General features: G+C 39.4%; 1 protein-coding gene across 5 annotated transcripts; it reads left to right on the top strand.

Annotated features, from left to right (window-relative positions):
* The first annotated feature begins 25472 nt into the window (after positions 1–25472).
* LOC121300722 (transformation/transcription domain-associated protein) lies at positions 25473–115341 on the top strand. Of its 5 annotated transcripts, none has more exons than XM_041229452.1 (72): positions 25473–25539; positions 26819–26978; positions 27302–27351; positions 28002–28112; positions 28230–28334; positions 29512–29595; positions 29916–29972; positions 30333–30458; positions 30754–30831; positions 31255–31343; positions 31665–31761; positions 31935–32073; positions 32582–32660; positions 34769–35003; positions 35916–36246; positions 36388–36485; positions 36682–36876; positions 37124–37315; positions 38861–39026; positions 39248–39504; positions 39779–39979; positions 43843–43994; positions 44742–44941; positions 45235–45452; positions 45694–45891; positions 46109–46369; positions 46516–46677; positions 46795–46891; positions 47355–47476; positions 48103–48273; positions 48481–48549; positions 50685–50708; positions 51278–51397; positions 52037–52156; positions 52990–53166; positions 53494–53675; positions 53840–54038; positions 55135–55263; positions 55448–55714; positions 55848–56054; positions 56282–56440; positions 56612–56746; positions 57006–57116; positions 57483–57629; positions 58904–59117; positions 59324–59449; positions 60583–60729; positions 61940–62139; positions 64507–64628; positions 65411–65624; positions 66258–66437; positions 66800–66946; positions 67104–67223; positions 68918–69205; positions 69613–69750; positions 70058–70170; positions 70286–70421; positions 72518–72709; positions 76214–76409; positions 77129–77394; positions 78604–78704; positions 84315–84516; positions 85852–86013; positions 88451–88541; positions 89019–89218; positions 91641–91902; positions 99147–99372; positions 99686–99903; positions 103090–103274; positions 105080–105283; positions 108614–108808; positions 113425–115341. In XM_041229452.1, exons 2-72 carry the CDS (start codon positions 26879–26881, stop codon positions 113707–113709), a joined length of 11547 nt encoding a protein of 3848 aa, XP_041085386.1. In that variant the 5' UTR covers positions 25473–25539; positions 26819–26878; the 3' UTR covers positions 113710–115341. The 5 variants fall into 5 exon arrangements, with proteins under 5 accessions (XP_041085386.1, XP_041085387.1, XP_041085385.1 ...); XM_041229453.1 differs by having other exon boundaries at positions 30333–30464; positions 56612–56737; XM_041229451.1 differs by having other exon boundaries at positions 30333–30464.
* Positions 115342–144179: the final 28838 nt, after the last annotated feature.

Below are 144179 nucleotides of genomic sequence, written 5' to 3'. Positions count from 1 at the left end.
AAATCTGCAGGCCGTTGGATAGTAAAGCGATTTGATGGCTTGCACATCTTGTTTCTTGTGAGTTTGAATCCCAATTTATTGAACAAGAGAAAAATCATTTTCTTATGTTTACGAAACCACAAAAGAAGTAGTGGCTTGGTTGAATACGTCTTTATGTGGGAGGCCCATTTATTTGAATTGTACCCACCTGTCAAGGCCTCACTGCACTTATCTTGCGATCAAGTGATTGCTTTATTTCCTATTACCACACCAGTACTGTATAAAAACACATTGAAAATGCCTCATCAAGTAGAACCTGTTTGCTGTGGTGACGTGCAGTGTGAATTTAGGTCAAATAATGTCTCTCAGATAAACCCTCCCAACCCTATTACAAGCATTTCCACAGACTTGCAGTGACAGGGAATGTGACAAATGAAAAGAAGAAATGAAACACATACAAAGATATCATTCACATTAAATGCAGAGTGCTTTATAATCATCTCAGCCTTTTTTCTGATTTCTGTGGATAATAAAAACAAAACTAATACAAAGAACAGGGTAATCAATAAGGGGAGGATTTGGTCTTGAACAGCTGGCTGGTGGAACTAATATTGATAATTACTGAAGATGATAATAATGAGTATTATTTGGGATACTTTCTGTTAGGGGTCTGCCGATACTCGTATTATCCAAGTAATTGATTTTAAGAAATTTGAAGTTGTTATGTATTAATTAAATTGAATAAAATTTGTTAATTACTCAATGCAAAGCAATGCAGTCCCTCAGTTTCCCTTTGTACAGTTATTGAGTAGCAATTAATAACACTTTGACAGTGTTATTTAAAATAGAACCTGTTGTGATCTAAGTAGTCAAATTCATTTATATTTGCATGTGATTATGCGTCTTACCTGTCTATAATCCTTTTGATATGAATTTTTTTTTCCCCTTTCCTTAAAAATGTGTCATCTCTGTAGTGAACTGTGGGATTCTAATCCTGGGGAAGCTTCAAAGTATTATCCAATAAACATTTTAACATGTGTGATCTCAGTCTTAAAAGATTATAAACTGAACTGGGAATGCATTTGTCTGTACAAGAATATGTTTTTGATGTGTTTTCTGTAATTAATTATATAAGAGATTCCAACAAGAACATAAAAAAGCCTTAATCTCTTATTCACAATTTCATAGATTTTTAAAAGCACAACCAGTTACATAAATATATTTGTACAGCTCTAAGTGTAATGCACCATATTCTGAATATGATTATGTAGAACAGTATTTTCAATTATGCTATGTAAAACAAAAAAATTAAACTAAATTCAGACCAAAGAAAAATGAATAAAGTTAGAGTCCAGAAGATGCCTCTTTTTGATATCTTGAACCAATACAAAGTTTGTATGAGACACATAAGACACAGAGGGAATTAATTTTGAATTCAACAAGGTTTGAGCTGGAAGATTTTGTACTTTTTTGTAATAAAAGAGTCTCTACAACTCCCAGGTGAGACAGTTGCGGATAAACATTTCATTTTCTGTTACTCAAATAATGAAATCTAACGGGGCAGCGCACAAGATGTCATCATCACTACTTCATTTAAAAGATAAATAAATAAAACATTTGATGTGTTATGCTTTGTTGGACATGTTAGCCTGCTTCTCTGTGACAGCTACTTTGTTGCTTATTTAGAATGCATTTCAATGTCTTTAGACTCCCTAGGGGAGTGTTCTACATCAAATCCAACACAATAGCTGGCTCCCAGTCAGTATTCACAACGCAGAATGCCTGAAAGGGAAATAGATGTAAAAAAAGGTGCATGCAAAGCTTTCTGATATCAATCTCCACTGGCTGTCCCCCACCAGCACAATCAATTTTGCATATACTGTATGAAATTCTAATTTCATATAACTCAAAGTTTTGACACTTCAACTTTTAATTTCATGGGTGGAACTTGTATATATATTGTTATTAATGTGATTTTTTTTCCCCTTTACATTTTTTCTTGAAGTTACTTTATTTATTGTTTGGCAACTATTTGTAGGGTGATGGTTTCCTTTTTGAGTATTTCAATTTTCACTTAATACAAAGTTAATAGAAAATAAAACACTCGTTTTTTAACAGTTTTTGAAGAACAGGTCTTGGAAGCGAGCTACAAAAGAAGATAATGGTATTTCACACCTGCACACTGTGAATCTCTTATTAATCCAGGAGAATGAATCTACATTCAGCGATGCAGTGGGACAGGTAGCGTAAATGTAATGATTAAAATCGCTTCCACCAAACTAGAAGGATTAAATAACAAGGTTTGTAACCCACAACTGCATAAAAAAAACACATAGGAACTTTCAGTTGAAATCTTGTTAAAACACAACTAAATCCCACATTAACTGTCAGGTAATGTTAAAATGGGACAAAAAGGAGTAACACTTTAAATGAAGTATCTCTATTTACAATGTATTTGCATAGTAGTTACATAGTAAATACATGTGTACGTACACAATTACAATGTTATTATGCATAGTTACAATGTACTTAACGTGTACATCTTTTTGCATGATATATGTAAGTACACAACTGTATCAGAAAAAAAAAATTGGGTGTCTTCTCTGGGAATTCTGAAGGGAGTGTCATATTGGCTCTGGCACTCCTGTGGGTTGGGGAGGCAAAATCTGCAGGGACTGCTTCTCCTCATCGTGCTACAGCGAACCCTGCTGGCCAGGTGCCCCGTGACCTGGCCTTTGTCCCCCAGAGGCTGGTAGCTTGCTGACATCCGCTCTCGAGTTCCTGGGTGTAAAAGAGGAAGCTGGCTTGGTCTTGGGATCGGAGGACGCCCGCTGATCCTTCAGCTCTCCAATTGCTGCAGTGAGGAGCAAAAACTATTGGACATTCCAAATTGAGAAGAAAATGGGGTGGGGGGGGGGGTAGGTTTAGAGTTAGTGTTAAGGGGGTTAGGGCACTGAAATTGGTGCATACTGTAAGATTGCAATTAAAGTTGTACAATCACATGTGCCTCATACATGGAGTTCACAGCACCCTGTGACTGCTGTACATTAAAGGCCAATACGCTTCTTGACGCAATGAGAATATTCTGTTGATGAAGATGCTCTTGTGTTATGTTCAAAGTCTTGACAATGTCTTTAATTCCTTACCTACCTAATTCCTCAGTCTCTTGGCAGGGCTCTTTTTTCCCCCATCTACCATAAGAGAGAGAGGTATATTTCAGCTCTATTTTGATCAACTCTTTTATCTCTTTCTTAATCCTGCTGGTGTTTGTGATGTACACCCTCAAACATCACTCAATCCAATTAAAAGTATGGTAGAATGGGGCAGAACAAAAGCAGATTTCTACATTTTAGAACAGCTGTTTTAAAATCGACCGCTGTTTATGTCATTCAAATGTTCTGTAACACTATGATTAACACCTTGGATTTTAGGATTGGATATTACACAGGCATTGACCCTTATTTTACTTTTGAACATGGAGGAACAGCTGAGCAAAACTTGGTCCTTATTGATTTGCCTCTGGTAGATAAGCCTGGATTCACATGTAGGATTCAGCAACACTTTCTCTTAGCAAAGTTCAGTATAAGATATAGTATTTCATTTCATTATCGTTAATAGTACTCCTATTGCTTTTTAACTAGAAATTCTACAAAAATGAGATCTGAAGGGTGATGCAAAATTACTTTTATTGTTCGAAAAAAAAAAAATCACCTTAATTATGTGTGAAGGCCCTTTCTGTTTCTTTGTTTCATGTTAGTCCAGACTCCATTGTCTCCCCCTCTCTGTAGAAATGAGGTGCATTCTGTCTCGCTCAAGTCAAACAGACTCTAATTAACAAAAAGAGCATGTCTGAAAAACGAAGCACGTGTATTTTTCAAATATTATTCTGTCGTGCCTTCATCTTCTGCTTTGCCACCCTGGTTCTCGATATTGTAATTGCCATCCCATGTGCTTACAAAGCCAGCCTGACCTTTGCCAGATGAGCTGCTACTTATATGTACATTGAGGTGCAAATTCACAGCAGGGGCTTTTATTAAATAATGTGCAAATTATATTTTTATAGCTTAAAACTCCCCCCAGAGCAAAATTTGTCTGTTCAGTTTACTGTTTACCTGTTGACAGACAGACATCTATAATATCTGTATATATATATATATATATATATATATATATATATATATATATATATATATATATATATATATATATATATATATACATACATAATGGGTTGAATTCCTCCCTTTAAAAATGATAAATTTATTAAAAAAAAAAAAAAAAAAAAACATTTATTGAAGTCCAGTCACATAATGAACAACCAATAATTCCAATATAAGTCTTAATAAACACATTTAATATGGAACATGATCATACAATTTGCAATGGTAATATCAAGGTCCACACACAACCACCATTTTGAATCTCTATTGACTGCCTATTAACATGTTCATGATCAGTAAATGGTTAATTGTATGGCTGTGTGGTACAGTGATTAAAGAAAAGGGGTTTATAACCAGGAGGTCCCCAGTTCAAATCCTGGTTCAGCTACTGATGCGTTGTGTGACCCTGAGCAAGTCACTTATGTTCTGTCTTTTGTGCAAGATGTTGTTTTAAGTGACTGCAGCTAACGCATAGTTCACACACCTTAGTCTCTGTAAGTCGCCTTGAATAAAGGCTAAATAAACAAATAATAATAATTAGGAATTCTTAGGTGATTTTATTATTGACAAGGAAGACATTACATGTACAATTTCCTATTTGATCAAACATGTAAGAGTATCTTAGCATATAAAATAAATGCTTCCCTGTAATCCACTGAGAACAAGGTGATGAACACACAGCACTGTGTTTCTCTGAGGGACAGGGTCACTTGTGCCGTGTGAGCTGTGACACGCCTCCAGAGGCTACAAATCACAACTCCTACAGCTGACCTCGTTGCTTTGCCAAGCTGCACCTGGAGTCTCAGTCGCTGAACCCCACAGAGAAGGGCAAAAACTGACATGTAAACACTTTTTAAAGATTCACTTGCAGACAAAGATATCCTTCCCCTCCCTAAAAAATTCTGGTAATTACAATGTTTTCATAGAAAGGACAGAGAAAAGGGTCAGCAGAATTTATGAAGGTGACATTTTCTTCTTTATTTTGAAAAGAGGGCTCTTAATTTTCAGTTTCAAATACTATTTAATACTATATTGAAACAAATCTGGGACCAGAGCAAATGTCTAAGAAACTCAATATAATTTACAAACATAGATACAGAAAAAAGATATATATATTTTTTTACTTTTCAGACATTGCTTTCTGTGAGCTTTTAGTGTTGGATCTGTGAACACTCAAATGCTCAGTAGCTCCCAACTGGACAGAAGGTGCGATGATTTGTTCACAAGAGACAGGCGGAATAAATTTGCTTAGAGGAGTCACATTTAGCACACCATTATGTCACTTGCCCAAAGCAACAAGTTAGACTGAAAAAAACTCTAAATACTTTTGAGTTGGTTAATTTTGAGTTATTTTAATTAACCTTTTGCAAATTGTATTTCCAGAATTGTATTCTTAACATGTAACTGACAGAAGGCTGATCTCCGATGCTTGGGTTAGCAGAAGTTTCCTTATCCAAGACTGCACAAGAATGCTTGTCTCTCAAGTCACAGCCTCAACAGTAATCACTCAGTGGCCATTCTGGAAGAACAAATTTTGCTGCAGATTTCCAACACCAACTTCCCTTCAGGGAATGGAGACAGCAAGCACCAAACATTTTCAAAACCCTACAGTCGAACCACGTTGTGTCATTCTGGCTTGCCATGGTGGCCCCATACCCTATTGACTATCTTTTTGTCCTGTACCCTCTTCATACCCTACCGTCCAACAAGTAGTGTAAAGGTACATGACTTATGCGAATCACTGTGCTGGTATCTTTTTACAGATGAAAAGATTAGTTTTGATGGTACATCAAAGATCATTCAAAGGTCACAGGGGTGCTGTTTGTGCAGACATGAATAGGTTTCTGACTTCATAATATAAAATCTGCATTAGTCATTAATTGATCTAAACCCTCCCAGACCTGACTCACAAAAGGATAATTAAAAGCAAATTGAAGCAGTGTTAACAAGAATATCATATCATGCTGTGATCCCATCGATTTACTAGTAGATGGGCATCTAAGTCCCCTGTCAATTGCACCAGTTGCACATCTCTTTGACTACTTTCTTTAAGGTTCTATTTAGTTTATATGGAGGTTTGCAGTAATGACACAACATGTGTTTTTATAGCAAGGTAATTTATTCATTACAGTTAGTAATATCAGAATATATATTATGTCATATTTCCTGTACTATCTACCCAATGTTAAATCATCTAGACAGTCCCTTGAGTGGTTTGATGTTTTAAGTGTGACAGGATGGATCCGCACCAAGTTCCACTCAAGGACCTCCAGCATAAAACAGCTATAATGCATAAGAGTTACAGCAATTTCCAATAATGTTTTAGACAGTTCAGGACAGAATGGAAATTATAGCTGGAAAATGTCCCTGGACTGAAGTTCTTTGGCGAGGTTCTGTGGTGTGGCTTTGACAGAATCCTGACAATCTTTTTTTTTTTTCCTTTAACTTCTCAAGCATTCATTTTTAGATACTATGTGGTTTTCCCAGTGCCACAACAGGTCCCTCGGTGTTTCTGTAAAATTCCTTGGGGGGAATTCACTGCGAATGAAAGTATTCAGAAATAGTACGAGCCTGTTGAAAGACAAAAGAGCGTTACAATTAACTAAAGGACACAGGAAATATTTGATGTTGATTTTCAGGGGGTTCATGAGAGTGAAAAAAAAAATGATAAAAATCTCTGGTTTGAAAAGAGCACACATGTGTTGTTCTTTGTTATTATTCTTTAGTTGTCAAGTAAGAGCTGTAGCAAGGAATGGACAAGTGCCCATTAGAAGTTAATTTGTGAAAGTAGGTTCATTAATGACAAGCTGCTTATTGGGGCTGATGACAAGAATCGGATTGCTCCTGCTTGTAATGCTTTCTCTCTTGCAGATGGTTTGCTCTTAATCATCTTAAATTAGGAATCGTGAATATTATTACTTGTGTGCAGCCATACAAGTGAGGTTATTAATGTGATATATACGGGGTGCGTTGAGATAGCAAAAAGGTTGTCGCTAAGGTTGCTTCTAATGCTCCTCTTGTTACTGCTATTATATGTCAAGTGTTTTGGTCTTTCCTGAATTGTAGTAACAGAGTCAGCTCTGTGCTGTTTTTGCTCTAAATCTGACTTCCAACAAATGAGTTGTTCTGCTCTGTTGTCAATGATACTTTGTGTGCCGCATTTTGTTATCACAGGAAAGTGAATGTCATAGAGATTCCATTGTCATATAATTAGAGGTATGCTGCTATTTGCATTTTGAAGTTGTTAGGTATTAATCCCAATTATTAGATATTAATTAAATAGTTAATTGTATTTTAGAATAAATTAATCAATAACCTACACATATTCAAGGATTCTCTTTAGATGGCATTGGTGAAGAAATGGAGCAGAACCTTCCAAAAAAAAAAAAAAGAAAAAACAACCAGCAGAGAGCTCAGCTTTCATAGTTCATTATAGATTTCCATTACTGCTTGAGAGTCGGCATATTTCAACAGCTTGAACAATGTGAGTTATACTCTTTTATATCTGGGCACTCTGCACTGTCTGTTCAATGTGGAATTACACAGATTGAAATACTAGATGGGAATTAAAGGAAAGCCACAGTTTGTAAGGCAATGACTTTATCCATCGCAGGTCTAACACTCTCTAAAATGGCAGTGACAGTGTTTTAACGTGCCTCTGGCTCAAGCCTATTTATATGTACTGGTAACTGCTAACACTTCAATATCTAACAAAGAAATCTCTAATTTCCATTCTATCCCTCTACCTTTTGTATCCAGCAAGACCAAAAGTGGCACTTATATTTCTTTAGCTTTTACTGTACATGCACCTTGACAGCAGAGGGATCTTTTTATAATATCAAGAGCAGATTTGGGTTTTTTTTTGCATGTAGGCGGTACATTATAGAAAGACAAGGGGGTTCCAGCAGAAATTAGACTCCCAAACTAATAACGGAAAAGACAAACTGGTTGGTAAGAGTTTTATGATGTTATCGAGACTTGATGAGTAGAATGCACTCAGCTGGATAAATGTTGATTTAAAAGCGAGCTTGCTTCAGCTCTAATTGGTAGGTTATTTTGTCACTTCTGAGAGCAACAGCGCACTCCCTTCCAGTGCTTTCCAAAAACAGAAACTTCAATGAAGCACCCTCAGGGTGACCACCTGCCATCTACTAATATGAGAAAAAAAAGCAGCTGGGCTGAGCTAAGGTCACACGTTGTTATCAAGGTGAAAACACAGCCGTTTCAGTACAAATGACTTAATAACTTGTGAGTGTGATACTAAGCCCTGTTATGATGGAGCAATCAGTGTACTGTACATGTCATCTTGAGTCAAAGTCCTTTAAGTCAGTATCTTAGAACAGAAGTTTCATGTGCCAAGGTCTCAATCCATTACGATCACAGTCCAGAGTTGGGCTTTTGGATCAGGTTGTTGTACTGCAGTTTGACAGGCTTTTTTTAACTGAAATTCAGTGTCACAGACCTATGTAAGTACAACTTAAGAATACTGCCACTCAGACATTACATGTCTCGGCTTTTTCTAAACTTCTCATTGTTAAATTATGTATATAAAAAAAAAAATTAAATATGTAGACAGAATCAAGGGCTCCTGAAGTTCTGATGCAAGCAGTTGTAGTGAAATGAGTAGTCCTGTCTTCTGAAGCCAAGTGTCTGTGCAGTCCTCTGACCCTTCCGGTCTGCTGCAGTGTCACAGATGGCAATTCTGGCGCTTGGTAGACATCAAAATAGACAAAATCTTTTTTTCACAGGTACACGGAATTAAAGGTCTGGAAAATCTGAGTTTAATGAGTTCAGCTCTGTTTGCCTTTCCGGTCAGTGTGGATCCTGGCAGGATCTTTTTATCACTACATTTTCACCTCCCCAGCACACTGGAACCCCACCTGCAGCCGGTAACAAAGCACGAGCAGACTATACCATTTTGCTCATTACTTTTTTAAATTTTAATTTACTGGCACGCTTGCTATCCATTATAAATGCACAGCTGGTTTGAAAAACACGGAACGTTAGGTTATTAGCATAACCTTGGTTTCCTGAAATAGAAATGCAACCATTATCGTGTGGGTATTTACCTTTTCAAGACCCAAAACCTGAATAAGATATATCAAAGCTGTTCACAGAACCAGTGACACAGCCGTGACCCGGCCCCTGAGGTCATAAAAGTACTGCGCTCACAGACCGCATCATTTTCCCTTCAAGCCTGCTGCAATCATGGATGCAGTGACCTTGAAGGTTAATGGTTACATTTCTATTTCAGGGAACCAGGGTTATGATAATAAGCTAATATTCCCTTTCAAGTACAAAATGTAACCATTACTGTATAGGTAAGTGTACCAAAGCCATCACAAGGGCAATATTGCAGAATGACTGGAATGCTACAAGGCTAAGCCGAGAGGCTGCCTTGTGCCTTACCACATGGAACCACAGTAACAAGTAGCTAGGGCTAAAAAAATTAATGGAGAAATTCACCTCTATGCCTGTGTTGCAAGGGTTGACTCAGAAGCCTCCCTCAACACTCCAAAGCCAGGGTTTTGAGGATCCACATTTAGTCTGTAGAACCTAGTAAAGGTATGAGGAGTAGCCCACACCACTGCATTGCAAATGTCCTTGACAGATGCTGGAATAAAGCCCACGAAGTTGCCATGCCCCTGGTGGAATGGGCAGTGAGTTTTTCTGGAGGGGGCAAGTTGGCTCATAGGCAGTCCTGACTCTATTTGTTATCCATGTGGACAGCCTCTGTTTAGACAGGGCTTGACCACGGGATTTAGTCCCATACCAGACAAAAAATAGTCTGGACTGCCTCCAACTTTTCGTCCTGTCAGCATAATATTCTAGGGCCCAACACTGCGCAAAATGTATGGACCTGGCGCTCCCTGTCAGACTGGAAAGGAGATAGATGTAAAGCCTCCAGTTCCACAGACTGGTTGACATGACATGTTGAGATCGCCTTAGACAAAAAGACAGGATTGGTATGGAGTGTAACCTTTGTCCTGGCCTCTGTAAAAATTAAGCAGGCTTTTGCAAGCAAGAAAGCCACTTTGAATGTTCAATATATCCTGCTCTGACATTTTGTAGGGTGTTGACAACCCTATTGGGCAAACCCAGATAGCTCAAATGCAGCCATTCCGGGGTGAGACCCAGCACTGCAGATTTGATGGACTGGGACACCATAAAGTCCCCCATGCCTGACTGAGCAGGTTGCGGCATTTGGGCAGTCTCCACAGCTGGGTGCTCAGGAGTTGCATCAGGGTTGATAACCAGAGTCTCCTGGCCAATAAGGGGCTACTAGGAGCACCTTGGCCCGGTCCTGCCATTTTCTCCAGACTGCTGCCACCAAGCCCAGAAGTCTCTGGAACTTCACAACCATCAGCATTCTGTTGAGCTGAAAGAGCTCTAAATTTTAAACCGCAATAAATCCATGCTTCACTGGCTAGAGATCTCAAAGCTGGTGGTGGGTCCACGTTCCTCCCAAATCTCACCTATAACACTATGTAACACAATTTTTGTTCCTGGGTAGTAAGTGTTATTTCCTAATTGCTTATGCCTCAAAAGTATAGAAAATGGCTATTATTCCTCACAAACTTTGCTTTTGTGACCAGGGCAGTGATATTTCAAAATATGTGTCTTTTCGTTCACATAAGGTCAGAAAAAAACAACATATGAATCCAAATTAACATGTATTTATACTAAAGTAATACAAAAATGACTACAAAAGATTTAGAAGTGAGTAGTTTTGAGATTTGCAATTATACTGTAAATTTATGAAAAACTACTCACTTCTAAATCTTTTGTAGTCATTTTTGTATTACTTTAGTATAAATACATGTTAATTTGGATTCATATGTTGTTTTTTTTCTGACTTTATGTGAACAAAAAGACACAAAAGCTCCTGTTTTCTCATTGGAAATAGTGATATTTAAAAATATCACTGTCCTGGTCACAAAAGCAAAGTTTGTGGGGAATAACAGCCATTTTCTATACTTTTGAGGCATAAGCAATTAGGAAATAACACTTACTACCCAGGAACAAAAAAAAAAAAAAAAAATTTGTTACACAGTGTAATCCATTCAGTAAAAAGTGGTCTACTAGTCACTTAATTAATCAACAAACAGGTCTGTTAAAAGAAGCAGGAATCAAACTCAGGCCTGAAACTCAAGACTTTAGATGTTATGTGAAAATCAGAATGATTTAGGAACATGTTTCAGGTCATGTCGTGGACATGTTAGTTCTTAAGGTAGCTCATACTGCAGAATGTTCCTCCATTTCCTGCCTTTCTCATCTCTCTTTGATGAATTTCATACTAGAAAGGAAGCGAGTGACTCTTTGATGAAGAAGACAGTTTGCTGCCTCAGATGCGGCCACTGCAATATAAAGAATGCAAAATGAACTTCAATGGAATGAAAGTGAAGTGGCGAGGGGTCCCAATAATAAGGTTTCAAAATCTCGTCTCAGCATGTCAACTATTGCTGTGATCTAAAGCTTGTAAACTATTAAAGCTATGAATCTGAGATGAGTGTAGCTGAGGCATATACGGTATAATTGACTACAGCCCCTAGCTACTCCTGCACTTAACACTGTCTTATTTACATGGACAAGTCTACTACCCCAGTACTATCATCCTACAAATTGGTAGTAAATAATCAAAAATATATTATATATTGACAGATTCATAGAAACTACACAATAAATGTGTTCATTAGTAACAGAACAGCAGACACTCACCTTCTCTGGCTTTTGCACTTAATGAAAGATTTTTGTCTCCTGAGCTAACTGACAAAAAAATAAATAAAAATTAAAAATCCTGGTTTAATCATTTACTTAGCAGATTGTAAACAGCTGAGATCTTGTACAACAATCCCTTATAAACGTATCCCATAGCAAAAACATAAAGTGTAATAAAGCACAGCGAAGGCATTGTAAAGCATAAGTAAGCATAGTACAGCACAGCAAAGGCATGGTAAAGCATAGGTAAGCATAGTACAGCACAGCGAAGACGTGGTAAAGCATGGGTAAGCATTGTAAAACATAGAGAGGTATGGTAAAGCATATTAAAAATCAGGCAAACCAGGGTAAACTATGGCAAATGCATAGTATGAATCATAGCAAAAGTGCAGAAATGCGGTAAAAAAAATACTGCAGTAAACTGTTATAAGGGATTATTCTGTTTACAAAGACATTAATGGATATCTATTCTTGTCCATACTTAATTGTGCATTCTTAATTAATTAGTCATTTTTTCTTTATAATATTAATTTCACTGTAGTGGCATTGCTTTTTCCAGTATATATCTATATCTATATATATCTATATATATATATATATATATATATATATATATATATATATATATATATATATATATATATATAGTGATGGAGTGTATGTTCCAGAGCAAAAGAATGCACACTCCATCTGGATAAAAGTTGTGGTGATGGTTTCAAAGAAAACTAAAATAATAAAATGTGAAGACAACATAAACCAACTGGGTAGTAAACAAACTGTGAAATAATGTAATGTGTTTAAAAGCAAAATTATAGTTAATAAATTAATGTAAATGGGTTCCCACTGAATTGATGTATTAGGTTAAATCACAGACTTGGATTTATGTTATGTTTTGTTGAAAATAAGGTATTATGTTAGAAAGGCTATTGAAGGCTTTAAGACCCTGGGGAGCATACCTATGTCAGGAGTGATCATCAATTGGTCTTAATTGTTTAATTTATCTAGCAGTTAAAGCTGGTAAAGTTGAGATGGTAGGAAGAGGGGAGAACAAAGAGAAGAGACCAAACACTGAGGTAACAGAGGACTTTAAAGTGGAATGGAATGTTTGTTTCAGGGTAAGCAGAATTAGCCTGGTCCTGTTTATTCTAGGACCCAAGAAAGGGTTAGGCTTTGTTTGTTTATTTGATTTTGTTTGTCTAAAATAAATATAACCCATGGAGGGTAACTGTAACACTGTTGTCAGTGTTTGTTATTTGAACACACCTGGTAGTGTGTGTGGAAGACTATACTATACAGTCAGAGTGCAACCAGAAGCAAGAATTCGTCACTATATATATATATATATATATATCTATCAAAAAATTAATGATACCTTTGTTATTTTACCTAGCAGCCCTTGTAAACATGCGTCAGACTCCTGGTAAATAGAACGTCGTTCTTTTGAAATAGGTTTCTTTTGAAATAGTTTTCTTTTGAAAGTTCACAAATGCTATTGAGAAGCTCACACAACCTTGAGTCATGTTGCCATAGCGAAAATATAGTGTCTGTGATGAATTGTTTGGAAGAACTGGGATATGGGCGCAATACCAGGGCTTTGCAAGAAGAAGAAAATAAGACAGTAATGCTATAAAGAAATATAAATGGAATTGAATGTAATCTAATAACTGCATATAGTAACTAGCCACCAGTAATAATTATAATTTGCAATCCAGACATTTATAATAAATTAAAAGCTGAACTTGCATTTATCATTAACAACCACATGTTAACATTATAATTTCAAAAGTGCTGACAATATATATATATAATATATATATGATATATATATATATATATATTTCTATGATTTATTAGGTTTATTCATATATATATTAACTGATTAAACGTATGATTTCATTATTGATTACATAATTTAGTAGGAAATCATGTTATTAGGGGAACATGGAATGTTTACTGATGTGCAAGAAGAGTCTCCGGGCCAGATGCATTTGCAGGTTCTGCAGTTAATAGCGCTAATAATTCCTGAATTAGTCAGCCTCACCAGAAACGGGAGCTTTACAAAACTTAACACAAATTATTTGTGCAGTTATTTTATTGACTGCTGAATACCAGTACATATCTGAAAGTAATATTGATTGAACGACATGTTTTGCTTTTTAAATCTGTATTCTTTATTATCTGATAATATAAAGCAATTTTTTGGATACATGTAACAGGTCCCTTGTTTACTCTTCTCAAACTGTATGAAATATGGAAGCTGCTGCTAGTCCTCTGAGAGAAGACAATGAACCCTGCATCGCTTTCCACAATTCGCAAGAGAGAGAATGTAAACGCGACAGTAGTAATGGTTTGGGTCACAGGGGTGAATCAGCTTGAAAAAAGCACAGAGTATAGAAGAGCAAAAAAGAAAGTAAATGTTTTGACACTGTATGATAGGAGTTAACATTAAATAACATCTACTGTAAAAAGATTTTGCACAAGGGCAAAGACTGCATAATATTTTACATCATAATAATAATAATGCATATTATTATTATTTGAGGGCAACGTGTATAAAAGTTATTTCCAGCTATGGTACATGTAGTTTTGTACTCAAACATACTTGTTTTTTTATGATTTTAGTAAACACAAATGAAATTAGTACCTCTGCCGAATTTATAAAAATAAAAAATGCTCACTTTTAAACAAAAAAAGACAAAACAATATTCATTCACAAAACAAAACCTGCAGCACGTTTTTCAAGGTCTCGTGGAGGTTGGCGATTCTGCCGGTGTCAGACAGAGGCAGTCATAACTGTCATTGCTAAATTACATCTCTGATACAGGACTTCTGTGTCTGTAATGGTTCCAACTTGAGAACTGATATTTAAGAAGTAATCCCCAGTCTCAAACAGCATTCTCTTCTGCACTGCTCCTCAGCCCAGCACAGTGATTGTTGCAGCCTCATCTCTTATTCATGCACTCTGTCTTCATTAGGAAGCTCTGTACTGCTAGATCAGATATCAGCTTCTATGTCCTGGTTCCTACCCACATCATTAAGATCACTGAAAAGCACACCTCACAATAGCAGACACATTGTCTGGGGCCCACTGGGGTGCAGTATACTTGAAAATGCTGGTCATCATCATTTTATTTTGGCAGCTTTTGTACCTCATTCTGTCTCCTTGATGTACAGTATGTCAAATATGAAAAAGTCAAAGTGAACAACACACTAGACAACTAGCCAAAACTGACTGGCAGCTTCCCATATTATGATGAAATGTAACACATTTTTCTACTGGAACTTCTATATAGTGCCATCTGCTGGCAATTATAAAAACAAAAATTATAATTTTGTATACAGTACCTCTGTGACTGTTAGAGAGCATTATGACATATTGAATACAAATGAGTTTCCATATCTCCAAGGTTTTGCATAATGATTTAAAAACATGGCTTGAATATACACCCACAGCCTAATCCAACAGTCACTCAGTAAGTAGAAGAGGGATACATGAATTGAAATACCTCCTGGAGAAATGGCCCTCTGTGGCTCAACTGCTTTAATATTTCCATACATCAATCATTCAATTCCTGGTTTAAAACTGCTTCAAAATCCCCAAATCAAGCCACTGGGAAGAAGAGAAATGCATAATTAATATACTCTCCAAAAAAATGATTAATTAGCAATTAATCCTGGCTGCCCCACAGAAAAGAACCCACAAGCACACCACTTTTTTTTTTTTTTAAACAGTACAATTTTTACATAAATGTATGCTTAGGTGTTGTTATCCCCAGTCTAAGCTGGAACAGGCTGACTTCATTAGTTTGCTCGTGTACACTTCTTGATTAAGTAGACACTGCTATTTCAAGTATGATAGTTTCAATTTGGTGTTACATGACACTGTAACTGTATAAGGCAGGGGTGTTAAATCACAGTCCTGGAGGCCATTCCACTACTGGTTTCACAAGTAAAATGAGAATTAACTATGGAGGTGGGGTCCAATTAAACAATTTAGAACAAGGTTGGAACAAAAACCAGGAGTGGAACTTTGGCTACCCCTGGTATAAAGTCTGTACAGCATGCAGAATGTGTGGGTAGAATGCTGGTCCCACTGTAGGGACCAGGGCTCTCTTATAGGAACACTGAGGTACAGTAAATAACAGCACAATATTTCAAATCAGCCTTTCTATAGCAGACAGCTGGGTGTCCTCTCAATGGGAGGGCATGTGTGGCAGGCAACTAGGGGACTGAATCTAAACTGCCAAATGTGGCCCGCTCAGGTTAAACGAGTCCAGCTAACATTCACTTACCCTTTTCAACGAGTTCTAATGCACTTCTGTACATTATTTTCAAATTATTTGTTTTTTGGGTAAAACCCGCTGAATATGTGCGGAGGAAGACAGAAAGCAGATGATGCTCCAACCTCTCTCCCGTTTTGAAATGATTGTGTGAAAGTATTTTTATGATTTTATGCAAAGTTCAAGAAAGGAGAAGGGCAATCAATTTTACACTTTCAGACAGTCACAGCTGCACACCACAGGGCTCCCCAGTGAGGTTAATCCTACTTTGGACATCACCTTTATGGGAAGAAACTAAACCCCTATTGCAGTCACCTGCCATGTGATCTCCAGCAGTGACTTGATGGATTAGCTTTCACAGTAGAACTAGCCCGAAGCATCTTGATATTCTGAATGCTTAATAATCTGGTTAGGAAGCACAGACAGTACATACACCAGCCTTTCTTCTTGGTAGTACTAGATTAGAATCTGGGCACATGATGCTTACCTTAGGCGATAGTGAACTGCAGTCTGCATTATAAAACCACCACACAATTAGGCATAGTCTCAAAATCAAAACAAAGAATTTGATTGAATATAATGCAATCCCTTGACTCAAAGAATGGTGCTGTGTTTATTTTTCATACTGAAAACAAGCTCAAATCATTTTTTTTTCTTTTAAATATTCACAGAAAAGGTGCATCAACAAATAACATCAGAAAAACAGATAGAACATGTAAAGCAGTTACACTACAACAGTACCTCTTAGCCAACATGTGCTTTTTTTATGGGCATTATAACAATATTGGTGTTGTTTACTTCTTTGGATAACAGAAAATAAACTCAATGAACAACAAAAACACACACTAACAAACAGCACTGGAAACACAGTATACAGAATACTTCAACGAGCTACCTTCTTTATATCCCTGTCAGAGCCACAAAAGCTTTTTTTTTACCTTGCTGGCTATTATCACATTCCAGATACTAGGGTTCAGAGCTTTCTAGGAAAATACTAGAAATGGCTTAACATTGGAAACAGCATAAGGCACATAGTAAAGAAGCAACATAATATATATTAACTTCAAGCAGAAGGATTTAGCGCAGTAATTGTATTCAAACAAGGCACAGCAGGCTACCTGACACAGGAGGCTACCTGTGGGATAAATTGTTTTAGGTTTTAAATGAGTGCAGATGAAATGTCTCTAGAATTTCATGTGTGTTTTTTAAATTAGACATGTTTTCATAGATGAGGTTTGCAGGCTTGTTATCGCATTCCATCACTTCAGAGTGAGGTAGCTGATTTCACCCACAATGCGATCCAAAGCATAAATTATTCATAAATCAAGCACACAATAAAAAAACGAACAGACACCAGTACAGAACCAATGGAAAACAAGACAATGGTTCTTTGAAGCAGCATGCCTGAGGTATGAGCTGGCAAAGTTCAAAGCGTACCAGTTAAAGCTCTTCTTTTTTCACTGTACATGCTTGTTGAAACTGAGCAGACAGCCCTTCATGTGTCAGTGCTCAAAGTTTAATTAGTTTTCTAGCCACTAACATTTGACTACAACCTGTGAACCACTCACAAGAAAACAGGCAATTCTTTATGCAGTGTATCAGTGTTATATTTTTAAAAATCGAAGTTGGTGGTCTGTTGTGCAAATAAATATAACTGATCTCAGAACAGTGCATAGTAGTCAATAGATCACATTCTCTGGGTAAAGGCGCTAAAGTGCTAAAGGTTGCAGGGCACAGTCACTAAGATAATGTAGCTTCAACAGGAGTTGCATTCAATCTAAGGCACTACACTAAATGGACGGAAACGAGGCAACTGAGTAATTATGGCTTTGCAGAATGAAATGTTCTTACTTCAATAGTAACAGCATTGGTTTGAAGGCTCTCCACAAAGTTATATATTCAAGACAATATGCATTACACACAGGATTAAACTCAAGGCTACTTATACTGTAGGCTTCAATATTCTTGCCAATTTTAGTTGCTGCTCTCTGTCCCCCACAGCATTATGAGGCAATAGTAGCAGATTATACTGGTACTGTGAAGGTGAAATAGAACCAGGGTCTGTCTGGTTAAACCAGGTATGTCTGGACAGGCCTGTCTGCACTCTGTAGAAGTGGGAACCCCTCATCATCCTGCCCTGGGTCCTGTTCTTTGTGGATGGGGGACTGGGAGCAGTTAAAACAGCAGAAGTTGCGAGATCTCAGCTCAGAATCCCGGGTCACCTCGGCAGATTTGTCCAGGGAGAAGTCAAAATTTGCAACCTAAAAACACAATAAAAAAGACTTGAGCACAAAAATAAATAGAACAAAACAATATCAGTCTATAAAAGATCCTGATATCTACTCTCTGCACAAAGTCAGTCAGATGACAGACAGTATCAGTTACAGTGTGGGCAGAACTGAAAACAGACCATACATTGGCTGTAGTATTTACCACTATCCTAGATTCTGAACTGCAATGTGTTAAATGTTCAGCAGGTGGCGTTGGTGCATACCCTACTGGTCACTTGATGGTTTAAAAGAAGCTATATTAAAAACTCAATTGTTGTCTTGGCATTTTTAGGATTACAGGCTATAGTCATAATCCCAGTTTATCTTAGGGGAGGGTGGCAAGTTAGAAGATTACTGTTTTTTTAAAAGCCCTTTCTAAAGAGCCAAACAGGAAGACAGCTCTATCGGGGCTCAGTACATGACTCGCGCCTTCTCTACTGTTCTGTCAAAACACCCTGGGGACCGATACAAAGAGATTAGGCCCGGAAAAGTCTTCTAGAAATCAATGTTTCAGAGAAGCAGGAAATCAACCAAAGCTGGACACCCGATTAGTTAAATCATCTTTTCATTGCTTTTTTACATACACAGGCCAACTGCTGTACCAAAATTGAAAGGTCTGTTGCTATGGAGATGCCACGAAATGTGCCCCAAATCAGGGCCTCAATCTGCCTGGAGGTGCCCTCAATGATGCAGATGTAAATCATTAATGTTTTACTAGCAAAAATGGATGTGAATACAACATGAAATACATTATACCTTTCATTAGATCCTGTACCACTCCCTCCCATTTTAATTAAATTTTTAAATTTTGTAAATCAAATCCTCATGGATCTGTCACATCATGTGACTAGTGCTCCCTAAAAGAACCATTTGGATCTCATTATAATAGCAGTGTTTTAACTTTGATACCCCAGTAGCACTATGAGCAGACATTACCATTAGTGCAAGTGTACTAAAGACTTGCAAGGTCACCTTCATTACCACAAACATCCTGGTCCACAAAGACAGGTAGTAGAATGCATGCTTGAGGCAGAATTGGGGTGACTTATCTTCTCTACCCTTCCACATACATTTTCAATCTTTTTTCACCTTTTACATAACACCTTTTCTGATGAGCAGTGCCAGCATTGACAATTCATACAGTGCTGTACGCTGCACCAAAGCATGATAAAACAGGGCATATATTTCTATAATGAACATTAAAGCACTACACCACTGCAGTGAGGGGTCCCTGGGGTTCAAGATCACTGCTGACAGACATACCCAATTGTTAATTAATAAAGTTAAAGCACAGGCTCCTGTGTGAATGGCTTTTATAAAACTCTTAGGCTCCCCCTTGTGGATTCTAGAGGAGATGTCCTTTTAGTTCAGGGGCCTACAGTCCATATGGGCCCTTCTGCTCCTGGTTTAGGAAGTAGGTTGGAGTGCACTTACTTGTATAACACTCTTTTGTGAATGTTTGTATCGAGGTAGTGAAACTTCCTCAGAAACACTTTTTGCATGTTTTAAAATGCTTTTTTTAAAAGCAGAAAAATGCATGAGAACTGTACTTACCTCCACCATGTGCTTCATTCTCGCATTGTTGGGTCGTAAGGCTGAGAAGGTGATGACTCCCAGACAGATGAGAATGAGAGCCACACAGGGCAGGATGAACAAGAGCCGGTGTGTGGCTGAGGAGAGGAACCAACAAGAAACATTTTAGCAGTCCGTTCATTAAACCTCATTCACGCAGTCACCGACTATCTACTATCCTAATAGTGTCAGTGCAGGAGAAGGGCTCAACCCTTAGCAATTTACACCAATAATTATTTATAGCCCTTGAAAGAAGCATCAATTTATAAATGTTATTTATATAGGTAACCCCACATGGAGAAAAATTCAGGTCAAAAGAACATCAAAATTGCCTTAAAAAAAAAAAAAAAAAAACTGATTTGATTTTTTAAATACCTTCACATGTTCTCACCACGACTTTTTCCAACCCCTTTCTCCATCACAAGTGGTTAATATGTCAACCACAAATGGAGGAACAACCTCTACAGAAATTTGGTCCCCTTGAGTTAGAATGACCTTCGAGTCATACATTTGCGTTTCCAATTTTAAAAAAGCAAACTTCAAACTCAAAATACATCAGGTCTCCAGATCTTACTCACACTAGGATTTAAGTCAGTTAAGAGGAAAGCAACTTCCCCCTGGTGGTTAGAGAAATAATATGGAAGGGAACATGTGAGCTGGTGAGGATTTTGTAGTTCTAGGGAATGGCTGGAGGCAAGTTGATCTTTCTAGTTTAAGCTGTGCTGTACTCGACCACATATCATGGAAAGCCCCCAAAAACTGGAACAGGTCTACTAGATTATGAAGGGGAAAAAACAAAACTAAAATATTTGACAGCATCACTTAATTCACCAAACTAAACATCCAAAATCACGATATTATACACATCTAATATTTATAAAATTAGGAAGGATTGCAAACTTCGTTAAACCAATGACTGATCATCTCACTCAATAAAAGGATCCTTCTGCTGTGCAATAGACAATTCTTCAGTGACGCGAGTTAAGGGAGAAGTGAAAGTCTTACTGCTATACTAAATGTATTTTTTTAAAATTTGAAGCCAGTTATACACTGTGACCCAGAACTTTTTTTAGCCACAGCTAATCAGTTTACTACACTATTACATGGAAGCCCTGATCGTATTCCATTTAGTGACAACATAATTATACAGTTCACTGTATTTGCACAAGAGATAAGGAGCCCTCCTGTAAAGACCTTGACTAAGTCTAATGAATACTACACTCTAACGATCATAACCTTGCCACCTGGTGGCATTATTCACGCCTAACATTAGCGTTTTTCTCACCACCATAGCGGTGCTATCATTGTGACGGGACACAGAAATGGTATTGAAATTACAATTGTCAGCAGAGCTGCATTCACAAGATGATCTAAATTCTAAACCATCGGTCTTGTTCAACGGTTGGTCGATGGGACTAATTCTGTGCTTGCTTTTTGTTTTCACTACATAGTTGAAGTATGGACCTCAGGAACAGGGCAGAGCAGTGATACAGTTCTGGGTGGTTTTGTTCTACAACACGTGGGATGGAAATCCCTGCATAGCTGTTCCAGCCATTGCTGGTTTTACTGTGTAATTAATCAAAGTGGAGCTTGTTGCTTGAACAGCCTTTTATTGAGGGTTCTTACCGTCCTGCCAGACGGTGATGTCATGATGCACTTGCAGCATGCTGATGTCGTTCTTAGCAGTTACGCTCAGACAGTATTTCCCTGTGTTTGTAAAGGTGTAGTTTACACTGCACGTCTTTCCCTTCATTCTCACTAGGTGGCACCTTCTTGTAGCAACTGGAACACAATCAGGAATCATCACCCAGCACAGGGTCATTGGAGGGCTGGCAACACAAGGTGCAGGAGTTACAGACCAAAGCATAAAGCAGTAAATACCCCTACATTTAGTTTAGAAGTCAAGTTCATAAGCACAGGAACTTGTAAAGTTCTTACCTTCCACTGACAGATAAAGACAGGCTGGTGCTCCTGTGTATGTGGGCACTTGGAGGGCCCTTGAACTCAATGCTCTTGACAGCATCTGAAATGAACAACGTGACAATGAGTCATTCCAAGCCTTACTTTTAACATGAGTTATAGGCACTGCTCCAGTAGGGGATATAACAACCACAGGATTCTAGACTCTAGAATGCCAGCTGTCCCAATTAAACACAATATTTACCTAGCACTTTCAGTTCTGTGTTGTATTTCCAACTTTTGGGATGGAAGCTTCTTCCTTGCCTGGGATTCCAAAAAGCCCAGACCTCCAGATTCACCGTGTAGTTGCCGGGGGAGGTGTAGTTATACCGGGTGTATGGTTTATTTGTTGCTATTGGTTTTCTACATGCAATGAAAGCAGACACGTTAACAAAATGTGCAGCTCTTTTTGCATTATCTTGCATATTCTCCCCCTTTCCAATATGTGATTCTTAGGCTTCAGTTTGTAGACACCTTGCTTTCTAATTACAGAGTAGGAGAAAGCAGCCTTTAGCCATATAAAATACCAAGTCTTGAAGTACTTAATTTAATTAGACATGAAGGAGTCATCTGATACAAAAGATGTAATCCCGCACATCCCACTCACCCATCACCCAGGTCCCAGGTGTACGAGAAGGACGCTGTGCGGAAGTATTGGCTGGGATCATGGAGCAGGAAGGAAACTTCTGTGGGGAGGCCAGTGGCAAGCTCCCCTCTGTCTCGGACATAGGTTCTGTTCCTGTCCATTTGATAAAATGACAGTTCTCCAAACACAGACCCTAAGGAATCAAGGTAAAAATTTATCTATGAATAGTATGATCAAATAGGCCATGATTTCCCTTAATTCCCTACCCTGTGTATATGGGAAGTACTAAAGCCTGAGTAAATCATACAGAAACCATCTGAAAAATTACAACCTGCAATAAACTATTATATAAAAACATATCAGAGCTAAAGGTCAGCCATAAAACGGGATTGTGTTTGCATTAAAACCTAGATTAACCAAGACACAATTGAGCTTCACATATGTGCCAATAAGGAATTCACAACCTGCTTTGTCACATTGTTCCAGGAAATATATGGAAGTGCAGATGTCTATAAAGTTAATAAACCATGGGTAAATCTGTGAAATGCATTAAGCTGAGGGAACACAAGGTCACTTCATGGCTTGGAACTTGGTTTCAGGCCACTGCATAGCACACGCACACCACGGCAGACTTGGGGTCAGCAAAGCTGCCTCAAAACTAGATCTCCTGGAACCAGGTTTCAAGCCGCTGCTCCTCAGCTTTATTCATCATTGTGGATCTGAACAAGCTTTGAAGGCATTTATACTGACAAACAAGCTGAACTCCAGGTAATGCTTACCTATGTATTACACACGCTAAAATTATAAATATTTGAATAATAAAGCGATAGAAACTGAAGTTTATCTTCATTCTAAATGTTAGACAAATTACCATAGTTGTCCTTTCCCCCTCAAAACCCTACACAGTCAATATGGTCTGTATGGAGAGTGTCTTTGGGAAAATGTTTGTGGGGCGTTACACCACTCCTCCACTCCTCCAGCAACACAGCTGCCAAATGCTTGTTTAGTGGGGTTGGTGGAAAAAACGTTTAACACAGGGTACTGGGATTATATTATTGCAATATTGTGATTCCACTAGTTGGAACGCCCTGAATTGTGTGCTCTGGTCATAAACTTGATACATCGCCACAGACTGACCCTTTTTCCTATCTTGTATAAATCCTGTCCAAAAATAAGGTAACTTTGGATCACCCAAAGCTAAACTCAGACATGATTTTTTTAGTACACTTAAGTCGTCGAAGTCCTCTGCTTTACTCGACTTTTGTTTAAAAATAAATAAATAAATAATCAGTACGATTTACTTCTTACAGTGTCCCTTTGTTTAAAAAACAAAAAAGCGCTTACAATAAAAACTACAAATTATGGTAGTAACAGTGGTATTACATGACTGTTTAAATCAAAATTCATTGCCAATTTCGAACCTTGTTTGTTAAACATTGATACAAAAATAAAATTAACAATTGCAACACGACCGATTCGATTTTCTTTATAAACGAACAACGTCCTTCAAATGCACTTGCTTGTAATATTGCTTTATTAAATATTTGAATATACCTGATAATCCACGTGTTGCGTTCAAGGCACTTGTTTGATCCACAGCCTTGGAGAACCACGAGATTAAGCAAAAGGAAACAATTTGAAGAACAGCTTTCATTGTAGCACAGCAACAATTTTGAATGGACGGGTATCCAAAATCGTGTTTACTTAAATACCCATGGCACCCCCGTACTAAGTTTGCCTCTGATTCGCATCTATGAATTCATACAGTAAGTACAGTGACATACATCACACAGTCAATTCTGGCTTTGCCATTGATTTAACAAGTCAGTTTCAGAAAGACGGTAACGTGCTATACGCTGTTCTTTAAATTAAGGAAGAAGTTAATCAATTGGACTTTTCCTCTTTAGAACCACAGCCCCACACATTACTACTTCGGTTTTCATTGTTTTATTAAAGTTTCTGAGGTTGTATTGTTGTTGTTACAGACAGAACAAAATGCCGGAGACTATACAGTAACTGAAAAATAGATTCGATTTATTAAGTAGATATATTTGTCACCGAGTCTGCTTAATGTCTGTGATAAATCAAATAATTAGACAACCATTTAATTGGATTCACTAAACTAAATATTTACTTCTGTTACACAAACTATCGAACCGGAAAATTGAAACTTTGGTAACAGATAAAAATAAGTAAATTATGTGTGTGTGTGTGTGTGTGTGTGTGTGTGTGTCCTATAAAAATAAAAGCTTTGTCGATATCAACATAGTAATTCTAATTCTAATTCTAATTCTAATTTCTCTCTCTCTCTCTCTCTCTCTCTCTCTCTCTCTCTCTAATAGATATATATATATATATATCTAAAATATGTCGGTAATTCAATTGTTAACAATAAATATATCTTGATATCGAACTATTCAATTAAGTTGATATCAAAAATACATTTTTATGATATCAGCAATTATATTCGTTAATTAGGGTTGATCAAATAAATATAGGATTTATATCCTCAATGTGAAATGTCTTTATAGACTTTTCGTTTCAAGACTATGCTTTATATATATATATATATATAATATATATAATATATATATATATAATGTTACAATGCTGTTAACCGACAATCCTACGACATCCTTCAGGGGCGCTGTAATTTACTCCACAATATTTTAATTGTCCCTTTGTGATGACGCAAAAGAAATACTAAGCCCATCGAAAATGATGGTCTTAAAGTATCTCATAGAAGCATACGTATATAATCCCGCCTGGAAAAGTAGACCCTAGCAATATTTATTTATTTTGAAATGTTAATACGTTTAGCAAAACCAAAACAGCTCAGAATTTTGTACATGTACATCGTACTTATATATTGTTAGGTAAAAGGTGCCCTTAAAGTCTCTCTTTCAGTAAAAAAGAAAAGGCGGGTTTTTACGCGGAAGTTCATAACATCGGTCTGCTTCTTGGTGCACTTGCTCAGAAGTGAGCGGAGGGCTTTTCGTGTTGGTCTTGCGTTGGTAAGTTCAGTTATTCTCAATATTTGTTTTTATAATTATGCAAGCTGCTTTTAATGCATTGTAGATTTACCTGTTAACTAAACAGCTGTCTAACACAGGAACGCATCTGTAATAATAAAGACATGCAGATATCAACAACGATCAGTCGAATGACTAATCACGCCTTGGGCCACTGCACAATAGGCTGTAGACGTACTAATATTATTGCAACCACTTTTTTGCATTTGCACTCTGGTTAGGTGAGCAGGATGTGTTATTTTCACTCGCGCAGGTCGTGGCTGTGATGTAGTTTGGGTTATAGGTGCATCGCTGGCGTCTGGATGAGGATTTCAAGAAAATATGAGAATATTGTGATGCGGGAGGGCGGTCTTTGTTCATTCCCGGAGAGGCGTGTGCGCATCATTGCGCGCTGCCTCCGTTTGAAATTGTAGCAGGGTGTTTAATGCTGAGTATTGCTAAGAAAAGTTGACAAAAGTGATGATTGTTCATGCTGGTCAGATTATCGTGATACTGGTGCCTGTATGTTTTGTATATTGTGGTCCAAAAAGCCATTTCATTTTTGTTTTTGTGATTTTATATATGTGTTTGTTATGCGCATGTTTTGCACAGATGCTTGTATATCATTGATTAAGTAACTTAACAGTAGTATTCTCTATAATTATTGTATTTTAATTTTAGAATAAAAAAAACCGTTTTACACTTTTGTAATTGGTTTATTTACGCGTATTCTCGATAAACAATATAAATATGGCCTCAATGGTCTGTTTAAGCTAACCATTTGCAATATACAACGCGATCTTGATGTATTTTTAAATCACAAACTAAACATACAGTAAACTAGCACATCTAAAGATTTGATTGTCTCAATTGCAATCTGCTGCTGTCATTTTGACTTGTGTACCAATAACTGCTTTTTAAAAAACCATCACGGTGCGTCTGTAATGTAATTTCACATTGCTGTTTGCTTGTACAGTTATGGTTTCTCAAAGGAAAACAATAAAAACTAAAGTGATGGAAATTATACCTCAACTGCATAGGTTTGATCCACTTCTGATTTTACTGTGTTTAGCCAGACACACCTGTGCTTGTTACTGATACAGTACACGGGCTGATCGAGATAGTAGTAAAACCTGGAATGGTTGAAACTATGCAAGAGGAGTCTTATTTCCATCCCTGCCTCTTGTTCTGTAACCTGTCACAGTTGCATGTTGTACAGATTAAAAGTGTTGCCTGTTTTCGGGTGAAGAGATGGTATAAGATCTCTCTGAACTTGTTCCAGAGAATAACATCGATCCCAGACCTGTAAATACTGTACCACCCACCCCCCTCCTGCTGAACCATGGCCTTCGTGCCCACACCGAGCCCCACTGTGGTGGACCAGACCACACTGATGAAGAAATACCTGCAGTTTGTGGCAGCGCTCACAGACAACAACACACGTGAGTAAAGCAGTGTTAGAGGGAGACTGACTGCACAGGATTAATGAAGGCATTGGTGGAACTGTCAATAAGACAGTAAACGCATTAGCATGTACATGTTCAGAATGACATGTTATATAGATATGAAAGTACATTTCCCCTGGAAATGAAAATGTGTTTGTTAGCAACCAACAGGAGCAAAATGATGAGAACACCACGCTTCAGTGTGTATGTGTGTGTGCCTGTGCATGCCTGTGTGCGTGCGTGTGAATGAACACATTTTGCTTTTCCCTGCAGTAGGATACAGGCTTCTGCTAACTGCTTTTCTTGTCCAATTTCTCTAGCTGATGAAACCAAGTTAAAGATGATGCAAGAAGTCAGTGAAAATTTTGAAGTAAGTTAAAAAAATCAAATAAAAACCCACAGAGATGAACCCGTTTTATATCACCTCACTTAATATCATGCCCCCGTTAATTATCATGATTTTTCAAAAACTACTTCCCGTGCACCATAGGTTCATTGGGAAATGACCTCTCTTAATATCATCTCACAAACCCGCTTCTTGTCAGCTTTTTTGCAGCCTGTCAAATGCAGCGTGGGTGGTGTTAACGGGATACAGTTCAGTTACAAAACACCCACGTCGCCACATTTCTTTTTTTAATATAATCTTATTCGCAAAAAAAAAACACCAACTGCAACGCCTAATTGATAGCTCTCATCAGTCAACAGTTCATGCCTTTTTTAGATAATGACACAAACTGTTTTATTCCAGTTAATGCATTTGTCAAATGCATTTGTCCTGTAGTAAACTATATGCATTTGTTTAAATGTAAAGAAGGGCTAAATGCAATTTTTAGACACAGCTCTTTAATTCACCGTTAGTTCTTCTTTCTTTTTCTCTCTTTGAATTATGCCTGCACGGCATTCATGATTTAAAGCAGGCTCATCTGTATATATGAGTGTACTGTACAGTTGAACTCTATGTCCCTGTTCACATTATAATCTTGAAAGACTATGTTGTTAATAGTTTTTGTTTTTTGTCAGAATGTAACATCTTCGCCGCAGTATTCCACCTTTCTGGAACACATCATTCCTCGTTTCCTCACCTTCTTGCAGGATGGAGAGGTTCAGTTTCTGCAGGAAAAACCAGCTCAGGTAGTCTGTGTGGCATCCCTGCTTTTAAATTTGTAATCTCCTACACATTATCAATGCTGGTAGTGTTTTTAAATGTGTTTGGTGCACACATGTTCACAACATGTGTTTTCTTTGCAGCAACTGAGAAAGCTGGTACTAGAAATCATTCACCGAATTCCAACTAACGAACATCTCCGACCACACACCAAAAACATTCTGTCTGTGATGTTCCGCTTTTTAGAGGTGAGTTCTACTGTAAAATAAAGTGCCTGAAGTAATTCAACAAGGAAGCATTTTGTTAATAGGGATGCACCAAATCCAAGTTTTTGGGATTCGACTGAGTCCATCTCGGAAGATTCGGCTGGATACCGAATCTATAAAAACTGTTAAGAAAACTGAAGGAAACTGTTGAATGAAAAACAGACTAGCAGTTACTAACAAGGGATGCGCATAATCTGTAGTTTTGAGCCTTTTAGTTCATCATAGTAGTATTATTATTAACAAATGGAAATATATCCCTGAATAGCATTTCAGTTTGAAACATACACAGTTTACTGCTAGCCCCTTCCCCCCACAACAGAACCATCAAAACACAGAACCGTTAACCTTTACAAGAAAGGAGAGCTGCATCTTTGCCATAACCCACTATTTTCTTTAATGAGACAAAGCAACAAAGCACAAAAGTCTATAACAGTTTGCCTTTACTAGAGGTTTACTGCATAACTTTACTCCATGAAAAATTTGATGTGAATGTGCTGTTGCATACGGGGGTATGTTTGCATTAAGCAGCTGTTTGTGTTTAGTGCGTGCGCCACCAGTAATTTAGGGAGTTGCGAGCTGCGACAGAGTTCATTCAAACATGTTCTTGTTATTAAATACAACAGTTAGGTTCAATACCGGATTCATGTGTTCTATTTAAAGAACTGCACACATTGGAGGGATGTATTAAAATGGATGTGCATCCGGGCGGATATATAGGATTCGGATTTGGTTCACCTATCCTAAGTAGTCGGCCGAATCCGAACCCTGCTCAAAAAGTAAATATTCGGGCTGAATCCGAAACTGGATTCAGTGCATACCAAGTTAAACTACCCGACAACTTTAAACACTCAATCAGAAAATTTTTATTTTTTTTTAAGCCATCTGAAACTAAGAAACAGAGAAAACCAAGCAAACATTTTGGCTAACATCTTGATATGCAAGGTTAATAAACTGCAGCATCAAGTATCAGAAGTGGCATTTGAGTGCTGAAAGACAACCCCTCTGATTCCTTAAATGTGATAGTCCTAATAAATGAATGGTGGCAGCGGTACCGTAGATCACCTGAAGTTTTAGCTAGCAACCTTGCTGTCTGACTTGCTTCTAATGCTGTGAATGATCAGGATAGGAGAGTAATAACAGGATCCTTCTTTCCCTGCAGATTGAGAGTGAGGAGAATGTTCTTATTTGCCTGAGGGTCATCATTGAACTACACAAACAGTTCAGGCCACAGATCACACAGGAGGTAGGCAACAAACAGGATCGACCTGTTCTCTACACCAAGATTAAACCTCGGTTTCCTGGGGATACTGGTGTTTGTACCAGTTGCAGGAAAGACAAACCATTTATAACTTGGCAAGATAAAAACAATACTGTTTAAGAGACTATTTTGTCTGTAGTGATGATGGAATGAGTATCGGGTACTGTAATTTTAATATAACCTTGGACAAAACCTAATAAGTGGGTAATTGAATATATGATTCACATAATGGAGTTTTATAACGTACTATTCTTACCAGTACAAACCATGATATAAACTAGGTGATTTCATGATTGCTTTCACAGATTCACCACTTTTTAGACTTTGTGAAGCAGATCTACAAAGAGTTGCCCAAAGTGGTGGTAAGTTATGAATTAACTATGAAAGTGAACTTTTCTGTAAATTCAAAAAAAAAAAAAAAAAAAAAAAAGAAGAATTGTATTGGTCGCCCGAAGCAAGATGATGAGAACAAGAAGCTTTAGCCCCAGAGTGTGTGAGTGTGAGGATGAGGGTGAGGGTGAGGGTGAGAGTGAGTGTGAGTGTGTGCATGAACACACCTCTATAATTTGGGTGGTGAAAGTAAAACTGATAAGATCTGATTGCTTCTGGTATTGCTGCAGATTCAGTAAGAAGATCCAAGATTTTAGAGATCAGAAATCTGTATGCAAGTTGAAGGATTGCTGTTTTTGCATTACATGTACAATTCATATGTTTATGTGCAGACCCGGTACTTTGAGAACCCGCAGGTTGTCCCTGACAACACAGTGCCGTCACCGGAGATGGTGGGCATGATCACGTCCATCGTGGTGAAGACGAATCCTGAGCGGGAGGACAGCGAGACCCGCACGGTGAGTGTACGTTTCAGCCACACTGCCTTTTTACACCACATATCCCCTTGTCTCCCACCTTTACTGCCCCTTGCCCACATAGGAAGCTATGGCTTGTTTTGTTGACTTGCCCAATATAGTGTCTCAAGCCTATCTGCTAGCAAAGCATCTGTAAAGATATCAATTGCTTAAAATAATTTCTACTCCTCACTTCCTCTTAAAACCCTTTTTTAAAAAATGTCTAAACTTTTTAAATGATAATTGCAACTTTTATTGAAGATACTTGGTGTTTACAATATGTCTTTCTTTCTTGTAGCACACAATCATTCCCAGAGGTTCCCTCTCACTGAAGGTTCTGGCTGAGCTGCCCATCATTGTCGTGCTGATGTACCAGGTGGGTCTTCGTGTTAATTCATAGTCAGGTTTATAAATCACGATGATTGTTTAAGCAGTGTGAATATGGTATATACCAGTCACAAATGCCTTTTCATATCCATGTAAAGATGGATTTAAAGTAAAAGAAAAAATATATAAAAATGTTGTAAAAGAGAAGCAAAATGATGAGAAGAACACGCTTTAGACCCGAGTGTTTGAGTGAGTGAGCACGAGTGTAAACGTGTGTGTGTGTGTGTGTGTGTGTGTGTGGGAGTCTGAACAAACACAGTTTTGGGCAGTGAAAGTAAAACTGATAAGATCTGATTGCTTCTGTTGTAACTGTAGCCATGAGAAGGTTTCAATTAAGATAAATCCTTATTCTGCACAGATACTCACTGTGTTGGCCTAATTGCAATGCATCTCTCTCTTCCTTTCTTGCTAGCTGTACAAATTAAACATTCACAATGTGGTTGCAGAGTTTGTGCCTTTGATCATGAACACCATCATGCTTCAAGTTTCTCCTCAGGCAAGGTAAGGACTTGCCACAAGGGGGTACTGTAGTCTGATATTACAGCTGTGAAATTGTAATAGTTTTTCTATTGAGAAATCATTTGTTTTATTGTACTCGGACTAAATATTACAAATATATCTTTAGTCTTATAGTATAAATGAATTCAGGTGTTCTTACTAAACTGTGGCCTGCATTAGTGCTAGTGATACGTTCACAAGCAGATTTATTTAACTTTTCTGACTTTTTTTTTAATGACCTTTTAAAACCAGTTTTCTGCAATTTGAAGTTAATTTGTTTTTCTTTTGTCTAATTGTAACTAATCTATATTTGTGTTTTTTTAGGCAACATAAGCTGTACAACAAAGAACTCTATGCAGACTTCATTGCAGCTCAGATCAAAACCCTTTCCTTCTTGGCTTATATTATCAGAATATATCAGGTAACACACATAGTATAACGTAGCATTGATTGGGGTGCTATTCATCTTGCAAATCTGATGTGAATGTGTGGGTGATCAGTTACATATTAAAGTAACTGAAAAATACAGTGCTTTTGTGTATCCTGTAGTTTTTGGTGTTATCTGTTCTGAAACCTCCCTTTTCTTGAGTCCAGGACTTGGTGGCCAAGTACTCTCAGCAGATGGTGAAGGGGATGCTGCAGCTGCTGTCGAACTGCCCCTCGGAGACGGCACACCTGCGCAAAGAGCTCCTCATCGCGGCCAAGCACATCCTCACCACTGACCTGCGCAGCCGTACGTATCTCACCCCCCAAACAGGGACAAAGGGTCCCAACCGAATCCAGTCCTGTGTGTATTTGAGTGCTGAGTGAGGACTGTTCACTTTGAAAATAGTGTTTCAGCTATTTGAGCTCGACTTATTTTTTCCAGTAGAGTTTTTTTTTTTTTTTTTTTTTTTTTTTTTGTGCTGATTCACTTGCCACCTTCCAATGCTGCACCTAATCAAAGGGAGATGGAGAGAGATTGCACTCTCTTTGGTGATCAATAGTAGCTCTTCACAAACACTAACTCAAAGTGAATGAGAAGAGACATGCTAAGCATTCTTCCTAATTGGAGTCTACTCAGGAGTTTAGCAGCTGTAATAAACACATACCAAGGAGCCTCCCCCGTCCCCCTGTCTGCATGATGTTCTAGGTGTTTTGGGTTTTGAAAGTACATTTGGCTAAGTTTTAACAATTCATTGCCTTCATGTTTGCTTTAGATGTGGTGATCCTGTAAGTAACAGTGACAATTTGTATTACAGAATTCATTCCATGCATGGATAAGCTGTTTGATGAGTCCATACTAATTGGCTTGGGGTACACGGCTCGTGAGACACTGAGGTAAGGTGCTGAAACCTTGTTTGTTGTTTCAAATGTAAAGATGGTGAAAGATTCTCTCACTATTGAACTTGGTTTTTAAACCTTCAATGGAGTATCACTTGTGCGGTTAATTCAGGTTTCACTTAGAAGCCAAGTCAAGTAGAATTATGTTTAGGCTAATTTTGTTCTCTGGTGTAATTTCTTTGTTTGTCGGTTGATGGCAAGTCTTTCATTGGGCAGGGGGTAGGGGAGGGAGGCTTCTCATCACAGCGCTTGTCAGGGCGTCGTGTTTGAAAGCTCATGCAGAAACTCTCAGTTCATTACCTGCTCCCCAGGTAGATGCCTCCCATCTCCAGCTCTGTCAACCTGACACCTTTCCTGAGGGAAGAATTCATCAGTTCTTATTTTAATTGAATCAGTCCTCCAAATGCAGATCATATTACTGAGAATGAAAGACCCTGTTCAGAATTCATTTGAAACCGCTCTGCTGCACACATGACAGCAAACCACGGGCTGGCGTGCTGCTGGTTGTTCAGTTAGTTAACCCTTAGTGTCTTGTTGGCTGATGCATTATCTCAGCTTGTTTATTTTATTATGCTGAGAAAACCGAGAGCTGCTGTTTCACCACCTGTGTGTAAATGAATGTCGAATGCCAGCACCGCAAATTATAAATGTAATACATTCAAATACAAAATGTCTGTGTCTTCCAAGTGTCAAAATAGTGTTTCTTAGTCGCTGTAATTCATGCAAGACTCTTGGTGTGGAATTCAATCTCTTTGTTCTAAATTTTGCAGACTATGTATATTTATACAGTTCAATCTGCACTGCCTCATAACAGCAGTATAAGGTAACTTGCCTTGAGTTACCACAAGTTTAACGCAGTGCCAGGGAAACTGTCTATGTATACATAGATTTACATTTATATGTGTGTGAAGCTGCAGTTTGGGTGAGTCATAACCACAGGGTTTTCAAAATAAACCGGCTACCGGCGCGACCCAGTGTCTAAAGCTATATTTGTGTTGCATACTATTAAGATCATTTTAGGGTATTATTGTACTGTAAGGCGATTTATATAATACATTATAGCTGTACAAAAAAACAAAAACCTTTTTATTTTTGTTATGAGATACTGTACTGGAGGTTCATGCAAAGTATAGAGACTGTACTCCTTTAAGAAGGGCATGACGGGATATCTGCCAAGCCCTTGTCAGCTGACTGCAAAAGGTGAATGGGAGTAGGAGGTCTGAGGAGGAAAAGGAGTTTGGGAGTCAGTGCGACAAACTGCAGCGTTAAGGAATATCCACTAGAAAGTTTCCTGAGGGCATCAGATGATTCGAGGGCATTTGACATTTACTCCCACCTTTCACTTCCAGAGCTCGGCAACTTTACGAAATCAAACCATCCTGACCCTAACCCAACCCTAACCTTAAGCAACCCCTGCCCTAAAATCTAACCCTTACCATTACAAACCATCTGATCCCCTCAGGACACTTTTTCTAGTGGATATTCCTTTGTGCTGTGTAACAGACTTTAAAAATAAGTCTGTGCCAGACACCAATGCTGGGTACCAATAGGCACTGTAACATTTGTTCAAGTTTATCTTTTATTATGAAAAGTTATTTTATTGAGGTCAATTTTTAAATATTTGGTGAGTTATATACACATGATAGGTGCAGTCATCATGTACCTTAAATTAAGAAACACCTTTGTTGTATATGTTTTCAGTGTGTTATTTTACTGAAAGTGATAAACTAATTGAAAACCCTAAACCATGGATTCTTAAAAGTGTGTATGGTTTCAGTTTTTAAATGTGTTATTCCATTTTGATTTTAATAGGCATATTTCAATGAGAGCAGATGCACTGTGCCTTTCTGTGTTTTGCATTAGCTGGTATATTGAAACAAAACTTACCCTTAACTGTGGTGCAGGAAGGCATGAGCACTGCCCTAGCAATACTGTTGAATTGCATTCGATAACATTGTGCTTGAAACGTTTCCCTTTTACAGCAGTGAAAATCCCTGAGCTGCAGACAGAAAATTTGAATACAGCAAAATTCGGGTCTGTCTTGTACATCGTGTTTAAACTTCCGTACTAAACTCTGTGTGTGTGTGTGTGTGTTCTCTTGGCAGACCCCTGGCCTACAGCACACTGGCTGACCTGGTGCACCACGTGCGTCAGAACTTGCCCCTGATCGACCTTTCCCTGGCTGTGCAGCTCTTTGCCAAGAACATCGACGACGAGTCCCTGCCCAGCAGCATCCAAACCATGTCCTGCAAGCTGCTGCTCAACCTGGTGGACTGCATCCGTTCCAAGAGCGAGCAGGAGAACGGCAATGGCCGGGACATCCTCATGAGGATGCTGGAGGTACTGTAGGGCACAAGTGCTGGTGCCCAGGTGGCTCTCTTTGCGTTGTTCCACAAGGCCAGCATTGCAGGAGCAGATATCTAAAGACTAGCATTGAATAGCAGTATCTGATATTTCAGGCTTTGTTAAAGGACATAAGCTGAGATTAGTTAACCCTTTGCAGTCTATTTATTCAGCACTTGTCAGGCATGTCAGGTCCAATTTATTTTCACATTCAAGGTTTAAATTATTTTTTTTTTCCAGAGTAAAACAGGTTTAAAAGGCATTGCATTGCAAAAGGACACTAAGTATTGTATCCACAGCCAAGCCCCACCCGTTGTTCACTGTATATTTCACATACCTCTTTATAGACATGCATACTGATAAATCCTCTCCTTATCACCAAACTCCTCAATAATGTGATCCAAGTCATTATTTTATTACTATAACATCTCAAGAAGCTCTGCAAATGTCTGTGATATTCTTTGAGCGCTGGATGCAGAAGCAGCTACCTCCTTTGTTTGTGTCTGTGTTATCTCTGTAGTGTAGGGGCTATCAGATATGCCCCCCCCTTTTTAAAAAAAAAAAAAAAAAAATATATATATATATATATATATTTTGGCTTCATTCGGCTCCTACCGGTCTCACTCTGCCATTAGAAGGTTTTCTCAGCTTTTTCCAGAGAAAAAACGACTGGAGATCTGTGCTTTACGTCTTTTTGATGATGTCGGACAGGGTCCGACATCGGACTGGAAAGGGAAAATTGTAATGTCTGACCTGGTCCGACATGGGACTGCAAAGGGTTAATATTAATTCCCCTCCATTGTTTTCTAAATATTAGTGCTTTTCACCATTTGTGACCAAATGTGGTAATTGTTGTAATGTATGTTAGTTCAAGAAAAGTCTACCCATTGCCTCTTCTTACTGTTTTAGGTGTTTGTGCTCAAGTTTCACACCATTGCACGCTACCAGCTGGTCACCATCTTTAAGAAGTGCAAGCCGCAGTCCGAGTTGGGTGTGGTGGATGCCGCAGCCCTCCCTGGGGTACCTCCCACCCCCACCGTTCCTGTCCCTCTGCCTCTGCCCCCACCCGTACCCCCCACACCAGTCACCCCAGCTCCCCCCACCTCCTCCTTTGACAAGCAGGGGGACAAGGAGGACAAGCAGACCTTCCAGGTGTCAGACTGCCGCAGCCTAGTCAAGACCCTGGTGTGCGGAGTCAAGACCATCACCTGGGGCATCACCTCCTGCAAAGCCCCTGGAGGTAATGCTCTCTTTGCTTTATTTGAGGGGTACTCGGGATGTGCAAAAAAAACAAAAAAACCCCAGAATGTTATGTTTCTAAATCATTCACACATCAAGGAAATCATTGACTTTTTTTTTTTTTTTTTTTTTTTTTTTTCAGAAGCTCAGTTCATCCCTAACAAACAGCTGCAGCCTAAAGAAACTCAGATCTACATCAAGCTTGTCAAATACGCCATGCAAGCTTTGGATATTTATCAGGTAGGTGGTGACCTCCTTATTCAGTTTAAAAAAACAAAAAACAAAAACATGATTAACAACCTTATTAGGTGCTTGTGTGGCAGTGCTTTGCATAGAACAGTTGTCTTATTTAACAGTATTTAATTTCTATGTATGCCAGGGTGATTGTAAGATATGAAAAAAAGACCTGTTATCTCTTAAATATATATTTTTTCAGGTGCAGATTGCTGGGAATGGGCAGACCTACATCCGTGTAGCAAACTGCCAGACGGTGCGGATGAAGGAGGAGAAGGAGGTTCTAGAGCACTTCGCTGGGGTCTTTACCATGATGAACCCCCTCACCTTCAAGGAGATCTTCCAGACTACTGTGCCCTACATGGTTGACAGGATCTCCAAGAACTATGCACTACAGGTGTGGTGTTCTTGATTTTATATGTGTTCTTCATATGCTAATAACCAAACTGAAGTGGCTGATTCCTATGTTTATAATTAAGTATGGCACTGTTAACTTTAACTTGAATGAGATATGGGAAGCATGTACTGCAGCATCGGTTATCAATCTCGTAAGGTGGAGTATACAGAGCTATATTGCACACCGCTAAAGATTCTGATTATAATGTATGTACTGATATCCCTTCTTTTCTCGGCCCCTTCTCCAGATTGTTGCAAACTCATTCCTGGCGAACCCGTCCACCTCTGCTCTGTTTGCCACAATCCTGGTGGAGTACCTGCTGGAGAGGCTGCCTGAGATGGGCTCCAACGTGGAACTCTCCAACCTCTACCTCAAGCTTTTCAAGCTGGTCTTTGGCTCCGTCTCCCTCTTCGCTGCAGAGAATGAGCAGATGCTCAAGGTGAGGGCAGCCACGAATCTGGGCTGACCTTTTATAGTTTCAGATGATGTACAGCCTCCCTCCTCATGCATGTAGCTGTACCAGTGTGTGTGTTCACCTGCAGCAATCCTTTGCGATATAAGATTGAATACCTCTTCATCAAGTTTACTAATAAAGAGGAGTTGTTTGACTCGGCTCTTCTGTCATGTTAGGCCAAAGTGTAATTGCCATTCTGATTGTATGTCTGTGATTATCCATGCATAATACAAGTTTTGACTGTATTTTGTAAGACAGTTTGATCAGGTATCTTTAAATACCTGGCACAGGTTCGGAGGTCGGCCCGCACTGCACTGTTATGACAAGTCTCATTTCTGCAGCCAAGTTGGAATCCTAGCGAGTCACTGAATGAATTTAAATAGTTCTGTCAAGTCTGTGACAAGCCGTGACATTTGTCCTCTGGATTGATGACTTGAGTTTTATTAAGGGAAGATCACTTTAAAATAGGGTTTATTAAGAGCACGCCTTTTCATTTTTCTCAATAGCTTAGTGTTCGGGTTGTATCTCTTATAAAATGTGTTGATGTAGAGACTCCTTTCATCTGTTGCACTGCATTGGTGTTTTTTCCTTTGAACTAATGCTTTGGCCTTAGGAATACAGATTTTAATTGTGTGATGAAATGTCTGCTTTGCTTGCCCCAAGCTACAGAGCTGTGATGATCAACTGGATAAAACAGGTTTTCAAATGAAGCATGCTCTTGCCCAGACATTTGTCTATCATTTTATAAATAAGTCTTCAATGATTTTTATTTATGAAGGTCTGGTCTCCAGATTGTATTTTTTGGGGGGAGGGTGGGGCTTGCTGCTATTTATTATTTGGTTGCCTACCAAATACCACAATATGTATAAAATGGAACACAAATTGATGCAGGTTATTTTACATGTGGCTATTTGAAGGTGAAGCCCTGAAATGAAGCTCTGTGGCTTTCCAAAAAGGCTACAAGGGCAACATACAAAGTAAAAAAACTAACAATCAGGAAATTCATTGCGGATTCTGACTTAAAGCTGGTTAAAGCTGTGATATGCCCTCCTCTTTTCTCAAGCATACTCTTCATGAATATGACTCTCATCATTTTAAACAGTCAATCTTGTGATAGTTAAGAAAGTGATACTCCAGGTACGGAAAATCCCATTCCATAGCAGTTTCATCCTTTCCTGGTTTTACTGCAAGTTAATAAGACACACCTGAGGTTGTTACCTATACACTGGAGCTAATAAAGCGCATACTAAAACCTGGATAAAATTGCTATGGAATAGGAGTCTTATTTCTATCCCTGAACTCTTTTTTTTTTTCCCCCCCAATTAAAAACATTTTTGTTTGAGTTTGACTATTTGAAATGAAAAGTAACGATTGACTTTATTTGGAATACCAGGAATCTTCTGTGTTGTAACAAACCGTGACTGTTAATATGATATGTAACCTCTATGTGACTGTTCATAGAGTTCGTCTTGGTTTTCAGTGGTCTCGGCCGTCATTGTTTAGGCTGATTTGTGCTCTCCTTGATTCCAGCCTCATTTGCACAAGATTGTGAACAGCTCGATGGAGCTGGCCCAGTCTGCCAAGGAGCCCTACAACTATTTCCTGCTGCTCAGGGCTCTCTTCAGGTCCATTGGAGGCGGGAGCCATGACCTGTTGTACCAGGAATTCCTGCCCCTTCTGCCAAACTTGCTGCAAGGTAGGCTGAAAAAAACTTGGCACCAACAAAACAACATAAGTTATGTACAGCAATGGCAAAATGTTTTGCATCACCCTATAGAATGAACTAGTTTGGCTTCATAAAGTCAAGTGAAATCTGCAGAAAAATGTCTTGTCAAATAGCTCTACTATGCTTGACTATATAGAGACCTCCAGCCAGTGGCAATGTAACACAGTGTTTCTGTCCTTGTGCATCCACAGGCCTGAACATGCTACAGAGTGGCCTGCACAAGCAGCACATGAAGGACCTGTTTGTGGAGCTGTGCCTGACGGTTCCAGTTCGCCTCAGCTCCCTGCTGCCCTACCTGCCTATGCTGATGGACCCACTGGTGTCGGCCCTCAACGGCTCCCAGACGCTGGTGAGCCAGGGCCTTCGCACCCTGGAGCTGTGCGTGGACAACCTGCAGCCGGACTTCCTCTATGACCACATCCAGCCTGTCCGCGCCGAGCTCATGCAGGTACAGTGTGGCCGTGACTCCCTGCTGTTCTGTTCAGGGCCACTAGAGGGCTCTTGCGCACACAGTGCTCATTTAGTGTTTATAATTCTGGCTATATTTCTTTCTATACAAGCAAACTCTATTATTTAATTTGTTAAATGTGTTCTTCTGTTGTAATGATTCAAGTTGTCACTACCTTTACATATCGCCTCCTGTCCCTGACGCGATAAGTAATTTTAAAAGCTCTGTAGAATATCTCTTGGTGCTTATTCAAGCCCTTGTTCTCTCCCACCAGGCCCTCTGGCGCACTCTCCGGAACCCGGCAGACACCATCTCCCATGTGGCGTACCGCGTGCTGGGCAAGTTTGGCGGCAGCAACCGCAAGATGCTGAAGGAGTCTCAGAAGCTACAGTTCGTGGTGACGGAGGTGCCGGGCCCCAGCATAACCACCGAGTTCTCAGACTGCAAGGCCTCCATTCAGCTCCCCATGGAGAAGGTAAGTCTGAGTGGAACCTGCCTTCTTACCTTCTGTGAGACGCTGGAATATGCTGTCGTGAATGAACCAGCAAGTCTGATAAACACAATTGTATTCCTGTATTAAACAACTAGGGACAAGGTTCTGGAACCAGACATGCTTGTAGTAATCTTCAAACATTGAATATAGGATTGTAAGCAGAAACAGTTCATCAAGGACACTAAATGGCTGTGACTATAGGAAATAAACTGTTTACTATTCATGTATTCTCCTTTGGGGTTTATATATCCTAAATAACGGGCCACTCTGTCTGTGTTGCCATAGGGGTTAGGTTTTTGTACTAAATGGTTTTGCCAGGCTGGATTGAGAGTTACAACATAAGAATCCATCTCGCATTTCGTGATGTGAGGAGAAAAGCTTCACTTCAGTGGGCTGTGGAAAAGCCATTGTTCTTCTCATTGAGCCCTGGATAGGCTTGCGTGAACGCTGATGAGAGGGCTGCCAGCTGATCCAGCTAGTACAAGGGCTAAAAATATATATTTTTTCACGAAAAATCAGCCAGCACTCGATAGCTAGGGCTCTTCAAAGGTCACTTTATCTACATAATGTAATATTAACTGTCTAATGTGTGAGGGATTGGATTTCTGCTCGCAGCAAGTCAACCGATGACTTCTTATTTTATGCCCTCCTAAATGAATTTTGATAAACACCGCAGAAGGCTGAAAGCCTACTGCTCTCATTATCGCATAAAAAAAGAAGGAATCTTAAAATAGTTTAACAAGTGTAGCCTATTTTTACAGGTACTCCTTGAAGGGCAACCACAAATTCCATCCTAATCAGAGTAAAAACTAAACTGTGTGAAAGGAAAACGGTAATAATGTCACAAAACTAGTCTGACATCCATAACCATCTACTACCAGGGTAGTAGATTGAGGGTAACTGGCTTTTTAAATGAAAAATGCCAAGCCGGTTTCAGGAGCCTCTAAACAGATGTAAACGAGGTCCACCTGTTGAAGATTTTCGGGGGTCCTACAAGTGGCTCACTTGGTAAAAGCATGGCCATGTGGTGTGCGGGGTGAGTCAGGGAGTGCAGGGTTGTGTCCAGGCTGTGCATAGTTGACAGTCTTTGCTGGGGATTCCAGAGGGAGCGTTGCATTGGCTCTGGCGCTCCTGTGGGTTAGAGGCAAAACCGGCAAGGACTGCTTCTCATCGTGCGAAACTGGCTCAGTCGTGGGATCGGAGGACGCCCACTGAACCTTCAGCTCTCCTAAGCTGTGTGGGGAATTACTGTGGTTGGGGGGGGAATCTGTGATTAAATTAATTGGGCACTACAAAAATAATTTAAACAAATGCAGTTAAGGGGCACCGCTGCATTAAAGCAGCGTTTCAGTTGTTTCAAATTTTTCTTGTTGCAGATATTCTCAGCTCTGTAATTAAACTACAGAGGAGCTGCATCAGTTTAGCTCTGTGAATAAGTCACTATACGCCTTGTATCTCAAAACCTGCACTTTGTAGCCTCTTTAGTTTTCAATTTAAACTGAACCACAAAACAACGCTTCAGTTTTCCTGTTATAACACTCATCGAAGAAAAGCATCTCTGAAAGTCCTCTGCAGGTAATTAAGTAGTTCATCAAGCTATAAGCTGTGCTCATCTTCCAGCCTTAATCAATCTTTAGAGAGATGGATGATACTATTTACGCTCACTAATAGGTCTTCCTGCCGCTCGCAGTTGACGGGGAAAACATAAACTGTCATCTTCATAATTGCGTTCGCCCCGAAAGATGGATGCTGTCTCAGTTTCCCTGCGGCGGTTAATTTCATTTGCATGTGCAGCTCTGAGGTACAGGCTACAGCTGCGTATAATGAGTTGAATCAGTGTTTGTCTGTTTGTATTAACTAAAGTTTTGGAACTACCATTTTCACTGAATAATGCATAGCGGCTCTATTGAAATCCTGTTGAACTCTGCCCTTCCACCTGGGTTGACATTTTGTTAGATAGTGGTGGCAGTTTTCTCCTTCTGGCTTCACGAAGTGTAGTTTCCACAAATCACTGGCATATTTCCTTGAGCATGTGAGAAAGGGACTGTAAGCAAAAAATACATGGAGGACCTGCAAAGAAATGGGGAAAAGAGGTGCCTTTTCAAAGAAATATCCCTGAAAAGAAAAGCACAGTAGGAATTGGGAGCTAATAAAGGACAGGGAATAGGGACTTCTGTATTTAAAACACATGTGAAAATTTATTGTGAGTGGATAGAAAATTATCGTAAAGCTGCTGGAGGAAGTTGTGTTAAATGAGGCAGAATTCCAGCTAGACTGCTTTTCATGTTCATCCTCTAATACTTTAAGACTGTCTAATCCATTTGATTTTCTTTTCCTAAAGCACCTGCAACAGTATAAATCTGCTAATATAATTCAACACTCTAAATTATTGCAGCTCTAACTTGCAATTTATTACTGAAGCATATTGAGGCTGGTACTTAATTTCCTTCTAAAGCAATTGTGATTTGTCTCTTGCATCTTATTATGTGTTGAAGCACTGCTTCCAAACATATAAATATATATATATATATATATATATATATATATATATATATATATATATATATATATATATATATATATTTTTTTTTATTATTAAGCTTGCTCTGCTAGTTCGAGATCATTGTGTGCTGTGACAGTGTAGCTCCCTAATTTGGAGTGTATTGTAGTACTGCTGCTTGCTGGTGCTTTCCCATGCTGTAGCCTAGTTGGGGTTAACAGCTGTATGTTTTTTATATAAAAGTTGTTAACAATGCATGGACTGATTTTAATTGCTTTGTACTGTACATGCACTACATTGGTGTAATTTGCATCTAATCTCATCAGTACCACTTTTAGTCATTCTGTATTAATCTAAACACATGTTTCTGATTGCAAGTTTAAGTGTCAGGGTGTTCCATAGTTATGGTAGCCTCTGTTACACCTTTTTGCTTTCTTTTAGATTTATCACAATGGTCTAATCATTCTTTACATTCTTTCTTTGTTCAGTTTTCAAATCTCCGAAAGAAATGGTGTTATTTCATCTGGCATACTTTTAATTCCCAGCACATTTTCAGTTCAGTTGATTATAGAGTTGAAAATAAGAACCTTGCTTTGCAGTTTGAACCATTTAAGTTTTTACTTTTCAGTACAGAATTGTAAGGAAAATTAAATTTGATGTCTTCAAATGAGTGCCGTCAATACCAATTGCTGTGTTATTAAGTTTACATTTATTGATTTCCAATATTCAGACGTTGCACACTCACATATAGCTTGAACCTGATCAGTAGACATAACAATGTAACACCTAGTTACAAACAAAAATAGTGATCAGTTACTTGTTCTGGGAGAAAGCTCAGGTACAGCGATGGTCTGTCATATCTTGCCTAACTGTGTTAGCTATGTGAACTCTGCTTACACTCTGTTTTGTGTGTTACAATGTTGTTCTGGACACACATCCATCCCTTCTACACAAGGTCCGATGTACCCCACTTTATCAGTTCTTTATTTCTCTGTATCGTGAGTTGGCCCAGTTGGAAAACACCCCCCACGACTGCTTATCTTAGAGCTGTGATTGAGGACAGTGTTCTCAAGCATGCTCCCAATATTTGTTTAGCCTTTGTTCGTACAGAATGAGAATAAAGTGTGCACTCCATTCCTTCTATAAGCTGGTGTGTCACACAATTTGATTCACCCACATAGATAACGTTCCTGCTTTTTGTGCAAATACCTCCCCCCCCCCCCACACACACTTTTCTTTCTCAAAGTTTGCAAAAGTGATGGCAAGACAAGTCTATGACACATCTGCTTGTGTACCGTAAATGGTTAATTACAGTGGTGCCTGAGTGTTGGTGTCTGTATTGCAGGCTATTGAAACAGCTCTGGACTGTCTGAAGAGTGCCAACACAGAGCCGTATTACCGCAGGCAGGCCTGGGAGGTCATCAAGTGCTTCCTGGTGGCCATGATGAGCCTGGATGACAACAAGCATGCCCTCTACCAGTTGTTGGCTCACCCAAAGTAAGAAAAAACACATTGCTGTGTGGGTGTGTGTTTGTGTGGGCAAGTTCAACCACCTTGCGTGTTTTAAACTGTACTAATATTCTCAGTTTGTCTGACTTTCCTGTATGTAAGATCTATAATCGCTCCCTATTTCGCTCATGTGTTCCAGTTGATGTGAACTGTCTGGAGTGAAGTAATTAACGCCAGGCTGTAATTAAACTCTATTCAAGTGCCAGTGTGCATATTATTTGGAATATATCTGTTTCTTCTTTTGAACTGCCGGCTTCAAAATACTGATGGTGATAAAATTTAATAATCCATCATGATCGCAGGTCAACAGCTAAGCTGACAATATGAAATATAAACAAAAATATAAATAAAAATAAAGGACTTGACATGACTCCATTATTCAGCCATCGACATCAATAACAACTCCTAAGTTACAAATGCAGTCTTTGATGGCTACACTTGGCATCGCTTGCCAGCCTCTGTAAACTGAAGGGTTTAAGGGCTAACTTTTGCATAGAGAATATCTTCAACTTGGAGCTTCTCTATTCAACTGTACCATATTCAAACTTTAGCCTTATTGGTAGTATTTCCAGAGCTTTAGAAGGTATAACTAGAGTGAATGTGATATTGCTTTTTGCTTCTTGTCTTTTGTGCCTAAGCATAAATAATGATGGTGATATCAAAGATAACCTTTAACGCACCAAGAGGAGCTGTTTAAGCCTGACCGTTCAGTGTTTTTGTACATCTGTTTTGCAGTTTCACAGAGAAGTGGATCCCCAGTGTTATAATTTCACACCGGTATAAAGCCCAGGACACCCCTGCCCGCAAGACGTTCGAGCAGGCCTTGACGGGAGCCTTCATGTCGGCTGTCATTAAAGACCTCCGGCCCAGCGCCCTCCCCTTCGTGGCCAGCCTCATCCGCCACTACACTATGGTGGCTGTGGCACAGCAGTGTGGTAAGCTCTCATAGTTCAGTTGTGAACTAGACTTCCAGCTCAAATCCATGTCCTGCTTACATACTGGTTAACAAGTAGACAGTGTTTCTTTTACATGAAGATTAATTTGCATTTTGCCAGTTCCCAATATTACAGCTATGCTGGAACTTATTATTTTATTTTACAGTTACATTTTGATAGTTCTGCTAGTTAATCCGGGAAACTCATAGATGTCAAGGCCGGAAAGTGATGAAAAAGGAGATTTTATTGCCAGGGGAGAGGGAAAGGCTGGATTGTAAACTTTGTTCCTCCAGGCCCCTTCCTGCTGCAGTGCTACCAGCTTGGCAGCCAGCCCAGCACAGCCATGTTCCACAGCGAGGACAACGGCTCCAAGGGCATGGACCCCCTGGTCCTGATCGACGCCATCGCCATCTGCATGGCCTACGAGGAGAAAGAGCTGTGCAAGATCGGAGAGGTGGCGCTGGCAGTCATCTTTGACGTGGCCAGCATCATCCTGGGCTCCAAGGAGAGGGTGAGGCATCCAGATACGGCATCTACTTCTGTTGGGGAGGGGGGGTTGTTTATGAACAGGATTCAAATGTCCAATTTACCACTGTAGCAGTTGTTAAAAAGAGTTTATAGGTACTTCACAAAGTCATCCAATTGGGAATAATTAAAATCCTATCTATAGATTTTAAAGACCTCTAGACATGTTACTAAATTCACAAAAGAGAAATGACAGCTGTTTCTGTGTTGTGTTCCCCCCCTTGCAGGCCTGCCAGTTGCCTCTGTTCTCCTACATCGTGGAGCGTCTGTGTGCCTGTTGCTATGAACAGGCCTGGTATGCCAAGCTGGGTGGCGTGGTGTCCATCAAGTTTCTGATGGAGCGGCTGCCCCTGATCTGGGTCCTCCAGAACCAACAGACCTTCCTGAAGGCGTTGTTGTTTGTCATGATGGACCTTACAGGAGAGGTAACAGCATTTCTGCGTGATTTAAGTTTACTCTAGATCTTTATTTTTTTGCTGTTAAAATGATACTGAAAAAGCTTGCTCGATAAGTGGGTCTCTGTTTGTAGCCAGTAAAACTAAACCCCATGTTCAGTTGGCTTTATAACCTTTTGACCCAAAGGTTTTATCTCAGCCACTTAGGCCTTCAGCTCTCCCTTTTGCTGAGCTGTGCTCCCTGCAGGTGTCGAACGGGGCGGTGGCCATGGCGAAGACCACCCTGGAGCAGCTCCTGGTGCGCTGTGCTACGCCGCTCAAGGACGAGGAGAAAACAGAGGAGCTGCTGGCCGCACAGGAGAAGTCTTTCCACCATGTCACCCACGACCTGGTGCGTGAGGTCACCTCTCCAAACTCCACTGTCCGCAAGCAGGCCATGCACTCCCTGCAGGTCCTCGCGCAGGTCACAGGCAAAAGTGTCACGGTCATCATGGAGCCCCACAAAGAGGTAGCAGAATTCCTGTATTAATAATCATGATCTTTTTCATTGATCCCCCCTATAAGTTTAGAAGCTCAAAGAAATTCTATGTGCTTGTTTCAGAAATGTCACCTCATCCTTGCTAATGGCCTTGCTGTTTTCTCCCCACCCCGCAGGTGTTGCAGGACATGGTTCCCCCAAAGAAGCACCTTCTTCGTCACCAGCCAGCCAACGCCCAGATTGGGCTGATGGAAGGTAACACCTTCTGCACAACTCTGCAGCCCCGGCTCTTCACCATGGACCTCAACGTGGTGGAACACAAGGTCTTCTACACCGAGGTGAGCTGCTAGTCACAGATGGGTTTAGAGGCTGGCTTGTGTCTTTTAATGTTTGTTTCTGTGTGTGTTTGTGTGGGCATGTTCACTGTGTGTATTTTATTTGTTTAACTCTTTCAGTTGCTGAACCTGTGTGAAGCGGAGGATACTGCTCTTGTGAAGTTGCCATGCTACAAGAGCCTGCCATCTCTAGTGCCTCTGCGCATCGCTGCACTGAGTAAGTAAAGTGGCACACACGTTTTCAGAAGGCCCGTTGTGTCAGAAATGGGTCCATGAGTGAAACGGTTTCCTTAAGGGAATACAGCCAGAGCATTGCAGTTATTGTTTTCTATAGTAGGAGCTGGATCAGAGATCGTCATTAAGTTTTATTTTAGTGCCTCCATAGCTACCATACGAGCCCCTGTCCATTTTAACTTTCACTTGTCTCAGCATAAGGGCTGTGTGTTTTGTGTGAGCTTTATTAATCCAGGTGCCAGATGCAGTCTTTTCACCTTGATCCCCGCAGCTGAAAAAGCCTTTACTACCTAAATCAAAGAGAGGCCAGTATTATCCAGGGGGAGTGTATTGGAACCGAAACTGAGTGCTTTCAGAAAGAATCTCAGAAGTTGGATGCCGACTTGAAGCAGTAATACCACTATTTACTGGGGCATGAAAGCGACTCATTATTGTGTCTCTTCCAGATGCTCTGGCCGCCTGCAATTATCTGCCTCAGTCCAGAGAGAAAATCATTGCAGCTCTCTTCAAGGCTCTTAACTCCACTAATAATGAACTGCAGGAGGCCGGGGAAGCCTGCATGAGAAAGGTGGGTATTCAAGTTGCAGTTGCAGTACAGTGGATATAATGAGGTACAAATGAACAAATACGACGCTTCAAAAAAGGGGCATCAATTACTGTTATTACTTGTTTGATGAAAAATAAATAAAACTGCAGCTAAATGACACATTATTAGCTTGGAAACATCCAAAAATAATACAAAAAAAAAACCCCATTGTTGTCCAAAAGTTACAAATGCACATCAGTTCTTCTCTAGCATGTATTCTTGACACTCTTGATGGTACGGTAATATATATTTTCTATAATCCACAGTAGATTGAAGAGCTGTGTGGTAAACGGAGATCTTTGATAAACTAGCTGTTAAATAAGTTCTTTCATTTGAAACCTTCTGTACAAAATGTTGTATTTTTGTTTTTCGTTGTTTCTCCCATTCTGTAATTTATTCTCATGATGATGAAGCAGAGTTCGTCTGCAGCGTCTGTGGTAAATATCTGCTTCATACATTTTATCCCTTAATCCTTGTGGCACTCTGACGTTTAAATAGCTGTTATTTGTACCTTCCTAATGTACATACCGTGGGTATCTCTCCAGTTGCCAAGCACCAGTGTGGTAGTGGCTGGTGTAACGCAATCCTGTGCCTCCTGTGTATTTCAGTTTTTGGAAGGGGCGACGATCGAGGTGGATCAGATCCACACCCACATGCGCCCCCTGCTGATGATGCTGGGCGATTACCGCAGCCTGACACTCAATGTTGTAAACCGCCTCACCTCTGTCACACGGCTCTTCCCCAACTCCTTCAACGACAAGTTCTGCGACCAAATGATGGTGAGTAGCCTTTCGGTCTCATCCAAGGACTTCTTGATATTTGTTTTATGGCTGCTATAAACCACAATTGTGCTGGATTGTAATTATTAACCGGGACAATGGCAATATAGGGATCGTGCTTTTCATTTTGACCCCCGAGTTTGTTATGCATTGAAATGTTAGCACAGTATTGTAGTCATGCTTGTTAAAGGTGTTTCCTTCCTCTAGCAACACCTGCGGAAATGGATGGAAGTGGTGGTGATCAATCACAAAGGAGGACAGCGAAGCGATGGAAATGTAAGTAAAGTCTTTAAAAAAAGAAACTTTTATATGGATAGCCTTAGACTTAACTGCGCTGTGTTATAGTAGCTTTGACCTCCACTGTCAATATAACAAAGGGGATTTGTGATTTGGTTTGCAAATATTTTCCATCTAAACCCCGTAACATTTCAAAATCTCATTAATCCTGCTTCAGTTCTGGAAACATCTTGAAAAATATTTATAGACGTCTTAAAGATCTCTATTAACTCAATAGAATATTATAAGTACGAAAAGATATTCATAAAATACTTTAGTGTGTGTGTGATTTCTTGTTTTGTTTTTATAAGTATCTCCTGTAATGTGACACTGTCTGTCTGAAAATAGCCCGGCTTTTCAGCTGCAGTAAATCTTCATAAAAGTAGCTTCATTATACCACCCATGGTGCTCTGGCTTCAATGGACAGAGCAGTAATGAGGATCCACAGTATTGCTGTAGGACTGCAAATTGATGTTTACGCAAAGCCCTCCCCAGCACTGGCTCCCTGTACGTGTTGAGTGTGAGCTGCTGCAATCGATGATTAATTAGGGAAGGGGCCCCTGCGGCTCTGTTTCATAATGAGACTTGTGGTGGTTACTTGTTATCTCCCCGACAGATAACCTTGTTAAAAGTAGAAAAGGTGAAATAAATGCATAACATTTCGGCTGTGCAAAATGCACACATCCACTCTGTTCTATGCCCTTTTTAACTTTATTTTATATGAACAGCGTTACTGTAGATTAGAATAGAATTGCAAGGGGATTGTAAAACTCATCAAAAGAGGAATGCAAATTAATTAATTATATAGCTGGCATGCAAATAGGAATGTTATATATTCTGTTGAAATTGTTACACTTAATTCTTAATTACTGTGCCTTAACATTGCGGTTTGGTTGTGAGTTACTGGAAAACATAGCTGAGTTTCCAAAGTGTTCTATACTGCTAATTTTAAAGGAGTGATGACCAAGGATTTAAAATCTATTGCCTTATTTATTAGCGCCAAATATATTACTACTGATTCTGCTGAAGCTTATTTTGCTTGTATAATTACATTTTCAATGTGCAGAAGGTGCATGCTGTTTATCTAATGACTTCATATGTTGTCTTTCGAATTCACACCAGTGGTCTATCTGCAATCAACCATGTAAACTACAGCAAAGATTTACAAAACAGCAGTTTGTTCAGAGCATTAAAATATTTGCATATTCTAAAACAAAGCCTGAAACCAAAAGATTCTCGGAACAATAAAAGTAATAATAATAAAGCTAACATTGATGAGAATCATTTTTGAAACTGACTTTTATAACACTTATTTATTGTGCTTGGGTAAAAGATCAGACTTGACTAGTTAACTTTGTCTTAATACCAGCAGTGGCTTTAACTGCAATGCAGTGGGGACCCTGGCTCACTTGAATGTCTGCTGAAGTTGCATTTTGCAGCAGCTCCTTTTGGTATAAAGTGAGGTCTTGGTTTTTACAAGGTCAGAGACCAATAGCCTGGTTGTTTGCAACTAAAACTTGAGATGCTGCTAATAAATTACAAGTGACCCACAAAGGTCTTCTGCCTAAAAAAAAAAGTAAATAATTGGCTCTCTGACAGCTCGACTGCTCACTTCCAGTTCATTTACAGCACGTTCTGGTCCATCATCTTGTGTTTCTTCTCGCTAGTTTGGCAGTGGCGTTTGGCAATGGCAACCCAAAATCTGTCAGTTTATTGTAGTACTGCAAAAGTGACACTACATAAAGATAACCCTAATGGTAGAGTCAGTGTGGTAATTACAGATAGTAGTTCTCCTTTAAACTACCTGTCTCTTGTAGTACAAGACAAACTTATGTATGTATTCAGTTTGATTAATAAAATAACCAGTTTATGCTGTCAAACAAAAGCATTTCCCAAGTCACAGTAGTGGTGTACTGTATGCGTTTGTATACATATAATTGCTTATTAAAGTACAGTTTGTTGCGAGTGTGTGTTTTGTCTATTGTACTCCTGGCTTATTTTCAGATTTAACTGTGCCCTTTTGATAAGATTGTAAGGGGCTTTGGTGTGAGGGCTCTTGTTATTTTTTTGTTTGTTCTCATATCCATTCCCTTGTTCATGCTGCATCTTTTTTTTTTTATTTTATTTTGGCGCAGCCTGCTGTAGAAGGTGGTTTGGAGGTGAGAATTGCAGTCAAGCTTCAAGCAATAGCAATATTTTTGGTGTTTTTATGTAATGGTATTTGCGTTGCATTTTGTGTTATGGTTGTGGTGGTAGTGGGTGTATTTTGTGTAGTTTGTGATGCTGTTGTGTTTAGTTCGTTGGGGTGCAGTGTTTGTGATTTTTTTGTTGGCTGATTTGATAAGCCCCTTTTGTGGTTAATAATATACCAGTCCCAACAGGTAGGTGGTCAAGTAATTATCGGTGATCGTGGCATGCACAGTACATCTAAATTAAAGCTCTACTGTTTAAAGAAACAAGATACAGAGGTTACTACTGGATCAGCCAACAGCAAATTAAGCTAGGAAAAAAGTACAAGTGTTGTATTGTTACAGTAAAACATCCAACATTTTATTTCCATTTTTTTTTTTTTTTTTTTTTTTTTAATAACCATAGTAGTAACTTTTCAGTCTGAGGGATTCAGAATATGTTATGCAGTGTCTGTTATGTTGCAGTACGTTGCTGGCAATATCTGGATGCGGTGGTACACTTGTTGCATAAAGTAATTCTCCCTCTTCTTTCTCAACAGGAAATGAAAATTTGCTCTGCGATTATTAATCTGTTCCACTTGATCCCGGCTGCCCCCCAGACACTGGTCAAGCCTTTGTTGGAGGTGGTGATGAAAACGGAGAGAGCCATGCTAATAGAGGTAATGCGTGAACCCGTTCATTCAACATTAAAAGAGAGACTCATTGCTTCTGGTGCACTGAAACATTTCATTGAACAGTCTTTATTTTTTTTTAAAGCGTACCTAATTTTGTATGTCCCGCATAGTTCTGATGCCTATGTAAACATAATTAAAAAACATAATGCTGACTTTGTTGCTTTTGTTACTTCACTCCATGCTAATTTATGGACCCCAAACACAGCTCGGATTATGAATTCCCCAAGGTACTTCCAAGACATTGCTGCCAGAATTCTCTCACTTAGATCAAAATTAAAAAACGGGAGCTTTTTATATAAAAAGCATCCAATGTAACAAGTCATCAAAAGAGAAGTGCGATCTTGCCGTCTCATAGTTAAAGGCTTACTGTAATCTGTGTTTTCTGTGAAAGGAAAATTCACATGTTACAAAACCCGTATAACAGTCAACTTTGAAGTTTAATTTCAAGATTTGAAAGCAACAGATTGTTTTTTCCTTTCACCAAAAAATGGTGCAAATTGGATCCAAATGTGTTGGAATGGCTGCTGATTTGTGATTTGGAAAAAAGTTGCTACAAAACATGCTCTGTGTATGAATGAAAACCCCTGTCGCTGTGAGTTTACCGTACTGCATTGCTGTCTTCAGGCTGGAAGCCCGTTCAGGGAGCCCCTGATTAAGTTCCTGACGCGTCACCCATCACAGACAGTGGAGCTGTTCATGATGGAAGCCACCCTGAATGACCCCCAGTGGAGCAGGATGTTCATGGTGAGGATTTTCACAGCTGACGGTGATGTGTGTAGAACCACATTCTCCAGGGATTCGTCCTGTAAACCCTCGTCCAAGTTATTCAAAACATTAATTAAAAGATGCAATTGCAAGTGCTGTCCACTAAGCAGTACTGTGTTCTAAATGTATATTTAATTTTAACACTTGAAACCCCTCATTTAGTTTCATAATGAATGTTGTGCATTTCAGTTCTTGCTGACAGTCAGCAGGGATTTGTCGTTCTTTTATTTTCTGTCATGTTTTCCATCTTGTTTTAAAATGAAGGACATCCTGAGACAAGGGTAGATTGACGGAAAGATAAGAGCTGATAAAAGAAATGCAGATGGATGGAGGTGTAGATTGAGAGATTGATAAAAACAGAAAGGCATTAAAGAATAGATTGATCTGTCAGTATATTTGGAAGATCTGGAGATGGATGGTAATGGTGAGGTTAGCTCAGGACTGTTTACGATCTAATTGGGAGAAATTATCTTTGAAAACTAGCCTCCAGTGCTACAAGACATTGCACACTGCTAGACGTTTCGGGTCAAACCCCAGACTCAGGTATGTATGTAAAGTGTCTGGAAACTGTTCTTTTTTGAGCACCTATTCTAGTGATAGTATCTCTGCAAGCAAGCTAATTCATGTCTCAGCATGAAGCAGATAATAAGGCAAGTGTTGCCTACCTTTTAAGTGACTCTAAAGGGTAGTTTTATTATAATTGCTTGTACAGAAATTGTCATGAATTTCTTTATGCCTTATGTGAAACAGACCAATTAACCACCCAGAGTGAACCCATCTTAATGCTGCTGTGGTGTTGTGGTTTCTCACAGAGCTTTCTAAAGCACAAAGATGCCAAGCCCCTGCGGGATGTCCTGGCCTCAAATCCCAATCGCTTTGTGACCCTGCTGCTCCCAGCCGGTCCTCAGGCAGCGGCCCGGCCCGGCTCCCCCTCTACCAGCACCAGCACCAGCACCATGCGGCTCGACCTGCAGTTCCAGGCAATCAAGGTAGCTAGTGGCCCAATGATGGCGATCCGGACCTTTTCAGACAGCACCAATAGTTAAAGACTTTGAAATAAGATCACTCCCATATTTTTAATAATTATGCCATTTTGCTGCAGCATGATTTTTTGCTTTTATGCATTTAACTTCATGTTCAGAAGCTTTTCTATTATTTTAAAACCTTATGAACTTTGTACTAGAGCACAAGCTTAGTGCACTGAACTGTTAACAGGGTATTAAAAGATGAGTGTTCCCACTGGGAAATTAAGAGATGGTCCACCACCGATGCCTGTTTTCTGACTGTGTTTTAATTTGCGTGTGTCCTGTCCACAGATCATCAGCATCATTGTGAAGAACGACGAGGGCTGGCTGGCAGGGCAGCACTCTCTGGTTGGCCAGCTGAGGCGCGTCTGGGTGAGCGAGGCCTTCCAAGAGCGCCACCGCAAAGATAACATGGCTGCCACCAACTGGAAAGAGCCCAAACTACTTGCTTATTGTCTGCTTAGCTACTGCAAGTAAGGGCTGCTTGTTTTTTTTTCTGAGGGGGTTGGGCGGAGGTGGTTTGTTCTTCTGGCAATAGATTGCAGAGGGTTAAAAATCTTGCAGGATGGATTTGGAAATGATGCGTCTGGTTTCTCCAATTGTGCAATGATGGTGGACCAAATATTCTTTGTTTCAGGCGCAACTATGGAGAGACTGAGCTGCTGTTCCAGCTGCTGCAAGCTTTCACGGGCCGCTTCTTGTGCAACATGACCTTTCTGAAGGAGTACATGGAAGAGGAGATCCCCAAGAACTACGGCATCGTTCACAAGAGAGCGTTGTTCTTCCGATTCGTCGAAATCAATGACCCAAACTTCGGGGACGAGCTGAAAGCCAAGGTGAGGACTTAATCAACGAGACCCCACTCACAGGGAACCTCCAAGGACCTGCGGCCCATCCGTTTGACTTAGACCTTACACCAAACACAGGGATTTAGAAAATAGAACTCAAGCAAGGAAAGGGCAGACCAAGCAAAAATTCAGCAAGCACTCTTCAAAACATGCAGATTTTTGGGTGCAAATTGACATTGCCCCTGTCTACCGCTGTGTACAGGCGCTAAACAGTTAAAGGACAGTTTTTTGGGGGAGAAATCGGCTTCATATATTTCTTACAGTGCAGAGGTTTCTAGTTGCAATGATGTTGCTGACATTTAAATAATTGACAAAACAATTTATGTGAAAATGCCATAACGGAGAAGGCGATTCGACACTTGTTAGGTGGTCTTATGTGTTTGCTTGCTAGAGAGCTCAATAATTAATTTCCATCAATATATAGTGACTGCTTTCATCTCAGCAGCCTATTCCACTTTGGTTTGGAAGCATTTGTATTTGCCCTTTTAGAGAAATGCATTCAGTCTTTTTGCTGTGTCTCAGCATAAAGTTCCATTAGTGAGGGTTGTTTTGGAGCCTGGAGGGAAGATGTCCTGAGTTTTCTAATGTCGCTCATCTTGCAAGGCTGATGGATGTGTTCGGGGGAGGGGGAACCTGTCTTGGTAAATCTAATGGCAGTGCTAATAACCTTTCCCACAAGGCACAGCAATCAGCAGAGGAACATGTTATTTGCAGGAGTAATAAATAATATAATTTTGTTTTCCTACTGGCATTTCTCATCTTAATCACTGATGAAAACAGTCATTAGAAAACAGTGTAAGGACGGAGCACCTGGAGTTAAATGAACTTCCTGCTACTTCTGCAGAAATCATTTCTCATTTTCTTGTGCCTGGCTTGTTGGCCAAATGTTATCTGTAACACGACAGTCATATTTTTGATTGGTGTTGCCTCGTGGCAGTAAATTTAAGTTTTCTTATAAGATGAAGATGGCTGTTGCTTTGAAATAGAGAGAAGGCTTTTTGTGTGATTTACGCAAGTGTGATCGACTTCCTACGTGGGAAGAAGCCTAATTCTATATGTGAATGACACCTGTGTGTCTCCGCAGGTACTGCAGCACATCCTGAACCCAGCCTTCCTGTATAGCTTTGAGAAGGGGGAGGGGGAGCAGCTGTTGGGGCCACCCAATCCAGAGGGGGACAACCCTGAGAGCATCACCAGCGTCTTCATCACCAAGGTAACCGTCATGAACAGGGACGTGAAAATGGACCTGTCTCTGAGAGGCTTGTTTCAACCACTTAATAAGGAAGGAGAGTGTAATGAAGGGGCTATTATTTTACCTTAGTGCAACCTTGCCTTGCAGCCACCCAAATGAGGTGTATAGTCCTGATTCTCTAGCCCCTGTGCTCCTGTGCCTGTAGGTGCTGGACCCAGAAAAGCAGAATGACCTGCTGGACTCGCTGCGGATCTACCTGCTCCAGTTTGCCACGCTGCTGGTGGAGCACGCCCCCCACCACATCCACGACAACAACAAGAGCCGCAACAGCAAGCTGCGCCGCCTCATGACCTTCGCTTGGCCGTGCCTGCTTTCCAAGGCCTGCGTGGACCCAGCCTGCAAATACAGCGGCCACCTGCTGCTGGCACACATCATCGCCAAGTTCGCCATCCACAAAAAGATCGTCCTGCAGGTAAGCATTCTCTCATTAGAAGGGCTTAAATGAGTTTGCAGTTGGTATTATGATGATGCTTGTGTCGCTATGTATAACCATTTTGAACTGGGCATATTGATTACATTTGACAACTGCGCCCTGTCTCTTGCAGGTCTTCCACAGCCTGCTGAAGGCTCACACCATGGAAGCCCGGGCCATCGTCAGACAGGCTATGGCTATCCTCACCCCGGCTGTTCCTGCTCGCATGGAGGACGGTCACCAGATGCTGACCCACTGGACACGCAAGATCATCGTTGAGGAGGGCCACACGGTCCCTCAGTTGGTTCATATACTACACCTCATAGTGCAGCACTTCAGGGTGAGTCTAAGCATTGTTTCATTGACTAAAGCGTTTCATTTTCTTCTGGGCAGTATCTGAGCTGGTTACTAAAAGTTTACGGCATGGACCGATGTGTTAAAGCCTTGGGATGGTTTTCTAGACACACCTTGCCTTTAACCTATTACTGTGTTGACATTTTGATTAAAAAAACAGAGCAAGACAGATTGTGTCACTGATCTCATCTGTATGTGAATCCCCCCTTCTAGGTTTACTATCCCGTGAGGCACCATTTGGTGCAGCACATGGTCAGCGCCATGCAGAGACTGGGGTTCACTCCCAGCGTCACCATTGAGCAGAGGAAGCTAGCTGTGGACCTGGCGGAGGTGGTCATTAAGTGGGAGCTGCAGAGAATCAAGGAGCAACTGGTATAAACTGGATTGCTGAATTGCATGTTAATTGTAACTTGACGTACCCCTCCTTGTATATTTCTGTGTTGCTTTCTTTAGAGCAACAACTGATTTTGCCTTTCTGCATTGTGCATTCTGTTTGAAGAACAGGTTGTGTTTAAAGCTGGTCCTTTTCCTTGTTCCCACCAGCCCGAGTCAGAGGGTGATCTTGGCGGCAGCGGGGAGGGAACGAGTGTCGCTACCGGGGCGATGAAGAGGGGGCTTTCCATGGACTCTGGACAGGACGTGAAGCGATTCCGCACTGCTACAGGAGCCGTGAGCACAGTAATGACACTTTGTTCAGTGACCTGCTACTACATTTTACTATTAAAAAGATGTACATATGCTAAAGTAGTTGTTTTGAGGATTGTTTAATTGGACTATTCTTGATGGATTCCTATTTTCTTGAAAACTTTATATTGGAGAGCTTTAACTTTATAAGAACGGATGTTGGTGATTTTAAAGTAGAATATTTTAGTCAGAATGTTTTGTTGTATTGTATTGGTTTTAACTGAGCAATTGCATGTGTTCTTTTGAATGGCAGGTTTTTGCGCGCAGTCAGTCGGTGCCTGGTGCTGACGCCCTGCTCACCAAGCCAGTGGAGAAGCAGCACACTGACACGGTGGTCAGTTTCCTCATCAGGATAGCTTGCCAAGTAAGGAAGGAATCCGGCCATTGATTTTTAATTATTTTGTCTGAATTTGTGCAGATTGTGTTGCTGTTTTCTTCTGGAAAGCATCATTATAAGAAAAAGGAGACAAAAGCTGTTTTGCATCCATCTGCATCCCCCTAAGGCTGCGTGTATTGCCATCAAAAGGCAATTCTATCCGGGTGCAAATTGAGTTAATCTGTCTTTTGTTTCACCACACTTCATATTTTGAGTTCTCCCTAAAGCTGTTGACTCCACAGTGTTGAACTTTGCCACAGGTTACCTTCCAACAGATGAATGTTAAATGTCCCCCAGTTCTGCAGTCCCTGTTAATCTCTCTCTCTCTCTCTCTCTCTCTCTCCCCCCCCTCAGGTAAATGACAGCGCCAACACGGCAGGCTCCCCCGGAGAGCTGCTGTCTCGCCGCTGCGTCTCCCTCATGAAGACCGCTCTGCGCCCTGACATGTGGCCCAAGTCGGAGCTCAAGCTGCAGTGGTTCGACAAGCTGCTCATGACTGTGGTGAGTTTGTCTGCTTTCTCTAACTCGCAGTTGCACACTCTTGCACACATATTAATGTGGTACACAGGTACGTTTGACACTTCTATATAGAGAACCACTAGTTCAGTTGTAATAAAACTTCTTCGCCACAAGTGGTTGTGTGTGTCGGTGTCTGGTGCATATAAAAGCACGCAGTAAAAGCTGTAAGCGCCCAAACTTATGCAGTGGGAGGCTTATGTCTGTGTTAAAATCAATTCTGTAATTTGTTGTGGCAATTGTGAGGGCTTTTTAAAAAAAAAAATATATATATATATATATATATATATATATATATATATATATATATATATATATATATATATATATATATATAAAAAATATATAATATTTGTTACGCAGATACTGAGACATAGGTGTGCAGTGTAATAGGCCAATTCATTCCACGCAGGCTCTTCTGTCTATTTTAATTTGGTTACAAGTTTGTACATTTTTAAACTTGTTCATTTATTATTTAAATTTAAACAGAATCTCAACACCTAATGCAAGGTTATCTTATGTTTGCAAGCCTCTGCTGACTGACACCATTGTTACTGCGGATTAGTGCAAGTAACCCGGGACCCTCTTACAAACAGCTATTTGTAATCGGACCCCCCTGTTGTTCCCTGGAGAAAATACACCACCTTAATATTGGGCTGATTAGAACTAATGAACTGCACTCCAAATCAGATAGCTTTTTACCATTTAGTGGTACTTGGATATCAATAAATGAAAAGTACATTTCTAAAATGGGTTTGAGTAGCCTAGACAATTCTGTTCTGAAATAGTAAAGGGACTGACTGTTCCCTAGGAGGTCTGGCACCTCCTGCTTTCCTGGCATGGTCAATACATTTACATTGTCGTGTTTCCAGTTGATGTGGTTACTTTTTACTGTTACTTTGTAATATGATCTCATAGCTCTTTTCAAAAAGAACTTGGGAGAACTTTTTAAATTTAATTTGCAATCAATAAAAATATAATTATGGTCTTGAAACTGGATATAGATGTGCAATATTGTTAGTGTGCTTGAAAAGAAAACAGATTTTGCGAGAGAAGGCAGATGATTTCCTTCTCTTTCCTTTACCCTGATCCCCCCCACAAAAAGAGAAGTAGTTTTATGTTGTAGGTTTTGGTTGTATGGCCGTTTGCAGCTGGCTCAAGTTGCTTGCATACCAGACATCAATATGCTGAGTAGCTTCTTAGCTCAGCCTGCTTCTGTTGTACGAGTATGATTTAACAGGTCTCTTTTTCTTTGACAGGAACAACCGAACCAGGCAAACTTTGCAAACATCTGCACGGGCCTGGAGGTGCTGAGCTTCCTGCTCACAGTGCTGCAGTCCCCTGCCATCCTGTCGCATTTCAAACCGCTGCAGCGCGGGATCGCAGCCTGCATGACCTGCGGCAACACCAAGGTGCTGAGAGCCGTGCACACCCTGCTGTCTCGCCTGATGAGCATCTTCCCCACTGAGCCCAGTGAGTGCAAGACAGGAGCCTCAACTATTTACAGAGACATATTCCTGGGGTTCTATTAAAAGCAAGATAACTAGAGTTGTGATCTTGGTTAGTTATCTAGAACACAATGTACATGCTGGGAAGAATTATCCTGATTGTGTAATGCGTCTTTAAAACCCGCACTTGATGATGCCTGAGGTGTTAATCTCTCCCCTGTGTATTTTCAGGCACTTCGAATGTCGCCTCGAAATATGAAGAGCTGGAGTGCCTCTATGCTGCAGTTGGGAAGGTTATATATGAAGGTCTCACGAACTATGAGAAAGCCACTACTGCCAATTCTACTCAGCTGTTTGGTAAGTCCTATTTATTTGTTATTTTCTCTCACTTCATTATTTGAATGCTCCAGCAAGATAATTTAGAACTCCAGAGCTTAATACCATTGTTTTTTTTTTTTTTTTTTTTTTTTTTTTTTAAGTCGTCTGGTTTTCTCCCCAATTTAGTATGCCCAATTATTATCTGTATCCAGCTCATCGCTCGCAACTCCCCCGCCGTCTTGGGGAAACAGTAGCTGGAGCATGCTCCTACTAATCTGTCATTTTTCACACTGCGCATAACAGCGATGCCACCAGACCTATAGTGAAGAACAGTGAAGAACAACACAGATCTGGTGGCTCCAGTGCAGAACCACAGGCACCCTATCGGCCACAGGGGTCGCTGATGCGTGGTGAGCTTTGGATTCCCCTACCGTCATAGGCCCTCTCTACCCGGGCAGTGCTCTGCCAATTGTGCCCTGCCCCCTAGGTACTCACGGTCACGGTCGACTGTGACATAGCCTGGATTTGAACTTGTGATCTCCAAGCTATAGGGCACATCCTGCACTCCGCACGGACTTGAGAAGTTTTCTAGAGAGTCTTGCTTCCTGCAGAACATTGCAGTCAGCAGGCAGGTGTGGCCTCAAAGATCTCTCGCACTGTGTGTGCTGCTGGCTGGAACTGCAAAACCACGCTGTTAAGATTACCTGTAGCGTGATCGGCACCTTGGCAGGTCCATCCGTAGCGTGGACCAGAATTAGTTCTGTTAATAAAATAGGTGTGAAATTACACAACATGTTGAAAAGCCTTGGCCTTTAAATGGAAAAATGTCCTTCACAATTGGACTGTGTGATCAGCACAGACAGATGTAATTTCACTTCGGGAATTGCCTATTTGTCAGGTGTCAGGATGCTTGATAATACTCGCTAACCAAGAAAGCTAAGACTGTCCAAATCTTTACAAGCTTTCCTGCCACTCCTTTTTCTAAAGCCAGATGTGTCTTCATGCCTGCCTGGCCCTTGTCATGGTTGAGAAATGCATTGTGTTGTCTTGGGTCATTTTAATTTTAATGGAAGTTGACATGAGGTCTTCCTCTCCTGTAGCAGAGTTTCATTTTAACCTCAAAGCTAGGGCTGTTGTGTGAATTGATGTTTGGATTCCCTGTCTCGCTCCAGGTACCTTGATGATTCTGAAGTCTGCTTGCAGCAACAACCCGAGCTACATCGACCGCCTCATCTCTGTGTTCATGCGCTCACTGCAGAAGATGGTGCGGGACCACCTGAACCCACAGGCCATTCCTGGAGCGGTCGAGACCAACACAGGTAACCACAGGCTTTACTTTAAGCATCTGGGCCACTGCGTGTTAGGACTACTTCAGTTTGGTTAGGAATGGTTGTGTTTTTTTATTGTTTTATTCCATACTGCTGAAGTCAGCAATGTAATTAACATTGTAACATTGTTAATAACACAGCCTCTCCTGCTAATTCCTGTACTGAAATCATGTTTAAATTAAAAAGACAGCAAGGGGAGTTAACAATTGAAACATTTTCAGGCATCACAGTCTTTATATATTTTTTTGTGGACAGGATAGCTACGTAATCATATGCCATTTTACACAGACTGTCAGCCTTATACTTGATGCCCGTAGAACTCTTCCTTACCTGTCTGAAATTACAGCTTTTTATACATTTCTTGAAAGCTTATATAATGAATCTTTCTCTGATTTACTGCACAGACAAACATCGTCATTGATTTTAGTAGTGGTATTGTCTGGGTGTAGGTGATAGCTTAATACTGGAATGAGAACTGAAAACTATTGTCCACCTTGAAACAATTGAAAAACATTGATGCCAAGTCTGGGATTAGAAGGTGAAGGTGTGCAGTTTGTAGTGAAAACCACTAGGTGGTACCACAAGCGAAAATGTGACACTCCTTTTAAGGCAAGCTTTTTGTGCGAGGTGGAAGTGATTATGCACTAATGTTATTCCATTTGAGAAAATAAGAAGCTTTTGTTTTTTAGTTTGAGTATATTAAGGGACTGTCTTAATCAGCATTGGGTTTAATTTCTGCTTATAATGATTAGAAGAGGTTAAGCACCTTGTAATTGCTTATTTGGCATCAAACAGGGTCTTTGTTTTTAAACTATTGCTATAATTCTCCATTAGTCTGCTTATAGTGTCTGCTTGATGTAACGCAATACAGTAGAATTCCTGTGTTGCCACCAACAAAAAAACTGAGTGAAACGATCAATAGAGCTGGCCATAGTAAATGCAGCTCTGCAGAAAGGGGCTGGCAGATGGTGATATTAATATTTACTGAACTGCCTTGGTAGAAACTTTTTGCTTTCTTAGATATTTGTATGGGAAATGTCCTGATATTTTGATAATTCTCCAGTCCTTCCCTAGCTCACCTCATTGATAACTATGGTCCGGGGGGGGGGGGGGGAAGGGGGGGAGTTATGGGAAGCTATTCTCAGTGGTTGGCCCGGCCTTGTTCACTGAAGAGCTGGCTGTGCTTGTTTCCTCGTGACAGTGACCAGCGAGCTGGTGATGCTGAGTCTGGACTTGGTGAAGACGAGGCTGGCCGTCATGAGCATGGAGATGAGGAAAAACTTTGTTCAGGTCATCCTCACCTCTCTCATCGAGAAGTCGCCCGACGCCAAAATCCTGAGGGCTGTGGTGAAGATTGTGGAGGAGTGGGTCAAGAACAACTCCCCCATGGCTGTCAACCAGGTACACCATTGCTGCCTCCTGCGGGGGCTAAGAACAGGGGTGTTGAGTTACTCTCTCAAATGCATGGACATGAAAAGTGAATGGGGAGCAATATCAATTACATTTTTAATAAAACCAATTGATTTTTTGATTTTGCGTTATAATTCATACATATGTAAATATCGCGGCTCACATGAATAGGTGGTTTTGGATCAGATGATACAGACTACGCAGTCTGATTGATTACAAGTTCCTGTTACGCTACAATCGAGTTTGGATTTAAAAAAAAAAAAAAAATTGAGACACTGCAAGCTTCTAACTCAGGCATTTTTTGTATTGAACATTTTAATGCTGTCGTGCTTAGTGGTGCAATCGGCACTTGAAATTTCGTGTTTGATTATCGTACAGGCATTTATCAATGATAATCGATGCATTGACCATTTTATTTTTCAAAATAAAGAACATACATTCGTTTTTTTTAAGACGATCCAATTATTAAAAACGCCGTTGTGCAGAATAGTCAAGTTGGAACATTTCCGATTTATTAAAAAAAGAAATACAAAGGACTTGTTTAACAACTTAAAAGAATGCGTCTGCATCAGATGTCCCTTTTAACATTGTAATAATATGAAAAATACTATATTATAACAGGTTATTTGTATCTGAACTGTGGTTGCTCATTACTGTTAATATTTTATGTCCAAAAGCCAAGAAAAAAAAACAAAAAAACATTAGAATTAATCTCACAAATCCTGATTAAACTATCGTACTGAATTCAGTTTCTTTTTATATAATATTGCCATATATTCCAAACACAACATGCCTTAAAACAAAATAAGGTAACCAGTAGATTTGAATGGATTTAATACAAAACAAACAAACAAACAAAAAAAAAATTTATTGCCTTAATTTTGAAATCAAGAAAACGTGAATACAGTAGGGCTACTTCTGATTTGGCTTGTCAACGTGAATGTAGAGTGTATCCTAGCAACGCGCTAATCTATTGTACTAGCACTGAAAGAAGCACACTCTCAAACACTCAGGGTTTTAATGCAAGCCTGCAACAGGAGACTTCAAACCGGGTTCTAATTTGATGCATCGATTCATGAATATGTAATCGAAGCTTGGGAAATTAAGGAAAGAAGACCAGTAATCGATGCATCGATTAATTGTTGCGCCCCTAATAGTTCAACTTTGGATACTACGTTATTGCATTGTTTCATGTTGTTTTTTCTCACTGAACACTCCGATTTCATACTTGGAGGTTATGTAAAGTCATTTTCTAGTGGCCTGAAAATGCCAAGTGATTAATATATTTAAATGTAGTGACGTTTTTTCACCTATGGGTGTGGTTTTTCATGATGTGCTTTTGCACTGCATACTGTAGCTTTAGAGTTTTAATGTCTGTTTTGTGAAAATATTTCAAATGACAAAATAGTGGACGTACTGCAGCAACTCTGAATTGTATTTCTCCAGCCAATAAATATGTTCACTGCATTTCTTGATTCTTTAGCGTGGCTGTGCTGTGATCTACCTTCTGAATTTTGAGCATGCCTGATTTGTAAACGTAGTCTATCTACCTAATGTCAGTAATGACTGTAATTTCACGCCTGCCTGAGTAACCCCCCAAACACACACTTTTGCTGTAACGACAACTTTACACCCCCTGGGTGTTGACTATCACTTCTAAATGAAAATCCCTTCATCATTTAAGCCTATTAGACTGAGGGTGTGGTGCAATTGCATGTTCTAATGAAAATGTATTAAAGGAAAAGGTGATTTTAGCCACAGTCTGACATGGCTTTACTCCGTAGCACCTGATGCCAATTTTTAAGGGAGCCTTTAAACATTTCAACTCAAAATTCTAACAAATCTTAGGGCCATTTAAATGCAATGGCTTGAAATCATCTCCCAAGGCAGGCAGCATGCAGATAGGAGCTGTAGCTCACAATGGGATTCGTACTAAAAAACACATTTTGTTTAGTTAACATTGCTTCTGCTTAGCGTTCATTAAGATCTTGTGACCTTTTAATGTAGAGAACAAGGTTATACTTCCTGATGAAGAGCACCCAGATGGAAAGAAAGCCTATGAACATTCACACAGGGACACTTGCTTGAATATGAGTAGCTTGCTTTCTCAATATTATACATAAAGATATCTATTATAAACTTATTGTAATTCAATCTCATTAGAGTTCACTTATGAGACTTTGGATGCACACATTCCTAAGTCAGCATTTTGATTTGGTTTTGCTTTAAAACTTTACTTTGAAACCCTTTGATAAGACACTTGACTCATTTGAAGTGGGAAGGTAGAACAGATGCATGAAACGCGTAGCGATCTGCTATCCCTCAATGCAAAATCAATCATTTCCTTGCTCCATGCAGATGCCAAATCTAAGGGAGAAGTCCATTCTGCTGGTGAAAATGATGACCTACATTGAAAAGCGCTTTCCAGAAGACCTTGAATTAAATGCCCAGTTCTTAGACCTCGTTAACTATGTCTACAGGTAATTGCAGCAATCAATCAAAGGGCATATTATATTGCTTCTTCTATGCAAGTGTATAATTCGTCTTCCGGTTATGAGAAAGTCTCCTAGATAAGCCTAACCTAGGTACAACATCCACAAATGTGAGGTTAGGTGACACAGTAGCTGGCACATTTGCTTATGTTAGAAGTGTTTTGAGTGCTTCTTATATTTTCATTACATATATAATAAAGTGTCTTCTGTTAGCTGAATGTATTCTGAAGTTAATCCAGCCCTGCATTTTGATTGCAGTGCAACCCACTTGAAGTTATTACCATATAGCGTGCTCTCTCTCTCTCTCTCTCTCTCTCTGTAAATTAAATTAGATGTCTCTGACCTTTTTGATAGTAGCACATCTCCTGTATCTATAATGTAGTTATCTTCTTTTGGGGTGCTGATGAAACATGAGATGGACAATCTGGAAAGTGCCTGAAATTGGAAATAACTGAGCACATTTTAGCAGTATGTTTTGTTAAGTTAATATAGTATGATGCCCATTAAAACACAACCGATTGTGTAGCCGTTTTTGACAAAGGGCTACACCGCTCCCCCTCTACTGAAAGCATATTTCTCAAGCCTGCTTCACATTGTAATATAATCTGATCACACATGGAGTGTGTAGAGTCCTTGAGGTGGGGCATTATAAATGAGACATGTTAAAGTGTTGTGCTATGGGGTGGAATCTGTACTATATCATGGAAGGTCAACGGCAGTGTCTCTGTTCGACTGGCTGGCGTATCTTCTCATTCCCATCTCCCCTGCAGGGATGAGAATCTGTCTGGTAGTGATATCACCTCCAAGCTGGAGCCTGCCTTCCTGTCTGGGCTGCGCTGCTCCCAACCCCTCATCCGGGCCAAGTTCTTTGACGTCTTCGATGGCTCTATCAAGCGACGGGTCTACGAGAGGCTTCTCTACGTTACCTGCTCCCAGAATTGGGAGGCCATGGGCAACCATTTCTGGATAAAACAATGCATTGAGGTATTCAGATTTTATAGCAGTCTTGCGGCCTGGCAACCGAGTGTATCTATCATATATATCTATCTATATATATATATATATATATATATGCTGCTTCCCATTTGAAGCTTGGCACAAAGTTACTGATTTATAACACTCCAGGCTTCCTAATCATAGCTGACATATTGAAATGACACAGGTTGGGTCTTTAGCAACAAGGGTGGTAAGTCTTTATTGATTGCGCACAAAGGTCCAGTCGTCTTGATGCAGTGGGCTTTTTTACTGTGTTTATATTAAATACCAGGCATTTGTCTTGACCACAATCAACACTGCTGCCTGCTATTTAATAATGAATGTGGATTTGGAACATCGTCTGCTTCAGCAATTTCTCTCTCCGAGAGAACTAATCTTATCATTAAACAGGCAGCTTTTGTTTCAGTCCCCTGTTTATTAAGTTATTTGTCTTTGTACGATAGTCCATTTACTTGAAGTTTTGTATGTGTATTGATACTACTGTAGGTAATTCATTTCCACATAGCTAATATACTGACAAGGCTCTATGAGAATTCTTAAATTGAATACAGTGGGATTGAGTGCAGCAAATTAAGTTCCCCCTGTTGTATTGGTTTTCTGTTTGTTCCCCTGTTCTCACAGCTGCTCCTTGCTGTGTGTGAGCGTGGCACCACCATTGGGACGAACTGTCAAGGGGCCATGCTGCCGTCAATCACTAATGTCATCAATCTGGCTGACAGTCACGACCGAGCTGCCTTCGCCATGGTAACACACGTCAAACAAGAGCCGCGGGAGAGGGAGAACAGCGAGACCAAGGAGGAGGTAATACCAACGCTCACACTGTCTCTCCTTCAGCTTCTTATTTACCAAAACAGAGATACGGCTTCGGCTTTGACACAAATGTGCTGTCCTTCACCTGAGAAGCCTGATCATTGTGTTTTTCAGTGCTAAGATTTAGCAATTTGCTTGTCGGATTTGACCAATTAAAATAGGACATCTGCTATGATTTAGATCAAAAGACCCAATCGCGCTGTAGCTAAAGTGTGTGCTGCATTACATTTCAAGGCTTATCTGCCTTGGTCTTTATTAACACATTAATTACCAGTGTTCCTGACAGTCGTCATTGTTCAAAATACTGCCTGTGTTCCTGTCCTTGCATGGCTAATAGTCCCTGTTTCCTATAGGATGTGGAGATTGACATTGAGCTGGCTCCGGGAGACCAGACTAGCACTCCCAAAACCAAGGAGCAGGCGGAGAAAGATGCTGGGAACCAATTGCACATGCTGACCAACAGGCATGATAAGTTTCTGGATTCTCTCAGAGAAGTAAAGGTCAGTTTCTCAAAGTTATTGCTGCATAAAACTGAGATGACTTTTAAGAATATTACAGCAGTTACATAATTTGGCCACTGGTGGGTGATGTGTGCTACTGGCACATCATCAAACACCATATACTAAAATGCTGCCTTTTTTTTCTTCTTTTAAACAGACAGGAGCCTTGCTAAACGCTTTTGTCCAGTTGTGTCATATTTCCACTCCGCTAGCAGAAAAAACCTGGGTCCAGCTTTTCCCCAGACTCTGGAAAATCCAGTCCGATCGGCAGCAGCATGTGAGTATTACCGGCTTTTTGAGCTCATTAGTATCTGTGCAAGAATATGTAGAATGTAGGTAGTATAGAATTATCAAACCTGTGAATTCGGTGGCACGGAAATAAACTGCACTAAGAAACTGTACCTAACACAGAGTTTTAAACCACTACTATGGGTGAGATTTTATTTTACAGCCTGCCTTAAGGCATTGATTGTCTGGTTGCTTTTTAATCTCTTTTGTAATGATTTGAAAGCTTGTGGGGGATGTCGGGTTGACATGACTGTCTGTTTAGCATGTCTGACAAAGACAACAAAAGGGCAGACCTTTGATGTTCAAAACTGAGTTAAACCAGCGCCTTTCTGTAGGAGTTAAGACTGGGACCAGTGGAACACGTTCTGCAGAGAAACGTCACTGAGTTGGCCGTTTAATCAGACTGTGAACTGCTTTAATAGACATTGCTGTACAGATAGAGCACCCAGTGACTGAAACAATGTAACCATATTTTAAAATAATGAAGTTGGTTAATGGAGATCTCCTTATTATAGATACCATCAGGAAAACCATTTTAAGATTTAAGCTGCTTGTTACAGTTCTTTAACTTTTTTTGTTAATGTCATTTGCAAGGAATTACACATTAAATAATTAGGTTTTCTCCCTTGTGGCACAAGGTGGGAATTTTAAGGAAAATTATTTGTGTAGCCGTTAAAACACAAATGCCTTTCCTGTTGTTGCTTTCATTGAGGTACTTTGGGTTTGTGGTTTCCAAGGATAGAGGCAAAAAAAATCTGCATGTTTGAAAAGTAGGTCACAGATCTATGCTAATGTATTTCTCATCTCCCCTGTTGAGGTCTGTGCTGGGCTTTTAGAAACAACACTCAATATTAAATACACTTAAATAAGAAATCAGAAGCCTGCCCTTTTAGATTTGACAGCACTGGTAATGACTCTCTGTATAAACAGTGCAGCTGTTAGTTTGCATATGCCTGCTCCTGAATTGGTACTCATAGATGAAAAAACTAGAGACAAACAAAAATGCTGTGTTAAGGGTGTTTTTTTTTTTTTGTTTTTTTTTGAGAATTGTAAAAAAAGGTATTTCTGTTTGTGTAGGATACGTGGTACAGATTTGCTTGTAGCTTAATGAATTATTGACCATGTTCATATTCAATAAAAATGCTTGTTTTGGAAATTGAATGAATTTGTGCGAAGTGATGCCAAGAAAACGATTGGCTCAAGGCTTTGTTTGGAAGACCTCATTTGTAAACCCGTAGTAGGTATTCAGTAAGTCTGCATAGGTAATGCACTGATGTACATGGTAATAGTGCATAACAGCCTGGAGGTCATGGTTCCACCTGGAGTGCTAACTATACAGTTGACCTGTTCGTAATTAGGGGCAGGTAAATTCAAGAGTAATAGGACTAGGAAATGTAGCAAGGCTGCCTTTTCTCTCTGGAGTCCTGGGTTCAAGTCTGACTGGTTTGGAGGTCTGCGTTTTGCATGAACAGTAGCTAATTAACAAAATCGCCACACAGTTTTGCAGAGGTCCGACTGTCAAGAGTGATCCGTCAGGTCAGAATTCATAAGTATCTGTGGTAAAGTAACAGGAAAGAGGACCTGCTACATTGGTATTTGGGAGGAGGGCAGGGGGATAGTTTGATTCAAATGTACGAATTGAATGTTTTATGTGTCGTCCCCCCCCCCCCCCCGCTCTTGAAGGCGCTGTCTGGAGAGATCAGTCCGTTCCTGTGCAGCGGCAGTCACCAGGCACAGAGGGACTGCCAGCCCAGCGCTCTCAACTGCTTTGTGGAGGGCATGTCCCAGTGCGTGCCGCCCATCCCCATCCGGCCCTGTGTGCTCAAGTACCTGGGGAAGACCCACAACCTGTGGTTCCGCTCCACGCTCATGCTGGAGCACCAGGCCTTCGAGAAGGGGCTCAGCCTGCAGATCAAAGCCAAGCAGTCCACAGAGTTCTACGAGCAGGAGAGCATCACCCCGCCGCAGCAGGTCCGCTACAGCCACCGTTTTAACCACGTTTTTTTAACTGCGTTAGAGAAACCACATGGATCGTTAGTTTCTTCACTAAGCCCGAAACCAGAAAAGCTTTTACTTTTACAATGAAGAATATTTTCTTTTGCTTTCAGTTTTTTATTGTTTTGATATTGTATTTATATACTATACTGAATCTGAATGCTGTTTTTGTTTTTTAAATGTCTGCCTTTTAAAACCTACCCATTTTCCTAAAAGACATGCCTAAAAGTTCAGTGGATGATTTGGGTAAGACGCACAGTGCCCTCTTAGTATTGGAGGTTTGTATTGGCATTGAAGTGCAGTAAAAGCAGTGATATTTTGTGTTTATCGATAGATCCTTTCAGGAGACCCTTACATTGCTCTGTTACTCTAACCCTTTGAAGGAGATTTTGGACTCCTTGGCTGAACTCTACTCGCTCCTGCAAGAGGAGGACATGTGGGCAGGGCTGTGGCAGAAGCGCTGCAAGTTCCCCGAGACTGCCACAGCCATCGCGTACGAGCAGCATGGCTTCTTCGAACAGGTGCGTTTGTTTACTGTGAGCCCTTGTGGCTAGAGAGAGAGCCGTTGATCTGCATTTAAACATTGTTGACGAGAGAGCTGTTTATAGATTGGTGCGGAATTTAAAAATTATACAACTGAAACATTTAAATCTATTTTAGTGATCTAAACTGTGATACTCTATAATACTGTATTGTGCCGGATTTCCACTGCTTTTAGTTTTACAGTAAATAAATACATCCTCAGAACAAAGTCATATTAGTCTAAAAGACCGTAAGCATCAAGGAGGATCTGTTTATGCCATGAATGTTGATCTGTTTATTTTTAAGGCTCAAGAAAGCTATGAGAAGGCAATGGAGAAAGCTCGGAAGGAACATGAAAGGAGCAACGCCTCTCCTGCCATCTTCCCAGAGTACCAGGTGTGGGAGGATCACTGGGTGCGGTGAGTGCCGCATTCTTGTTCCTGGTCTATATGGAAACAAACCTGACTCCCAGCACCTACAGCTTTAGCATTTGTACACAGCTAACTTAAACCTCCCCCCATCCTTTTTGCGTAGGTGTTCGAAGGAGCTGAACCAGTGGGAGCCCCTGACAGAGTATGGCCAGTCTAAAGGCCACACCAACCCCTACCTGGTCCTGGAGTGTGCTTGGAGAGTCTCCAACTGGGCAGCAATGAAAGAGGCCTTGGTGCAGGTAAGGGGCAAAGGCAAAGACTCTTGTTCAGTTCTACTGTAGTTGGCCATTAACTTGCTAGGAGGTGGTGGTTCTATTCATCCTCCTTACACACTTTATCCCTTTTTATACAGGAAATGGATAAAAAAGTCTGTGCCACGATAGCAGGCAAACAGATATTAACAGAATCTTTTTTTCTCTGTTTTAAGTACATCTCTTTTTGGTGCCATGATGCATTAGAGTGCATTATCTCTGCCCCCCCCCCCCCCCCCCCCCCCCCAAGGGAACACACACTCTGTTCTGGCCCTATTGCCTTTCACTGAATGCTGCGCACTTGCGGATCACTTAACCTTCCGCTACTGTCCTTCCCAAGGTTCCACTCTGGAGAGTTCTTGTCTGCAGGCTTTGTGTACTTGATAAATGAATATGTTTGTGAGCCTTGCCTTGGCTGCCTTGAAATCTACTGGGGATACACTGAATTTACTGCGGTCTAGTGCAAACATTGCTGGCTTATTGCTGGTTCTGTGCAATTTACATAACTGCCTAATAAATAAGGCTGCGTATACATGTTGCTGATGCGTTCTGTATTTTGGGGAAACTGGAAAAAACTAGTTACAGGGAACTTGGTTACATATTAAAAGTAACACATATATCAACCCATTCCCAATGTGAATATATACAAAATTGTTTAAGATGAGGATTTTGTTGCACTTACTGTGAACCCAGGTTCATTTGTTCAGATAAAAAGAAAACTAGACGTAACAGACTTAAGTATTGTCTTAAAATATGCAGTTATTCAAGGTAGTCTGCAAAATCCATTGCAGTTTCCACCCAGGGTGACATTTAATTTGTCCACATTGTAGCCCACATTATTTTATTTTTATTTTTTTTTAATCTAATATTTATGGATCAGTCCAAACATCTGCTTGCAAGTGATGTGTTACTCCAGATAAGCTCCCTATAACATCTGGAAGGCACACTGTTGTGACTGTGAAGCAAGTTTTAAGGCCTTGAGTTTGAAGCAGGTAAAATTGATCAAACCTGACAGGTTGTGCTGATGATGACTTGCGCTCTGAGTAAAAGTGACAGCAGCTGGTGATGGGCAGCTAACTTCAGGCTGCGCTGCCTGGAATCCCATGCTCTGTAATGAGGCATTGACTAATGCAGTAAAGAGGAGCACTGAAAGCATAATCAGCCCTTCACAGGAGCTGGCTGAGGGAGCCCTTGGATCACTTCTGAACTTAACCCTTTGTCCCAGTTTTTAATGTCACATGTGGTCTAGATTCTAGTTTTAGATTTGGTGAATGGTGAACCATTCCCCTGAATTGTACGGCTGCTTTAATAGTCAGTGATTATTCTAATGTTTTAAGGATTTAGGCTATGGTTACCTTGTAAAGCAGTGTTTTATTGTCCTGGTAGTGATATATATCATCTACTAAAATGTATTTGTTTCTTAATGCATCAGCATCCATGTCCCTATGTTTGGTCAGCATCTCTTTCTGAAGGATTATATCCCTTACATATACACTGGCTTTTAGTTTGTGAATAAATGGTGTTTTAACTAAAATTACAAATCGTTTGCCTTAAGAGCACATTAGCAGCAATCTCCTAGTTGTACAGTCAGTAATCAAGAAAAAGATCAGCAAGTTACAGCAGTGTTTATACATAACTGTTTCCCTGTTTTAAAAAAAAAAAACAAAAAAAAACAAAGCATAAGCTAAATTTAAAGGAAGGATATAATAAGTACATATAAACTAGTGTTAATCCGAGTGATCCTACATGCACCCAGGTTGTTTAGTGACATCTGCATTTTGGTTTGTGTGAGATGAACAAAAGAGGCACTGTTCTGTGTTTGGCAAGGAATATTTCTTTCTTGGTGATGTGTGCTGAATTTTGAATTATTGCCTGGTCCTGAAGGCGTTTTTTTCATTGTGGATCTGCATGAAGGGGGTGTGCCTGAAAATACTGTATCCATTCTGCAAGCATTTCTTCTGTACCGCAATTTATAAATTTGACCATGGGGTACGAAGGTCATTTTAAAAACATTACGCTCCAAGTGATAACTAGTCAAGCCAGCAAAAATTCAACTAAATAAACCAACTTTTTCCTACCACTAGGTGGAGCTGAGCTGCCTAAAAGAGATGGCCTGGAAAGTGAACATGTACCGGGGCTACCTGGCTATCTGCCACCCCGAGGAGCAGCAGCTGAACTTCATCGAGCGGCTGGTGGAGATGGCGAGCAACCTGGTCATCCGGGAGTGGAGGAGACTGCCTCACATCGTTTCTCACGTGCACACCCCCCTGCTGCAGGTGAGAGCACAGCAATACACACACAGCAAGCATTCTGAATACAGCTTCATATATCCTAACCAAAAAACGTGTTTGACGTCCTGGCGAGTTGCAGGTAACATCTAGTCCGTGTTAATACATGTCTTCACATTTCCTGTCAGAACCGCTGAAACTGCAGGACAATAGATAAAGGCACTTGGTGACAGTTGCAGAGTTGCAGGCTGCATGTTTTAAATGCTGTATGATGTCATTAGAATTCACTGCTGTGTTCTCTTGTACTGAACTTCTACACAGTGCAGTGAACCACTGACTGAGTAAGGAGCTCTGTATTCAGTATAAGGCGGCACCAGTGGTGGTCGAGGGTGATTTTAAGGGAAATTGGTTTGATCTAAAAAGATGTCTGCACTGGGAAAATGAAAAAGACTTTGACGCAGTCTGACTAGTTGTATTTGATGTAAGGTCTTGGCTAAAAATCTATATTTGTTTTAATCTTCCTCTCTTTTCATCTGCTATGACTTTTTTTCAAAAGATTATGTATTGTGATACAAATTCCGTGGCCTGATTTTGTAATACATTGAGTAAAATCTAATAAAAAAACAAAAGTAAATTCTGTCATCCTCTTTTAATGTTGCATTCAGTGCATATTGTGTTTCGTCAGTTAGCCAATGTGCTTTGTTATATTTTTACTTTTAGTTAATTCGTAAACAGAGTTTTTCTTGAGGTAATGTAATACTTAGCCACGAGGCGTTTTACAACAAGTCACTTTCACCTTTATGCTCCTGCATGAGTTCAGGCGATAATCATGAATAATGCATTGTTCTTTTCAACAGCCAGCTTTATTAAAATTAATCGTTAGCATCAGGGACTGCAAGTCTGACTGCTAAGTCATGAACATAATCTGCCACACTTAATAGGAAGGCTCAGAATGGATGTGCAGTATATTCTACTTGTGGGTCTGTCGAACTCTGAGAACTGCAGTGGAATAACTAGGATTGTGTTAAATCAGGGATGACTTGTTCAGCCTTTATTGAAATTAATATGTAGACAACATACCTTTCAGAAGACTGCACTATGTTTATCTTGATGTATGTTGTGAACAAGAAAGTTCACTTCTCTGTTTTGCCCTTGTTGTTTTACTTTAAAAAAACTTGTGATGTAACACTTCACGGACATATTCTTGCATAAAAGGGTTTTAAAAACAGTTCGGCAGGATTGCTTTTATCTTTTCAACTGAAAGAGCATAAAGTTACATTTAATGATTTAATATGTACACTGAAGGAAATCTACAAAATCTACAGTCTGGGCAAACAAATTTAAAAGGGAAAGACATTAGGAGGGAAACTACAGTTATGGAGAAGTACATGTAAATAAGTTTAAAAGTAACACATTTTATATCATTATTTTAGGGGATAGTCAAAGATTTACCCAATTCAGTTTAGTAATTTAATTTAAAATATATAGATATACAAAATGGCAATATCAATAATAAACAAAATGTGTACCAATGCATATTTTACACCCATGTGTAAAATATTTATACTCTATGCTGTGGAGTTTGGAGGAGGGGAAGGCCTGTGCGCTGCTGCAGGCTCAGCCCTCATGGAACCAGTGCAGCTGGGTCACATTCCATGCTCATACCAGGAGCAGATGCCTCTCATCTCAGGCATTGCACTTGCATGGGCACCAGCCTGATTGAATCTGGCTGCTTTATGTTGCATACAAGTGTGGATCTTACATCTTTTTACCTTCCCATTTAGTATTGATTGTTAACTTCAGATGGGTGTTATCACAGTGGAAAGGATAATACATGCATTTTGAAAGACTGCTCTAGTACTAGTAGGTACAAGATTAACTCTGATCTTAATCTTGCTCAATACACAGTACATTTCTCCAAGTCCTTTACTATTGCTATGCCTGTAAAGACTAATGAAATGATTCTTCTCCACTTTTCAGCCATATCTTAAAGACCCATTGAGGTAGCTTCTTCGTATTTGCATAACCTTTTCATTCGCTGTGGCATACTTTTAGATAGAGCATTCATACACAGCTGCATTCTATGCTTTTTCTCTTGTCAAATTCCACTTCAGGCACCGTCCAATAAAAATGAACAGTTTCCTTTCTGTATTTAGCCTTCAGCAGTCTCTTAAACTTAACCATATTCTATTTCTATAATAAGTCAGTAGAGATGAAACATCTTGTTTTTCCTCAGTGGAAAAAATAAAATCTCATTATTACTGTTAGAAATACCTTTCTGATATCCAGCCTCCCAGTTCTTTCAGTACAGTTGACTCATCACTTTATTGAGGGGGTTCTTTTATTTGTAAAAACTTCAGCGGCTGCAGACTCTGAACTCGAGGCTGACTCGGTGCAGAAACATGTTCTTCCGCAACAATCGGATTGTTATTAACACCTTTCCCCTTCCTCCTATCAGACCACACTGCTTTTTCTTTATTTTATTTTTTTTAGCAAATTTAAACAGACTGTTATGTTAAAACTAATAAGAGGCAAAGTTAATTGATTTTAAACTATTAACATTCTTTTTAAATTGGTGGATTTGTACTTAAGGACCAGTCATATAACATGCATTCAATCAAATTTGTAATAAGTTATTATCTTAAGTTCTAGTTAAAAATCCACTAATAGGTTGCATTGTAGCACATAGTGTTATTGCATTTAAGCCACACTGTGTTATAAATTCCACTCTGTTTTTTTAAAGCCATTTGAATTCTGAAAAGCACAAGCTGTATGTCTCTCTTCCTTTTAGAATGTGTTTTTCTAAAAGGTTTTCTGAGAATTTCCAATATAAACTATTGAAAAGACAGGGGCCGTGAGTGACTGTAGATTACAGCAATAAGTTTTGAGCGGCAGTAATTACTTTTCTACATCAGATACTGATTTGATTAAATACCTGCAAGAAAATTAAATTGACATGATGAATGGGAGCAGACAATGAAGGTTATAACACTGCATGAGCTGATGCTACAGAAATATTATATTGCCCAATTTATTTTGTTTCTAGAGATTTGATTTGGTAAATGTGGGTCTGCTTCAGGACATTTATCTTTTTAAGGCGTGGATTAGAATTGAATACAATGTTATCAGCTGACTACTCTTCTGTTTTTTCCTCCTACCATGTCAGGTTATTTCAGTGAGTGGTTAGGAGACTGTAAACCTTGCCCAATGCCAACAGCAGATTATATGAACAAAATTGCCTTTTCGTAAGCCTAAGCTCATTATTGGTATAAAAGGCTATTGTACTGCTAGCTTTAAGATGTTCTGCAAACATTTGGAAATGCACCTTGTATGGTGTCTACAAATTGTTGGAAGGTCTTTTGATCATTCATCATCTCAACAGACCTGGCATTTCCATTGAAATTCCGGGTCACCAGATCCCTATTCATCTAAAAGCCTTTGTCATGAACTCATGTGTTGTTGGTCTGCTCTAGTCTGATGATCATGGCCTTGCGATGAAAGTTTTGCTCTTTTTATGATCAATTACTTACCTATGCATTACTTTTTCTGCAGGCTGCCCAGCAAATTATTGAGCTCCAGGAAGCTGCCCAGATCAATGCTGGCTTGCAGCCTGCCAGCCTGGGCAGGAACACCAGCCTCCATGACATGAAGACTGTGGTGAAGACCTGGAGGAACAGACTGCCCATTGTGTCGGATGACCTGTCCCACTGGAGCAGCATCTTCATGTGGAGGCAGCACCACTACCAAGGTATCAGAATCAGCACAAGCAGTCCTCTAGAATGTAGTATTGAAGGAATAGATTTTTCAATTGGAATGTCTGCATTTATCTTAACCGCTAAGGTACACAAGAAATTGATCAGTTGTTCAATCAGTTCCTTCTTAAAATATAGAGTGACTCAAGTATCACAAGGAAACAGACAAGTTGGATGACCAGCTCCAACCTGTCTGTAAATTAGCATATATGTTGGTTTCCTTTGCCTGGTGAGATGGAGTACAGCTATGGCCAAAAGTTTAGCATCACCTAAAATTTTAGGATTGAGACATTTAATAAAATAAAAAAAACAAAACAAAACAAACTACTATATGAACATAATGTTGATCTTTTATTTAACATCACGTAGTCAAAGAAACTACAAAATGATAACTCAAAAGTATACTGGAAGCCATAATAATAGTACGGTATTTCATGTTAGATTTTGAAATGACAAGTTTTTGTTGTTTTTTTTATGTCGAAGTATATGGAAAACTACAAAGCTGTATTTAAGTGGTTCTGTTAAGATAACATTATTCAGCAAGTTTGACAATGACAAATGACACTTATGAAGGAAAATGTTTTAGTTCCACAGGGCGATGAAAAAACTTTTGGCCCTAGCTGTACATGCTCTTGCCGTATATTGTGGCTGAACTTTCACGAACCAGCAAAGCTTTTGTAACAAAGTAAAGTACTTTTTTTTTAAAACCCTGAAGCCATCGTGGCGGCCTATGAGAATAGCTCGCAGCACGACCCGAACTCCAACAACGCCATGCTGGGGGTGCACGCCTCGGCCTCCGCCATCATCCAGTACGGGAAGATCGGTCGCAAGCAGGGGCTGGTCAACGTGGCACTGGACATCCTGAGCCGCATCCACACCATCCCCACAGTGCCCATCGTCGACTGCTTCCAGAAGATCCGCCAGCAGGTCAAGTGCTACCTGCAGCTGGCCGGAGTCATGGGCAAGAACGAGTGCATGCAGGTACGAGCTGTTACACAGGGGCACAGGTCTCTTAATGCTCATTAAGGAGCAAGTAGTGTGGCCTATAATTTATGCACTCGTTTAAACTTTAGCATGAGACTCTGCCTTATCATAACATGCATACAGAGGGTTTCAGAAGTGTTGTGCGCCACAAATTAAATTGAGAAATGCTGCAGTACAACTTTTTATTTTTTTTATTATTGTCATTTATGATGAGCGATCATTTTTTCTATAATCTTCAATGTTTTGAGATCTTATGCATGGCGAGACACATGTATAATAACATTGTCCTGTGTATAATAAGCTTGATGACTGCTAGTCCGATTTTAAAAAACAAATTCTACCACCAGTACACACAAAAATATATTGGTAAAAATAACTAATTTTACAATTTCTGTTATGTCAGTATATAGTATAACAAATAAATAATATTCACCAAAACTGTAAATATAAGGCTGTAATTCTCAAGTTTCATGTGACACTGATTTTGTTTGTCACCATAAACCCTCAATACAATTAGTCTTATGCACAGATGGATGGATAATAATAATAATAATAATAATAATAATAATAATAATAATAATAATAATAATAATAATTGTTTGCCTTCCTGTTTTTGGAATTTACACTTGATGACTTAAAGATCGCCTGTGGCCAGAAAATTAAGGGGAAAAAAATTATCTGATGTTAATAATTAGAGTGAATTATATTGCATTTAGCTGAATATCACATGAATAACTTCCTATTTTAATGAATCAGTCTGGGCTCACCAAGCTCTCACAGCTCTTAGCAGTGGAGTTCCCAGCCAGGTAATAAATCTAAATGAACTTGCTCCCTCAGTCTCATGCATTTTAATACTGATTTTGCTTTGTTTATTTATTTATTTATTGGTGTGTGTGTTTGGACCAGTCCCACTGTTCTTCCTGTCTCATACCACAGCAGATGGAAGCTATTAGGCAAGCAGAAGAGCCTCTCTTTGTCTCGTCAGCACATACATGTTGCAGAGGATTTCAGTAAAAACTTGGGCTCGTCCTTTAACTGAATTCAAGGTGCACTGTGAGAAGCCCTTCTCTGCTTGTGTGAAGCGTAACTTCAGGAGGTCAGAACCTCTCTGCTGACAGGTTCTCCATTACGGCAGGTGGTGACAGAGTTGATAAATAGACAAGTCCTCCTTCCCCAGCTCTTCACTGACTTTCCTCCTCCTTACAGGGCCTGGAGGTCATTGAATCCACAAATCTCAAGTATTTCACCAAGGAGATGACAGCCGAGTTCTACGCTCTGAAGGGGATGTTCCTGGCCCAGATTAACAAGTAGGTCCTCCACATAGATTTAACTTTTATATGTAGTGGGGAATCGTGTTTTCAAGGGCTGAAGTCACAGAATTGCACTTAACTGAATTCTTACTCATGATAATCTGCAGTTCGGAGTGAAAATGGAACATCTTGCAAATCCGTGCTCGGTCTTAATTCACATTGACCTGGTTGACCATGGGGACCCTCTGTCATTTCGCATTGTCTTTGTTCACTGGTTCTGTCTGTTCTTGGTAATGAAAGAGATTTTTAATCTTAAACCATAGTCTTCATCCTCAAAATCCTCCCCCCCAGAAGGGATCCAAGTTCAAAAGACTAAAGTAGGAGTAATTGCTTCCAGACAATAAATAATAATTCTTGTGCTACCTGACTGCATTCCAATCAACGGCACACTTTTTAGATAAATCAGCCCCAACTCCCTCAGTTAATCATTTATTTAAAAACCCATTTGATAAATAAACATTGTTACTTTAAGCCGCTGACAAGTCATCAGCTAAAGTGTGCATGAATTAATTATCAAGCCGACCCTGCAGTTAACAATCAATATGACGGCAGATTAATAATCAGAGCACTTTAAACCAGAGCACAATTTAACATTGGACCCGATCGCAGTTCTTCTGCAACGAATGTACTTGTGCCTGTATGTTTAAATATTTATAAAGATAAAAGTGTCTTTTAGGATGTATGTCGTCTTTTCAGTTACAGGGCAGGAAGAGTGATATTTATTTATTTTTATTACTAATCTTCAAGCTTAATATTTTACATGCAAAGCAGAATGCATAGCATAAGGCTCTTCTATATGTTTCCATCTCTCACTTGGGGCTTCTGTGTCAACTCGTGTATCCTCTGCTTGATCTTGTAATTCGGTCACGTCTTGCTATAAAAGCAGGATCTAGCAGAACAAACCTCCCCCTGTAACCACTGTGGAATTTCAGTCATGCTGTCCTGCCTAAATTCATTATTTAAAAAAAAAAAAAAAAAAAAAAAAAGGGTGGTGATGTCCTTTAAACAGATATCTGGCATGGAGACAGTATGCTGCCTAATGCAGCAATTTGTTCGAGTTACATGCCAGATAACACGTCGCTGTCCCAGCTACGGGCTAACAGCACAGAGCCGGAGGGTCATTCGGGGGCAATGCCAGCCCTCCTGGGCAAGCCCAGAGTGAACAAGTTGAGAAAAACAATGCCAAGAGAGTCATCAGAAGTGTCGGAATGATAGATAATGTGAGAGGGAAGGAGAGGAGACAAAAGCAGGAGACAAAGCCAGCTGTTAGAAATAGAAGGTGGCGATAAAGCAAGTCATTTATCAGGCTGCTGCCACTGTAATCTGCATCATTCTGCAACCCGGAACACCTGAAGGCTCTTTGTAGAAGATATGAATAAAGCCCTGTTTGGAAAATAGGACAAATGGGCATTTTATAACCCGCAGTTTTTGACATGCAAGGTTGTGAAAGCAGCACCATGGCAGCACACCACTACAGCACATCACCTTTTTGTGATGCTTTGTACTGTGTAATGAATGTCTGCAGTGTTTGAACCATGCACTAATTCTATTTGTCAGTAAAATTAACCTAAAAAAAAAGTCTAATTTTAGCAGATACTCTGCATTATCTGAATCCATATTTCCTTTTAAAGAGATGCATTGCGATTTTCTTTTATATAAAATAATAATAGTAATGTGAATAGCACAGTAACAATGAAGCATTCATTTGAAACAAAAGGGGAGGGGGTTTCAGCCAGATCTCACAATTACGGCTGTTTGTACAAGCTAATGGAAGCGGTGTAACACTGCTGAACACCACAGTGCATGTGATCTGTGAATAAACATGCTGTCTGTCTGGCTTCTTTGCTTTAAACCAAAAGACACACGTATACACACGCAAAACCTCTAGAACAAATTTCCTGTGCCACTGGATTTCTTTGAGTTACGCTTATCTCAACATGTTATGATGAATTACTTTTAAAATGCAGTGATTTAATCTGTACTGTAATAAGGACTGAAGTTGGACCTATGAAGTTGGACCTCCTTCCGCTAATGCCTTGTATCAGGGTTAGCGTACTTGGTCTTTCAAGTTTTTAAATACAAGTACTGTACATCTACTGAGCTTGTGGTGGAAAGGCCAATTATTTCTATGTTTTATTACTAGAATGTGATGAGCTTTGAATGATCTTCCATGGTTTTGTTACTTTTCTTACGTTCTTGGTCAACAAATACTCGCATGTTGTATGGCAGATACAATACATGAAAATCGTTAAGCAGCCTGGGCTAAACAGATTTCAAATCGATTAGCAATTTGCAGCCATGCAGCCTACATCAGCTCATCCGTGGTATTTAATTTGCACATTATTGATATTTTATTTATTTATTTATTTATTTTCTCATAATGGTGGTTGCATGGTCAGGTGGATGTTAAAAGTTGTATTGATGAACTTTGTGGGACGTGTGTGCTTTCCTGGCTGCTGATTTAAAAAAAAAAAAAAAAAAAAAAAAAAAAAAAGTTTCTTTATGCAATTAAATAAAAGCTGTTTCTGGCTGGTTTACCATGTGGTTTGCAGTTCACACTGCCTAATGCTAGGCATTTTAATTCAGTGCTCATTTTGTGAGTTTTGAATCTTGTTCTGTTCAGTTACATTGCAAGCAGGCAATGTCAGATTCCTTGCAGCACTATTTAAAAACAATAGCCCTGTGTGTTAACAAAGGGCAATTTACCTGGTTTAATTCTACTCCAGTAATATATATAAAATATATTATATATTAGATATATATATATATATATATATAATATATATATATTATATATATATATAGCATCTAAGGAACAAGGTGGGTCTGTTCTTTTAAATGTATCCTCATGTTAGTACATGACTTGAAAGCAAGCTGCATTGCTCAGTAAAATTTAGGTCGATAAGTATTGTGTCTGGTTTATATTGCCTGAAGGACCAGCTGTTTTTTGTCCTAACATGAAACCCTGAATAACTGAATGGTGGCTGTTGTGGCTCGTGCTTTAGTCAGTTCATAGTCCCTTAAATTGTTATAGGTCTGTGGGGAAGGGGCTTATTAAATGTGTGTAGAGGAATAATCAACTGTAGTCATTTGTGAAATATCTGTATCAGCACAACATTTGCTAACCTTAGCAGTGTTTAATGTAATCATTACCTTTTAAATAAACAGCAGAATCTGACATCAGGAGGATTACCCAAGGGCTTTACATTGCCATTAATGGGGAGGGTATGGTGACTTGCTGCTCTTTGAATAACCAAGCGTTTTGGATAGATAATAGTAGGGCTTTCTACAAAAATGTTTAATTTTTAAAAGCGCTGTAGCAGCATGCATTCTTTTCTCTTCTCTCAAACACAGTAATATATACAAAATGTTTCCGTCAAACTGTACAGTAATACAAGGCTCAAGCTGCTTTTTTTAAATTGCAACCTGGCTGCAGAGAATATTCTGTTGTCCGCGACACAGAATGATTACCACTATACTCGCACAAGGCTTTTAGCCATATTCAAGTGCGCCAGAAGGCAGTGTGAATGTAATGAGTGGGGTGTGGTACAGTGTGTAATAGAAAAGGGAAAGAAGTAAAGCATTGGAAGCTTTACACAGGCATGATGCAGCCATCGTTAGAATGTGTGATTCATTCACAGCATTTTGAGACCTTTCAAGTTTCTGTTACCTCTGGCATTCCTCACCTAAAGGTGCAGAAACACTACCTTTTGAACTCACTTCTGTATCATTCCAGGGTAGCAGATTGTCCACAGACTGCAAACCTTCCGACACTAAGACCGGGGACCAGGGGGCGGGGGACCGGGGGGTTGGGGGCGGCTGATGAATATGCCTCTTGTTTTGAGTGATGTGTTTTATTTTACTTTTTACTTTTCATTAAATATTTTTAGTAATTTAGGGAAGAGTGCATATCTGTCCGTCTATCCACAGTGAAGGGGGAAAAAAAGACATTAACTCACCTTAAAATCAAGTCCATATTGGTTTGACTTCTCAATAAAAGCAATAGTCTATTTCATAGCTTTTAAAACTTCACAGCAAACATAGCTAACATGTTTTGACCCGTAGGTCATCTTTAGAGCATAGACAAGAAAGGGAAGTACATAATCGTTAAATAGTCATTATTTATTTCAAGTGAACACAATGAAACATTAAGCAAATCACATTTCAGTTAGAAACACAGGTAGATCACAGCAATCTGTTACGATGCATTCTTTTAACGGCAGCAGCAACAAACATACAATCACAAAGTTAATGAAACAAGCAAATGTGATCCATAATAATATCTAGCATAACATTAAACAGATTAAAGGTTAAACTCCTGGTTAGGTGTGCATGTATAATATACAGTGCCTTGCAAAAGTGTTCAGAACCTCTCGCAGTTTTCACATTTTGTTGCTTTAAAGCTTGCAGTAATGACACTTTTTGAAGCAGGAATTAATATGTGTTATATATACAACCTACTCCACACAGTCAAAGCAAAAACAAAAATAAGTAAATAGATAATATGAGATAAAAATGGAAAAGTCATGATTGCATAAGTTTTCAAACACTTTGCTGTGGCATACCTAAGTTAATTCAGGTGCACAAAATGACCTTAACGAGCCACACAGTTAGTTGAATGGCTTGATGATTTCTCATGATTTCGGAATAAAAACACCTGTCTCTGTGAGGTTCCTTGGCCAGTTCCTTGGGCAAGGAGGAAACTGGTGAGAGATGCCACTGGGACAACTTTGAAAGAGCTACAGATTTCAATGGCTGAGATGGGAGAAAATGTGCATCATTCAACAATATACAGAACACTTCACAAAAGTAGCCTGTATGGCAGGGTGGCAAGAAGGAAGCCATTACTAAAAATAAGCCATCTGAAAGCCTGCATGGAGTTTGCAACAAAGCAACTGAGTGATCCTGCAAAAATGTGGTAAAAGGTGTTGTGGTCAGACAAGACCAAATTGGAACTTTTTGGTTTAAATGCGAAGCGTTGCGTTTGGCGCAGACCCAACACAGCACATCTCCCTGTCAACACCATCCCTACAGTCAAGCATGGTGGTGGCAGCATCATGCTATGGGGATGCTTCTCCTCAGCAGGGACTGGAAAGCTTGTTAGGATTGAAGGAAAAATGGATGGAGCAAAGTATAGGCAAATACTAGAGGAAAACCTGTTTCAGTCTGCTAAAGACTTAAAACTGGGGTGAAAATTCACCTTTCAGCAGGACAATGATCCAAAGCACAAGGCCAAAGCTACACTGGAGTGTCTTAAGAATAAGAAAGTGAATGTCCTGACTCGAATCCTATTGAGAGTCTACGGAAAGACTTGAAAACTGCTGTCCATAAGCGATCCCCAAGCAACTTGAGAGAGCTTGAGCAAATCTGCCAAGAAGAGTGGGCACAAATTGCACCAAGCTGGTGTGTAAAGCTGGTAGAGACTTGCCCAAAAAGACTTGTGGCTGTAATTGCTGCCAAAGGTGCTTCTACCAAATATTGAGTTGACGGGTCTGAATACTTACACAATTATATTTATCAAAGGTTTTCTGGAGTGGTGTAACAAAAATCGAGCTATTTGGTCACGGTGGTTGTTTTTTAACCCCTGTGCTTCCTGTCTGTCTCCAGGTCTGAAGAGGCGAACAAGGCATTCTCTGCAGCGGTGCAGATGCATGACGTGCTTGTGAAGGCCTGGGCTATGTGGGGAGATTACCTGGAGAACATCTTTGTGAAGGACCGGCAGCTCCACCTGGGCGTCGCCGCCATCACCTGCTACCTGCACGCCTGCCGTCACCAGAACGAGAGCAAGTCTCGCAAGTACCTGGCCAAGGTAAGAACAGGCTGGTCACTTGCTCCACGCAGAGCACTCAAGCCTCTCATACATCCTGAGGAAAAAAAATCATGCCATTACCCCCGTGTTTTCCTTACTTCTGTCCCCATAAGAAACTAGTTTAGTGGCTCTGCAGAATAATCTTTTTTTGAACGGTATTATACGGCTTTCCTTTCCTTAGTAGAAGATGCAGTATACATATTCCCCACAGTAAATGAGGTGCTCTGGTACCCCTCGTTAAGGTCTGCAGTGTGTATTTTTGGTGTACAGTGCAGTTGTAATTAATGAGAAAGGTGTCTGGCTGTTTAAATCATTGAGCTCTTGTGTTGGCCCCTTTGGTAACTTTTATATACAGGATGCTAAATCTTTTATAAACATGTTGAAAATGTTAACGCCAGAGATACTGAAATACTCTGTGCCGGTGTAACTTTAAAATGTTGTTTAGGCAGTGGGGACACACATTTAAATATACACTTGCCAACGTGAGCCACCATGTCATAATAATTATGTATCTCTTTTATTGTTCATTATTTAATTAATATATACTTTTATTCGTTATTCATCTCAAGAGTGTTGCAGGCGAGTAGGTGTGCATATACAGTAGCTATCCAGTTAACCTGTGGGTTTGTAGTTCACACCAGTTTGCCAGTTGTAAGCTATGAAGATTTCTACTGAATGAAAACTACTCTGCTGAGACACAGTTAACAAGAGAGTTTGTGCATTTTTCTCCAACTACACCTACACTCATTTGGCTGTGTACAGGTAGTGATATAAGCTGGCCTCAGCGATTTGTACGTGATGCATGAGGAATGAGGAAAGATGCGCTGGAATTATAAATGAGCCATGGTGCCTCTTGGGCTTGGAGCAAGGTTAGATGTTTAGTGTAACTACATGGGGGGGGGGGGGTTACAAAGACTCGTCAACAGAAACAAATGGGAACGTTCAGTAATCCCTGCAAGCACACACAAGCTGGAGTGTTGAAGGTGTTTGCTCAGTGCAGTAAAGCAGAGTCTTTGTGCAACAGACCTTATGCTGTCTTGCAGAAACACTGACCTTGCTTAGAACTTGGATCAATGAAACAGTATTTTAGTTTTCTTTTAGATTCTTCAGAAGGAAATTACCCACATGCTTGCTTTTTTCTCAAACAACTGTGACCTTTTAAAGTTAATAATGAATTAATTTGTTAACTGACCAGGTAGTTTCTTGATCACACTTTGCAGAAAATAAAAGGGTGAGAGAAGCCATAGCTACCATGATCTTTTAATGGTGTGCATGGTCAGACATAGGGATTGCAATAGACAGCGATTTACATCAAGCTTGTTTCTTTCTCTCCAGGTCTTGTGGCTGCTCAGCTTCGATGATAAGAATACCCTGGCTGATGCTGTCGACAAATACTGCATTGGAGTGCCGCCTATCCAGTGGCTGGCATGGATCCCACAGCTGCTAACCTGCCTGGTTGGATCAGAGGGCAAGCCACTTCTGAACCTCATCAGCCAGGTCTGTCTCTGTGCGTGTGCGTGCCTGTGGACACTAATCAAGATTAATACACTGCAGTGATTCCTCAGAAAGCTGCTCTTTAATAAATTGCATTTGTCCACTTAGGGGTTCAGATGAGTTCCATTTTCCTTGATGATGGTTTTAATATTTGCATTCCTCTCTGGAATTCATTTTTAATATTTGCACATGAACTTCAATGAACAAAAAGCTACTGTAAGTGGAGCTGTTGTGTTTTTTAGTAACTCTGCTAACTACCTCAATAATGTGATGCAGCTTCCCCCGAGCTTACAGTATATCTAATCTGAGGATGAGTGTCTGTCAATATGTAATAATCGCTCATCAATATGTAATAACGCTACGGACAGTCGTTATCACCAGTTCCTGAAAGCTTGCCCAAATATAAAGGAATTACTGTGGACATTTATTACAAAAAGTGATTTGACAGAGACATTCTCCACAGCACTAAGAAACCAGCCGTGTGAGCCATTAAAGGCTTGATCTTGATAACCACACGTCCATATTTGCATTGGATATGTATTACTTGCTTACCACCTTGCCGATAGCTCTAGCTTGTTGGCAGTAAAAGGGTTCGCATACACAAGGGTGGCTCAGCCTAATTCATTATTAACTACACCTGGTTCCTGTCTGTGGACTATTTATTGCATTGGTTTTTTTTTTTTTTTTACTTCAGCATTATCTGTAAGGCGTTCAAATATTCATGAAGGAGAGATAGGGGCACTTTGAGAGAGTGCAAATGGGAAACAATATTTTACTTCCTATTTCATATTGAAGGCCACAGCGTAATCAATGCTCGGTTTCTCTGCTCTAATGGGCTGGTTTACACATATCTTATCAGCCCAAAAGCTGTACATTAGCATCCATTCACATAAAACCTCAATTTGGTGAAAAGTGGTGTCTCTTTACCCTAAAAGGCTGTTCCTCACCCTCCTATCCGCTAATAGATGGTGTAGGGTTACTCTCTAATGGGTGAATTCATAGCGCAACGCTGCGATTTGAGCAGAGCTGTGGTCTGATTTAAAAACTCGCTGGTGTCATTATGTCTTTTTGTTTCTTCTCTAATTTATCTGCTTTAAATCTGATCTGGTCACTGCAGAGTTCGGCATTCTCACATTATGCTGCCTTTTGAATTATACAGAAATACAATAGCGTGATTCTAATTAGCTGTCCTTTGGATGGCTTGCTGCACACACGCACACGAAAAAAAAGACCACTTTCGATCTCTTTTAAGGACACAACCTGAAATGCTTGGCAAATGCATAATCAATTCTACCTGCCCCTTTCTGTTTTAACATTGACATTATCCAGCTTTTGTACTTTGCGCTGCATTTTCCTAAATGATGACTGCATTACCTAAGGCAGCATGTTAAACATTTGCAGATGAAACTGATGTGGCTTAGGAGTTTGTAGATTGTTCTTGTAGCTTTTGATGGGAGCTACAGTATAAAAAGGGGAACGAATGGAACAAGAAATATGTTTAACTCTGACCAACTGAGCTTCGATTTTAAATCCTGATCCCTTGTAAAAGTTAACCCCACATATTCCACTCCTTTTTTCATTATTTCCTCCAACATTTCCTTTTTTTTTTTTTTTGTGCTATTTCCATAACAGTTCAGTTTAGTCATATTGCGTTTAGTAATATTCCACATTACATTTAAGCAACTTAATCTTTTTGGCAGTTAACATACTTCTTCATTTTGGCCAAAGACTAGATTGGGGTCCCTCACAGTTTTTAATCAAATGTTTTTTGCATTTTTATAATTTTTTCTAGTTCTACAACCACTTGTCAAACTGTATGTCCTTATCCAGTTCAGAATAATGATGCCAATGACTGACTCCCAATGGCACAGCTCTAATAAAGGTGGAGATGCTTTATGCCATTTTACCTTCAGATCTGGGAGCTGACAGGTTTTATCTAACTCAGCAGCAAACAGGAGGCAAAACCAATCAGGCCCTGATAGGAGTCAATGAGATGTTTTATTATGAATTCTTACGATGCTGACTATTTACTGTAACAGACAGAGCCCGAGACTAGATGAATTATCCCCATGATTAAAATCACCGTCTGGTTAAGTGACTACAATACCAAAAGCCTTGTGTTTGCTTATTTATTTTTTCAGATTTTCCCAGCCAGTTTGGTGATGCTGATAATGACAGATCGACAGCAAGTGTGACTAAAGCCATCTGTTCTTGGCATTGCTGTGCAGGGAGACACACTTTGTCTGGGGATGCCATAAATATTAAACATTATCATCTTAGGGGTAGTGAAGGTCTTCACACCTCTTTTGTATTCCCTGCTTCAGGAAACTGACGGGAACCGCGTACTGCCATTCCAGCTGTTGTGTACCGTCCTTCCTCTGTACGCAACTAGTAGATAAATTCAAGCTGTTTCATCCCATTTCTTTGTCCATCACTGTAGGTTGGACGGGTGTATCCTCAGGCCGTCTACTTTCCCATCCGGACCCTTTACCTAACACTGAAGATCGAGCAGAGGGAGCGGTACAAAAGTGGTGAGGGTCCATTAGGCAGGGCTGGCCCAGGAGGCATGGCAGTATCCAGGGCAGCAGTGTCACACGGCCCTGCTGTACCCTACTTGCTCCCTGAGCCCGCCCTCAGAGGTTCCGTCTCCAAGTGTCCTCAGACACTCTGATTCACTGTCTTTATTTGCAGCAGCTCATTGCTTTGGGTAATTTGTCACAGTCTAAAGGAAATTGGTGTTTGATGATTCAAGGGAAAAACTTGGCAGCCAATTAGAGTACATATTTATGTGATTATGGAAGCTTTGTTTGTGTGTTTGTATGTTGCTTATTACAGCATAACCTCTTAATTGTACAGATTGCATGTTTTTTTTTTTTTCCATTGAAAAATCAGGAGCAATCTCCAAAATAAACCCCACAGAATTAGGAGTGGGTGAGAGCAATGTAATTTGATTGGAAGTTTTCACATCTACAGTGCAGCTTATATTATCTCTCCTTGTCTGTTTTCAGACTCGGGCCAGCAGCAGCCCAGCTCGGTCGGTGCCCAGTCCCACTCTGCCTCGGACCCGGGCCCCATTCGCGCGACGGCGCCCATGTGGCGCTGCAGCCGGATCATGCACATGCAGCGGGAGCTTCACCCCACCCTGCTCTCCTCGCTGGAGGGCATCGTGGACCAGATGGTGTGGTTCAGAGAGAACTGGCATGAGGAGGTACTGGTGACAGCATAGTCTAGTTTAGTGGGTGAACAGTCCTTTTGTGTGTGGTGCAGAACAAGATATTGATTGCTGTATTAACGTAAACTTGTGTAACATTTACTTAAAGAAAATGTTGCATGCTTTCTCTACTTAAGTGTTCATAGCTGATATTCCAATATTTCAACTGCCCGGTAAGACAGGAACCTGCAATTATTCAGAAGATTCCCTCCGAAAGAACTCTGCAGCTGTGCCTGCCAGTGGCTAGTCTTAGACATGGCCAGGAGTTTTTCTGTTGTAACCAGAGGGTTTAATCTTGAGGAAGGTCACAGTCCTGAATTGACTTGCTTCTGCTGTCACTGTGTAGACATGCCCTCACAAAGCTGTTTAGCAAGCCTGACAGACTATTACTGCAAATGTCTTCTATCTCTGTGTAATAAACAGATTATTCTGCATTCATTTGCTTTAAGTATAGCGTTTTCAATTTCAAATGTTGTGCTTACTTTGACAAGGAAAAAAATGCAGAAAATAGGAATCGGGCTGTCTTTTTTTTTTTTTTTTTTTTTTAATGAATGAATGACAGGTGACAAAGTAAGCTCATGGATATTGGTTAAGCCAAACTGTTTGCCAGTATTTTGAGAAATGACTGAATATATTTTACTATTTTGTTTGTCCAGTTCGGCTTGGATTTTGGTGTCTGACCAAATATTTTGTCATCTTCAGTTTCTCGCACTGTCCATATAGTTTAAGATTATCGGATTTCTACAGACGCTGTAGCAACTCTGAAGCAGTTAAAAATAAGAGTATATAAAATAACAATCGTTTAAAAATTCAACATCGGGTGAAAGATCATAACTTCATTATTTTCTTTTATATTGTCATCTGTTCAAAGCATGTTAAATGTACAAAAAGCCAGATTAAAAAAAAAAAATAGATCAGCTGTTAACATTTAAATATATGGTATACGCATTAATCAGAATGATTAAACTAATAATCCATAAGATTGTTTGTTTATTTTATTTTTTAATGGCGCTAACGCACAACCTAATACATTACTTGGCTGTTAACTTGTTGAGCACGCTGATGCAGTTTTACTGTTCTCGATCTGGACAAAAAATTAAGGCTGAAAACTGAAAATTTCAGTTTTCCTGGGAAGTCTGGTAACCCTAGAATATGATTAAAACAAATGTTTTACTACTTAGTCAAGTTTGTTTCTTATGCGCAACAGGACCAAGTCCAGCAGTTGTTCACATTGAGGTTTAGCAAGCAAACCGAATTGCCAAACTGACCGAGACCACCTCTTTAAGTGGACTCAGTACAGTTCGTTTCCAAAGCGGACTTTGTTGTTCACACGTCACACTAGCCATACCGAATGCGGACCACACCTTCTAAACAGACCCAGTGTGAACACAGCCTTAGATATGTCTACCATGACTCGGTGCTATTGAGAACCCGTTGACAAGAATTCATATATCTTCTTGGATAAACGGTTTGAGCCAATCGTGGCTTTGCTATGCTGTTAGCTAGTGACACCAAAGCTTTATCTAGGCAAAACATACTGTAGGTGTCAGTCTGATTCTAGTACAGGTCTTATTAAAATGTCTGATGGATCAGACATCTATGTCTATGGCCTTGTCTCTTTCTGTTATATTTCCAATTTATAAAAAAGTTATTCAATGACCAGATAATCTGTCAACGCTCCTTATAAGGTAGTTTTGATTATTTCAAGATAATGTGGTATAGCAACTTAGAACCAAATACAGTGTACTCTGCGGGTTGTTTTTTCTTCCTATTATAGAGTGCTGACGAAGATTTCACAGTGCTCTCTAATAGTATCAGCAACAAAAATCTTTTGAAGATCTTGTGGTTCTTTGCTTGTTGAACCCTTTGCAGTCCATTTACACCCGCTGTTTAAAATATATATTTTTTCAGAGCAAAACAGGTTTAAAAGGCATTGAATCACAAAAGGACTGTCAGTACCGTATCTCCAGCCAAGCCCCACTCCTTGTTTGCTGCATTTTTCACATACCTCTTTATAGACGTTCATACTGATGAATCCTCTCCTGATCACCAAACTCCTCAATGCGATCCAAGTCATTATTTTATCACTGTAACATGAAATAAAAGCTCTGTAAATGTCTGTGATATTTTTGAGTGCCTGATGCAGAAGCAGCTATTTCCTTTGTTATGGCCGTGTTATCTCTGTAATGCATAGGGCTATGAGACACCCCCCCCCCCCCCCCTTTTTTTTCGGTTTCATTCAGCGCCTATCGGTCTCACTGTGCCATTGAAATGTTTTCTCTGCTTTTTCAGGAGAAAAAACGACTAGAGAACTGTGCTTTACGTCTTTTTGATTATGTCGGACCTGAAAAGGGAGAATTGTAATGACATAGGACTGCAAAGAGTTAAATATATATATATATTTTGTTATTTTCTTCAGGTGCTGCGTCAGCTCCAGCAGGGCCTGGCTAAGTGCTACTCTGTGGCCTTTGAGAAGAGCGGCGCTGTGTCGGACGCCAAGATCACGCCGCACACGCTCAACTTCGTCAAGAAGCTGGTGAGCACCTTCGGCGTGGGCCTGGAGAACGTCTCCAACGTGTCCACCATGTTCTCCAGTGCCGCCTCGGAGTCGTTGGCACGCCGGGCACAGGCAACCGCTCAGGACCCAGTCTTCCAGAAGATGAAGGGCCAGTTCACCACAGGTCAGCCGCCTGGGGCTTCTCAAAGTGCTGCATTTTAAAAATAGCAATCCTTCTTCTGCTCTTTCAAACCTTGTAGTCATGGAGCAGAATATACAGCTATGGCCAAAAGTCAATTAGAATTTTAGGATTGAGGTGTAATAACGTCTTTGGGGTGAGACGTTGTTGTAAGTGACTCTACAACTGATGCATAGTTCACACTCCCTAGTCTCGTATCTTGTAAAGCGCTTTGTGATGTTCGTCCACTATGAAAGGCACTATGTAAAAATACAGTATTGTTGTTATTATTATAATATTAAAATATATCTCTGTCTATCTGTCAATAACAAAATTTACATCTGTTATTTAACATAAAAGAACGTTATCAAAGAAACTACAAAATGATATCGCAAGTGTCTAACGGAAGCCATAATAGTATTACAGTATTTGATGTTTAGATTTTTCAATTTGTCAGTTATTCATTAAGTATATGGAAAACTGCAAAATGATATATAATTCAATATGTTAATGTAGCATTATTGAGCAGGTTTCATTCAAATTTCATTCAACAAAATTAGTTAATCATATAGGCTGATGCAAAACCTTTCAACACCACCTTCACACCACTTTTGTGTTGTATGTTCAATCAGTAACTTATCCCTGATAGTAAAACTGCAAGAACTGCTGTCTAATCATTAGCACCTCCTGGGGATTTTTATTGTTACATCATTAACAGTGAAACAGTGACACCAGTCCAGCTTTTGAGGCAGTTGAGTCCTGGGAAATAAACTTTTCTTCTGTTTTGATATCATACCATGCATTTCAAAGAATCCCTTTGAGATCAGCAGCTTGTCGTGTGTTATTGATGGTTTTCAAACCTATCTCGAGTATTGATACAAGGATTGTCTGTGTGCAATGTGTAAAAAAAAATAGACATTCAAACTATAACTCCTTCAATTGAAAAATAGATTATATAGAAGCTTTTCAGATTTTCTTGATATGAAGCACGTTGGTGTTTAGACCTGCCACCAATAAATCAGTTAAAGTTTCTGACCATAATGGTCTCCAGTCAGTCTGTTTTCCTAATATGTTATTATACAATGTTCTGTGATACTCACCAGTAGCAGCAGCTCAAGTTTGTGTTTCTTTGTGGTTGTTTTCCTACAAACACTATAGATGCTTGAGAGTGAATAGTTTGCTAACCCGACTGTAGAGAGTATATTATTATAGTAAACTGTTACATTATTTCAGAATCTTATCTTATTTCTTAAAGCTACAATGGGAAGTGCAATGTAGAAACCTCTGTGCTAGACCACTGACTTGCTGGAGTCTTCCTAATTTTAAACAATGACTTCCGAATCATGTTTTAGGCTTTCTAAAGTTAGCTTTGTGCTATAAGCTACTTCAGTAGGCAAAAAATGTTTGATTTAGGCTGACAAGTTAGACACAGTGTCTATACAGTAGATGTTACAGTTTAAGCAAGTTGTACATTTTAGCATAGTAAAATATTGTGCTTCAAACTAAACCGAAAATGAGCACCAGGCAGCTATTAATAGGTAAAAATATAGATATTTTTCCCAAGGCTTTTCAAGTGTTTTCTGCTTAGCCATGATGCAAAAATAATAGCTGCATTGTGTTTGGCATGATGTTCTCTCTCAGGCACAACAGTTGCATGACAGTACATAGGGGTTCTGAACCGTGCGATTTAATTTAATAGGCAGCAGCCACCAAGCTGGGGAAGGATTGCGTAATGGTTGGCACTTCGCTGGCTGTTCGGAAATTATAATTTAATCAATCAGTGAAGCTGTTTTTTCGCTAGCTTTGCGTCCATCAGCAATGCTCCTGCTTCTTTGTTTCGTGTCTTGTGAGAGCACGTAGAGAATGATTCGTCCCATTCTGAGCGAAGTATGCAAGGGGATAGATATGCCTAGGATCATTTGTTTGTGGGGGTGTGTGTTTATGCCTAGCATCATTTGTTTGTGGGGGGGTGTGTTTATGCCTAGCATCATTTGTTTGTGGGGTGTGTGTTTATGTATTTGCTGGGTGCATGTAAAATCTCTTGAAGACTTTACACATTTGCCACTCAATTGAAAGATGCTGCATGTTAAGAGGTGGGCAAGTGTTCTGTGGAAATGTTATTCAAATATTGGAACCCATTCCATATTGACCAGTTAATCGCTAGTAGTCGTCAACTGCAGAACCCGTGTCCTAACATTCCTTAAAAAAAAAAAAAAACCCTGCTCAGTCTGGTAGAATAAACTTCTGTGACGCTATATGTTGGCAGTTTGTTAACATTTTCAACATACTTTCAGAGTGAATACAGTAAATACAGAGATTTCCGTCAGGGGAGTACTCTTCTGTTTATTCTTTTAATCTTACCTGAACACTAGAAAGGTTATTGTCTTGTGACCTTTTCATTTATTACAGCTCAAAGCAGTAGAATTATGGAGAGGAGGCATCATTGTCAGCTAAACTGAATTCACAGACGGTTTTCTTGTATTCTGGGTGAAACAACAGCATTAATCCCTGGACAAGGGGCTGCCATTAATAGCTTCCCCATCATTGTGACTTAAGAGTTATAGGTCACTCGATTTAGGAGTGGGGATCATTTTTAATAGACAGCGCCAATTATCACACCAACCTTTTAGGTGTGATAATGAGAGACCTGTATTCATGGGATTATCAAGCTCGCTTTCCAAAGCTATTTAACTTTAATAAACTTGCAGTATAAAGCCTGCTTGGAGGATCAGAGTCACTGCTTCTGTACTATCCAGGTCTGTTTGGCATTTAAATTGAATGCCTAAGATTATAAAATATAGCTGTCACACTGGGCTTTAGTGGTTGTATGTTCTTTGAAGGGGGTGCAGCAATATAGAAACTGAAAAATGAGCTGCTTTTGTGGGTAAGCAGACAGCCAATTAATTGTTTTCCTGGCTCATTAATAAAACTCGGGCTACGTTTCTTCTATCGAATGATGAGAAGGAGGAGCAAAATAAGGCAGAATTGCAATAGCCAACTATCTAATGTTACAAACTACTAAAGGGGTTCTAGTTAATGAAATTATTCCATAAAGCTTACCTGTCCATTCACTAAGTAGGTCTCACATGTGCTATTTTGAAAGAATCGCATTTTATTGTAAACCTATTTTTTCATAAATTGATCTGGTGCCGTAAGATATTAAAGGAAACTGTTTGCTTTCAGGTATCTGTTAGACTTCAGGGATGGAAATAAGTCTAAACCAATCCTGGTTTAATAAGACACAGATGAGATTATTACCTATACACTGTGGCTAATCAAGTTTGTATTAATGCCTGGAATAGGTGAATTTGCTATGCAACAGCATTCATCATGTAGATCTTTCTTCATGTACACCATTCATCATGTAGATCTTTCTTCATGTACACCATTCATCATGTAGATCTTTCTTCATGTGTAGCATTCATCATGTAGACCTTTCTTCATGTACAGCATACATCATGTAGACCTTTCTTCATGTACACCATTCATCATGTAGACCTTTCTTCATGTACAGCATACATCATGTACACCATTCATCATGTAGCTCTTTCTTCATGTACACCATTCATTATGTAGATCTTTCTTCATGTACACCATTCATCTTGTAGATCTTTCTTCATGTACACCATTCATCATGTAGATCTTTCTTCATGTGTAGCATTCATCATGTAGATCTTTCTTCATGTACAGCATTCATCATGTAGATCATTCTTCATGTACACCATTCATCATGTAGATCTTTCTTCATGTACAGCGTACATCATGTAGATCATTCTTCATGTACACCATTCATTATGTAGATCTTTCTTCATGTACAGCATACATCATGGAGATCTTTCTTCATGTACACCATTCATCATGTAGATCATTCTTTTCAAAACAACAATGTTTGGTCTGAAAAATAATCCATTAACTTTTAAAATGAAAACCTGGGCTGTGACTTTACCTGTTAGCCCTTGTTTACTACCTTTTTGCATTATTGACGATCTAGAAATTAATTTATACTGTGTTTCCAAAGCAGGTTATTTCATTCTAATTACATGCATCTTTGTCTCCCAAAGAGGTTAATCCATTTGTTCAAAGAATACAATTGGACGATTGGTTCTTCTGCAGATGACTCGTCTCTTTTTTTCATTTTCATTTTCTATTTAGCTGTATTATTTGTATTTCATTTGATACAAAAAGAAAACATTAGGCTACCCAGCAGGCTTGCTAACAAGAGTCTATCATATGACAGGGTGCTGTTGTTGCCAGCTTATAAACTTTAAACCAGTTCATGCTAGTTATGGATTTCAGTAGCATTTAGAGTTCACAGTTCATCACAGCTTGGCCAGGAGTTGTTCGGTGTTGATGTATCTGGTTAAGACCACGCATACTTCCCTGAGATTACCATGGCCCAAGATTACGGACGAGGTGGAGCCTGTGGCGAGGCCCTTGTGCTGTGAGCACAGAAAGCTGACTTCTTTGTTTCACTCTAACAGTCATTTGTTTGACTTGCTTCTGGACACAAGAAGTATTTTTACTTTGCCACTTCCACACTGGAGGCGTTATTTTAGTTTTGCAAACAGGATTTAGGCCTTGGTCTTTTTGAAGCCAAAAGTTTAATGAGTAGGTAGTGTTTACAATACAGGCTGAGCTTCCTACAGCACATAATACACCTGTAAAGGCCTAAAAAAGTAGGGCTTGCTTTGTAAAAGTTCTATTACAATGCAATATTGGCTCCATTTTTTTTTTTTTTCTGGGCTGGAGTTTATAATAGAATTTATAGAATACCTTACCAAAGTGCATGTCGTGAATTGCCTTTAATCTACTGTTATCTATTATCTTTTTAAATAATAGGAACTACCTAATTGAGTTCATAAATAAATATTTCACTGAAAGTAAGTCAGGCCCAAGTCACATCTGTGGGCCACACTGCTAGATGCAGCATGGTGTCATTGAGTTCTGTAGATGACTCGGGGGCTCCTTGCTCAACCCAGATTGTTCTCCTGCCCCTATTGCATTGACAGGCCGTGCAGAACCTAATCCTAGAACAGCACAATGCAGGGTGACACCAGTGGTCTGGTGTGACGTGAGCCGCGAGACTCCGGGTGACCTCCCATACTGTAAGCCAGGCAGCTTGCAGATGTGATGTGAACTGCAGGATTCTGGCTTGAGGAAATATAGATTTATTTTCTTGTCTGAACGCTATGGATCTAGAGTCTAAAGAACACTGGGTGACTCTCTTAAAAATACCTCTTTGTATGACATTTAGAAAAGTCTTGATAAGCACGATAAGTGTAGCAAAAGTAGTTATCTTAAAGCATAGAATGTGTTTTAAACCAGGATCTCTTTTAACCCTTTGAGTAGTATGAACGTACCGGTACGTTCTGCAACTTTAAACTTGAATTACATAATATTGTAACACTAGGTTTCTGTAACACCTTTTATTGGTCTCTTGAACCCTCTGCCAATGACATGTAATTATCCCAGTCACAAAAATGTCAACCGTGTTTGTGAACCGGCAAAAATCGCTTAGTGAGAAAAAAGTATTAGTAATAATACTGAATTCAGATTCTGGTTTAAATTAAAGTACATTATTTTCTTCCACTGAATCGGGTGTTAGCGAGTGTGTCAGTGAAGACATAAGCGAAGAAAATTTACCATCAAGTGACAGCAAAGAGGCGGCGCCAAAACTCTCTGCGTTGCTCCATGCTTCAAGGAGTATCATACACTGCAGCATTAGACACTCACTTCCTCCGCCCCCATGAGCTGTTTACCCAGATATGATTTATTCCGTCTCTCTCGCCCTTTTTTTTTTTTTTTTTTTTTTGTTAGGACATGTTGTGGTTGTTCCACCTCATTGTTTATTGCCTATATGTTATTTTTTAGTCAAAACCTTTCCCTATGAGTATTTATGGTAAAAATTATTTGTCCGTATTTCGTCAGTATTCATTACATACATACAAACATAGCTTTCAGCTTGTTTTGTACGCTGTACTCGTAATAATCAAGTGCATGCAGTAGACAAAAAAAATAAATAAAAAAAACTCACTCCTGTAGGACCCGCAGAGCATTTTAGAACTCATTACTCAAAGGGTTCATATTAAAAGTACAGCAATTTAGCCAAAAACAAATACATTTTTAACTGACATTAAACGAAGGAGAGAAATTGTAGCGTTTTGTTCTAAAATGATGAGTCGTTCCCTGGCCAAAGCGCTACGTTATAAAATGTTCGTGCGGAGTAGGATTTGCAACATCAGCAGTATTTGTTTTAACATAGGATAGTATAAGTAGCAGGAATGAAAAAGCAGCCTGTCCACTGACAGCCTCCTCATACGGAAACCTTTAGCCCAGTTTGCAGCTGACATGTGGGATCCATTAATAAGCAATGGCAGGTGGCTTATAACAAAATAAGATTTTTGTGCTGCACTAGCAGTAAATTATGTATCGTTGTGCTATTTTGTTCTTCCCGTGTTGAGTCAGCAAGCAACTAGGACTGAACGTACTTGCAATGTGCACGTATAAAGTTTTCTGCCCCTTCTTGAAAAGACCTTTCAAACCCAAAGCTTCCAAATGAAGCCAACCTCTATTTACTTATCCTCCAAAATGTACATTTGTGTTGGATGGTGTGTGTCCTATTTTCTCAAAATGTAGCAGACATTTAAAATAAAGTATTACAGAGAAGCATGCTATATAATACAAGAATGTAATAAATACATACATCTGGGTCACCTAATTTAAATGTCCTTGTTGAGATAAATGCAAATATGCTTGGGGCTATTGCCTCTGCATTCAGCTAAAAAACTAAACTTTTTTTTTTGTGTGTTCTCTTGGCCATATACTAATATCAGTAAGCAAACTTGTTTTTTTTTTTTTTTTTTGTTGTTTTTTTCATTGTAAACCTTAGCTTTAAAATGTGTTTTTTAAACAATTGCTTAACACATCAAATTGCTATGGGTTTTTAACTGATTGCAAGTTCCAGCTCAGTTGAAATATCTTGGTGTAATACGCTGTATCGCCTACAAAACAGCAGCCTCTGTTGCACTGATTTACAGTGACATTGCCATGCTTGGACATCCTGCTCAAGTGGAATTAAACATGCTAGCGGCTTAAACACTTAGCTATATCAGTACGCAAGGGGTAAGTTGCACTGATGTAGTGTGTGGTGTGTTTTTTTTTTTTTTTTTTTTCAAAATCCAACCACTCAACAATACTTTGGGGGAGTACAAGGGTTAACCCTTTTCTCGAATCTTCTCCCCTGTGGATAGACTTTGACTTCAGCGTGCCGGGCTCCATGAAGCTGCACAACCTCATCTCCAAGCTGAAGAAGTGGATCAAGATCCTGGAGGCCAAGACCAAGCAGCTGCCAAAGTTTTTCCTGATCGAGGAGAAGTGCCGCTTCCTGAGCAACTTCTCCGCGCAGACCGCCGAGGTGGAGATCCCGGGGGAGTTTCTCATGCCAAAGCCCACACACTACTACATCAAGATCGCCAGGTAAAGACCGCACCCAGCACTCTATTGCATCAGTCCAGCCATGTAAAGATACTGTACAGCACACTATTGCAGCAGTACAGCCTGCTAGAGGCAGAGTGCAGATTGGCAGCCAAACTTCACATAGATCGCTAGGTAAACACAAGCTACCACTACTGCAATAAGATTAAGTAAAATAAGATTTTTATTTGGGATTTTTGTTTCTAGGACACAACTGCTAACAAGAAATTATCATCTTTGGCCTTTCTTTCTTTCTTTCTTTCTTTCTTTCTTTCTTTCTTTGATGGGTATGTACTTTCATCTCGTTCTCTCCTAGGTTCATGCCTAGAGTGGAGATCGTTCAGAAGCACAACACAGCTGCTCGCAGACTCTATATCCGAGGCCACAACGGGAAAATCTACCCATACCTGGTGATGAACGATGCCTGCCTGACTGAGTCCCGTCGAGAAGAGCGAGTCCTGCAGCTCCTGCGGTTGCTCAACCCTTGTCTGGAGAAGAGGAAGGAGACCACCAAGAGGCACCTCTTCTTCACAGGTAACGCTGCTCGTTATGTTTATCTGTCTGTTTATCACCTATCATTGTGTCCCCTTAAGCGATTTTTACTGCCCTGAACCACCTTCCATCAGTCTGTATTGAACATCAGTGGCCTCTTGTGATATTTTCTTGGATACACCTGAAGTTGTAGCAAGTTTTTACAATTGAACTCGTTCCAGGTGGAATATTCTGTGGAGGTGTAATAGAGTTAGCCATTTGTATTGGCCTCATTACAGTTCCAAAGTCAGGCATGGACCTTTATCGTCTAGTACTGGGTTCCAAATAGCACTTAAACAGGTAGGACTAGTCTGAAAGCTGCTTGCTCTTAGTGTGATGGTGTGTTGGATGTGGAAAGCATGCACCCTAGTGACTCGAGTGGTGGTGGAGGAGTAAGATCTCTTCTCGAAGCAGAAAGACCTGCTTTTTTTATATTTTCGTATGACACCCTTGGGCCCTCTCTAATTCTGATGCTAAGGCCGTTTAGAATTTGCTTTAGGAATGGCAATTTTACCAGTAGTCTGCCCGGGTCACATTTATCAGTGAATTTCATATTTGCTAGGAGCTTTTTAATAAAGCATGAGGAAAAATTTAAATTGAGGTCAGGAATGTTCATCGCAGTCCCTGTTACCTCAGCAAACAGCAGAGGCAAGTCGATTTAATCTGCAGAAACGTTATCTGGAGGATACAAAAGCCACCAAGAATAAAGAAAGCAGCCACTTGACATCGGGGTAGATAAGGAGATGAGATCCAAATAGTTTTCGTACGACGTAATCTAATCAGGGCTTTATTACTTCTAGTTCAGGGTTCAAGGGTAAGCCATCGGGACCATCCAGTTTCTCCAGCACCTGAAGCAATTCAGCTCCTAGAGCCTAGAGTTTTGAAGTTCACATTGGGCTTTCTGTTGTTAAATAATTTTGAACCTCTCTCCCTTGGTGAAGTCTTTTGACCGCTCGGTTGCAACTGCAACACAGCAACCTTCAGTATATTTCTTTAATAATATACATATGTACTGTATGTATACAACCCACTCCTCTTTTTAATTTTTTTTGTATAATGCATGAATAAAAAGAAAAAAAATCCATATAACTATTCACAAAAAGGTGGCATTACAGTAAAAAAAAACAAAAAAACATTTGCCATTTAATCCACCTTCACTATAAATAACATGACAGGCTTATGATGCAAATACCTGTAATTACTATACCTAGATCCTGTTGTAAGAAGCAGCATTTTAGCGGTATTTTTCAGCATGTAAAATACAATGTATTTCTTTTTTTCTAAAGTGTGTGTATATATATATATATATATATATATATATATATATATATATATATATATATATAATTGAAGCTGCTTGAGAGACGCTTGTGTTTTTAGGGACGTGTTTTGTTGTTATGGCATTTCTCATATGTTTTATTTACGTGGTGCCCAGTGTTTTGCTAAGGACGATTTCCTCGTAGATCAAGAGGAGGTTTTGGACTCCCAGGAGACCAAAAATTGAAGTGGCTTGTTCTTGTTGATACGGCTTGATTATTTTTAGAGCCCCGTGTTTTTCACAAATACGAAACAACGCGAATGGGAGTCGAAAAAGACCATCGTTAAGCATCATTAACTGTTTATTGCTTTTTGGAAAATATGGCTTGTTTGCTTGTACTGTATTTTATTTCAAGTGGTGCAAACTTTGCCCTGGAGCAAATGCTGTTTTGGTGTTGAATGGATTTGAATGAATGAATCTGCTTTGCTTAGTGTTTAAATACTGAGAAACCCCAAGCTTGCTGTATAGTGCATCAGTGCAATTTTAATGGGTAGATTGCTGTATGTGCAATTATTATGACAGCCCCAAAATAGTAGGGCAGTGTGTGTGTATATATATATATATATATATGTGTGTGTGTGTGTATATATATATATATATATATATATATATATATATATATATATATATTTATAATATATATCATTTTTGTTTTTTTATATATAAATAATTTTAATCATTGTGTATAGACATTATAAAATTTTATGTATGTAGTTAAAACATTATAAATAATTTACTATGCTATTATTTTTTTATTAATGTGTATCTAATAAAATGACATTTCTGAAAAAAAAATATAAAAAATAAAACATTTCACTGGGCTCCAATTATTTTCATTTCATTATATTTGACAGCCTTTTCTAAAGCTATGCAAATTTCAGCATTGCAAGAGCCAATCAAATTAAGTGAAAGTCGCCAAAAGGCTTCTGCATTCAGTGTTCTTTAAGTCAGAGTACAGCAACTTTATACATGACGGCTTAAATAGCAAAAGTTTACAAATGTACATTATACAGAGTAAACTCGGTGAACAAAAACAACAATAAAGAACTTTGTTTCACACAGAAATCAAGCATTGTCGATTGTTTGTCATGCAACAACACGTGCTTTGAAAGTTCTGCTGACAAGCGTGTCACCCCGAATAAAAAAATAAAATTAAAGCTAACCGAGTGAGAGCTCATTTTTCGCTTCTCACTAATTGTGAACTGATAACCAGCTGCACTTGGAAGTTGTGAAATGAATGGATGAACAGTCTTTTTAATAGTTTTTATCCCTTCAGTATCAGTAATAAGTGTTTAATTACAAGTATTATATATATATCTCACAAGCGTGGGTATATCTAGCATGAGATACATTGTATTCAACTTAAGTGGAATAACATGCTTTCCAGGAGTAGTTTCCAATGTGTCTTTGCTTGCATTCCAGTCCAGTTGTGTTCTGCTGAAATTGAAGATCCACAAGTTAAATAATCTGTGAATTAATTTGATTTTAATGTAAAAAATGTACACATTATTTATTTTTAAAATATACTTGGTCTAAAGAGAATATTGAGTGATCCGACCGTGGGATACGGTTTTTATTCTCCTTTTGGAGGATGTCCTTACATAAAGCTTACTGGGACTCCTATGGGGTTAGTTTGTACAAATGATTGCTTAGGTCATTCATTCATTCATTCATTCATTCATTCATTCATTCAGCCGAAGAAAATGATAACTGAACAATACATATTTCATTCATTCTGTACTACAAAGAGAGGATGTCTTGTTGAAATGACTGCTGGGGAAAACCATTGTGAAATGAGTACGGGAATACCACTAAAAGAGAAGGGTCTGAAAAAAGTTTGAATTCTCTTTCATTTTGTCCCCCCCCCCCAGTGCCCCGTGTTGTTGCAGTCTCTCCTCAGATGAGGCTGGTTGAGGACAACCCTTCCTCGCTGTCCTTGGTCGAAATCTACAAGCAGCGCTGCGCCAAGAAAGGCATCGAGCACGACAATCCCATCTCGCGCTACTACGACAGGCTGGCTACAGTCCAAGCCCGGGGCACGCAGGCCAGCCACCAGGTAATTCAGTTCACATTAAACAGGAGAGCTGCTGGTAACTTTGCATGGTAAAGCACACCCTGTAGAGCACACCTTTGAAAGCTGGGGAACTGTGCGTCCCTGCTAAGAAAGCATATGGAGTGGAGCAGGGGGGGTCGGGGTCTAATCTTCTGCTGTCCTTTGTTAAAATGCATTAACTAGGGGCAGACCCGGAGGTGCCTTGGCAATTCTATAAAGGAATAATAAAAGTGATGCAAACACTGTGTGATCATTAATTATAAGTCACTCTTTAATGACGGGTTTAATTTTACTAAGTAACTACAAAGTGTTATCTGTACATTTTGACTTCTTCACCCGGGAGATATATAATATCTAGATATTATACAATATGTAAAAATGGTGTGATTTTCTTTAACACTAGATTTGAACTAAATGCTGCTGCTTTACACCCACTTCAGATCACCTTTTGAAATGAACATTCTGATAACTGACTTCATAGTGACCTTGGAGTTGGAAAAGAAATAGATGCAGTTCCCCTAAATCTCTAGTCTCTGTGTCTAATCCATTTTAGAAGAACACTGTAGAGCAGCTCTCACCTATTGGAGTTTCCCTCCATGCTTTCTTTGCTGGACAGAGTCCCTGTAAGACAGTTTTTAGAGTATTGTAAGTGGACTATGGAGTAGTTCCATGACTACACGGTTGTTAATTTAGCCACAGCCATATCACGTCACACAAGCTTGATGCAGGACTGCTTTGCCAGTTATTTTATTTTTGTTCTTAATTAAATGTATGGCTCGCATTTCCCTGGCCTCTGACACCAGAGTTCAGGTATGAAAAGCCCCTGTTGTGCATGGCTGAGAGTATGATGAGTGACCTGAAAGGTAGGCTCACAAGTCATTCCTCTGCTGCCTTATCTGTTGGTGCATCATGACTCTGAGCCTGCCCCACATACGTGCACCTACAGGATTCTGTTCATTCTTCATTCCCATTCCTCTTATCCGCACATCTGTCTGCTCAGTCTCAACCCTTAATCCACGATTCCTTGCCTTTGGGGCCAGCAGCCACAGAACGGAGGAATGTATTCTCATTTCACGGTTTGTTAGTATTGTTTGATCAAGACCGTTTTTCTGTGTCACCTACCAGTGATGCTACTGGAAGGCTGGTATAACAATTCTCATGATGATAATGTTAATGCATTTTACATTTGTCTGTCTTGTCATGCTGCAGCATCATCTTTGGAAATGCAGTATCAGAATACTAGAAAAAAGTGCTGATCTTTAATTCTGTAGGTCATGCTCTTAACCAGTAATGTAGTATACAAGTAGTATTTAAAAGTTTGTAACCGTGCTTGGGGCAGTTTTTACAGACTCTTTAGAAGGGTACTTTCAACAGACCCTAGACTCACTTGCATCATCCACTGCTGAAGTAATGTGATAATTAAGGTTTAAACTCTTGGGGAAGGGGGTACTGCTGTATAAAGGTACTACAGCAGCTTCCCCATCCGTGAAGTCGGTACTGCGGTGTTAATAACACGTTAGCCATGTATCTCCAGTCTGTCTAAATAGGGCTGTGAATATCCAGATAAGCCGGATGCTGTGTTAGAGATGGAGGTCAACTATAAATGTTAACTCCTGTAAAGAGCATGACAAAACTTTGAGAGGGTTTATTAGTTGATTCTTCAAACCTAAGAGAATGTTTATAATCCCCCCTTCCTAGTGTTATGAGTATGCTATGTACGTGCAGTGCAGATATATAGGGATGTTTGAAGGACAGCAGTATGACACTCTGGTTTCACATTTCCGTTGGCCCTCTGTGTCTCTCTCCAGGTTCTGCGGGACATCCTGAAGGAGGTGCAGGGGAACATGGTACCACGCAGCATGCTGAAGGAATGGGCGCTGCACACCTTCCCCAACGCCACAGATTACTGGACCTTCCGCAAGATGTTCACCATCCAGCTGGCGCTCATCGGACTAGCTGAGTTTGTTCTGCACTTGAACCGGCTCAACCCGGAGATGCTGCAGATTGCCCAGGTGTGGTGTTGTGCATTGCTTTTATTTATTTATTTCGGCAACTTTTACACAATTTGATTGGCTCTTGCAATGCTTTATTTGCATATCTCCCTATAACTCATTTGTTTTTTAATTTATTGCTTTCATTCATCTTAACTTGAAAGCTGCTTGTTTTTACTTACTCTCCTGAGCCTTTCTGAAGTCAATACAGTTGTGCTGTACTGATGAGCCCCAAAAAGGCGAAACATGTATGCAGCTACTGTATTTTGACATTGAAAACACTGTGACTGTAGAAGCCATTAGGCAACTTTCACTCTGTTTGATTGGCTATTGTAATGCTTTATTTGCATAGCTCCCTACAACCCTTTTGTTTTTTTAAATATATTGCTTTCATTCATCTTAACTCAAAAGCTACTTGTTTATATATATATATATATAGTGTGTATGTATATATATATATATATATATATATATATATATATATATATAGTGTGTGTGTGTGTGTGTATATATATATATATATATATATATATATATATATATATATATATATATATATATATATATATAATGTGTGTGTGTGCTCAAAAATATGGGTTTTTGTTTTATTCATAAAGCTTTCAGTTTTTTAAATACTTTTTTTTTCATGTCAAAGTATGCTTTTGGGGGGGAGGGGAGGTGGGGAGGGGTATGGGTGAAGCTGGTTTTAGCCCATACTAATTCATGAAACTATGTGATTAATAAGTACAAGAAAAAAAAAAAAACGCTATGAAGAAATTACAGCCATTTCACAGGGGAATGTACAAATGTTAATTCAATTAAATGTTTATTTAAACTGTCTTGACATGAAAACAATGTGAATACAGTTTGTGATCGGCTTTTGCGTTTTAATAATTTGCTATCTGGAAAGGTTAAGCCCTTCAGAAACGTTAAGAGGGAGAGGCCTGGAAACGAACCCCCTCAACAGACAAGACAGTGTTTTGTCTGTCTAATCAGACGATTACACTGATAAGGGCATCCTAGTGCCAAATATATCTGAATGCTTTCCAGAAACCATAAAGGATCCAATTAAACAGTTGGAATATACCCGATACCATCTACACAAGTACACTCTCTGCAAGACTGTAAATCCTGCTGGGCAATGGCCGTGTCTAAAAGTTATTATTTGGAATGATGCTGTCAGACAGTCCCGCTGCTCCTGATCTTAATCCATTTCAGCTGCCAAGGATTAAACTGGATAGCAATAGCAATTCTGGACTTTAATAGTAAGACTTTTCCAGCGCATTACTGTTCCTAGGTAAAGATCTCATTAAAAAAGAGACGGATCATATGAAGGCTACGTGAATGGTTCAGGATTAGGTGCTGTAGGTTTTATGTTTTGAAAACAGCTTTTGAGTAATGCCCCAAGACAGGAAGAGGTGTAATCAAGTCATTGTGGACCTTGAGGACAATGGTAGTTGGTAACAAATGCGTCTCCCCCTATGGTGGATCTTTTTGGTTATACCATCAAGCTGCATATAATAACCTTAGCCAAGCAGGTTGAAATGTGACAGAGGCATGTATTTCTAGGCTATAAATACAGGCTTGTGCTATTTTTCGCTACAACCGCATTGCCTCCTGCAAGGAGAAATCAGCAGGAACACTACAGATGTAGCAACCGCCCTTTCAAACACTGAAGCCCAATTTGATTTAACGATGTCTAGAAAACTAAACTGATTCAAGTGCTGCTTTTGTACTCGAAGTAAAATTTTCACACGTAGTTTGTTGTGTAATTTGCTCAAACACTACCCCCCCAACCCCCACCCTATGACTTCTATCCGAGCACTCTTGTAGAACTCTTACGCCATTCAAACAAAACACTAATCAAGGGTTTTGTGTTTTTTGAATTGGACTGTGTTTTAGATTGTAGGCTCGGTCCGACCTCTGGGCTTTCTGTTGCTTTTGCAGAGCTTAGGAGTGCTTTTTACTGCAAAGGTTTTGTTATGAAACCCTTTTGAGTTTTGTTGCGTTGGTTAAGACTGACTAGGAGGGTGGGGGGGTTGATTTGTTGCATTGATGGCCGGGATGTATTGCTTATAATGTGTAACAAGATCCCTTGAGATATGGTGACACAAATTGCAACCAGCAAAAATCACATTTATTAATCAATCATCATTCAGGAAAAAGTAGAGGTACAGTTCATCTACTGGTGGTGTAATGCAATACAGACTTCCTTTTATGTTGTTATTAATCATAATTCCCCAATACTTAATTAATCAATACACCTGTGTGTTTTTTTTAAGAGTGCGCGGGTGGATTGAAAGGTTACCAATTTAAGCATCTTTTGATTAGATTTAAAATTCAATCAATCTCCAGTTTTCTCTAATGCAGAAAAATTGGATATCTGGTCATGTATTTATTAAAATTATGATGGTTTGAATTAAAATCACAATGTTGGTGTATTACAGTGTAGTAGGAACTTTGCAACACTCAGATAGATGCATGCAATTAAAGGCCTTTGCTTAGATTCAGTTCAGCTATATCATTTCTAATCTCACAGCTAATGGAAAGATATGTTTAAGTTATTATCACCCCCCCAGTCCCCGCCCCCGCCCTGTGTGCAGCGGGAAGCGGTTAGTATCCTGTTTCACGTGAAGTGCATTGTTTTTATTGTAGTTTTAACATTAATAGTGCTCAGTATTCAATAGGTGACTTGCTGGGTGCACAATGCCAAGTTGACATTCCTGTTATCAGCGTCTCCTCGGGTAGAACTTGACCCACAGAGCTCTAGGCCATCAGGATAAATAATGTTAAACACTTTTTTATAAAGCTGTCAAAATGGCATGCCTGCTTCATATAGCACCTTATCTTTTTTGTATTGAAAAAAGAAGAGTGGTTGTATGTAATTATTGTATGGTCCTGTACTGCAGCCCAGATTGGAGTTTTAAAGGTCAGATCTTTGTATTCACTTGCCTTTTTTAAAACATATGCTATACTGGACGAACACTGCGTTTTCAAGCTCTCCTATGTCTCTATCTATCTGTCTATCTATCTATCTATATCTATCTATGATCTTGCCTAGACAATACTAAATATAAGCTAAGCCGTTACCCTGCAAGCTAGTAAAGATCTTGTGAGAAGCAACACCTTCTCAAGCCCATACCTTAAGGGAAAATCATGTGTGTTTACCAATTAAGCCAGGCATCTGCACCTTTTTGCAGTACTGTAACATTTAAACACAATATATTTCAGAATGTAACCAGTTGTGTTCTACAAGTAAATCCTTGCTTGTATATATGTTACAGATTTTGGACGAATGAGTTTTAATAAGTTTGTATTTAGACTCGCCCTGCTTGTTTTTTGCCTTGGCAGGACACTGGCAAGCTCAATGTTGCGTATTTCCGATTTGACATCAATGACGCCACTGGGGATCTGGATGCCAACCGGCCTGTTCCATTCCGGTTGACTCCCAACATCTCTGAATTCCTGACCACCATCGGGGTCTCCGGCCCTCTCACAGCCTCCATGATTGCCGTCGCTCGCTGCTTCGCTCAGCCCAACTTCAAGGTAGGCAAGGATATTCAATACAAATTCATACCCACAAGTACGGGTATTTTAAAAAGAAATTACTTTTAATGTGTGTATTTTTTCTCTAAAGCTGTACCCTGTGGATTAGATTAATCCTGTCTCGAGCCTCAACATTTTGGAGAATTCAAACATGCTTCTTCGTATGCCTTTAGCCAGAGTTGACAGATAGGCTGGAATATCATTCATAGGGAGACCACCTTTGTAAAGTGGTTCATGAGATACTACTACTTGGTGTGAGCATCAACTCAGAAACAGAATCTCTCTGCTCTACAGGGATCTTGGCAGCTGTCACACTCGTTTGTTCAATAACTCAACGCAGTGTGCAGCTCTGAGGTGAGAAGTTGTCATTCCGTATCTGTTCCAGTTCAGATTTCTGTTTTTCAGCTTTCTCTTGGTGTTCTTGCTCTGTCAGCCACACAGGTGCGACTTCACATAAACGTCACTTTAGTTGGCAAGGCAAGGGAGGATGCCCATGCCAGTTGCCAGAGTTTGTTTGGAATGTTTTATGCAGATGCTATTTTATGCTTTAGGAGCAGCAGGATAAGTTTGGATTGCTTTTTGGAACCTGAGATGTTTACACATTACGGTCGTGTTATATTTGTAGCACGCAAAGAGATATTTCGAATTATTTTTTTTATAGAAACAGAGGTTGTTGAGTTTTCTAAGCAGTAACATATACTTCAGTTCAGTTGTCTTTGGTTTTTTAAATAATGGAATTTAATTATAAAAAAAGGTCTTATTAAAGATCTCCAGCTTTTCAATATGTTAAAGGAACATTTGAATACAACTACTATGACATCTTTAATGTTTCGTGGCTTGGTTGCAGTTTCAAAAGTAATCCATAATGGTACACTGCCAGACGTACCGGTTAATGTAATCAGATAAATATCTTTGTGAAGGAGTTCTATCTTTGTCTGAGTAACCCCAAGGTTGTGGATTTAGAACCACACCACATCAAACAATCTCTACAAATGAACGGTTATCCTCTTTGCCTCATTAGCACAACAATTCATGATTGCCAGAACAAAGGCTTGGGCATGAAACAGGCGAGAATTCTCCAGCGATTCCTCCCTTTATCCCCTAGTACAGACAGAAGCGCAGGCAAGACGGCAAAGGAGTGATAAATACAGGGGGTGGTATCGACGGGCCACACAAATGTTTGAAGCCAACCCAAGAGACTCATCGTTTTTAGAAAGCTGAACCTGCAGTCTTATAACTCTGTAAAAGTGGTTTGAGAGCCAAATAAGTCAAGTGAATACTATTCCATAGCCAAAGAACATGGGTGTATTGAACAAGAAGCAGGCTCTGGCCTCTGTCAGGTGTTTTGTAGCCAGGTTGGATGTACGAGCCAGCTGCCTCCTAAGTAATAAATGGGTATGAGCCTGCTTCTCTCCAGCCAGAGAGCAGACTTCACAAGCTCCAATCCTGAGACCGTAAGCATCGCCATCAAAGACATTCAGTTTGCACAACCGTAAACCGGAGGTGCAGAGTAGAGATTCAAGGATGTACTGTGAACACTATAGGATTAAAAAAAAAGAGAGTACATTTTACTTTACTTTACAGCCCTTACAAATGCCTAATAGTTTCAAGAAAAAAACATCCCAAATGCTCTGACTGACAAGTAAGCAGATTTTAAAGCCTTTCGTGTGGCGATTATGCTGCATGTATCTTCCGGGGTTGGACCCTTGTAATGCAGACATCTAGAAAAAGACCATCGTGAAGATCAAGAAATTCCTGAATGCCTCCGTGCCAAGGTGCCAACAATAAAGGGAAGGATTAGCGAGACCAAAACAATTGGAGAATCATGCCCCAGTAGGGCTGCCTTTTCGCAAAGGAATGGAAGTCTGTGTGTGGGGCAGCCAGGGTCTGTGTCCTCAGGGTTCAAGCAGTCGGCTAGGGAATGTGACTGAGCATCATGACTGCATGCATGTTACTTTGTATTTCTTTACATTTTTTTGTACCCATGAGGATGGTAACATAGTTACTAGTTTAAGAAAAAAACAATTGGTAATACCCCTAAATCACACACCCACCCTCTGTACAGAAAAGCTGTTGATAAAAGTAGGTTACTAGTCTCTTGCACCTACTGGTGCCAAGTGTCTCTCAACACAAAGGCCTTTATTGAGCTCTACTGAAACCCCAGCAGTAGTTCTAGTAACTATATTGGTTACAGCCGACTAGTGCTTTACAACTCTGATCACCTCACAGCAGGGCTTTTCTGCCTGCTTTATATAACTGTTTAATATCCTTACATTTAGATAAGTTCTCCACATGGTGCCCTGGGTTTTAAAAGTTATAAACTCTTAGGTTGGGTATAGAAGTTTTACTCCTCAGTTTGTGGGGAAGGATGTGGCATGCCTTCCTTTCCAGTTTGGTGGTAAAGCAGAGGCTGGATTGAGTAAACTGGGGGAGTGCCAACAGCCAGGGGCTGAAGGAAGTGTTATTCCAGCTGGAAGTGTGCAAGATTATCATCAGCAACCTACTAGAAAATTAAAGTAAACCTTACTGCAGGAGCCTTTAACTGTTGACTTGAATATGCAGTATTGGACAGTGTTCATGTTTTTAAGTTAATTACCTTATTGGCATGTGAGAAGAGGCGGGGGTCGGATATGGAGTTCATTCCTATTTTAGCTTGCATAAAATCATTTTCAGTGACTCTGTTTATAACAGTTTAGTTTCTGCTTTTTTTTTCCCCCACTTGCACTCCAGTAATTAAAATGTTCTACAGAAGTGCCCAAAAACATCATTTATTTTCTGTTTCGTTCACCTTTAGGTTGGTGTTTGCACCCGCATCCACCTTAGTCTGTAGGTGTAGCCACAGCATTTTCAAAGAATAATTTCCATCTGAGACTGGGTATGGGACTCATTGTGTATAGTGCAGCTCCAGACGGTGATGATCGATTATTTAAATACAGTGGTGCTTCTAAAATGCGCCTGTCTTCTGTTATAACATTGTGTTTTGATGTTAACTGTAAAAATGTATGCATCAAGTTTAAGAAGCCTAATAGCATATAATTAATAATTTCTTTAAAAAAAAAAAATCCTAAAACCACTCCTGACCTTGAATTATCACGTCTCTTTATAATTAAGGAATGAAAACAGAGCTCCCTTGCGTGGCTGTTACTGAAGTGATGCTCTGGAGTTGACGTGCCGCAAATTAAACTTGGATTGTACACGAAGCGTTGTGCCAAAAATCCCATCAAACCTGTCACCAGCCTGAATATTCGGCATGATTATAATAATTAAATAGAAATCTGACTTATCATTATAGCTTTAGAAATAATTAGGCTGTTCTCATTCAGGTATGATGTACCTCTTTTTAACATCAGTTTGTAGCCTTGAGAAATACATGGATGAATGCAGTGCTGATAGTATTCCTGTTGAGTTTTTGCCAGTCATGAATTGCTGTACAGAAGGGGTGGTAGAGGGCAGAAACAGCTGGTTATTCACAGCAGGTTGTAACATTTTTAAAATTTTATAGCAGCTTTTTTTAAGATCTAAATGTGTGCTTACAACTTGGCAGTCCTTGAAACTGTTTTGTATAAAACATTACCCCTGGGACTTACTTATTTTTAAGAAGTTATAGCCCTGTCACCAGCTATATAAGGGTATAATCAATTTGCTTAGAAACCAAGTATGTTAGCAATAGTTTTTGTGAGAACATAGGAAGCTAAGTCGGTTTGCAAGATGTATGTTTCCCTTTTTTTTTTTTTTTTTTTTTTTTTTTATTTAGTTTTCGATAAGCTTTGGGGAAACCCCATTTGCTCTCCACAACATTTCTTAAACATTTGAGGCCCTTGTTTTGCTAGTGGCAGAATACTTTCACTGTAGATCCCTAATCTTCCACAGGCCTTGCATAGCCAATGGAAATATTATAATATTAAAAGTAATGCAAACAGGCAATCCTAATTTTGAGAGTATGTGGCCCCTGTGCCTCAATTTCAAATGACTCATCCACAAAAAGTACTGCCATTTGGAGTACAAAATCAGATGGCCTCTACTAGTCAGGCACCCAGGGGTAACATTTATTAATTTCTGTGTTATAGCTATAGCAGTAACAGTAACACAGTATGTCAATTTATAACTGCATCTCTATAATGCAGTATATAAAGATGTTAATTGTAAAGTATGTTACCTTTTTGTTTTAAATGGCTAAGGGAGGCAATATCATTTGTAAGATGCAAAAGCCTGGTAACCAATTCTGAAATGTCTGAAAGCTCCCCCTGCTTAGCTGTGTGCCTCTGTTATAGTGTAGTGCACCGAGCCGATAACAAAAACCATGTCTGGCTGATTATTAAAACAGTGCTTTATCATGTTGAATCTGAACTGAGACAGGGCCAGGTGAGGGAGTGTGAAGCTATTACAGTAGAACTGGACAAACTGGTGCTTTTGGCTCGGGCTGTGTTTACCTGCAAGAGTTCATTCATTAAAGTGACTAGAACACTAGAGAAGTGTTTCCAGTTAATTTGAAAATCCATATTTATTACCGGTAGTTAAAAGCCAGGAATCCCTTGGTTATTCTTCTAGTCTGACATAATGATCCTCATTTCCTCTCACTCTCTTTCTCTCCCTCCCTCCATCTCCATCTCCTCCAGGTTGATGGCATTCTAAAGGCCGTGCTCCGTGATGAAATAATTGCCTGGCACAAGAAGACGCAGGAGGACACCTCCACGCCACTCTCAGCTGCTGGGCAGCCCGATAACATGGACAGTCAGCAGCTTGTGTCCCTGGTCCAGAAAGCTGTCACTGCCATCATGACCCGGCTCCACAACCTGGCCCAGTTCGAGGGGGGTGAGAGCAAAGTAAACACACTGGTGGCAGCAGCCAACAGCCTGGACAACCTTTGTCGAATGGACCCCGCATGGCACCCGTGGTTGTAAACCGCGTCGGGATTGGAATCAGACAGGTTTAAGAGTTCAAGCTGTGTGAGTCTGCTAACACTCACCCTAGCTTTAATGCAGTGTTGGAGCATAAATTGAACCACCATGGGAGAAATCACCATCTGTAGTATTGCTGAGTTTTATGGCAATTGTATGAAGAGCATTGCTGTTGGAATTCTGTATGTGACTCCCCCCCCCCCCCTACAATTAGAAAGGACAAACAGAGAAGAACAATGGTATCGCAACACAACCTTTTGTATAGCATGCCTGCTTCACAGCCAATGGATCTGGTCATGTTTTTAAAAACTTTGTGCTCCTGATAGACATACAGAATGATGCAGTCTTTTTATTTTATTGTTCTTACTGTGAAACAATTGGGCTTTACATTTGTACTTGTTGGCCAGTGGACCTCAGCAACTTCTCGGTACTAAGCAAAGTACAAGCATATGCAATTTAAGTGGTTTATCGTCTGCAAAACAAACAAACATAAATAATACAGTGAGTCTATATTTATAGTGACTTGTTTATACCACTGTCCCCTATAGGTCTACCATGTGACTGCTTAGCAGCACCCTCTGCTGGGTGAGCTGAGAATGGAGCAGTCTGCTACCTGTTTCTAGATTAACGCTGTGCTTGCACTTATTCATGGTATCAGTATTTAAAATACATTAAATATGGTGCAAAGCAAGTGTTGTACAGACTTTTCTTTAGTGGTGTTTTCTGCTTTTTATCTTTCATGCTGTGGTGATTTGTATGTCTTTTGCTGGTTTATTAAGGCTGATCCACCTTGCTGGATCATCATCGGTGCAATGTGCTGCATGGAATAAAGAGGGACCAAACACTCACAGCACACTGCTGCAGGATGAGCTATTGCTTTCAACACGTTGCATTTAGCCCTAACAGCCCAGTATACTGGGTAAGCCTTGATCCTGTGTCATGGGAACGAGTTGCAACAATAAAATCACTACAGAGCAAGTGCACATCAAAATGCAGCAAAGGAGAACATTTCTATTAATCACTATAGTCTTGGATATGGATCTGAAGAATATACTGCTGGGAAATGTAACTACGAAAAACAAAACAAAAAAGAAAAAACATTGTACTTTTATCCAGTGGTGAGAGAGCTAATATGTAAATATACTTTCTTACCTTGTGTGTTAATATTGGGGGACAGACAACTGTCGGTGCATTCCATCCTCATTCTCTTGCTCATCTTGAGAGACTTTTATCTTGGAGCCATGTGTACATTTTAATGAATATCATTTGTATAAGATTGAAAACCATCAAGCCACAAGGTGTGTGGATGGAATGTTCATTTTAGAGGAAGATCTAGTGTATACATAAAGCACACTATAATATTTTTGTACGTAGAAGCATTATGTTAAGTACTTATTAAATGAAGTTTGGTTTACAAGGGGTGTTTTTAATAATCCCAGCATATACATGTGTGTGTATGTGTGGGAGTTTATTACTTGTATTAAAGCGCGACAGATTCCTGATTTGATGCTGTATCCTGTATGTCTATTTAAATGCAATGACCTTTTCCTTTCTTTTTTTTTTTTTTTTTTTATAACTTATTTTATCAATTTTGCAAGGTACTTGCTTGTGTGCCAGCAGTTTGCTTCCAAACTTTACCACTATGTTGTACAGTTGTATTTTTAGAATTAAAATGCTGTTTTGTTACATTGGTGTTTTTTGTTTGCTTTCCTGGCTTCATTCTTTCTTTCTTCTTACGACTTTCAAAGACACTGGTATGCAGCCTACTGTAAGGTACATCTACATCACCTGCTGGACATTAAACATAATTTAACACATTCTCTGAAAACTCTAAAGGACGAAGGTGCTCTTATTTTGTGCACAGTTTGCCACTCCCTGTAATTAACTAAATGTTTTGGCAATAGAATAGAAGTACCAGCAATCAACTGCCCACACAGATATTCCCTTGCAGTAATAGTGTATGGAGGTGCATGGAATAGAGGCAGGGGAAAACTGCTTGTATTAGATCAGTTCCTTTCAGTTCTGCTTTAAACCTTCTACTGTCTGACCCACATGCTCATGGCCTCTTGTTGGTTAAGCTAATGAAAGCTACTGTTACTTTTTAATGCAACTTTCTTTGATTATTTATAGAAAGCTATAAATGTACTTTTCCAAAGGGCCCTCCCAGAATTGATTCTTAAAACTGGGTGGACAGTTTAGGTACTGACCCATCTTTTAACAGCCTGATTTACTGTCCTGTACATGGCCACTGTTAACTCAGAGCTGTATTCCAGTGAGTTATTGAAACTGTCATCAATGCTTCCCAGCTCATAAAGCACGGGGGAATACTTTGTATACACCTTTAGTGCTATTTTCATTATGATCATTAACTTTTATAGCTTGCTTTGTGTTTATTGCTAGCCACCTAAAGAGCTGAGAGAGAGAGTTATTTTCTAATTAGGCAGTTTCACTCTAGCTTTTGAAAATCAAGAATGTACTTCTGTTAAATGTTTTGCTTGGGGGCTCTCGAGTGACAAATCCGGTGAAGGCGCTCCGCGTGGAGTGCAGGTTGCGCCCTATAGCATGGGCATTGCCGGTTCGAGTCCAGGCTATTCCACTGTAGACTGGAGCTCCCAGGGGGTGGCGCACAATTGGCAGAGCGCCACCCGGGGGGGCCAGGGTGTGCAGTGCAGCAATCCACTAAGGAGCTGGTGCTCTTGCCTGCAGCCACAAGGTGAGCAGCGGTCCTAGGGTTTGCTGTCACAGGCCCAGGGCCCCTCTTATAGAGCCAGCCGTCAGTCCACCACAGACATCTGGGTGCTTACTACCATTCAAACTTGCTACTCTCTGCAGTTCAAGCACGGTCCCCTCCCTTTCAGGACATGACTCCCAACATCAGTCATGGACCTGCAAAACACTACAGTGGTGTCTCAGTAGGTAGCAGCTCTGCTGCAAAAAGCGAACTATTTGTATGGTATATCCCCTCCACTTGGAGGAAGAGTTCTACTCTAGGTAGTTCCTGGTGCCCAAACGGGATGTTGGCCAAAGACCCATCAACCTCAGACAGGTCATTCTGTATCTGAGCCAAAGAAGGTTCAAAATGCTGACGATGCAACAGATGTTGCAGACGACTGGTTCTCCATGGTGGACCTCAAACGCACCTATTTCCACATCCCCATAAAACTGGTCCACAGGAAGTACCTGCGGTTCACTTTTCAGGGAAGAGCCATGTCTTGCCGTTTTGCCTCATTCTAGCCTCTCGTGCCATTTCGAAGCGCTTAGTAGCTATAGTGGCCCCATTGAGACTCAAAGGCTCATTTGTGCCCAGTCTCCAGCTCAGGCAGATGCTCACACGGAACTGGTCACAGGCCATTTTCAATGGTTGGGTCTTATGGTGAATCATGCTGAGAGCCAGCTCACGCCTTCTTAGGAGTGTCAGGTCCATGCTGTCCACTGTCGGACGGCGGAGTGCAGAGAACAGTAGCCTATTTAGAGCTATTTCAGCTATTTTTTAGCCCACATTGAACCGCTACCACCTAACAACAGTGTCTTGTCACTCTCTTTGTGGAAACAACCTGCCCATCTATGCCTCAGTGTATCATTGGGCATTGTCACCAGAATGGAGATCAGAGATCATCCCCACGGACATGTCCAGCCTGGGCTGGAATGCTGTGTGGTATTGCCAGGGGGGCACAAGGAGTATGGAACCCCCCTTGGCAGGGTCTCCACATCAATATGTTGGCGCTGCAGGCGGTTTACCTGGCCTTGCAGAATTTTTTGCAAGTTCAAGGTAGACACAACAGTGGTGGCCTATAAAAACCACCAGCCCCCAGGTCTCCCAGTCTCCATCACGTGGCCCGCAAGCTTTTGCTCTGGGTGCACAAGAACCTCCTCTCACTGTGGGCAGTACATCTGCCCGGGGTGATAAACTGGGCACCGGACCTCCTCAAAAGGGAAGTTTCCAGCACCTCAGTGGAGGCTTCACCCTCATTTGGGAGATTCAGGAGAGTCGAGTTAGATCACTTTGCCTCCCAGGAATCGACCCATTGAGCCTGCAGCTCTGGGTCTGACCCCTGAACGGCTGCATTTGAGCCATCTGGGTCTGTCCAATAGGGTTAGACACCTTGCAAAATGCCAGAGAAGTGCCCACACATTCCCAGTACGGGTACAAGTGGGGTATTTTCAGACGTGGTGCCTGCCTCTTGGGTTCGTCCGATGACAGTTATACTGCAATTTCTACAGGACCTGTTCGACAAGGGGAAATCCCCCCCCCCATTAAAGGTCTATCTGGCAGCAATTTGAGATTGCTATGTCAAAATTGACTCAGTCTCCCCAGGAGCTCACTTCCTGGTGGGGCAAGGTGGTGGCTTTGGTAATATTGTTACTTGCTGGTAATGAAGGTTATGCTTCGTACCAATCCTGCTTTTATGCTGAAAACTATCTTGGCATTTCATGTCAACCAGACTGTGGAATTGAAGGCTTTCCATCCACTTCCTTTCCAGTCTGACAGAGTGGCAGCTCCATACGCTCTACGGGCATTAGCATATTATGTTGACAGGACAAAAAGTTGGAGCAGGTAAAATTATTTTTTGTCTGCTATGGGACAAAGTCCCATGGTCAAGCCCTGTCTAAGCAGAGGCTGTCCAAATGGATAGCAGATACAGTCAGGACTGCCTATGAGCCAACTTGACCCCTCCAGAAAAGCTCACTGCCCTTTCCACCAGGGGCATGGCCACTTCTTGGGCTTCATTCTGAGGTGCATCTGTCAAAGACACTTGCAATGCAGCAGTCTGGGCTACTCCCCATATCTTTTTTAGGTTCTACAGACTAAGTGTTGTGTACCTTGGCTTTGGAACTAGAGTGTTATGGGCATCCCTTACAATACAGGCACAGAAGTGAGTTTTTTTAGCCCTAGTTACTTGTTACTGGGGTCCTTGTAGCCTTCCATTCGTGCAGCAATCTTACCCTTGCAGTGGCTTGGGTATACTGACCCATTCGGTTATGGTTACATTTTGTGCTTGAAAGGGAACGTTACCATTAATCTTCAAGGTATGTGCGTCCATGATTACAGCAGACTTGAAGGAAAAACTATGCAGTCTGTGAGTGCAGTACTTTTATGTCCACAGGAGCAGACATGACTGCGTCACAGCGAGAAGCTTTGATATATTTATTTAGGTTTCGGGTCTTAAAGAGGTTAATACCCATTTTGTATTGGTTACATTTCTATTTCAGGGAACCAGGGTTAGGATAATAACCTAAGGTTATTTGAAATGTATTTTTGATGTGAGATGTGTAATGGCCACTAGTGGCCAGTATTGAGTTGAACATGGAGTTTCTTGGTTAAATGGTTGTGTGAAAAGAATTGTCTACAGCTGGATAGTTAACGGCCAATTTAGGAAGCAGTCCCAGCTGTACCCTATATAAAGAACAAGCTGGAAGATAAAGGGTGAGAGAGTTTGAGGAGAGGAAGCAAAAAAGCAAGGTGACTTGTGCTGAAAGTTTGTAAAACAGGTCTGTGTGCTTTTCTTAAATTTTTGTTCAATGTTACCTTGTGTTCTTTTGCAATTTTGAACTGTGTTTTCCTTTTTGCTTAGAGCTGTATTCTGTCAGAACCAGATAATTACTTTAAAGTTTCAGTGTGATAGTCACTTTGGCAGTGTAGTCAGACAGGAGTGAGGCTGGCTGCAGAATGATGCATTACTCCAGTGCTTGAGTTGCCCGTCTGCTGCTAGACACAGAGACAAAGCATTACTACTTATAGGAATCAGCAGAATTGTGGTACTTCAGCCTCAAACAATAGGAGCACTGTTTGATTCTATCAAGGTGATAATAAAGTTGAAGATTTTTAGACAAGGGAAGGGGGTTGGCAGGGAGCTGCTTCAAATCTAACAAAAGCTTTTGTTTTCTCCAATTCATTTTGAGATGGCCTTACAGGTGGAGTAATGTGAAGCCAATTACGTACAAGCTCTTTAAAGTGTACGTTGTCCAATTGCTTTATCATGCATTTTTTTTTAAAGGTGAAACTGCACTGGAGTTATACTGAATGGCAATATAAGGGTAGTAAAACAATTTGAGAAGTAATGCACAGGGGCCAGTGAGCAGTCGATGTCTGAGCTGGGATTTGAATTTAGGCTCTCTTGGGTGTGTCTTTAGCTTTAACCAAACCAACCGAATCAACTTCACTTGTTAACACAAATAATAAATTAAGCATTGATTAACTGAAATTCTCTATCATCTATTACACAACCTTTCACAATTAATTTTCAGTCGTATAAACCCTCGTCTTCCAGTTCACATTCCTCATAATATTATCTTCCTAAAACGAAATCCTTGCGATACTCTTCTAATAAATGTTGTGCTAAAACGCAATCCAAGGGCTCAACTTGGGATTCAAACCCAGAATGCTTGGAACCCAGTCCTCGGCTAAAATGTATAGGCTAGATTCCCAAGGTCTCTAGCACTCGCAAACAAACCCATTAGGAAGTTTTTTGACAGCCAAGTGGTAAGAGGGCACAAGCTGGGGTCAAGACCTGCACTCGCTTTAGGGACCTGCAGAGAAGCCTGATTGCACAAGACAGCATTGTCGTCTTGTCTTCAAGTAAGCAGCGGACTGCCCCCTGGGGGCAAAGGGAAACTAATATAGCCACAGTTTGTGAGCTTGCTGCAGACCAGCACTGACAGCCACTGACTCGGTGGGGGGAGTGCCCACAGCCCCCCTCATGGTAAGGAATGCTTCTTTTCACTTTATTGAATTGGTTTACCATAGGACATATATAACACAGTTGCAGTGTACACAGAGTACAGCATATTTTTATTTAAAAGAACATGATACTTGTATCTAATTTTTATTAGTAGGTTTACCTGGATTAAGCTGTGATGTATTGATTTGCAGTTCTATGATGAGACCTTGTGAACTGGGTGGCGGCAGTGGTGACATCAGACCCAGAAGAAACCCGCAGACAGGCAGTACTGGGGCTGAAACTGAGACATTACAGCACTCGGCTTTTAATAAATCAAAATAAAAGGTTTGAACAGAAACGCAGAACAAACGAAACAGCGCGGTGGCCAAAACAAGTAGACAAACACAGTGGACGAACAAACAAGAATTGTATGGCCCTCCAGCACATTAGCAATTGCTATTTTCCTTATTTTAATTCTGTTCTCCACACACACACACACACACACACACAACCCTGAGTGAGTGAAACCCTACATCTTTTATGCAGGTGTACTGAGACACTATTGCTAATCAATCATTCAATTGGAATCTCTGTTCATCTGCACGTGAACTACTTTGGGCACTTCCCATGCTTCCATACAAATAGCCCTTTTACTCTGCATGTGAAGTGATTGTGCCATCCTCGTGTCCAAATACAAAAATACATTTTAAATCGCTCTTGCTCCATATAGCCCCATTATATACCGTGCACCAATACCTATACGCCAACATTAACACATCACACGCCACAAGACAAAAATACGCACAGGGGCGGGACACCCTGCCACAGACTTACTCTGGGAATGTATCTTCTGAAATGGTCTATCCCGCAGAGCAAAATTCAGACTGCATTTACCACCATGCTAATGCTTTATAAAGATCAAGGATTCATAAATACTTTGATTGTGGTGTGTGCCATTGTTTGAAATGTTACAGGAAAGAAGGTTCATTCAACAATTATGAAGTGCATCTAAGTTCATTTCTAGTTTTGTAACATTACTGGTGTTTTATTTTCACTGAAAATGGTTTGGAAATTGCATATAGGAGTAATGTATTTTATCAATAGGCATCCTTGGATCATATTAACTGCTATAAATGCAGTACTCATTTGCTTACAGTTTTTGTTGTAAAGTATAACAGTTAACGGTATAAGGAGCTAAATTATATAAAACAAACTGAATCTAACTCCCTCTGAAATGAGACATTGCAATTATCAGTGGTTTTTTTTCTGAAATATAATTTATATGTTGTCTATATTCATCAAAGAGAATACTACCAAAAAAGAGCCTTTACAATTAATTTTTAGCATTTCAAGGAAGAACTCTAGTGGTTAAGATCAATATGCATACCATTTACTGATTAAAAAATGAAACTACTTTCAACTATTTTTCCCCTTTTAGAGGTTGTGTCACCACTTAACTCAAATAAAAAGACCAACACTTTTTTATTATCTTGCCTGATTGAAGGAACTCAAGATCAGTGCAACACAATGTTTGCACTTGATATTACAGAACAAAGGTAACTGAGAAAAAAAGAAGGGTCTGACAAGCTGGATAGGTTTTAAGCTTCCCCAACCCATCTCTGTGTTAAACCTTTCTAAGCAGGAGAAATTTGCAACACCAGCAATTTGATTCAAGACGTCTTATCTGTGTATCTCTTAACGTCTGCTACTCTGTTTAATGAAACCTGGGGTCGAAAAAAAAGTTTGCCCATACTGAATTTTAGCTTTACTAGGTTTCTGTTTTGATGACTGCTTTTTAGTTCTGAAAATAATTACGGTTCAGGTAATAAATAAAAAGAGCTTGTATTACTATTAAAGCATATTCAGAAGATTTAATGTGATCAAAGGCAAAGCTGATCATTAAACTTATTGCTTTAAGTCCTTAAACAAAAATTATTATTGGTTGGTGAAGCTATCATTCACAAATTATTTTGTTGTTGCATCCTATCTATGTTACCAGAGAGCTGTTTGGATAGAAGTGGAGTTAATACAATCAAAGTTTGTGTATTAAAGTGCTGTTCCTGCCATAACAAACATGTGTCCAATTCCTTGAGATACTGACAGTGGTTTCTGTTTAGTAATCGGCCATCTGGGTTCTAAGGTAAGTACTGTTGTACAGCTGATGTCATTTGTGAAAGAATTATAATTCAAATCGACCCCATTGATTATAAACTTTCTTGTAAAGCAGTTAAACCGTGTAGAATATGCCACGTCAGCTTATGCATGTGTAATATATAATAAAGGATTTATAACACTGTAGTGATTCTCTGATTGTCTGCTACTGTAGTGTAGGTAAAATAAGCTGTATCTATTTGGGAAACTAAAACATATAAATACTGTGCAACATACTGTATTGTGTGGCTTTATCAGAACAGAGTTCTACATTGAATAAATAAGCAGCAGTATAACACACAAGGGCAGGCTTGAGTTTCATGGGATTCTTATGAAGCTGACAGGAGATGTGCCAGTGTAAATCTTTTACTAGGGGGACTTTGAGACATCTCATTACTGGCGCAGTAGATTGGTGACAATGCGCTCATTAATTCAGTTCCCGAATTCCCATCTCCTTGTCATTCAACAAGAAAAATGTCCAACAAGTTGGCATCCGTTTATTCTTGTTGATCACATTGCCAAGGCTCTGGATTCTGACAATGTGTTACACTTTCAACTTTGCAATTTAATTTCTTCCCCTGGATGAAGTTATTAAGGCAACACCACACAAGTGAAAGCGTCACAACCCCCTTGCATCTAAGCACTTGGCAAAATGAATAATCCTCAAGGGATTTCTTACATTGTAATGTTTCTCCTTGTGATGCACTGGTTTGTCAAAATCTCAGACTGGCCCCAATTCTATCAGTGGCTCGAACAATTGTATCTGCCCTTGCGCTACCATTGACACAATAATATTACCACTCTGTTTTGCCACTGTGATTGGTATGGGTGGGTGGAATTTAATTATGCATTTCTAGACAGGCATATCATTCAAAAATATTTTTCCTACTGAAGCAATGCTCAGAATGTTAAGCAATAAGTGGTTGCAAGCAATCCCTGCTGTAAATGAATACAAACTTGTCTGTGTATTCATTGTTAATGAAACTCTTCCAAAATGTGTTGCATTCTGCTTGAAACTCAATCATTTGCAGCTGGCGAAGTAATAACCCTGCTGTCAAATCTCAGCACAGGAGCTGTCCCTTTCTAACATTTGGATTGCCTTTTCTTTATTAAGTAAAGTAAATACAGTGAATGTGGACCAGCCTCTCAGCTGAAATGCATAACAGTATGTGGGAAAGAACTGCAGTGCATAGTTTCTATTATGTTTCCCAGTGAGTGCCTACAAAGTGTAAGATCCCAGTTCATTACATCACTTAATCTGCAGTGGGTTTTAGGGTATTACTAAAAAAAAAAAAAAATCTTCTTTTGGACATTAGAATTATTTTCCAGCCAGCGTAAGCATTTCAGTTATAATTGCACCATATCAAGGTCAACTTGCCAATTGTTTTCAGGAACTAGTGACTTTAAGAAATGAAGTCCATCAGCATGATTCATAGTGTGAAATTGTTCTATAATTTGATTCTTATCACTTTCAACTAGGCTTAACAGTTTCAGTATAATTGTTCTGGATTATCTTCATGTCTCTCTTATTAAATCCTACAGGACCATGTTTTAATGGGCTTTGTTCCAATCAATATGTAATGAAGACTGGCACATTTGTTGCTCCAAATGAATTGAGGACCGGAGACTAACTGATTCTAGTAATGCTGTCTGACATTGACAGGCAATAGCCTCTCGTAATTATATTACCTTCCTAGAGGAAGAGACGATTTAAACGTGGGTAATAAGTGCACTCTTAACATCTTCTGGGAGTGAAAAGTTTTTAAATTGTCAAAATTGAGCTATTTCTTACATAGCCAGTAGTTTAAAGATACAGAGGTGCATTACACTGTCTGTCAATATTACATCTTGTCAAAGAAAGGCTTTTGAACAGTATAATGTTGCTGTTACAGTCCTTTTTATATTTAATTCTGTATTACTAGGGCATTTAAAAGTCAAATAAACCCTAATTGAGAGACCCTGGAGGATGCAGACCGTGTAGTAAATCTGAATAATGCTTGTAGTACAGTAAGTGTAGTGTAGCTAAGCTATTAAAGAAAACATCAGTCATTCATTGTAACTTAATGGAGGTACTGTATGCAAATTATTAAACTGGAATGATTTAACCCTTTTAATAATATGGATGTATGCGGACATGAAATGCAACAAATCAACTAGTTCATGTTGAGGCATACTGTAACAGCAAGCCCTCATTTTTCAACACTTCATTTCCTATTAATTTGCTTTGCTTTGCTGTAACAATACTCTATTACTGACATGCTCACAGTCATTGAGTAAACCTTAATGGGAATCTTGGCTTGAAAGCCATTGAAAGGCAATTGTACCAGCACTAAACTATAAAGACAGAGGTCTAACTGCAACTGGGGAAAATGTACAGTGTTAGGTTCCTATTACACTATAACTTCTTGCGTCAGTCTCGCTTCAATGGTGAGAGGCTGAGACCATGGGGGTGAAGCCAGAGCATGGAGCTGACCTTCAGCCCAGGAAGTGCTAGGCTACCAGAAAGCATGCCATTTACATTGCTGCTTAAAAAAAATAAAAACAAACAGAATCAGTGAATCATGTTTCTAGTGGTAAATTATTTTGGACTGGCACTCCTTTAAAGGGCACAATAGTTATCCATCAGCCTGAGCATGACTGCATGGCAGCCCCCACAAGGTTGGTATGGAGAGGACAGCTTAATTATGAACCAAACAGACACAACTTTTGTTTTTAAATAAAATGCTTAAGCATGTCTGTTTGTCCATAAATTTAATCTGATTATTATAATTAGGGTGAGATTGCCATATGGGAATATTCTCAACGATGTCTAGGATGGTGTCAACATATTTAATGCAACAATTGCTAGATCATTATCCTTTGAACATACATTATATATAATCTATATCATTCTTTACACTATGTTAATGGTTGTGGACAGGTTTTCAATTGCATCCCTGGAAAGATAAGAGGTCTGGAGGCCGTGTTCAAAGGTCACAAGGGTCGCACTTGGTCCCTGGCTCAACAAGCCCCTTTTTTGTATTGAAAGTGATGTTTGTGGCTTGATAAATAAAGCCCACTGCGATATGAAAATATATATACAAATGGAAGTGTGTTATAATTTATCCAAAAGCAAGGTCTGCATTTAACATTGGAAAGCACAGCATTGCGCCATAGGCTCTTTGTAGATCATGCTAACCTGTCTACTTTTCATCTTGTCAATTAAAACAAAGGAATGCTCTCTGTAATTGGAAATGTAGGCTAATTTAAAGGATAATAGATAATTAGTTTGGGGTTGGCGCCAGAGTTGGGTTCAAGTGCATTTAAATGCAAATGCCTGTAGATCTTACAAATGCATATTAAAATGACATGTACTAAAGTTGAATCTAAATGGAAATACTAATGCATTTGAAAACTTTACTAAACTAATACTTCTGATGAAGTTATGTAATGCACGCAGGATAGGTTTATGTGAACAGATATAACACGATCCATAGTTTATCTGTCTTGTAAAATGTTTATTGGACTACAAAAAAGTACTGATCAACATAAATATAGACACAAGTGATTTAGACATTGTTCTAGCATTTTTTTTCAATGTTACAGATCACACCAAACCACTGTTACACTTAATAAACATTATTGTTTTTATTAGTTGGAGCAGAGGAGGCAAGAATACACAGGAAGTAGTGAGCAAGCAAGCTGGGAAACCGTGTTGCCTTTCCAGAATGCAAGAGGAGCTTGATTGTAGGGTATGCAGGGTTCTTTTTTTAGGTAGATTTCCACTTCCTGACCATTTGGTCTGGTGACATCAACTTTGCTCATCTCCAAAAAAGGGGAATATCCAGCTTGCAAACGACATCTTAAGCTGAAGATGTTGAAACGTTTGTATGTTTTATGAAGTTTTTACTAATTCAAGCACTTGGCTTTTTAAAAAAAATCTTTGTATCTGAGAAATTATACTACATCCAGTCTATAATTTTCAGGTAACCCGAACACATTTATACATTTTGTGTGTTGTGTGTGTGTGTGTGTGTGTGTGTGTGTGTATATATATATATATATATATATATATATATATATATATATATATATATATATATATATATATATATATATATATATATATATATATATATATATATATAAACAGAAATCTGGGTTTTTCGTGTTAGCAGACACTGTCATATTTGTACAGTAAACAAAGAAACTACTACTAATAATAATAATCATCATTATTGTTGTTATTATTATAGCTCATAATTTAAGGATTATTGTCCACATTGCCAAACAGGTAACACAGCAATAATGACCCATGATGTCATATAAAACACAAAAACCAGAGCACTTGTGGTTTTTTTTTTTTTTTCTCTCTCTCTCTCTCTCTCCTCCGGGACATGCCCCTAATCTCAAACTGACATGAGAGCTAGACTTGACATGTTGAAAAGATTTTTAAAACAGACATTAAATGTATACGTTGAAAAGCTGTCTGGATGTTAACAAGGAAAATAAATATTACAGGTACGTTATTTAAACAGTTGTAGCAACACGGGACGTATGACGCAATATTTTTCGGAACCCCGCTACTTACGCTTTAATGTTTCCATACTTTCAATAGCATCATAAGTAGCGCAACTGTGGACTAGGACAGTATCGAACATGTTTTCAAAGCTGGGTTGATAGCTAACTGCCTGATATAATTAACTGTACATTTATGGAGATGAGAGTCCTCTATATTTCAGTCATGCAATCCAAAAGTATTTTACAGTACATGCCATTTTACATAGAAGCTTTAAGTGAATAAAATAGATATTTGTTTTAAAGTACTCAATTAACCCTGTAATTTAACAATGTATCACTAATTGCTGTATCATTAATTGCACTTTGAGCTGTTGAATAGTAACACTTGCTAAATGTATTTGATAGCTTACTCAAACACATTTGTCAAATGCATTTGAAAACAATCATCTATATTATGTCAAGTGCAAATTATTTGCAAACAGATTCATGATTCCCATTACATGAGAGTAGATTTTGATCGCATTTAATTGCAAATGCACTTGCACTTGAACCCAACTCTGGTCAGAGCTGGCAGTAAGGGGCAGCGCGCACTGCATAAACCGGCAGTGTTTTCATTTTGCTGAGTGATATTAACATAATCATTTTACAACTCGAGCATTTTCATCGGATTTTACAAAGGTGAAATGCAAACCAGACTTTAATCGGGCATAGCAGAACAATAGGCTTCAGACTAGACTCAGAAAAAAATATATATGAAAAAAATAATTGGCAGTAAATATGCGTTTTTTTTTTTTTGTTTTTTGTTTTGTTTTTTGGCAGAACTGTAATGTACACCTTGAAGTTAATTAGAACAAGACATTAGCACATTAAATGTTCCAGAAAAAAAAATTATGGTTTAAAAATTGCAACCCTGCAGATGTTTTTGCCCATTTTGTTTAGTGTCAGTTATATAATTAGCGATCGCTACTGGAATGAAAAATTAATGAGCTTGTGTAAGCCCAATTTGATGTGCAGCATTCTATTTTCATCCAGTAATTTTGAAAGAAGAGAAACCTGCAACAGCTTGGAAATCTATGATAGCTGATATCATGGAACCCACTTTTAATAAACAAGCTTTATTGGGGGGGGGGGGACAGCACAGTGGGTGTATCAGGTTGCATCCTTTATAAGACATTTACTGCAAAGTCAATACCTGCTGTGAAAAGATAATTATAATGACAAATTACAGCTTACTTTACATAAAAGGTAATTGTACCATCCCATCGCATTCATAATTGCTCATTAGCTACTGTACTGTAATTAGTTTTTGTTTTTAAAAAATCTGCAGCTACACTGGAGGCCACTTGTTCACACACTTTTCTGTCTACATGTATTATGCATGCTCTGCACTTGCCCTTCAAGCCCTTCTCCTCTTTGTGTAGAAGCACGTTTCTGCAGATGCTGTGACTAATTCCTGTCTCTCTGGCAGAACACAATGGCATTCACACGGACAAGCCAAAGCGAGAACTAAGAGTGACTGCTCCATTGCCAGTAACAGCTGGGTGCGTGCACAGAATGCCTTTAGTGACCCCCTACAGAGATCACCAGTGGGTAGAGACACAGGGCACTAGTATGTTCAGGAATGTGCTAAAACACAGATAGAAACCATTATACATTTGGAGTATATTTTAATATTTTTAATAATGGCTGAGGAAATGGGTAACGTTCCATTACCAACAACTACTGCACATAACACATGTACAGTATCATCCAATAGTAAGATGAAATCTCTGGTTTCATCTTACTTAATATACTCTATAGTACAGTAAAGTCTTTGTTCTAACCATGTTAAACAGAATCCATTAACTAGTTAAATCAATTCATTTACAGTAATAATGCCAATAAAAAGTCCTTTGGGACCAGACCTACTTGAAAGTGTAACCTGAAGAATGAAAGTTATGGCATTTTTATATTCTCTACCCACCTTATGTTAATTATTATCTATTCTAGTAGCAAATTATTCATGTTGGGCTGTTTGGCCGAAGAGATTTGCTTGTTCGTCAATTGAAAGCATCCTGATATGAAGGCTGTGGCAATCTAGTCTAGACGTTGCATAGCAGTTTTCAAGGACTGCGATGGACCATGATGAATACAGAGTCCTTTTTATTCCTTTATTGAAATGAGTTTTAATTAAGAGATTAAAAGTCCTCTAAAAACAGAGTACCAGAGCTGCGTTTAAACATTTTATTAGGTAAGTAATGCAGTTGCTAAGAAACAGCAGTGCAGTTGAATATATTGTTAAAGCAAATCCTAATATAAGTGAATGATGGTCAGAGACACATTGAACAAGCAGCCACATATCTTAATCAACCAGAATTGTTTAGTATCTGTTGACCAGATTCATTCCAGGTTTCAATGTAAAGAAAAACTAATGTTGAGACTGCTAGAGCCCATTTGATCAAGGTTTACTACTGCCTGTCTCCACAAGTTTAAAAAAATAAAATACCCAAATATATCTTACACGATTAGATAGTATCAGTAATATTCACAATGCTATTGTGCACAATTCATCTCTCCTTTTTCAGACATAAAAAAAATCTATGACAGTCATTTTCCAAATTGGATTAAATTGCTCTGTTCCTGAAAAATACATAATGGAAGCAAGATCCTTTCAAAACACAACAAAGCTAAACTACTACTGAGTCATGCATTTCAATTATGGCAAAACATTCTGGCAATAAATTGTATCATTAGACATGTGTGTAGGAGGTGGCTTTGTAATTTCCCACCCTCATAATAACTTCTCTGCCAACTTTCTTTTCTAAACACCCTGAAAAACAAAGGAAATGAAACCAGAAGTGGTATTGTGATTTGCTGCCAGTCTTATTTAATTTGACCAACGGAGGAAAAACATTGGAATTCTCCAGTGGGGTTTGAAACCCGACGCTGCCACAAGCCAGATTGATTTATTTAATTTTTTTTTTTAAAAGTCAGCACTTGGATATTCGTTACCCAGATATATGTCAGTCGCATTTTACCATCCTTGTATTAAGAATAAAATCAATCCCCATTATAATATACTGTATATGTAACAAATTAATGCACTTGAACATCACACGCGGTTTCCAACTCCATCACCAGTTTTCTGATACAAAACCCATCTCTTCAGTGTTACATCACAGCCCATGCTTTTTTTTCACATGCCAGAAGCCTGTCTTTTATTATGCAGTTACACAGCGCTTCATCCACTTTTACTTGACAAAAATTAAGCAAAAACGAGACAAGCCACGGTAATGTAAAAGTTAGTCATTGACAGTGACATAATTTTCATAATATGTGTGTTCTCATTGTAATTACTGCATTTTATTTAAAATAAGTAACAATTTTGAAGTGAAAACACAGTAAGTGCACCAGTCACAGATCATATTTTTACCTAACAGGTTAGGGAAGTAACACAAGAACAGCTTGGAGAGACAATTAGCTTTTGATCTTTAAACTGGCATACAGCCTTCAACTCCTGATACAAAGCAATAAAGACTAAAGTACTTTATTATGTAAATGCCACAAAGTTTTTAATCAAGTCTATTACACAAATCTGTTTGGCGCATACAAAAACCCCCACAAAAAAACACTGAATTATTTATGTGCTCACATCTCCCCTGATCCTGACAGACTTTGAGTTTCCTGGCTGAACATGGACTGTGTTTGATGTATTGTTCTGCAAAACATTATCCTGATATTACATTATTATTCGTCTGGGAGAGATCCAAACAGCTGATCTAAGACTGGCTTAGTTGACAGCATAGAAAGTATACCCAGAACAGACCCAGTTACATTGTAATTATGCACTAAACAGAATGTTATATAACGTATCAGGTGATTAGTCATCTGTCACAACATCAACTCAAATACAGCATGCACCTTGATCAGGTAAACTTCTATACAGTAACTTTTATGCTTATTGAATCGCTACTGGGTTCCTTGGGCACAGCAACAATTCCAAAAGAGACAATAAACAGGACAGAACGATGGTGAAATAGAAATAAAAACTAACAGCCATTAATAAAGCATAAAAGTTGAGGACAAAAAGAAAGAAAAACAGATCAAAATAAATAATTTTGATTTGCCAAGATAACAACCACGTGCAAATGCACATCCTCATATTTGAATAACATAGGTAACACAGCCAATGAAATTAAGCCAATGCAGATTTTATCACACAGTATACAAGGATATAGGGAGTTAGCAGTCTAAAGCAAGGGTAGTCTATGGCCGCGGTCCCAGGGGATAACTATGAGGGGAGCGATCTTTAGCAAAGCCAGGAAATAGGGAAATTCTTTAACAAGGTTAGTCTTCACCAGCAGACTGTACAAATACTATGTTAAACATACACATACTCAAATATATATTTGCTTTCTATCTGGGGCAATATTTTTAAAACAAGTGGAGAAAGGTTTGAGAAAAAATACATTGAAAACATAGTGGAAAAAATGTCACAATGGGCTCTGAGAATATGGAAACAGGCATAGTTGCTATTTATTGACAACTTGTGTTAAATAAATATATATTTAAGGACACTGATTGATTTTTTAACCACAATACATTTGTTAGCCATGACTAGAATCAATAAACTGCATATTTATAGGCATCTGCATATGCTTTGTTCCATGTTACCACCTCCTGATTTTGTGATCAGTTTAGAAGCAGCTCAAACAGCTGTTAAGTGGTTTTCGGGCAGGGAGGCTCTAATGCCCTCATCCAATTTGGCTTTGGAGTGAATCACTCTGCTGAACATGCCAATCTTCATATTATGGAACAAATTAAATCAAGCCTGGACAAAGGAGATGCGGTGGGAGCTGCATTGTCGGACATGGAAAAGGGCCTTCGACACATCAAATCACTGTCTCATGTGAAATAAACTTGAACACTTTTACCCTTCAAAGAACACTCTTAATTGGTTTAATATGTTCTGAGCTGACAGGACCACAGCACAGACAAGATCAGACAATCTCTCCCAGGCTGGTATGTAAGATAGGTGTTTGCCTAGTGCTCCCTGTGCTGTGCTGTTGTTGTGACCAGGTGTCAATAAACTGTCCACCCGACGCCAGGGTACAAGCCACGAATTGCAGGCAAACATAGCCGGGTGGGACGTGAGAGTGTGAAATCAGAAAGAAGGTGTCAGAAAGGTTAATGGAGGTGGCTCTTGTTGTCTCCTGGATGGTGATAAATCCTCACTAGATATGTTACCATGGAAACAGAACACTAAAATTGAATAGCTCCTATATAGATCTCCTACTTCATGACACTAGCCTGCATTCACTTCATTGGTAAACAAACCATGTTTGATTTATTTTATTATGATTTTTGTTCCATTGCTGTCATATCAAAAACTGCATCTGCCACTTAACACCAAGATGTGCCGTGAAAGAGAAAAGATAATCGCTGTTTACACTTATTTATTTCATTTGTGATATGCCACAGTCAAGTACAGCAACACTTTAAACCTCAAACCCCCTAGCATTGAACAAAAAGTGTATATTAGTTTAAATAAATAATCCACGCCTGTAAACATGAAATCATCTGTGCAACTTACTGCATGTCTACCAGTATGATTACTGACACTGCAAAGAGCTTGGAAGAATGTCCCAGCCAAGGATTAAACTAATTGTAGGAAATACGTGTTTTTTAATGCATTTATCTCCCTGTATTTCCATCACTGCGTGTCAGTCTGGGGAGAGGCACATATGAATAGCCTGAAGGTAATTGAAAGAATTGTAATTAAATCTATTAAGAGCCTTTATGATTTTCCTAACTTTTTTGCCAACATCAAATCCTAACAGACAAATAAGCATTAAGCTTTAAAGTCTGTATCACTATCCTTAGTTTGACACTACTCTACAAAACTACATTTCTTTATCTCCTGGTTTTCTGGGGACTAATTTAATGAAAGTTAAGCTGGGAATCCAGATTAACTATGGGCCATATTGATGCTATTGGTGATATGCTATCATCACTGTCAGTATAATCATGAATAATTTTACACACACATTTATTTATAGAAAATCTGTTGGGGTCCCCATCTGAAATCTCAAGCTGAACAGTACATCATCATAAAGTCTCTTTTTCTTTCAAATAGTCCATAATGCATTTTTGCAGTTATAGGAACACAATACCAAAACATTATTGAGGGGTGGTGGGGGTGGGGGGGGTTGGGGGGGGGGGGGGGGGGGGGGGGGGGGGGTGGGGGTGGGGTGGGGGTGGGGGGGGGGGGGGGGGGGGGGGGGGGGGGGGGGGGGGTGGGGGGGGGGGGGGGGGGGGTGGGGGGGGGGGGGGTGGGGGGGGGGGGGGGGGGGGGGGGGGGGGGGGTGGGGGGGGGGGGGGGGGGGGGGGGGGGGGGGGGGGGGGGGGGGGGGGGGGGGGGGGGGGGGGGGGGGGGGGGGGGGGGGGGGGGGGGGGGGGGGGGGGGGGGGGGGGGGGGGGGGGGGGGGGGGGGAGGGGGGGGGGGGGGGGGGGGGGGGGGGGGGGGGGGGGGGGGGGGGGGGGGTGGGGGAGGGGGGGGGTGGGGGGGGGGGGGGGGGGGGGGGGGGGGGGGGGGGGGGGGGGGAGGGGGGGGGGGGGGGGGGGTGGGGGGGGGGGGGGGGGGGGGGGGGGGGGGGGGGGGGGGGGGGGGGGGGGGGGGGGGGGGGGGGGGGGGGGGGGGGGGGGGGGGGGGGGGGGGGGGGGGGGGGGGGGGGGGGGTGGGGGTGGGTGGGGGGGGGGGGGGGGGGGGGGGGGGGGGGGGGGGGGGGGGGAGGGGGGGGGGGGGGGGGGGGGGGGGGGGGGGGGGGGGGGCGGGGCGGGGGGGGGGGGGGGGGGGGGGGGGGGGGGGGCAGTGATCTATTTAAATGGTTATGCTGTATTAAAGTCAGAATATCTGAACCATCCAATCAATGCAATGGGCAGCTTCAGGCCAAGCTAGACACATACTACTTATTGAAACCAAATCTAAATGATAATTCTGTAAGCTATTGGTCTTGCCACTGTGGGGTGAGAGTGTGGGAATTGGGATGAGACAGATCACAGGTTGATTATGTAACAAGGCATCTTTGATGATTTTATAATAATGGAAAAGATAACAACCTTATACATACCGCTTTCCTGGGAGTAGCCTAATCATTAGGTAGAATACATATTCCAGTAATTGTTATTTATAGAATTGTTGCCATGCTACATAGTGTTTGGTGACGCACACCAGCATGCTACATTCAAGTTTGTTGTATTGTGAAACCATTTACTCACGTTAATCACACAGCACAGCATGAGAGTATCTTAACCATAGCATTTAAACAATAAATATTAGATACAGCATTGAGCACCATTTTCCCAACATTCAAGTGAATCTCTCTTCAATTTATGATTGCATACTATCTCCATGAATAATTTATTTTTTGTAATTTTACACACAGACCATTTAACTATAAATATAATTAGACCTGGGCAATTTGAGACCAGGTAAAAAAAAGCCTTGAGTAATAAATGATGCAACCACTGCACCCTGGTTAAAATAGAACATAAGAACATAAGCGAGAGGAGGCCATTCGGCCCATCTTGCTCGCTTGGTTGTAAGTAGCTCATCGATCCCAGAATCTCATCAAGCAGCTTCTTGAAGGATCCCAGGGTGTCAGTTTCAACAACATTAACAATAACATTTCATTATTGCCTAATTTCGTTCTCTTTCAAATAACATGAGATTAAACAATACAGCTCATCGTAAGTGCCCAAACAGGTAGTCAGTTAAAAATTGAAAGGGTAAATTGAGAGAGAGAATTACCATTTCAAAGACAGTATCAGAGGGCAGTTCATTTTAACAGTGAATGGTGGATGAAAATGTTTCATTAGCAAAGCAACTCCGCTGAGATTTTGGTGCTTTGACAGCAGAAGACTCTAAGATTGATTTTCAGTCTGGAAGACGCTGGGAAGATAAGAGGGAATTCAGCAAGCACAAAAACTAGAGATGCACTTCAAAACTTAAAACTATAAATATTCAAATAAAACCAACAGCAACCTTCAGATTCCTTTGCTTTAACTCACCCAATGCCACCCAACTTTTACCCCATTACAAATAGCACACAGCACTTAGTATATCTTGTTGTAGGGTACAAAAGCAGTTTCTCAAAGCTGTATGGCCCCTTTATGGATCCCTGCAGTACATACTGCAGAACAGAAAACTATTTCAGCTTGCTGACCATTGGCTTGCAACAATAAACAGCCTACATCTGGAATATTCTCTTACTTAAATGGACTAAGGGCATTACTAACTAAAGTTAAACCCGTTATAGTTCAAGGTTTTAAGGTACACATTTTCCCAGCGCTATGCCTTTTTCTGTGTTTTGTTATTTCATTTGCCTTCAGCATATTAAATGTTTGAAAGTTTGCATCTCTTGTTACATTATGATGTGCTTGCCTCTCTCCAAATGCATATTTATTAATCCCCTGCTGCTCCCAGCCTTGCATACATTTAGCTTGAATACCCTGAATTAAAAATTAGTTATGGAGCCTTATTAGATGGCACTGATGTATGAAATTAGAAGAAATGTTCTCGTCGGCTTTTGAAGTCACAGGGCAGAGCCCAGAATGATAACTTTTCTAATTTAAAAACTAGCCCACCTTTTTCATCTCTGAAACATCCCCATGGGTGTCTCTGGACTGCAATAGAAAGGAGCTCTAAATGGGAAAGTTTTTACAGTTCTATGAGAGGATGAGGTGAGTGAAGAGTGAAGGTTAGTTGCATTTTTCAACCCTTCTGAATATATAAAGTGGTGTGCTCTACACACACACACACACACACACACACACACAAACACACACACAACACCCAACAAGTAAAAGCATGGGGCTACAACTCAGCCTTGTGATTGGCTTCCTCTGCACTGAATCCCACTCAGTGGGAGCTTGCCTCCAGCTCTCTAACGCTGATTAACCAATAAAACACAGTTGCTGTGTACCTACATCAGATTATATACACGTATTTGGACCAGGGACCTAGTATATCGGCATGAAAGTGTTTTGTTTATTTAAACAGTTACCAGTTCTAGGATTTTAAATTGACCCATTCAATTTTTTATTCATATAAACAACAATTTACACAACTCTTGGCATAATTTTAACAGTCTAACTCCACATTACGTGTCTGAGTTATATTATATATATATATATATATATATATATATATATATATATATATATATACGATATATAATATTATATATTAATACTCTATGGAATATAAATATAAACCTGAGTAAGGCTTTGCATCCTATCCTCCCTTCATTAAATCCAATTTGTCTTAAATATCAGCATTTATACTGATTGGCTGCTGACTGAAATTGAAACCTAGATTTTTTAAGGTTAGAGTAAGGATTTTTTTTTTTACCTTTTCAACAAACCTTGTATTACATTTCCAATTGAACTCTCATGGCCTAAATACATTCTATTGCTAACACTGACCTTTGTACCTGATGTGCCTTTGCCTTTGATGAAGGGATTAGTAACCAGTGGTTTAGTTTTTCACTTTAATAATGAATGGCTTGGCTGTAACAAGGCCATGGTTTTCTACCCCTGCCCTTGACTCTGATCCACATTCATAGTATGTCTTATAGTAATTAGTAAGTAGTTTCAGCATGACAGACAGACATGCTTTGACAACACCTCCCACACTAAGAAATCTCCCAGTGGTGAGATGTGCACATTTTTGACATGCTGTCACTTTACATTGCAGGAAGTACGCTGATGAAAGTTCCAACCTATCACTCAATTAAATCACTAAATGAAATGTTAACAGAATTCAGCATGGGAGTGTATCAGACTAGTCCAAAAGCACAGAAGAAGTTTCTAGAAATAACCTATAGATAAAGACCATAATCTAGACTGGTTACAAACACATAACCACATTGAGCAACTAAATATGGGCTACCGCAGGATCTTTGAATACCCCCAAACCCCAACGCTGCCTGGTTGCATTTTTAAATACAGGTTGCCTTTTACGTGTATCAGTGTCATAGCTACCCAAGGCTGCCTTCTATTTCCAACAGAGGCGGCCATTTGATTGACCACATTGTCGCACATTCTGCAGCGTCCTCGCTAGGGTCACCTAATTTGTGGGCAGTTCTACAGAAAAATAAGACATTTTGCTCCAGGAAATGGGTTGCTATTAGACATTGAACGTGAGAATGCTGTACCATGACCAGAAGGACCAGGGGGGCCTTGCTGTTAGAGTAGGCAACACAGTAACCTCAAATAACTGTCAAACGGTAATGAGTTTTAGTGTGAGAGACCAGGCAAATTTAGTGCTCTTCTCCACTGAGTACAATGTACTGTCACCTCAGTGATGGCATGTTCTTAAGGTAGGAAGACATCCATGACTCTCCTATATCTGTATGTTATACTTAACTAAGCAACTGCAGTTGAAAACTCAGTATTGCATTTAAGGCCACTTGTGTTCTATTTGTATTACACCATGGAAAAAGTACAGCAGTGAAGACAAGTACACACAATTAAATCACAAAGAAGTGAAACCTAACTAATGCTATGAACAGGCTAGTACATTTATATGTACTAAGCTTGTATAGTCATTATGTATTACTAAAACATGATTTTAAAAGGCACAGTGGCTATCTTTAATTTCCATTACTGTATTGCTGTAAAGGATCAATGAATGGGTTGTATGGAGAAGAATTTGTTAATTTTGGGCAGGGATAGACTCTAAAACAGGTGTACAAAGTTTGCTCTTCTACTTCTGGTCTTTGTCCCAAACCTGTTCTAAAATGCTTAATTGAACCAATTAAACCTCCATCCAGACCCTGTAGTAGTTCATTATATCGTTTTATCTAGGACTTTGATTGAACACCCCTACTGTAGAATGAGCTGCTTTTGGTTGGCCATCTAAAGATCCAGTCTGTGACTGCTGGAAAATTGGCAGCCTCTCAACATCCTGTTTGACAGGCACCTTGATGACATGTCAGTAATTACAACAAACACAAAGCCTAGATTTGCTATTGAACTTTGCATTCTTCAGACTGTAAACAAGCACTGTTCTAATTTAGAACCAATGTGTTACTTAGACATTGATTAGACCTTGATTGACAACATAATGGATTTCAGGGGATCAGATTGTTATAAAGCTCAGTATGGTAATTACTGCATGCCAGTAGGATTAATATGTATATTAAACATGTATATTATATCTCAGTCATATATATATATATATATATATATATATATATATATATATATATATATATATAGATAGATAGATAGACAGATAGATGAGAGCAGGAGCCAGCCATGAAGAATCACAGAGGTGCTTAAAATTTGCCCCCACGTAAGTATTTCAGATGTTGTCATTCAGTCCATGTCCCCATTGGGAGTGACATTCCTTTGTAATAATGATGATTCGTGTACATATCTGTGTCTGCTGTATGATTGGATTATTTATTTATTGTAATACTTACTGGGTTACTTTCAGTGGAACACCCTGTATAACCAACGCTGTTGCTTCTGACATTGCATTTTATTTCAATTACCAAATTTATATTTAAATATATTTTTACAATTAAGGAACATATAATGGTTACTCAGTGAATGCTTTATTTAATTTAGATATTTTCAAGTTATAATAAAATTATATTTAGTACCCTTTTAAAGAAAATATACAGTTTAATTTGAGGTACAGTAAGGTGAGTAATAAACTGACTCAGTCGTGACTGAGCAGTTGGTTCAAACAATTTAACAGCAAATGCTGGAGTTCTGTATAGATTCTGTGTAAAATATATATAAACCATAAAGAGGAGCCAATAAAATGAATTCAGAAATAAGAAAAAAGGTTTTGGAATGATGCCTTTTTTTTTGGATGATTTAATAATACTGTTAATATTATTATGAATATTATTATAATAAATAATATAATATCAAAATTTTGAATTAATGAATATACTAATTGTAATCATTTTAATATGCGATTAAAACCAAGATTAAGAGAGATAATTTTTTTTAATTGTGAGATTAATCGCAAATAGCGTTTTTAAAAACATAGCCTTGACAGCCCTAATACACACACACACACACACACACATATATATATATATATACACACACACACACACACACATATATATATATATATATTATATATATATAGTATATACTTATATATATATATATATATAGATATAATATATATATATATATAAACTACTAAACTAGTTCTATTACTTGATTTCCCCACCTAGACCTTATTTAATCTTTAATTGGTTATTGACTATCTTTGAATCTTAATACAAGATGTCTGTCTGACTTTATAAGAGTAGCATGATGGCACTGCAGCGACTTCCCTCAGCCTTACAGATACAGCCTCAGGGCATCAGCTGAGAATTTCTATAGAGATGATGAAATTATTGATCACATAAGTTTCAATTAATACTGATGGTCTCTCTATGGATGGACAAAATGAGCAAGGCCAGTTATATTACTCGGACAACAAAACCTCAGATTTATTGATTGTGTACTAATGAAAGGCAGTATGAATAACAACTTAAAACAAAGTAAGAGGATGTCAGTGAGAAGTAATAGAGGTTGAAGGATTAAGATGCATTGACTTACAGGAGGCAACATGTTTCTGTAATGACATTTTAGGCATAACTCACAGATTATTATTTATTTAGCTCATTTTCACTCTAGAACATTGTCCAAAGGCATCATTTCTTTTGATTGGCACTGATACATTAAAATGGAAACAAAAATATGTAATGTAATTGCATATTATAGCTTGACTACATAGCATGTTCCTATGCCATGCACTTTTCAAGGGCATTTAAAGAAATGCCCTTGCATGTATGTTATCGTGATGCTTTTTTGGAATCACACTTAGTTTAAAACCCTGGCTTGTTGAAAAGGTTATAGAACAGATCACCTCGGCAACTTTCCCCACGTGCAAAACATATTTATATAATAATAAGGCTCTCTCTTGGGTGTTTCTACTATACTGTATTATACCTACCCTTATTTGATTAGCATTGGGGTGTTCAATCTAAAACTAACAGAGATAAAGGGTAGCAGTGCAAATTCCAAATAAAACAATTGCTGTCAATAACGTAATGGAATTAAAAACATATATTCTTCATGGGATTAGAGTCAATTCATTCATTTGTTGTAATGTTTATTAGTAAGAAAAGATACAACAATGATACATTAAAACGAAAACACATAAGTGGATAGTAACAGATGTCATATACAATAAGACGCATGGTATTTTATTTTTGAATTCAGCATATGTACTCTACTAAACATACAAACATACATCTATAGGTACTGCATCTGTTTCTACACAGTATTTTGCCCTAATTTGTCAGAAAGTGACATATGTTTGATACTGATATTTTGGGCTGCCACAAAGTCACTTTGGCTATGTCAACACTGGGGATTTTGGTAGGGATACAGAATAACCCTGTTGGAGCCAACATGTGTATATTACATGGTTAATAAGCTTAATTATTTTCTCCAGTGTTATCGTCAATGAATAAATGAACTAAAACCTTTATAGCTTCCCTTAGTTAACCATATGATTGTCCTATATACTGTATGGGCTTCAACAACAAGTTTAGCACACTAGAACGTCTGGATGAGTCACAGACAAGAGAAGATAGCATATAGCAAGAGAAGATTAAAGTACATCTTATACTTGGATGGCACCCCCTAAAAGACTCTCTACCCATTTCTGCATGCTTATAGAAGCCCCTGTGCCTTCAGCTGATCTGGAAGGCTTTCCTGGTTTCCTAGTTGTGCAGATATGAGTGACAATCATTTACCATTGCAGAGAGAAGCAGCCGCAATATTTTCTTAGATTGGATAGAAGTGTATAATATAGTGCTTTATAGCTATTTTAGTCTCAGATATGGATTTGTGTGTGTGTGTGTGTGTGTGTGTGTGTGTGTGTGTGTGTGTGTGTGTGTGTGTGTGTGTGTGCGTGTGTGTGCATGTGTTATTACAAGTAATGCATTTTATGACTCCTATCAAAGAGAGGCTGTAAACTCTAATTCCATTACCCTTTTGCCTTATGAATTTACATCCCAGACCTCGAGAGGACTGATGATTGAAATGGCCCACAAGTGAGACATTGCCTAAAGGGAAACATGACTTTATGCAAAACGCCATTGCAGGCAAAGAAATAATTTAATCCATGTTCTTAGCAGCAAAAAATCTAATATCTTTTGTTCAGAATTTAAAGTACTTACATAAACATGATGCCTAGGAGTGCTTGTCATTTTCTTATTGCAAACAATATTACACCTACATTTGCTAATGTTGTTTCGTACATTATCTTAAGACTACAATATAGTAGTGTGTACATCTGGGGTTAACTTTAATTGAATGATTGCAACAGAGCAGGAAGGTAGATAGAATCCTCCCTGCCGAGCACACGTGCAAATGTAAGTAATGTAATATATGTAATTGTTAATTATTGTAAATTAGAGCCAGGTGCAGAGTATTTAAGGAAAGCAGTTGCTCTCTTCTGGGCATCTGCTGTGTGAAGTGCCTGACTGTGCGACATAAAAGTAAGCAAACAGGAACTGTGTGTGTACTGTTTCAATTTCGTGTTTAAAATGATGTGTTTTTTTTTTTTTTTTTTTTTGTCAGGTAAATGGCTTAGCTGTCCTGTGAGCTAGTCAGGAAACAAGCTCTCTGAAGACGCTGGGTATTTGTTTTAGTTTTTGTTTATTTTGTGTTACGAAATGTGCGCGTAAGAGCTAAAAAACAAGTTTTGTGTCGAATCTATGGTTTTTTAAATGCTTGGTGAGTGTGGCTGTGTTACTATATATATATATATATATATATATATATATATATATATATATAGATATATATCAACAGTCTTGAAAATTTTTAAACCATTTTAAATGAATGCATTTATTGAAACAGAACTGGTCTTTACACTATTTGAGTTGAAAGTAGTAGCTCTTATTTTATAGAATGTTACAGTGAAAACTGTTGATACAATTTCATATCTTATGGTACATATAACATTTGAAGAGACTACCTCCGCCACGACCACCCCCATGTGCTCTTGTAATGCTAATCAGGAAATATGCAAATTTCAGCATTACAAGAGAAAGCACAAAGCAGACAGAGTTTATTTGCATACAAACTCCAGATTTAGCTGGCCAGTTAAATATTTAGCTAAATGTTATATCTTGTAACTAGATTTATAAATTATATCTGAATATACACATTTAAAAAAATATTTTAAATCTGTAAATATGGGGAAACCCCTTTTTCATGTTCTTAAATCAATTTAGACGCCAAAGAGGTGTGTGGGGGGGGGGGGGGGGATAAGATTTTAAATTAAATCTGGGAAAAATACAAGAATTAAGTTAAATCTGGAAAAAAGGAAGCAGCTATCCTACTTTCCAACCACTAGGGGTGCCCTTCCACAATTGGAAACTAAACAGATACTTTAAAAGGACTATTAATCATGTTTATGTTACTCAGCAAACTAATGACAGGAAATATTACAACATACGGTATAACAAAGTGAAAATGAACAGGGAAGTCTAATAACATCAGACCATATACTGTCCATTTCACAATACTAGTGTATATAAAATTAAACATGTCCTTATGCTTGTTCAATACAGTGCAACAAGGTTATGTATTCAATTAAATGGAACATAATAAAAGGTCTTAAGTCAATAATTATAAAATCCATAAATAAATGACCACTGTTATTTATTTCCATATCATATCATAAGTGAACTGCATTAAATCCATATTATCAATAATCAGGAACTTTTATTGAACAAACCTTCATCAGAATGTTATTATAAACCTCAATGGCAGTTGTACTTCGCTACCAGGCATCTCCATAATCAATCATGGTAATAAAGGTCAGATTTCAGTTTAAAAGCTTTATAAAATATTATCTTCCTGCTCTTACAGTGTGTACTACATACCCTTGGTGTCAGATTGATAATGTATTTCATCTTGATTAATTCCTGGATTATGCAGGAACGTTGCATAAAATAACCTTCTAATATTTTACAGCTCCTTGCAGGTACATGAAGAATGGGGACATGAAAACAGCATACTGCATGCATTAAGAGACTAAGTTAGGTAGTCAAACTGGTTAATGTTGGTGTCAAGAGGACTACAAACTGAAAATTATTGTAGCAGTTCAAATAAAGCTGTTTTACAATTGGGGTTAATGAACCAGTTGTCAGTGTGATCATCATTAAATCAGTAAACAGTATTTCAAATCTTATTGAGTCATGTTTGTTTTTCTACGTGTGTACAGATGTTGAGCAGTTATCACCTTTGTCGTTATTATTTTTAGAAAACATTGTGTGTGTGTTGCAACACAACCTATGGATACATAAGGGCTTCCAAAGGGACCATGTATTCTAGGAAACCGCAATACAAATAAACCATGTTGAAGATGGTAAGAGATTTTTCAGGAAAAACTAAAAACAAAGAACAAAGCAAAGCAAATGAACACAAATACATTTAGTAATTCTTCTGTACTGTATTGCAATATGTTGTCTTTTGGTGATCTGTTATACTTTCTGCCTTTCATATGCGTCTACAACCTCATGGCGTACTTTCCTCAAGCACAGGCCTGGATTGCTTTCAAGCAAATAGTTGGGTAATACTTAACATTACCTTTGCTTGTCTCCAACCCACATAACCAGATAAAGTGTTCTTTAAAAATATGCCAATAACTGGTACACAGAATACAAATGCAAAGAGATTGAATTAGAATTAGAGCTTGTTGTTTTTTTATTATTTTTGATCACATGAACTTTAAACTTATTTTGAGCCGATTTTGTTTCCTAATTAAAAGAAACTGTTAATTACAAAACAATGTCACTAGTTTTTACCTTAATTTCTTGACTGAGTCTGATTCTGTTTTGCTTAATTTTTATTTGAAACAGACATGACAAATTACGTGAATTGTTCATTGTCGATCCTAATTGCATGTCATTTTTATAGTCGCCTAGTTTATCGCTGTACTTTCATTATTTTTATTCACTTAACAAAGTTGTCCTGACAGATTTTCTTTTCAGCATGAAATACCCAATAATCTTAAACTCAGTCTTTAATTAGTAGACAGCTTAACAACTACTAATTAACATTTAAAGTGAGGTAGGGATTTGG

Source organism: Polyodon spathula, chromosome 26, assembly GCF_017654505.1.
Source record: "Polyodon spathula isolate WHYD16114869_AA chromosome 26, ASM1765450v1, whole genome shotgun sequence".
Taxonomy (NCBI): Eukaryota; Metazoa; Chordata; class Actinopteri; order Acipenseriformes; family Polyodontidae; genus Polyodon; species Polyodon spathula.
The sequence above is the reverse complement of the archived record's forward strand: the minus strand, read 5'-3'. Positions and strand labels throughout refer to the sequence as shown.

What these genes read in the sequence shown, in the direction of transcription:
- LOC121300722 (XM_041229451.1), top strand. Translation starts at nt 26,879, where the DNA reads ATGGCCTTCGTGCCCACACCGAGCCCCACTGTGGTGGACCAGACCACA. An exon ending in CACCACTGACCTGCGCAGCC is followed by an intron (nt 32,074 to 32,581) that starts GTACGTATCTCA and finishes TTTGTATTACAG; the next exon opens with AATTCATTCCATGCATGGAT. An exon ending in AGTTCTGCGACCAAATGATG is followed by an intron (nt 48,274 to 48,480) that starts GTGAGTAGCCTT and finishes TCCTTCCTCTAG; the next exon opens with CAACACCTGCGGAAATGGAT.